The sequence below is a fragment of the Mercurialis annua genome, linkage group LG6 (genome assembly GCF_937616625.2).
Source record: "Mercurialis annua linkage group LG6, ddMerAnnu1.2, whole genome shotgun sequence".
Taxonomy (NCBI): domain Eukaryota; kingdom Viridiplantae; phylum Streptophyta; class Magnoliopsida; order Malpighiales; family Euphorbiaceae; genus Mercurialis; species Mercurialis annua.
This window is the reverse complement of record NC_065575.1, coordinates 35,623,888-35,768,066: the sequence shown is the minus strand read 5'-3', so window position 1 is coordinate 35,768,066 and position 144,179 is coordinate 35,623,888. Positions and strand designations below refer to the sequence as shown.

At 34.1% G+C, this 144,179-nt stretch overlaps 8 protein-coding genes, 1 long non-coding RNA gene and 1 other non-coding gene across 13 annotated transcripts; 7 read left to right on the top strand and 3 right to left on the bottom strand.

Annotated features, from left to right (window-relative positions):
* The first annotated feature begins 12,934 nt into the window (after positions 1–12,934).
* Positions 12,935–14,810, top strand: LOC126653982 (AAA-ATPase At2g46620). Its single transcript, XM_050347985.2, has one exon. The coding sequence runs from the start codon at positions 13,181–13,183 to the stop codon at positions 14,624–14,626; it is 1,446 nt and encodes a 481-aa protein (XP_050203942.1). The 5' UTR covers positions 12,935–13,180; the 3' UTR covers positions 14,627–14,810.
* A 14,923-nt stretch (positions 14,811–29,733) lies between these two features.
* Positions 29,734–31,443, bottom strand: LOC126685676 (ras-related protein RABA3). Its single transcript, XM_050379595.2, has 2 exons — positions 30,961–31,443; positions 29,734–30,315 (listed from the first exon to the last, which is right to left on the bottom strand). The coding sequence occupies exons 1-2, from the start codon at positions 31,203–31,205 to the stop codon at positions 29,862–29,864; spliced, it is 699 nt and encodes a 232-aa protein (XP_050235552.1). The 5' UTR covers positions 31,206–31,443; the 3' UTR covers positions 29,734–29,861.
* Positions 31,444–60,941: 29,498 nt separating this feature from the next.
* On the bottom strand, positions 60,942–62,410 carry LOC126688211 (senescence-specific cysteine protease SAG39-like). The gene is made up of 2 exons (XM_050382831.2): positions 61,929–62,410; positions 60,942–61,695 (listed from the first exon to the last, which is right to left on the bottom strand). The coding sequence occupies exons 1-2, from the start codon at positions 62,350–62,352 to the stop codon at positions 61,103–61,105; spliced, it is 1,017 nt and encodes a 338-aa protein (XP_050238788.1). The 5' UTR covers positions 62,353–62,410; the 3' UTR covers positions 60,942–61,102.
* A 5,814-nt stretch (positions 62,411–68,224) lies between these two features.
* On the top strand, positions 68,225–69,139 carry LOC126653890 (ATP synthase delta chain, chloroplastic). Its single transcript, XM_050347886.2, has one exon. It carries the CDS (start codon positions 68,358–68,360, stop codon positions 68,958–68,960), a length of 603 nt encoding a protein of 200 aa, XP_050203843.1. The 5' UTR covers positions 68,225–68,357; the 3' UTR covers positions 68,961–69,139.
* A 583-nt stretch (positions 69,140–69,722) lies between these two features.
* Positions 69,723–72,241, top strand: LOC130014560 (pentatricopeptide repeat-containing protein At5g16420, mitochondrial). The gene has a single exon (XM_056106221.1). The coding sequence runs from the start codon at positions 69,903–69,905 to the stop codon at positions 71,493–71,495; it is 1,593 nt and encodes a 530-aa protein (XP_055962196.1). The 5' UTR covers positions 69,723–69,902; the 3' UTR covers positions 71,496–72,241.
* A 2,153-nt stretch (positions 72,242–74,394) lies between these two features.
* Positions 74,395–79,093, top strand: LOC126653889 (uncharacterized). Of its 4 annotated transcripts, none has more exons than XR_008790982.1 (3): positions 74,401–74,738; positions 76,040–76,115; positions 78,653–79,093. It is a non-coding gene; the product is annotated as an uncharacterized LOC126653889 (transcript). The 4 variants fall into 4 exon arrangements; XR_008790984.1 differs by lacking the exon at positions 78,653–79,093 and adding an exon at positions 76,308–78,201; XR_008790983.1 differs by lacking the exon at positions 76,040–76,115 and having other exon boundaries at positions 74,395–74,738; positions 78,886–79,093.
* Positions 79,094–99,799: 20,706 nt separating this feature from the next.
* LOC126653888 (uncharacterized) lies at positions 99,800–101,168 on the top strand. The gene is made up of 2 exons (XM_050347879.2): positions 99,800–100,158; positions 100,905–101,168. The coding sequence occupies exons 1-2, from the start codon at positions 99,849–99,851 to the stop codon at positions 100,916–100,918; spliced, it is 324 nt and encodes a 107-aa protein (XP_050203836.1). The 5' UTR covers positions 99,800–99,848; the 3' UTR covers positions 100,919–101,168.
* An 8,533-nt stretch (positions 101,169–109,701) lies between these two features.
* On the top strand, positions 109,702–112,010 carry LOC126686012 (uncharacterized). The gene is made up of 2 exons (XR_007643772.2): positions 109,702–109,861; positions 109,954–112,010. It is a non-coding gene; the product is annotated as an uncharacterized LOC126686012 (long non-coding RNA).
* Positions 112,011–114,810: 2,800 nt separating this feature from the next.
* Positions 114,811–116,195, top strand: LOC130015698 (protein MAIN-LIKE 2-like). Its single transcript, XM_056106355.1, has 3 exons — positions 114,811–114,877; positions 115,248–115,792; positions 115,878–116,195. Exons 1-3 carry the CDS (start codon positions 114,811–114,813, stop codon positions 116,193–116,195), a joined length of 930 nt encoding a protein of 309 aa, XP_055962330.1.
* Positions 116,196–116,772: 577 nt separating this feature from the next.
* On the bottom strand, positions 116,773–120,253 carry LOC126687803 (uncharacterized). The gene is made up of 9 exons (XM_056106354.1): positions 120,179–120,253; positions 118,899–119,749; positions 118,737–118,815; positions 118,487–118,689; positions 118,316–118,384; positions 118,008–118,231; positions 117,556–117,927; positions 117,193–117,467; positions 116,773–117,102 (listed from the first exon to the last, which is right to left on the bottom strand). Exons 1-9 carry the CDS (start codon positions 120,251–120,253, stop codon positions 116,773–116,775), a joined length of 2,478 nt encoding a protein of 825 aa, XP_055962329.1.
* Between the last annotated feature and the right edge of the window lie 23,926 nt (positions 120,254–144,179).

The window sequence follows — 144,179 nt, the reverse complement described above, 5'->3', positions numbered from 1 at the left end:
CTTTAGAGCATGAACTTTTATTGCGAAAAAACCATCTTATTTCTAACCTTCTATATCTTTCAAATGCTAGAGAATCATATAGTTGCCCAAAACTTTTTGAATTTTGGATTAGCTAGCTCCATCCACTGATAATAGAAGCTCGATATATTCCCGGAATTGACCAAGCGCTAACTCCATTCTTGACTAGAAAATCAGTCTAGAATATCCAAGCAAAAGGGCAGAACAAAGTGATATGGTTACCTGTTTGTAACTCGGCGCAAAGAGAACAAAACAGAATTCTCAACTTTAAAGCTGACATTGGCTGAAAATAAATACCAAATATCTTCATTTAAAACGTGAAGCTTTCGATCACCTCGCCAAAGAGGAGACAAACTCTGATTCCTTGAATCAAACAAATCATTTCACGAATTCAATTTAGAACTAGTCCGAATGACCGAGAATCAAAATGAACATCAATCACAAGTAAGAAGTTTCCAGACCCATTTTAGAAATTTTAATTTCTAATACGTAAAGAAGGAATGTTAAGACCTCCATTGCAAAGCGGAAGACAAATATTCTTCCATGCCATTTACAAATACCGCGATAAGAAGACGAGCCCGACCAAAGAAAGTTCCTCATTTAAGAATCCTTAGATGATAAAACACCTGTAAGTATTGCAAAACAACATATGAAATAGACAGGTAAACTACAGTGAACCGATTTTATCAACACTAACCGACCGACTGGAGATAAAAGGTTACCTTTCCAAAGGGCCAAATGCGAGGTAAAATTCTATAGGATAGGATTAAAATTAGACACAGCCCAATTTCTCCGAGAAAGTGGTAACCCAAGAGAAGTAAAAGGTAGAGATTCAATTTTGCAATTGAGAATAGAAGCAGTAGAGGCTATATCCTGGCCAGACACATTCAAACCAATAATGGAGCTTTTTTGAAAATTGGTACGCAAACCAAACACTATCTCGGAGCAACGAAGAATCCGAGAAGTACTAACCATAACTAAATCATTTGGGAGGAACATAAGAGTGTCATTTGCAAACTACTGTAGAGATAAAGAGTCACGAAAACCATCAATGAGAACACCCTCGAGAAGCCCCATATCCTTAGCCTTATCAATAATAGCTTTAAATCCCTCAACATCAATAACAAAAAGCATTGGAGATGAAGGATCGCCCTTTCGTACTACTTTCTCCATATAAAAATTCTCAATTGGAGAGCCATTAACCAAAACTGACATCTGAGATGAATTAAGGAGATTCGAGATCCATTGAATCCAAGTGCTATTGAAATTCATCATTCGCATAATCTCCAAAAGGAAAGGCCAAAAAACACTATCAAAGGCTTTCTGAAAATCCAGCTGAATAATAAAAGTATGGTCCTTGTGTCTTGAAAATAGACGAATAACCTCTGAAGCAATCGAATGGCACTCATGAATATTTCTGCCTTTAATGAATTCAAATTGATTATTAGAGATAATAAAAGGCAACAAAAAAAAGCTAGTCTATTAGCAAGGATCTTCAAAAGAAACTTGAACATGCCATTGATAAGACTGATAGGTCAGAAATCTTTAATATTGTTTACTCCTTTCAACTTTGTAATAAGGATAAAAAAAACAATGTTCAACCCCGATGGAAAGAATCCCGTAGAGTGAAACTCAAGAAGAAGCCGAAAAACCTCACTCTGAATAAGCTGCCAAGACTGCATATAAAAAAACATATTAAAACCATCAGGGACTGGAGTTTTGTTACCATCACAATGCATACGAATAAAGGTTAACTCCTCCAAAGAAAAAGCTGCAGTTAAATTACTATTCTGGGCAGCAGAAAGCCGCCAAATGAAAAAAAGATGAAGTTTTGTCATCCAAAAGATTCCAATTAAGCCTCGATTTTTGAAGCCAGACAGTTTCCAATTTCTTAGAAAGACCAAGAAAATTACTCGGTAAAGAAGAAGTGAAGAAAATCCTCATTTGACAAATCTCTAATATCGGCTTCCTTTTCAATATCCGAAGTTTTTTTTATTAAGATCAGCAATTTTCACATTCAAGTCTCCAAAAGTGTTCCTATTCCAAGCCGAAATAAGTTTACGAAGCTCACGCAATTTAATAACCATAAAGGCATGCGTATGGAGAGAATGCCAGCAGCCATCCAAAAAAGAATGAAACTCTGGATGCTCCCACCACACATTCAAAGAACGAAACGGTCTTGGATCCCAATCAAATGAGCAACAGAAGTAAAAAAGAAAATGGAACATGATTGGAAAAAGATCGAGATAAGGCTTGAAGTTTAATATTCGGCCACTGTTTGAAAATCATAGGAGAAGCAAAACATCTATCAATTTTTGACTTTGAAAGTCTGTTTTGCCATGTAAAGAAACACCTATGCAAATGAATCTCCAAAATTTTAGCCTCAATAATAGAACGAGAAAAACTAACATAGAGTTGGAAAAGGAAACACACTTAAACCTTTCGAAAGGATATAAGATTTCATTAAAATCTCATGAAGCAAAACAATTATTATCACAAATCACCTCAGAAAGTAAATTCAGCCATAAAACTGATCTCTGAAACGGACAATTGGGAGCGTAAACGAGAATAAATCTGATAAGGATATCAAACTATCCAAAATCAATAAGAATCCATCTATCCCGAATCTTTGTTCTGATTTGAGAGATTAAAGTAGAGTTCCATATACAAACTAATCCACCAAAAGATCCAGCCGATCTCGCGAAACAGAAGTTAAAATCTAAGTTTGGCCAAAGATTCTTAACAAAAAAATCATCAATAAACTCTTTTTTGGTTTCAATCAAACCCAAAATATCTAGATTGTGCTTAGATACAAAAGAACGAATGGAACATTGCTTGCGAAAATGACCAGTACCACCCCGACAATTCCAAATAATACAATTAAGAGAGCTTATCATTAAAAAGGATAACATACCTAGAACAAATCACTTCAAGAGTGATTCATAGATTCCTTGTCAATTACAATAGAAATTAGATCCATAATACATGTCTCATGTTGTTTATCAAAAAGGCCAAGTTGTACTCATGTTTCAAATATTTTAGCAACCTCTGAAGTAACCTTGGATCTATTGGAATTATTTGATTTTCTAGAGCTGGAATTAACACTGGGCCATGCGAGAACCATATTTTTTTCCTTTACGTAATATTCTGGAGGTCTGGAGTAAGCAACGGGCTGTCAGGAACTGATGAGAAGACTGGAGTTGCTGCTGTTTTAATAAGAGAATTATCGAAAATGTGTATCAGAGAACGAGATACAGACCTTGAAGACTCAAAATCAGAAAAATCGTCATAAGAACTGTTGGTAATGATTGGAAATTTTGTTTCATGCGCATGGATAAGATAAGAATTCCCCATATCATAACTGAAATAATGCAAGATGTAATCAAACACTGCTGATATAAGAAAGGATCCCAAATCCATTTGATCCTTGGAAAGAACAGAAGGATGAACAACAATTGCCTTATCCAAATTGTTCCCAATAAAAAGAAAAAGCTCTTTCGACCAAGCTGAAATGGGAATCCCAGCCAATGATATCTAAACGAATCCTTCATTTGAAGGATTATAATCATCCTTAGGAAATAATTGTTGAAAAAAGAGAATCAAACTTGTTGAAGTCCATTTGGAAATGTGAAAGGTAGGATTTTGAATGAAAACGGATTAGAAGAAACTGACCTCCGAGGAACGATATCGATTCGAAGAAAATTTTAAGATCTTTCATCAAACCATTAATATTCAGCAGACTATTCATATTAAAAACTGAAATAATCATTGCATTACTCTTATAATATGGCTGGCTCTTTTTTGCTTCAAAAATAAGGGGTTCATTAGTGACAACCTAGGCATATGACCTAGAATCGCGAGTTGCAGGTGAATGGATACTTCTTGGAGAAGCTGGACGTTTGAAAGTGGTTTTTGCTGGTGCTGTTACTGAATATGTTTCACGATGCATGGCTTTTTAAGAGTAAGGTTTAGGGAATTTGGCACGAAACTCTTTAAACCTAAATAATTCGATAAAAAATTGATTCAATTTGCATAAAACCATCTCCAAATTATGATCATCAACAATTCTGAAGAACCCAAATCTCCTTTGTAATTGGTTTCTTCTTCTTGCTAAGGTTACCTTGCCATTGATACCAAACTTAGCAAAGTGCTTTTCGGTATCATGAAAAAACCAATTGTCAATATAATTTTCAAAGTAGATCACAACTGGCTGATTGCTGATAGAATCTAGTGCATCACAATGCTGGCTACCAGTCTTCTGGTGAAGGAGTGCACTCGGCATTGAGGAGACCATCTGTTCTATAGTAGATATTATTGTTCTTAATATATTAAAATAAGCAAGAGTGTGTTTGAGTGATTCCTTAGTTAATGGAAAATTATGGAAACTGAAAATATATTAAAACCATATCGGATCAAATTGCTAATAATATTTTGGATTGAGATTCCTTCAAGTTCAAATAAACTTGAGGGGGTCATGTTCACGATCTACACCATTCATTATAAAATGAAAGGTGTCAATTAATTTGATTAAAATTGTACCATTTTGATCTACACCGTTCATTTCACAATGAACGGTATAAATTGTGAACGTGGCCCTCTTATGTTCAAATGAACTTGAAGGAATTCCAATCCTACTTTTTTTTAGGCCAAATGATGTGAAAAAACTAAATTTTTTTGACTTTTTAAAAATATATCCGAACCTTTAAAAAGTTGTAAATTTACCTAATATGTCTAATTTGTTGAAAATTTATCCAATTTTTAAAAATCAGTTTGATATTTTTCAAAATTGATTTATCCAAAACATGCGGATCCCAATAGATAATATTTTTTTCTTTTCAATTTTGAAAAAAAAAATCACATATTCAATTGCTATTACATGTATAATTAAATTTTGGTAAAATAGATAGATTTATAAGAAATTTGTCAAATTTGAATAGATTTACAACTTTTGAAAGGTTCGGATATAATTTCAAAAAATCGGAAATGTTGGATTTTTAACACGATTAACTTTCTTTTATTATAAACCAAGTATTTAATCATTGGATTAAGAGTGCCAAAAATTCTTATATTTGGGTGATTTTATAATTTAAATTAAATTATAAATAATATTATCCAATTTTGTTTTTTCGTTTTAATTATATTTAATTTTTTAAAATTGATTTAATTTTTCCCACGTGGAAATGCCACGATAGAATTTAATATTAAATTATAATGTTATCCAGTTACGTGATATCCTAGTCGGCGGTTTAATGGTGCCAAAAAATCAAACATTTTTTACTTTTTGCAAATTTATCTAAAGCTTTCATAATCTATCTAAATTTGACAATTTCGTTGTAATTTTATCTATTTGCTCAATTAATTTAATTGTGTCAATTTTTTACCTTAATACATTATCTGTTTGCCTTATTTGACTTTATGATTATTTTTACTATCATACTCCCTTCTTTTATGCTTCAATCATAAAAAATTAGAGCATTTTTGATATTGTTTTTTATTTCTTTAGATTAGGAATTAAATTTTAGAATTCGGAATGTAATTGCTTATGAAAAGCTTGAGTAATGTTATTGATAATCAGTGATACTTATACAAGAGTTTGTTGTATAAGATAATTACAAGTATAACAAGTATAAGTGAATACAGCTAAGAGATACAACAACTGTAGAGATATAACAGCTATAACAACTAAGATAATACATATCTTTTAACACCCCCATTCAAGCCAATGCCGGAATGGCTTGTAAATGAAGTAAACGTCGAAGATGTAGAAATCGATCATGAGGCAATGGCTTGGTAAGTATATCAGCAATTTGATCAGCGGAAGAAATAAATTTAACTTGAAAATCCTTGCTAGCAACACATTCACGAATAAAGTGATAATCCAATTCAATAAGCTTTGTACGAGCATGAAAAATCGGATTAGAAGATAAGTAGATTGTACCAATGTTATCACAGCACAATGTTAACGGAGCTTGCAATGGAAAACCAATTTCTCGAAGTAGAGACTGCAACCATAAGACCTCAGCAGCACCATTTGCTAGTGCCTTATACTCCCCCTCGGTAGAAATGCGGGAAATCGTAGCCTATTTTTTTGCTTGCCAAGAAATCAGATTATTATCCAAATATATAGCATAGCCACTTATAGATCGTCTATCATCCGGTTAGCCACCCCAATCACTATCAAAGAAGCAATGTAATTGAATTATAGACCCCTTCTCAAACCGTAAACCGTAGGAAATGGTAGACTTGAGATACCGCAACAAACATTTCACCGCCTTCCAATGTACATCAGTCGGACAATGCATAAATTAACAGAGTTTATTGACAGAGAATGCTATGTCCGGCCGTGTAAGTGTGACATACTGCAGCACACCAAGAACCGTCTGATAGGATTCACCATTAACAAGAGGCGTACCCAATGTTTTTAACAGAGGTGGGTTTGTTGCCATAGGTGTAACAAATAGTTTTGAATCTGCCAGTTTAGTCTTGTCAAGAAAATCAGCAATATACTTCTTTTGAGATATTAAAGTACCGGATGCGTGAGTATGACCTCAATGCCAAGAAAGAAATTCAGAGGCCCCAAGTCTTTAACTGGAAATTCTTGTTGTAATATGGAAATCATAGACTCCATTTGTGCACCCGAGCTTCCTGTAACTACGATGTCATCGACATATACAAGAATAAAAGTCATAATACTCTCACGATTATAATAAAATAGTGAATGATCAGTCTTCGAATTTGCAAAGTCCAAGGAAAACAGAGAGTTGCTTTAACGTAAAAATCATGCACGTGGCGCTTGTTTTAGGCCACAAAAAGACCGATGGAGTTTGCACACATGTTGAGGATATTGTTTGTTAATAAAACCAGTAGGTTGTGTCATGTACACCTCCTCATCAATACTCCCATGAAGAAAGGCATTAGAAACGTCCAATTATCGCATAGCCCAGCTGAAAGTAACTGCAAGAGAAATAATAACACGAATGGTAGTAGCCTTAATAAAATGACTAAAAGTTTCATGAAAAATCAAGACCGGATTGTTGTGTGAATCCCTTCGCAACTAATCGTGCCTTGTAGCGAGAGATAGTGCCATCAGAGTTCCGTTTGATACGAAAGACCCATCTATTACCAATAATGTTCTTATGTAATTGTTTTGGTACTAAACTCCACGTTTTGTTGGTTGAGAGAGCTTGAAGTTCATCATTCATTGCTTGTTTCCATTGTCCAAATTGAGAAGCTTGCTTGAATGTTAAAGGTTAATAATTAATGTGATTTTGAGGAGAGGGATAAGAGGTAACAAGATAAATTTGGCGTTTTTTTGTAGGGTTTGGTCTTAAAGTCATGTTGTGAGTGAGAATTTTGTTGGTGACAGGGAGAGGAAGATAAGATGGGAGCTGGATTGGCTAAAGGCATATCTTGTAAGATAGGGACTGTATTGGCTAAAGGCAAGTTTGATCGAGATAATTGGGAATTTAATGAAGGAGAAAGAGGAGTAGAATGAGAAGGAGAACTATTAGAAATTTGTGGGAATAGAACCAGATGCTTAATTGAGAACATCAAAACCTTGACCATTTCCATTATAATAATCATTAGTAATATTTAGATTAGAAATATCAAGAACAACATGAATTGTAGCACCCGAATCAGGGTACCAATTCGGGTTTTGTAGATGGCCAGAATTCCCTTGAGGAGAGCTTGAGAATCGGTGCCCCATATTTGATTGGGCCATATTTTAGGAATAATATCCAGAATTATTATTGTTTCCATAAAATGTTTTGTGAAAACGACGCTTGCATTGAAGAGTCGTATGATTTTTGATGCCACAAACCTGACATCTAGGAACATAGCCATTGCTATTGTTGGTGTTGCGCAGAGAGAAACCCGAGTTGGTGCGAAATTGAGAATGAGAGGGGCGGCCAGCAGGTGTGGGCAACAGAGGTCCCGAAGTGACGACATTGATGGAAGGCAGGTCAAGCTGACTTGTGAGGAGAATTTCATGAGCAATAAGTTGGCCATGTAATTCATGGAATGAGAACGGAGTAGTGGGAAGGTTGAGAGCAGTGATAATCGGATGAAATCAGCCCCAATATTCCTGAGATGACAGCATTAAATTCAGAAATATGTATTTGCCGACCAGCATCAGAGAGTTCATCAGCAATTGCCTTAGCCCGTTGTAAATACTGTGAGGCAGACAAGTCATTTTTCTTAAACTCTTGAAGCTCAAATTGGAGCTGTAATTGCCTGTTGAGAGAGACAGATCCAAAAGCATTACCCAAGGCCTCCCAAACCTAAAAAGACGAATGAAGACCAACAATATAGGAAAAGACTTCCTCAGATATAGAAGAAAGAATCCAGGTCATAAGCATTTGATCTTTTTTAAACCATTCGGTAAAACCAGGATTGAGAATAGTTATTGGAGGATTTGTAGTGGTAACTATTTCTCTTGAAGGTGAAGGAGATGAGCCATCAACAAAGCCAAGAAGACCTTGATAATTAAGAAGAGGAAGAAATTGTGTGCGCCAAGCCAAATAGTTAGATGATTTTAGCTTTATAGCAAAGCTATAAGAGATGGTGGGTGTAGAAGACATGGAAAAAAGGACATCAATGGGAACAGTAGAAGAGATGCTGGTTTGGCTAGAAGCATCAGCCATGATATTGCCGAAAATTTGATAGAGAAAGAAAATATTGTCGAAAGAAGAGAAATTAGCAAGGCTCTGATACCATGTAATTGCTTATGAAAACCTTGAGTAGTGTTATTGATAATCAGTGATACTTATACAAGAGTTTGTTGTATAAGATAATTACAAGTATAACAAGTATAACTGAATACAACTAATAGATACAACAACTGTAGAGATATAACAACTATAACAACCATAACAACTAAGATAATACATATCTCTTAACACGGAAAAATAAAATTTGCTAATTACAGAGTTAGTATATAAATTTATTCAACTGAAAATTAGGACAAGTAAATTAATTAGAAATTTTGTTTGAATAGAATTAAAAAAACAATTATCAATTTCGATTAAAAATGCAAAACCTCTAAAAAAATTATCTTTTTTTCACCATTAAACTACCTAATAGAAACTTCAATGTGGCATGTCATGTGAGTAAAATCTAAATCTATTTTAAAAAGTAAGATATATAAAATTAAAATAGTATTATAAAAATTTAAAAGACTTGTTTTAAATTGTAAAAACACATATAAAATTATATTTTTAGCACCATTTAGACCTTAATTATGTAAATTAATAAAAGATTCATTTCTGAAGTTTTTTAGATTCGAATATCAGTCAAATTCTAAATAACTATGACCCTTAAAAATCTACAATATCTTTCATATAAATATATGAAAAGGAACTTGAGATCATTGAATTAGTCAAGAAGAATAAATTGCCAAAACAAATAACATTAGTTTGATTATTTCAACTAGTTGCTAATGATCTTAAAAAAATTATTATCCTTTGTAGTTAAAGGTGTGAGCTTAGGCTGCCATGAATACACGTTGTTGGGTTTTATTTAATACTTTAGTTGCACATTTTGCATATTGAACTGTAGTGGTCGTTAATTTTGATTTACATCCAAATAAAGATGCCGCGTCAGGTTGCCAGACATGTTATAATTTGGAGTGCGTATCTCATGGAACCGTTGCGCCACGTCATTTTTACATCAAGCCAATGAGCATTTGCGATAGTGAATCTTTTAATTATTACTTATTTTATTTTATCTTTCAATTTTTCACATGGCTAACGCATAATTGGTTTGTTGCACGAATGACATGGCGCAATGGATGTGTGCAATAATTTTTCTATAATTTAGGGTTAATATATAGTTCGAACTCTAAACTTATACCTTTTTAACCAACTAACCTTTAAATTTAACAGTTGACCTATCGAACCTCTGAAACTGTTAAATAATTCCTTTTGGCCCCTGATATTGGTAATTTGTAAAGTTTAACCCCTACTCGTCCACCTGACATTGACCCGTGTGTTCAAACAAAAATTTGCGCGTCAGGGCAAAAAAGAAAAAATTTAGCTGGACAAAATAAAATGGCTTAATAAGTTTGGAGCTGTGATAGGTTAAACAAAATGTTTAAAGGTCAAATAGATAAATTAGTATAAATTCAGGGATCAAACAATGTATTAAGCGTTATATATTTGGTGATTTGGCAAACGAGCTGACAGCTCAGTCAAAGGTATTTTGCTACGTCAGTGCGTTTGAGACTCAATCTCCGATTCAGGGGTTAAGAAGAATTATTTAACAAGTTCGGAAGTTCAATGGGTCACAAGTTAAGTTTAAAGGTTAGATGGATAAAAGAGTACAAATTCAGAGGTCAAACTATGTATTAACCCTTATAATTTACGTTTAGCTATTTTTTTTGTTTATCAATTCAGTCAAAAAAACTTAACTAAAAATATTTAATCTTTAAATTTATTTGATATAAATATTAATAAAAATTATATTTTTATGAAATAAATTAACAAATTTAATATAATTTATCTTACTTTTTTTAATTTTATTTTTTTATTTACTTTTAGAAATAGTTTTTTTTTAAATTACACATTAAAAATATAAACGAGTATATTGGCTTTTATAAGTCTTTTAACTAACAAGAAAATTGAACGAAAAGAGTAAATCGTTAATGGAAATAAAAATCAGAAAATATATTATTTGATTTTCAAATAAGAGGTAAAAAAGTATGAATTTATCAATGATATAAAGTGGAGAATCGTATCATTTTTATTATCATTTAAACGGCGTAATAATAGAAATGATATGATTTTCCACTTTATTCATATTTTTTTAATTTTTTAACTATATAAAAATGATACTATATATTTATGTAACAATAGAGGGGTCAATTTTTTTATTACACCGTTTTAAAAATGTGACTAATATTATAATTTTTTTTATTATATTCTCATTTAATGTAATCGTATATTCACTTTTATATATGTGTGTGTGTGTGTGAGTGTGTGTGTGTGTGTATATATATATATATATATATATATGTGTGTGTGTGTGTGTGTGTGTGTGTATTTGAACAGATTGTAATAAATACTTGATAATTAGCAAATTCTAAATAAAAACTATATAGAAAAATAAAGGTCTAATTACTTAAAAACCACCCACTTTGTAATTTTTTTTATTTATACTATGACCTAGAAAAATTTTCAATTGTATCCTATTTTCAATTTTTATGTTTCATTTGTATCCAAAATTAAAATTTTTGATAATTTAATTAATTTAAAGATGGAAATATTAAAAACAAGATACATAAATGATTAACATTAACGTTTTATCAGAATATAGGTTAAAAATGAAGGACTAATTTAAATTTTTTTTTAAAAAAAATATGTCAATTTAACTCATTAGGGTAGAGATGAAACATAAAAATTGAAAATAGGGTACAATTGAAAATTTTCCTAAGTCATAGTATAAATGAAAAAAAATTATAAGGTGGATGTCTTTAAGTAATTAGGCCTAAGATAAATTTAAAGGATGATTATTTATTAGAAATAGGTAAAAGTTTGAGACAATAAAAATAAAAAAAAAAGTGAGCGACTATATTAAAGCAGAGAGAATGATATTTACCGTTAAAATTACAAGTTTATAAAAAGTTTTTTCTAGAAAATCAAAGAAATATGTTAATTTGTTTTTTAGTAAGAAATGAAAGACAGTAATATTGAGTTGTTCTTTCCATCTAAGAAAATACAGATTTCTTTGGTGACCTGACATCTTTACGTAACCAAAAGAATCTAACCAAATTTTAAAGAAATATTCCCAGTCATTGTGTATCCATTAATAATAAATATACCAACGAATTACAGCTCAAATGATATAAACGCTCGTAGCAAATTGCTAGACTGTGTTTTCGATTCTTCCTACAAGCGCTCTTTCCTATCCAATTATATATAAAAATATATAGCCCATAATTAGTAAATAAATCCAAAAATCTAAGAGTGTTTATCCCATGCAACCGTTGCGCCACGTCATTTTTACATCAAGCCAATGAGCATTTGCGATAGGCTAAGTAGCACGGAAACGGAAACGGGAAACGAAAACGATACGAAACGGACACGGGGAAACGAAAGTTTTTCAAAATGAAGGACACGAAACGTGGGGGAAACGTGTAAATAACAAAAATTTAGGGATATATTTATAAAAATATTATTTAAATATTTATGATAATTAACAATATAATTCAATTTAATGTACTAAATATTTAAAATTTTATAAATATATAAAAAATATAATACAATTCAACACAAATAAGTATATTTGTTGTATTGTGGGCAATGCGAATGTAAAATTTATGGGTAACTAGTTAGATTTTTTTATTTGTGGGTAATAATTTTAATTTTTTTACAAATTTTAATTTTTATTATTTACAGAAACGGCCCGAAACGTTTCGTACGGGTGTCCAAGAGTTTCCGGTTTCCGAAACGTTTCCGAAACGGGAAACACAACTTTATCGAAGTTTCCGTGCTTCTTAGGCGATAGGGAATCTTTTAATTATTACTTATTTTTTTTATTATTCAATTTTCCACATGGCTAACGCACAATTGGTTTGTTGCACGAATGATGGCACAACGGTTGTGTGCAATAATTTTTCAAAATCTAAAACCAAATAGATTTCATAAGCATGAATTGAAATATCAGAATAAAAATTTCAAAAATAGAAAGAAATAGCATTGATATAGAAAATCAAAATGGTTGGCGTATAGCTAGAAATGACGGAGAATCAGAAGTATTAGTATGGTGTCCACAAACTAACCAAAACCAAAAACAATCGAATCGGATCAAAACAAATCAAATTTCGGTTAGGTTTCAGTTTTTGAAATGGCTGGCGTATAGGTAGAAACCGATCAATTTCCACCTTTTCCACAGCATAAAAAATTGACCAAATATAATTATACAAGGCTTCACCTCATCTTCCATTTTAAATTTAATTATTTGTTTTCTCCTTTTCCCTTTGACCCATCAAAAACTGGTTGGCATTTAGCCGTCCCAAACTTTTTAAATTTTAATTTAAACTGAAACTCTTCCTCTTATTTAATCTGTTTTCACTTCTAGATTCTCTTTAAAACCCTATTTTTATTCCTTATCATGACCTTCAAATTTCCCCATTAAATCCCATTTTTTTCTTGAATAATTTGTCATGAAAATTCTCTGTAACCCATTTTTTCTTTTGCTAACGGCCGCCGGTTTATTATTTCTCCTCCGTGTAATTCTAATCAAGACCGGCCTGATTTTCTTGATTGAAAAATGGTGGAGACTAATTCAAGATCGTGTCCATGTCTATCAGTTTCTTAAAGTCCCGGAATTCAACGAAAACATGCAAGAAAATCAACTCTACCGGCAAGTCTCCGTTTATCTGAATTCTTTATCGTCAATGGAGGATTCCGATTACACCAACCTCTTTACCGGAAAAAAATCAAATGATATAATTCTCCGACTCGACGATAACCAGGTAATTGACGATTATTTTCTTGGGTCTAGGGTTTCTTGGAAGAACGAAGTGAAAACGGATTCAATCAAAGCTTTGGTTTTAAAGATTAGAAAATCCGATAAACGGAGAATTCTCCGGCCGTATCTCCAGCACATTCACACAGTTTCCGACGAGCTTGACCAGAAGAAGAAGGAATTAAAGCTGTATATGAACATCAATCAGAATCAAATCGGACGGTGGAGATTCGTCCCGTTTACTCATCCGTCGACGTTTGAGACGATAGCCATGGAGTCTGATCTCAAATTGAAATTAAAATCGGATCTTGAATCGTTCCTCAAAGCCAAACAGTATTATCATCGCTTAGGCCGCGCGTGGAAACGGAGTTATTTATTGTACGGTCAATCCGGTACCGGAAAGTCAAGCTTCGTAGCGGCGGTTGCTAATTTTCTTGATTATGACGTCTACGATATCGATCTTTCAAAGGTTTCCGATGACTCTGATTTTAAATTGCTGCTTCTGCAAACCACGAGTAAATCGGTGGTTGTGGTTGAAGATCTTGACCGGTTTTTATTGGATAAACCGACCGCGGTTAGCTTATCGGGTATTTTAAACTTCATGGACGGGATTTTAAACTCGTGTTGCGCGGAAGAGAGGATTATGGTTTTTACTATGAATAGTAAGGATCATATCGACCCGGCTATTCTTAGACCGGGTCGGATCGATGTTCATATCCATTTTCCGTTGTGCGATTTTTCGGTATTCAAATCACTGGCGAACTCGTACTTGGGAGTAAAAGAGCATAAGTTGTTCCCGCAAGTAGAGGAGATTTTCCTAACCGGCGCGAGTTTGAGTCCAGCTGAAATCGGTGAGTTAATGATAGCCAACCGAAACTCGCCGAGTCGGGCGTTGAAATCGGTTATAACCGCTTTGCAAACGGAGGGTGATTGTAGAGGGTCGGTAAATATCGGGCGGAGTATATTCGGAAACGGGTCGAGGGTATCCATGGACGGCGAACCGGGTGATAATTCGGGTATATTTAGTAGGGAAAGTGTGAATTCTATTACGGATATTAGGAAATTATACGGGTTGTTGAGATTAAAAGGCAGCCGTAAAGCACAGTCGTTCAATTTGACAAAAGGGCAAAAGGATGGGTGATCGTACGGTGTGGAAACATTTCGTATAAATTAACGATTTTAAGTGTTAGAAAAGATGATGGCGAATGTTAATAGAAGGAATATAGTGTAGATTTAGAGTATTTGATGTTTTGAGATTTTGGTATTCTTTTTTGGCTTTAATACATTGTTCGTACCCCAATTAGAAAAAGAATATGATTCTCTCATCTTCTATTTTTATGCTGATGCTAATGGTTGTCAATAGTTTTGCTTTAGACTATACAATTAGGTATATATTATATTATCATTTAATTTGTATTAAAGACAATATGGGTGTCTAGGTAGCATGGACGCGGACACGGAAAAACAAAATATTTATATACGGTGAAACGGTGTTATTTAAAGTTTTCAATGTTAAAATTGAAGTTTTGTATTCAAAAGCCAAATGTCTATCATATTTTCGATACAGCAAAAGTTGTTTGAGTGAAGTTTATGTACTATCTAGATAGGTATTACGGTTACAAAAAATTATGCATTTTTTTTTCAATATACTACCAATAATTAAGTACGGAATAATTATTTGAAGATGATTAAATAATTTTATTTTCTAAAAAAATAAAACGAAGTCAAATTATTTATCATTCGGTTTAAAAAATAGTCAAAATTATAGTTTGATTAAAAATATATTCCGCTCCACTTGAATAAAATTTGTGATTTTGCCAATAATTTTTAGTTTTGTCACTGTTGTTGTGATGTGATGAATGATATAAGAATAATTAGGAGAATTGGTTAGTACTCTTTCAATTAATGGAGGGTCAAAACTTCATATATTCAGGATGATTTGTCGGGAATATGGTAAAATGATGAAGCAGGTGGAATGTCAATACTCAATAAAAAAATTAAACTAATAGTTGGTTTGCTATCTTGTTTAGGTTACATAATCATTATCGCCAAATTATGATCACAAGAGTAAGATAGAAAGGTAAAAGCTCAAATTAGCTACTTTAACATTGTTTACCTTTTTTTTAGGTACAGAGTATATGAGATATCTTGAACGGATTTCAACTATAAAACAATATTTTTAAATCTTTCATAGTCAGATTAATCCGCATTCATGCTGTGTAGGTCGCTTGCGGAAAGTAAATTTTGTTCCTAAATTTTAAATGGTTGCATATATAAATATGGTTCGAACCCGCGTTCTCATTTAAACCAGAAAAGCATCTTACCAACTCATCTACACTTTATTTATATTATTTACTTTTATCAAAAGAAAAAGTCTTAATATCATGAAAAGAATATCAAACTGTTTTTAAGTGCGGTCAATTATAGCCATATTTTAACTATAACTTTCAAACTTTGAAAAATTAATCGTGAATTTTTGTAATTTTTTCTATTGAATGTATAATTCCAATCACCGGGAAATTATTTTGATGTGGCACGCCGATTTACTTCTAAAACGACTATGTTTTATTGCCCAATTTTAACACCGATTGGTTTTATACATTCAATTGCAAAATTATAAAAAGTAGCAATTAAAGTGCTAAATGTTAAGTAACACTAATTGTTATCTCATTTAGCTTTTTATCAAAATTTTATTTTAGAACTTTTTCAATCTTTTTATTTTACTAGTCTCGCTTTGCGTGCTACGCACGTGGCTCGTAACGTGACTCGTCAATTCATGTATTATTATTTTAAAACAAAATTAAAAAAATCAAATTAATTTTTTTTGTAAATTTACATATAATTAACAAAGATTTAGATAATATTAATTGTGTTGCTAGTATAGTCAAACTAAAAGATTGATATTTCTATTAATTTGGAAAAGATTAGCTATTTTTTCTATACTCAATTAATAGTCCTCTATCAGTATACAATTTTATTTTAACTAAAACTCTAATTATAATAATTTTTTAATAATTAATTATTATAATTAATTTGTTAATGACTATAAAACCGTTATTTAATATAGATTAAAAAGGGTTATTCCGTAAATTTGCCTGTCCCCCCCCCCCCCATCCGTGCTTTTATATATAGTATAGATAGATAGATAGATACATCCGTTGCTTTTTGTCAACAAAGACCTGATATCAACAAATATGGTAATCGACAAATAAATTATAGTTAATGAATTTAAATTATCTTCAAACTAGAGTCATTTGTTTTCATATATATATTTGTTTATTAATTATTTTACTTTTCCCTTAATTATTTCAATCTTCTTTCACTGCCAAAAGTAAAGAAAGATGCTTCAGACACTTCCCTTCCTCTCATCATTGGTGATGATGTACTTCTCCCTTTACATTTATTGTCGTTTTGTCTTTAGTTTTTAGCGTTTTGCTATAGAAATCAGCACAGGAATATGAGTAATAAATCTCTCGTACTTTTCAAGTTTTCAAGGGTAGTATTTTTCTTTCCTTTATGCTGTAAAAGATGCCTTCTAAATTTAATAGAGATGAACTCGAATACTATTTGGTCTTCTTTAAGATCGTAAATGAACTTAAATGCGCACAAACAGTTTGGCATTCGGCTTGATAAGAGTTCGGTTTGTGTTTGTTTTTATCAAAATCAAATTGAATTTAAATTTAATTTTATGTTCATTTATTCAAATTAGTTTACAAACAACTCGTTTTTATTTGTAAACGACCTCAATTAAGAGTTTATGAACAAGCTCGTATAGGAGGTCGATAGAGAGTTCACGAATGGGCTCGTCCAGCAACACAATAGATAGTTTGCGAACTAATTAGTCATGTTTAAATTAAATAAAAAAATATTATTCCAATACATTTTAATTACATTATTTTAAACAAAATTATATAGTTTTGATAGAGTAAATGAAAAACAACATAGTTTCTCTTTGTGTTTATGTCCGTGTTCGTTTACTGCTAATCGAACAAGAGAGCGAGCTCGTTTAGTACGTTTGTGTGCTCGTTCATTTAAAAGTCAAATGAATGGATACAAATTGAACCCAAACCGCTTATGAACTGATTGTGAGCTCGTTCATTTAAAAGTCAAATGAATGGACACAAACTGAACCCATACCACATATAAACTGATGGAAACCCGATTCCACATAATAATTGATGGAATAAGACAAAATATCATATGATGAAATAAGACAAAACCTCATATGACCCACTTTGTACCAAAATCTCACGTTACTATTTTATAAAAAAACTCATTCAACAAATATTCATATAAAGGAAAATCAACCTATTACTATAGCATGTGAAGCTTTATTACCTCTTTTATATAGTACTTTTCTATATTATAATGAGATAATTACTGACTTAAGTTTCGGAGTGGATTTCAAATAAAAAATCTGAAATTCTATCTGACCTTATTTGTCTTGTAGGACACAACTTAAAATTCATCTAAATATCAAATTTGTCACAAAGGGACCCGAAAGACAACACAATCTCGGATTGGAAAAAACAAACTTTTCTATAAATAAATTTTTGATATTCGGATTCGTTTAGAGATTTACATCTTTCGGAAGTCTTCAACAAGCGGCAAGAGGTTAGTAGGTTTATTCGAGTATTTCTTTAAGTAAATCGTCCTATAGTAATGTGATGCAGAAGATACACTCAGCACATTATATAATTAAATTAGGAAGTCTTTGCTAGCATATATATCCTTATATATTTTAAATGCTAGATTCCGATATAGAAGTATAAATATCATTTCATGTGAAACTAGTGATACATCCAGATTATATAATGCTATTCATCTATATTTTCACATATGTTTATGGAAGATCTTGTACGGATATGGATACGCCTGATACGCAAAAAATAAATGATATGTAGAAAATATATGGTATTCTCCTTTTGGAATTAAGCGCGAGTGGAAGAGGCGAATGAAAAAGTGACCGGAAGAAACAAGAAACCCATCGAAAGTAGACAAGCACAACCGCGAACGCAAAAGCTCACGAAAGAAATGGCGTAAAAGTAACCAGAAGAGACAAACGAAAAATCAAACGGAAATCAAGAAGAAAAGAAGAGAGAATTTAGAGAGAAAGATAGAGAGGAGAAAAAAAAGTACTTATGTAAAATTTTAACCTAAAATGAGATAAGTGTTTTATATATAATAGGTATTTTTGTAAATATATTTGTTATTAGTGTATAGTAGGAAAATTTTGGAAAGATGGTGTAAAAACTGGTAGATATTTTTCAAAATCGTGTATTTGATAAACAATCTCTTTTAATATAGAGTGTGTTCGATAATTTAGGGTAATAATCACCGATAGCACTGCAACGTAGATTCCCATATCAACCAACTCCTTGAACTAAATTTTGACCCGCTAAACCCCATAAACTTAATTTAATGATCGACTAAATCCGTTTTACCCAAAACCGCCCCAAGCTCCTTATTTTCTTAAAAATACCCAAAATATCCTAATGTCAATAAAAAAATCAATACAACTCAATCTAACCAAATCTAAAGTCACCCACCCAACCAAATCAAATATAATCCATCCATCCAACCAAATCATACCTAAATCATCAATTCACCCAATTAAATCAGACCACTCAACCGGAATCGCCACCCGCCGCCGCTAATTTTTTCCGGCCACCACCAGCGATCTCCGGTGAACAGATCCACCATCACTGTGGGTCTGTTCACAGGATTCGTTTAAAAAAATTATTTAAATTTTTATAATTTTCAATTTTATAAAATCCTGCCTAACTGTACTTTTATAATCGAATAAATAAACTAAGATTTTTTTTTTATGAATAAAATACTAATAAAACTTGAACTTTAAATTTTCAATGTTTATTTTTGAAATATAAATTTTCAATGTTAGTAATTTCATTGATTAACATTGAAAATACTAATAAGACTTTTTTTGATGAATTAAATACTAATAAAACTTAAACTTTAGATTTCAAATTTTCAATGTTTTATTTTTGAAATATAAATTTTCAATGTTAATAAATGAAATTACTAACATTGAAAATTTATATTTCAAAAAAATAAAAATTGAAAATTTAAAGTTTAACTCATATTAGTAGTATTTTAATTCATCAAAAAAAAATCTGTCTTTATTTTAATACAAGTTTATATAAACTGATTTTCAGAGATGTTAAATTTAGGTACCAAATACAACTAATTAGTACTTTCAAAATTAACTTCTCAAACATATTTAACTTTATAGAGAAATCTTCATCACAAAAAAAAAATGTACAGAGAAATTAATTTTCAGAGTACTGTTTCACACCAATTAGATATAATTTTTAAGATCAGTTACTTATTTTTTTTAGCTTTAACCATATTTTGCTAGCTTCAGAATCTAGATAGCACGGAAACGGAAACAGGAAACGACACGAAACGGACACGCGAAAACAGCATTAATCTAAAATGAAGGTCACGAAACGTGGGGGAAACGTGTAAATAATAAAATATAGAGATATATTTATAGAATTAGAAATTACAAAATGCTATATATATAAAATTTTATTTATACATTATCGTCAATTAATAAAATAAATTAAATATAATTGAATCCAACAAAATAAGCTTTATTATAAGATAACTTGAACAATTTTGATTTAAAAAAATTATTTGTTGAGAATGTTTTAGATTTTTTTACAACATTTTAATTTTTTTATTTACGGAAACGGCCTGAAACGTTTCTTTATAAGTTTCCGAGAGTTTTTGAGAGTTTCTGGTTTCCTAAACGTTTCCGAAACGGGACACGCAACTTCGTCGAAATTTCCGTGCTTCTTAATTCAGAATTAATTGATAAATTTTTGAAATAAAATATTGAAAAATTAAATAAGATTAAGAAATAAAGTTAAATTCTTCCAACTACTTCATTCGTCCCAAATTGATAGGCACTATTTTGATTTTCGTTGTCCCAAATTATAGGCGGTAATTTATTACTTAAATGTTTGAATTATATATATATCCTCATTAATTACAGTACATTACATTAAAGAGAGAGTAAAACCCACTAAAAAATAAAGTCAACACTGCATTAAATAAAGGAAAGTGTGGTATGTTTATATAAAATTATTCATTTTGCATAGATTTAATAAATTTCTTAATATTTGTGTTTGTCTAAACTACCTATCAATTTGAGAGGAGGGAGTATGTTTTTATTTTTTAAAGATAGATTAAACCAATAGTAATTATTAGTGAGAATTAATAATAATAATTATTATTGCTAGTTAATTTAAAATTTTAAACCAGAAATTTCGTAGACAAATGGAGGATTGGTGCCAAGTGCCAACTGGTGATGTTAAGACGCACAGCTCGATGGGAAAACTTGAATGCATGGCTGGAAAAACATAGCATAGGATAGCTTCAACTAATAACTACCAATTATTTCATTTGGGCCAACTCTAGATTTGTCCTACTAACTATGGTTTATAGTCATTGTGTTTTGATGCTAAATTCCAAACCCTCCTGCACTTCTAATTAATGATCCTTTACAGTCTAACCATCCAACAAGACACGGTACAAACCATTCATTATGACATTTTTATTGATTTTGAAAAAATTTAATTAGATGCTACACAAATTTTTGGGCAAGTTGATTTTGGAAAAGTACAATCTGCCCAATTCAAATCAAAATAAATTTTGTGTGTGCGGAACAATTCGATTAATAAGCACGCATAAAGGCTAAACCCATGTAGAGGCCCTTGTACTATATAATTTTTATTAAAAAAATCCTTTTACTATTTTTTTGTTCTTCAGGTCCTTGTACTTGACAAAATTCCGATTTTCATGTCCTTTTGAGGGACTGGAGGAACAAAAAAATTGTAAGTAGAGGGACTGGAAAAAACTAAAAAAGGACCTGAAAATCAAAAATTATGTAAGTAGAGGGACTTGAAGAACAAAAAAATAGTACAAGGGCTTTTTGAACAAAAATGATATAGTACAAGGGCCTCTAGATGGGTTTAGCCCACGCATAAATGAAATCTCATTGTCTATACGAAAAATTCAAATTCTACTAGGACCCATAATCTACAGTTCAATAAATTTAAACACCGTACGACTAGGTTTTAAAGAAGAGCAAATTATTTTAAGTTCCCTCATGTTTGTCATAATTCACATTTTGGTACCTCTTGTTTGAAAATCAAACGATTTGGTACCCCAATTTTAATTTTTTAAACTATAAGGCCCTTCTGTTAGTTCCGTTAATAATTTGATATTTACTTTCAAACAATTTGGTACCTCGGTTTCAATTATGTAAACGATTTGGTACCTCACATTTAATTATTTTAACGATTTGATACCTCATTTTCAAACATTTCGCAAACGATCGGTACCTCACGTTTCATTCCATTAACGATTTGGTACCTATATTTAACAGAAGGACCTTATAGTTTACAAAATCAAAACTGAGGTACCAAATTGTTTGATTTTCAAACAAGAGGTACCAAACTGTAAATTATAACAAAGGTGAGGGGCCTTAGAATAATTTGCTCTTTAAAGAAAGGATAACAAAGGATCATACAACCGTTTCAACTTTATCTCTCAATTCATGTTTTGTTCTAAAAGGTCGTGAGGCGGGTGACTCTTGCCTTATGCCGGAAGTTCATTATTTCATCACCTGTATGTTTAACTTTTTGTTTTATTCAATAAATTACTCAGTTTATGGAGACTATAGGTTTTTGATGTGTTTTGATGTTTTTCATATCATGTGTTTATGTTGATATTTTGTCGAAGTCGATCAAGATTTTATTGTTATGGGCGATCAATTATTCCGATTCTTGATGACTTCATTTTATGAAGTTTTCTTGATTTTTTTTAAAAAAAAATAGTGATGATTTTAGCTTGTTTTATTGTAGATTTATGTTGTTTTCAACAATATTTTTTGACATTTCAAGTTTCCAACTGGAGATTTCCTTCAAAAATCAAGCTTATATTTAATTCTAGCGCAGTTATTTGTTTCATATTTTTATAGGCTTGTTAGCCAAAATTGCAAGTAAGTCGCTTGCCTATGTAGCATAACCTATTTTTTTGTCAGATCTACATGTTTCCCTAATTCTTACACTGTAATTGGTTTAGTTTCGAGTTAATAAAAAGATCCCCATGTTGATTTAAAAAAAAAAGTTTTAAAGAATTGATCAACGTGGTCCTCAAACTTATGTCACAGGGTCATTTTTAACTTTTTAATCAATTTCATCCCCAAACTTATGTTTCGTGGTCAAATAAGTCGTTTTTTAATTTTTTTAGTCAATCAGACCTCCAAACTTGTGTCTCGGGAGTCAAATAAGTCACACATTTGAAGGGGTTACTTAACCTAAATTAAAAGAGTTTGAGGACCTAGTTGACTGATAAAATAAAATATGACTTACTTGACACGAAAACACAAGTTTGACGATCTAATTGATAAAAAAATTAAAATGTACATATTTGATCCCGAAACACAAGTTTGAGGACCGCGTTGACCTTTTGTTCACTCTATTTTCTACCTCTATATAAAAGACTCGATGTTGTAATCTGTATTGTTTTATATATATTATAAAGATTAATTCCATATAAAATCACCATCTTTACAAGTTTTTTTCATTTTAATCACGTCCTTTAAAAAGTGTCAAATAAAAACACCACTTTTCATTTTTTTGCAAATCTATCATGAATGTGAAAATTCGGTGTATTTTTATTGACTTGACAACAAGAATCAACAAGAAAAGAGTAAGAGTAATGTATTTTGTGTGTTAATAGGGCATTAGTCAGATTAAAACATTTATTTAGGAAGAAAAACACATCGAATTTTATTCATGGATGATATATTTGCAAAAAAAAATGAAAGATGGTGATTTTATTTGACACTTTTTAAACGACGTGATTAAAATGAAAAAACATGTAAAAGTGGTGATTTTATATGGAATTAACCCATATTATAGAGGGTTAGTTCCAATAAAACACCAAACAGATGCGGGTTTTGTCAGTTATAATCAAACCTTTCAAAATCGGCTAGTTTAGCCCATTTTGGGATATTTGAAATCTTTTCTAGCCATTCATGAATTGAACCGAAAAATTTGTCATTTGTGAATGGGCTAAACTAACTGATTTTAAATTATAAAAGATATTTGAAACCTTTTCGAATGAAATCAATCAAAATCGGCTAGTTTAGGCCATTCAAGAATGATAATGTTTTTAGTTTGATCCACGAATGGTTGGAAAAGGTTTCAAATATTCCAAAATGGGCTAAATTAGCCGATCTTAAAAGATTTGGTTATAACTGATAAAACCTGCAAGCGTTTGATATTTTATTGGGATTAAGCCTATTATAATGAAATGGACTGCCAAGGGTTATAGATAACGTGAAAATGTTGATTTCTTTGATATTTATTTACTTGTTACTATAATAACATCCATTATAGTGCTGATTTCGATCGTTGCACCATATGATTTGATTGTACACCAAATAGATGTTAAAATTGCTTTTCTAATCTGTGAATTGGAGGAAGAAATATACATGAACCAATTTGGAGGTTTTGTGATACATGGTGAGGACCAAAAGGTGTGCAAGTTAGACAAATCTCTGTGTGGTCTAAAATAAGCACTTAAGTAATGACATAAAAAATTTAATAATCTTATCATCTCAAGTGACAAATGCATTTATTACAAATATTAAAATGAGCTTTGTACTTTTATATGTATATATATAAAGATTACTAGGTTCGAAAAGGGAATTTCTTTAGATCAATCTCACTATGTTGAGAATATTTTAAAGAAATGTAATTAAACATGCTTCTACACTAGATACTCCAAGTGTAAAACTTTTTAAGAATACCAATGACAGTGTTCAGCAATTTGATTATTCGAGTATCATTGGCAGCTTTTGATATGCTACTTCTTGTACGAAACTCGACGTAGCATATGTCGTTAGATTATTGTTCAGATTTACTAGCAGACCTAATATTGAGCATTGACATGCTATTGAAAGCGTAATGAGATTAGAAATGACAATGGAAAGGAGATTTTTAGTTTTCCATGAGAACCTGTCCATAATGGGACGTGGAATCCTCATCAATTGCCCCTGAAAACAATTATTCTCCATCATGGGAATAGGGAGGGGAAGGGGAATATAGTCCATGTCTTATGGGATCCCTATCCCCATTTTCATATTGGGGCTCTAAGTTAGAGTGTCAGAATTGATTAATAGGTTGATGATGAGGAAATCTTTTGATTGAACGCCATGTGGAAGCATGCGATTGCAGCATTATTCAAAAGGACGAGAGTCTAATTTTGGAGCATCAATTGTAATCCAGTTATTTCCAGTTACGCAAACGCAACAACAAACATAAGGACTCATTATTGCTGAAACATGGAACTAGCTGTACCTAAACTGCGGACTTCTCCTTTTTTTCTTTCTTTAATAATTAGTTTTTCCATAATTATTTGCTTTTAACATTATCAACATAATTAGTTGGTTGTCTTGTGACCAAATTGGGAGGTTTATAACTAATTTAAACTAATAATTGCATTGATTTAAAAATAAGATACGATTGATGGTGATATTTGGAAATATTTTCTGTAGTAGCTGTAATGTTACTTTCTGAGCTGACCCACCCCTTTAGGCCGTGGGGCAACTGCCCTTCAAATTTTTTATTTAATCAATTAATGTTTTATTTATTTTTTTCAAAAAATATGTATTAAGTTTCAAATTTTATATAGTTAACCCCATTAAAAAAATTGTATAAATCAGCCTTCAATATTAATTTTTTTAGTTTTGTCTCTAATTACTTAACTTTCTTAATTTGAACGATACTGAGCTGTAATGTTTTGGTATTTATCTTTCAATATCTACCACTCGACACTAAATTAACTGGAAAACTCAAAAAATGATGTTGTCCCTCAATTTTGTCTCCCATTTTCGACAATTTATAATAGTGAATGATAATTGCTTTTAAATTTTTTAAGGGTGCTGTGCTGGTAACATATTTTAAGGTTTTTTTTGCTAAATCTAGCAATTAACGGTTATAGTAAAAAATCAAAAATATATTTGCAAGGTTGAGAAGAAGTTTTTTTTTTTAAAAAAAAAAGTTGTGAATTTAGGTTAATTGGTTAAGTTTTAGTGGTAGAAGAAGAATTTTATCCTTTTTTGTCGTTTAAATATTAAAACAAAGAAAATGATAAACCGCAACAATGAAAAGGAGATTATTATTTATTACATTCTAACAAGCTGATGATGTTATAATTATAAAACAAAATTCACTTTGATCATCATAATATTACTCAGCATCTATTTAAAATTCAAAACATTAAATGAAATAAAATATTAATTTAATCATCACATTTAATAATCTAAATATATAAACTAAAAGTAAAATAAAATTGGCAGAAGGTACAAAAAAACTCTCGAGTTTTTCTCAAAAATATAGATCAGCCCTTTTAGTTTATCTGGGCACAATTAAACCCCCGTGTTTTTAAAATTGAACAATTAAATCCTTATTATTTTAAAATCGAACAAATAAACTCTTTTAGTTTACTTTTGGACACTTACCCCCTCAAATTTTTGGTAAATATTTTAAATATTAAAATTATTTTTTGAACTTTTTTCCTATATGATTATGAGAGACATGTCAACCATTAACGAGTGTTTCTAATGATGTTGGATGAAAGGGGTTATTTGTACTATTTGAAAACAAAAAGGGCTTAATTGTACCCAAAAAAATAAAAGGGCTGATTTGTACTTTGGTGAAAATTACGAGGATTTTTTTATACCTTTTACCAATAAAATTATACCAAAACATAACTGAAAATATACTAAGAATATATATTAATTATTTTATAAGTTTTTATACACACTAAAATTATCAATTTCTAACAAATTATATAAACTAAAACTATATCAATAAAATAATAATAACTTTTTAAAATATGCTAAAATTAAATTAACAAATACTACAATATATTACACTTGTATCAATACTATCATTATACTATAATTAAACTATTAGTATATTAAAAGTACTCATATTGAAATATATGTTTATTTCATTAACAGCGATGTAAAAATATAAATAAATTTCTAGGGCTTATTAGATATTTACCTAAAACAAGAAAAAAAATAGAAAATACTATCTCAACAAGAAAAAGATACTAAAAATACTTCCTATTTTAGCTTTATTATTTTTTTACTCTCAGTGATTAAATATTTATATATTTATTCTAATTCATAGCATATGCAATTTGACATGTCTCTCTCTCTCTCTAGCACATGTTTCTCTCTCTCTCTCTCTCTCTCTCTCTCTCTCTCTCTCTCTCTCTCTCTCTCTCTCTCTCTCTCTCTCTCTCTCTCTCTCTCTCTCTCTCTCTGAATAATGAATAGCTGTAAAACACAAAATTAAACTCGTTTGAAGATAAAAAAAAATAGCTCAATCACAATTTTAGCTTGCAATTAATTAAAAAATAATTATTTTAGTTTCTGATTTAAAAATATGCAAAAAAAAAAACGACTCGTAAATAATTTTTTCATAAAAGCAACAGTTATATTATCATCTCAGTATCATAATGTTTCTGTAAAAAAATTATTTTTCGTACGTTATCATACTATTATCATTAATTTTATCATACTATTATCATAACCTATTTTTATAAAAATTATCATAACATTATCATAATATATTTTATCAATTACAGTATCATAAAATATTATCATAAAATTACGTACTTTATCATAACTATATCGTAACCTTTTATCATATAATTATCATAATATTATCATAATATACTTTATCATAACATTATCAAAAAATATTATCATAACATTATCATAATATACTTTATCATAACATTATCAAAAAATATTGTCATAACATTATCATGACGTACTTTATCATAACTATATCATAGTCTTATCATACTATTATCATAACTATATAATATTATGATATTGATATGATAACGTTATGACCCAAATATGCTAACGTTAATGATACCGAAATGATAATCAAGCACTTTTTTTAGAGAACATTTTTTCTCTCTGCAGTGTTATGATAATGATATGATAACGTCATAGTGATAACTATATGATAATCAGATGCTGTTTTCTGCAGAAAATCGTTTTTTCTGCAGAAAATCATTTTTTTCATCATAAAATCGTATTTAATGCAGATTTTCAGATCTTAAACTGAAAAAATTCAAGAACAATTTTTTAGATCTGAGAGTTAAAATAAATCGTAACAATCACCAAGAGTTAAAAAAATCGCAAATATATGGAAGAACGGAAAATCAACCGCGGAGCGAAAACGAAGCGAAGCCGGGGCGAAGATGGAGCAACGACGGAGTAATGGCGGATCGTTGAAGGAACGGCGTGATAAGAAAGAAGAAAAATAAATGAAGAAGAAGAAGAAACATGAGAAGAATAAAAAATGGAGATAAAGATGAAGAAGAAGAAGAAGAAGAGAGAGAGAGAGCGAGCGAGAGAGAGAAATCTGAAAAAAAAAAAGATACACATGTCAGAGTAAAAATAAAATTTTTGGAGTAAAAAATAATAAAAAAAATAAATATTATTATAATAAAAAAAGACTTTAAAGTAAAAAAATAAAAGTGCTAAAAAGGTGAGGTATTATATTTATCTTTTCCTTATTGAGGTATAATTTACTATTATTTTAAAAAATGGAGTGTTTTTCCTAATTTTCTCTAATTTCTATCAATTTTATAATTTTTAATGACAACTTGATATTTTAGTAACAAAAAGTCAACGTTTAATTTTATAAATATTTTCATAAATTTCATATTAAATCCTCTTCTATGTATTTTTCATAAATGTTGGACACTTTACCATTCTTGGTTCATAAAAATAATTTGGGCCTTAGCTATTTGAGCTTCTATCTTAGTTTTCGACTCTTTATAGACTCGAAAAGTCTAAATTCATCATGAAAGAGATGCATCCAAAAAAGCTCTAGCAGGATAGGCTGCTCTCCAAGTGACGTGTTTCTAATTTTGAGGCCGATTACTAAACTGGGTAGGAATATGCAGTAATCAGGTTCAGTTTGAAACTGAAAATATTGAAACCAATTAGAATCTTTTTCTATATAAAAAGAAATTGAGTTGAATTAAGAAAATAAATTTCAGTTTGATTTTCCGTTTTATCGAAAAATAAGAATATTTATTTTTTCAAAATTTAAAAAATAAAAGTGAAAAAATAAAATTAAATAAATTTAGAAATCAAATTTAAGTCAAATTATAATGTATTATAAATTTTAATATTTAAACACAAACAAATAATTATATTCATTTTAATTCTTTTTTTAGCTTTTTCAAATTTTAAAATTAAAAAACAAAGCAAATCCATTTAAAAAAAATTATAATACATAAACCGTATCGATCATTTTCAATTAAATTCGATTTAATTTTTCGATTAGATTAGTTTGGTGCATACCCTAGAGCTGGATGAGCTCATTGTGAAACTCGTACTAAATTATATATTTAGAGAGTGTTTGGTTCAGCTTTTCGGTGGAACTTTTAACTTTTACTTTTCAAAAAGCTCCATAAAGGTGTTTGGTGAGATTTTCTTAAGAGTTTTTTGGAACTTTTTGAACCTCCAACATCTGCTGTTTGAAAAGTTTCATTTTAGAGTTTTTTGCAAACAGCTGATAGTTGTTTTAATATTTTTAATTATTTAGAAAAAATTACTCCTAAGAATATATCGTTTTTTTAATATATAAAATTATTTAAATTATTTTTAAATACTCTAATTGTTTATAAATTATATAAAATTATTTTATTTATATTAAAACAACTATAATTTAATAATTTTTTAAAATAAATTATAAATTTATCAAAAAAGTATCTAAATAAATTTAAACTAAATATTGCTCCTTATTATTAATATTTTTATTAAATATTATATAAAATAATATATTTATAGTTTAATAAATAAAAACAAGAATTATGCCCTTTACGGTCATTTTACACATAAACAGCAACAGCTAATCAAATCTCACCAAACACGTATGGTCTATCAGCTACCAGCCAACAGTTAACAGCTACCAGCTGTAAAAAACAGCTGAACCAAACAGGCCTTTAGTAAAAAAATAACTCTTTAAATGATTTTTTTTGTTCGTTTCCATTGGAGGCAATTAATTTATAGGTTCGGATTTAAAATGAAAATGAGTTGTAAATTCTGATAAAAAGAAAAAGAACAGAAACCAAGTTGTTAATGCCTTCCAAAAAATGGCAATAGTAGAAAGAAAATTACACTTTTCAAATACAACATGTTACCAAATTTTTCAACAAGTAAAACATAGAAAAATCAGCAAATAAAACCTAAATATGATAGAAACTTTTTCATAACAAATTTATCTCAGCAATCAACAAGAACAATATGATAACTTTTTAATTTCACTAATTTCCAAATCAGAACCTGTAATAACATCAATCTTTGATCCACTCAACTTGATTGAATCCCCACCGTTGGATTTACGATCACCACGCTCCAAAGACTTCTTACAAATCACACCGTAAATTTCCTCAAGCAGTCTGAAAAATGCCCTGTCAACATTGTCTCCACTAAGCGCTGACGTTTCAGAGAAAAAAAGGCCCTGCTCCTCTGCGAACTCCACAGCATCTTCTGTTGGAACCGCCCTTTGATCAACAAGATCAGCCTTGTTTCCAATCAATGTGATGACGATGGACGTATCAGCATGGGCCCGGAGCTCCTCTACCCAGCGAGCCACGTGATCAAAGGTTGGTCGTTTTGTGATGTCGTATACTAGCATGGCTCCTAATGCTCCTCTGTAGTATGCACTTGTGACTGCTCGATACCTATGGATTGTGCACATTTGATTATTGGCGGTGGTGGAATTAGAAATTTTTTTATTAGCTCGGATTAAATTTTATATGATTATTTAGTTTATTTTAATTCTCTATAGTCTGAGCTCAATTTTCATCTAGTTTTTATTTTACTATAAATTCTACCTCCTGAGAGTCCGAGTTAAAATTCTACTTCGGGCATATGATTCCGTCACCGACTACAAAATTACACTGAGTTTGACTCGAACCAATTATGAAGCATAGCTAAATGATTCTACTTACACTTGTTCAAGTGGGTTGGCCCATATGAAAGATTGAATGGAGATATAGATGGGGTATACTATGAATTAGACAAGTCTACGCGTGAAATATTCAGCATCCGATTTATGTAACTACTTCAATTAAATTATTTGGTCCCACTCGTCTATTGATAGGATCAAAGATATCTTCGGCCAAAAAAATATTGAATAGTTATTGTCGGGCTAACTGAAAATTTGTTGGTTCTAATATTTTTCACAGTCAATAATAAATTATGTGATAAAATTTTCCTAGGGTTTTTGGTACATAATTTTCAGATAATGTTGCATATGTTTATATGATAAGATTAACTTATGAACAAAAATATACAATAAATTAAATTATGTATAGTATGCATACCTTTCTTGACCAGCAGTATCCCAGATCTGGGCTTTAACAAGTTTACCATTAATGGTGACACTTCTGGTCTGAAACTCAACTCCAATAGTAGACTTTGAATCGAAAAAAAACTCATTCTTAGTAAACCTAGACAGCAGCTGTGTCTTACCCACCGCAGAGTCACCGATCACCACCACCTTAAACACATAATCTATTTTCTCCTGCAACTTTTCTTGAGGTTCATCACCGTTCATTTCTTGGTTCATTCTTGAAATACGGTAATGAGTTGAGTTGAGTTTCCGCAAGTTTGTTTTTAAGTGGGAGCAAGTAAATAAGGAAAAGAAAAGAGAGACGAGACAAGACTGGTATTTTGATTTTTACTTACTAAATAGTGAAAAGCTGAGGAAATTGTGATAATTTGGTTATGTCCTTGTCTCTCTTTTATTGCAACGTACGATGTATATTCCTTTTTTTATTAAGTAATTTGAAGACATTATTGAGAAGATTAATGAATGTAGGGATCAACAGGAAGCATGATTATTGGTGCTTTAAAGGATTGATAGCTGGGATTTGTATTGGTGTAATTAAGTGCTTTTGCGGCCCACTTATTGCTTGCTTCCCGGCACATTCCTCTGTTCTACCAATATAATTTAATTGTACCTACTACAAATTTCTTTAAAGGAACTTACATATACCTTGTAGTAGTGGTGGATTTAGGATTTTATTTCAGTCTGAGCTTAATATCTCGTCTAATTACTTTTCGGTAATTCGGGTTTAACCTTTCTCTATCCATGAATCTATTACGAACTTTATCTGTTTTCCTAAAATATTCCAATGCAAGGCCGGGTTGCTCCAACCGGGAGCGGAACTAGGGAGGGTCGAGGAGGGTTGACCGACCCTCTTTTCCAGAAAAAAATTAGAAAAAATAGATTTTTGGGTATTTTTCTAAAAGCGGCAGTTATGACCGTCCCTACATGTGTTAGGGGCGGTTTTTTTTCTGTAGGGGCAGTAAACTGCCCCTACAATTATAAATTTACATATTTGCATTGTATTACAGCCATTTGATTTTTTTAAATAGCCGAACGTAAAAATTTCGACCCTTCTAAATTATAGTTCTGGTTCTGCTACTGGCTCCTACCCTAATTTTAGGATAATTTCGTTGCTGCCTTGTGGCAATTCAGGATTAATTTCTACCTTTACTTAATCTCTAGTCTACTTTTGATCTCTAGGTTGCAGAATTTAACATTTCTCTAACTTTGAGTTCGTTATGAATTATATATATATTTTTTTAACGTAGTCTTATTGTAGTTCCGCCTAGAAAATGTAGTAGAATTTTTTTAATTGAATTAATACTAACATTGACAGAAACAAAGCAACCAAATTATGCTACAAATTTTCATTGTATGATGACGGAGGACCCCTTGTTATTATTCTTACACAAAGCATACCGAAACTTCAAAAGTTGTTTTGATGTTTGCAGTCCTCCAAAAAGGACCTCCTAATATTATGTTACCACCCACATAATTTTGGTACAGTTACATCCCTCAGACTCAGAATGTTAAATTATTACGCCCCGTAAGTTGCATCTGACTAACAGTTGTATAGTAAGTATAATTTCAAAATAATATATGCATTTAAATTTTCTATTGAAAAGGAATAAATATACAACACTCATACTACATATATATTAATCATCAATCGGTAATTTTGATTTGGTCGTTTCATTTAAATTGATGATATTTAGAAAGTAACAACTAACAACTGTGACAATCATGATCAGAGTTGCTTAAAGAAGAAGCAACCTTTTAAATATCTAAGTTTTTAAAATGTTAAAATTAAAAAGAAGACATAATAATAAGCATACAACAAATAGAGCAAGGAGCAAGATAAAAGCGTGAATTGAGTTTTAAGCTAAATAATAACGTGAATAAATAAGTCAGTGTTCTTGTAGCACAGTGGTAATAGCCACAGATATATTAGTAAGAGGTCTCGTGTTAGAGTCTCACTAAGAGGTCTCGTGTTAGAGCCTTACTATCTTCTTCCTAATTATTAAAAAAAAATTAATAAATTAAGATTGTAAAATTTTATTAAACCTTATCTAATAAGGGAGTCAGAATGGCAGGTATTTAACAAAATTGTTCAATTCCACTGATTTTGCTGTTAAATAGTTCAATTCCACTGATTTTGCGGAAGGCACAGACTGGATAATTTTCTGGGTTTATTTTAACAAGAATCTACACTATAGTAAATTATTATCAACAATACAACTTACACTTTTAAAATTAAAATTTACAGTACCACTTCTTTTTTGTAAAATTATATTTTGTTAATTATAAAAATACAAAAATTATTATATAAGGACTGTAGTTAGATGAAAGTCAAGACTCTCCTACAAATAAGATCTTTCTAAAATAAATTAAAATCTTTTCAATTAAGATCTTTTCAAATAAAATCAATTAATATCTTTCCAAAATAAAACCAATTAAAGATCTTTTCAAATAAAATCAATTAATTTTGTTTTAAATCAAATTTAAATAAAATCAAGGGTAATATTTGGTAAACGTTTATCTTGCTATATAATTAAAGCTGATTATATTCAATACTCGAAAAAATACGATTTTGTTAATCCACGGCATACTAACAGGTTACTAACGATAGCTTAAAAACAAATTTTGTTTAAAATGCACAATTCAGGTTTACTAAAAAAATTATTAATGATATACTACATATTACTTAGCTATAGGTTTGTCAATAGTTTACTAACAATTTACTAACGGTACACTAAACATATATTAATTAATTTTTTTTAAAAGTACATTTTATTTAAAATACACAATTTAAATTTACTAACGATTTATTCAAAATAAACTTTATTACAAGTTTACTAACGGTTAAGTCAACATTTACTAACAGTTTACTAAAAATAAAATTATTGGTGCACCATTAGTAAATCACTGGTTAACCAACAAACCATTACAGATACATAAGTGAAAAAAAATTACATTAGAAAATCAAGAGCATCATTGGAGGACAACCAACAGTTTACACAAAGTTAATCATTAATGTACAAAAAAACAAGATTATTGGTGTACCATTAGTACACGATTAGTTAACTAACAAGAAAATCAAGCCATAAAATTACAAAATCAAAAATTGTTGTTGCTTCGCGGATCTGATCCCCGATTCCGATTTGTTCATCATGGCGGAGGAGGTCCTCCATCTGTAATTTTCTGAAAACGGGAAACCAAAGTGGAAAAGAAGCAAAGATGGCCGGTACGAACAAAGCGACGCCGAATCTCAATGTCGGATCTGAATCTAAAGAAGAATATGTTGCTGTCAGTGAAGAACAGAGGGATAGGTTACGGGTCGCCGGATCTGAAGAAGGAGAGGCTTCTATGAGTGGGCTGTGACGATAGTGAGCAATTGCGGAGGGTTTATGGCGGCAGCGGGCTAACTATGGCGGCAACTTGGCAACGGCGGGCTTGAGACAAATAGTGGCTGACGGCTGCAGCAGAAAACGAACTCGATGGTGGCTGCAGTGGCGGAGGGCTTGCCATTTTGATTTCTGTGTCAACCTAAATTGAAATTGAAAAAGAAAGATTTAGATCATATAAACAACATAATCACTAACAACAATTAAAACAATACCAATCGAACCAGAAAACAATTCAAAATAGAGAAAATAAATTTTTATAAATAACATCACAAATAACAACAATTACAAACATGGAATTGCACCAAACAACAATAGAAATAAACAAAAAAAATTAAAACTTACCTTGACAACCATTAGATCATCACCACTAGCTTTCACTTTTTGATTTCGACACTAAAAAGTTTTTAGTTGGAATTTTTTTGTCACAGATCTAGTTTTTGCCATTGTCATTGTTTTCAACACAACTTCAAACTAAATGAGAATGATTTTGGTAATTGGATTAATTGTGAAGGATAATGACGAGATAAATGGAAAAAATCTTTGAGAATAACTCTCAAAGATACATGCAAATCCTTTTCTAAATCAACAGTTGTAATTTTGCATTTCAGAAAGTATTAAAGTGAAAGAAAAAAAAGTTAGAAATCAAGTTAATTAGTTGACCACTGTAATTGTAAAGATATAAACCATTAACCGTATTTTTTAGAATAAAATGGCCCAAGGCCGTATATTGAGTAATTTTCTCTAATTTTCTTATTGAGGAAATTAGAGATGTAAGCCCACTTTAATTTACGGTCCGGTTCCTCAACTGCATAATTATAGTGCAAGTTGTGCGTGTTACACTTTTATTTTTCTCCTTTCAATTTATCGTTATCAGGGGCAGACCTAAGAAGAGTTTATGGTGGACAGTTGACCACCTTATTTTTTGAATCTCTGAAAAAACATGAATATATACGTTAGTAGTATAGTTTTTCGACTTTAAAATTTATAGCACTGACCACCTTAAATTTTTAAGATTGTCCATTTAATAAATTTTATGTACAATCTTGCCCATCTTAACAAAATTTCTGAGTCCGCCACTGATCGTTATTGTTTTTCATTAATACGGTTTTCTCTAGCTGATGATCTTCCCTATAATCTAGATTTTTGATTGCATGATAGCGGAGGAGGTCCTCCATCTGTAATTTTCTGAAAACGGGAAACCAAAGTGGAAAAGAAGCAAAGATGGCCGATACGAACAAAGCGACGCCGAATCTGTATATCGGATTTGAATCTAAAGAAGAATATGTTGCTGTTAGTGAAGAACAGAGGGATAGGTTACGGGTCGCCGGATCTGAAGAAGGAGAGGCTTCTATGAGTGGGTTGTAACGATAGTGAGCAATTGCGGAGGGTTTATGGCGGCGGCGGGCTAACTATGGCGGCAACTTGGCAACGGCGGGCTTGAGACAAATAGTGGCTGACGGCTGTAGCAGAAAACGAACTCGATGGTGGCTGCAATGGCGGAGGGCTTGCCATTTTGATTTCTGTGTCAACCTAAATTGAAATTGAAAAAGAAAGATTTAGATCATATAAACAACATAATCACTAACAACAATTAAAGCAATACCAATCGAACCAGAAAACAATTCAAAATAGAGAAAATAAATTTTTATAAATAACATCACAAATAACAACAACTACAAACATGGAATTGCACCAAACAACAATAGAAATAAACAAAAAAAATTAAAACTTACCTTGACAACCATTAGATCATCACCACTAGCTTTCACTTTTTGATTTCGACACTAAAAAGTTTTTAGTTGGAATTTTTTTGTCACGTATCTAGTTTTTGTCATTGTCATTGTTTTCAACACAACTTCAAACTAAATGAGAATGATTTTGGTAATTGGATTAATTGTGAAGGATAATGACGAGATAAATGGAAAAAATCTTTGAGAATAACTCTCAAAGATACATGCAAATCCTTTTCTAAATCAACAGTTGTAATTTTGCATTTCAGAAAGTATTAAAGTGAAAGAAAAAAAGTTAGAAATCAAGTTAATTAGTTGACCACTGTAATTGTAAAGATATAAACCATTAACCGTATTTTTTAGAATAGAATGGCCCAAGGCCGTATATTGAGTAATTTTCTCTAATTTTCTTATTGAGAAAATTAGAGATGTAAGCCCACTTTAATTTACGGTCCGGCTCCTCAACTGCAGAATTATAGTGCAAGTTGTGCGTGTTACACTTTTATTTTTCTCCTTTCCATTTATCGTTATCAGGGGCAGACCTAAGAAGAGTTTGTGGTGTACAGTTGACCACCTTATTTTTTGAATCTCTGAAAAAACATGAATATATACGTTAGTAGTATATTTTTTTCGACTTTAAAATTTATAGCACTGACCACCTTAAATTTTTAAGATTGTCCATTTAATAAATTTTATATACAATCTTGCCCATCTTAACAAAATTTCTGAGTCCGCCACTGATCGTTATTGTTTTTCATTAATACGGTTTTCTCTAGCTGATGATCTTCCCTATAATCTAGATTTTTGATTGCATGATATTGAAATTTAAACCTCCTAAATTCTCTCCCATAAATTCTTCATCTCTCATGTTTCTCATTCATAAAACAGTCCAGTTTGAATACTCAATTGTTCATCCACGATTTCTCGTCGGTTTCCTTTTTTTCATTTAGAACCCTTACTTATGAATTAAACCTCTCATCACAATGCTCACTATCTGTTTCGAAAAATTCCCCTAAATCAAATGTTGCAATGCCTAAACCAAAAAATATAAGTTTATATATTATACTTTAACGATAATATGTTTTTAATTATTATAAAAAAACATATATAATTTGTCCATAAAAAACACAATTATAGAATTAAATCAACACAATTATATTAAGATTTTAATAAAATTTAATAACACAATAATATTTAATAAAATATATATTGATCTATGACTTATTTGATGTTCTCTTGAGTGTATAGTTTTTCTTTATAACATTTTACTTTTATTCAATCTTATTAGCGCAGCAGAAAATAAATAAGAAAAGAGAAAAGAATTACACAAAAAATTTTACGTGGTTCGATCAATGCGATCTACTCCACGGCAGAGAGAGAATTTATTCTATATGTTTGTTGTGAGTTTATAATAGGGTCATCACCTGTATTTATAGTGAACCCTTAAGACACAATTTTAAGTCCTAATCCATTAAGGAACTAGACTACAAATCCCAAAAGGAAAGCAATACTAAACAAAGGACTAAGTATCCTAATCCAAATAGGAACAATATGAGCCATAACTCAACAATCTCCACCTTGGCGAATACACCCAACAAGATTAATCTTGAAACCTTCTTCAGCAAATCACAAAGGCCACCAAATTGTATCACAGAATAAACTCTCCACCTTGACTAATAATTACTCCAAGTCAAAGTTAACCAAGACCAACTCTCTCTCTGCTATCCATGCCCCTTAAGGGCCTCATGCAATGTGTACATTAACCAAGTTCAAGCTAAGCTTGAACTTTTCAGTAGGCAACGACTTTGTCAACATATCCGCTGGAATAACTGCAGTGGATATCTTCTCTATAAGAAATCTCTTGTTTTCCACGACATCCCGAATGAAGTTCATCCTCACATCAATGTGCTTTGATCTCTCATGATACACCGGTTTCTTCGCCAAGCACAAAGCACTTTGACTATCGCAATAAATCACAGGCTTTTGAACTTCTAAACCCAAGCTATCAATCAGACCTTGCAACCACATACCTTCCTTGACCCCTTCCGTCAATGACATGTATTCCGCCTCAGTTGTAGACAAAGCAACTGTAGATTGTAAAGTTGCTTTCCAACTAATAGCACATCCATATTGGGTGAAGATATAACATGTTAAGGACCTCTTTCGAATAAGATCTCCTCCATAGTCGGAATCTGTGTAGCCCACAATTCCATCAGAACCATCACTAGAACCATAAACCAGACATATGCCACTCGTTCCCTTCAAGTACCGTATAATCCACTTGACCGCCTCCCAATGAGTCTTTCCCGGATTACTCATAAATCTGCTAACCACACTAACAGCATGTGCTAAATCAGGTCTTGTACAGACCATTGCATACATCAAGCTTCCTACCGCACTCGAATACTGAACATCGCTCATGTATTCCTTCTCAGCATCAGTACTAGGTAGTGCATTAGCATCAAATTTAAAATGCGATGCCAAAGGAGTACTTACTGGCTTAGAGTTCTCCATTTGAAAAGATTTCAACACCTTCTCAATATATTTCTGTTGAGAAACCATACAACATGCCTTCTTTCCTATCTCTCCAAACCTCCATGCCCAAAATCTTCTTGGCTGCACCCAAATCCTTCATCTCAAACTCACTACTCAACAAGGCTTTCAAGTCATTAATTTCAGCTTTAGACTTAGCTGCAATTAACATATCATCTACACATAGCAGCAAATAGATTAAGGAATCATCAGACAGCTTCCTAGAGTACACACAGTTGTCAAACTGATTTCGAACATACCCATGAGAAAGCATGAAAGCATCAAACCTCTTGTACCACTATCTAGGAGACTGTTTCAAACCATATAAGGACCTTTTCAACAAACACACATAGTCCTTGTTATCAGAATCAAGAAATCCCTCCGGCTGTGACATATAAATCTGCTCCTCTAAACTCCCATGCAAGAACGCTGTTTTCACATCAAGTTGTTCTAACTCAAGATCCAACGCACTCACCATAGATAGAAGAACCCGAATAGTTTTGTGCTTCACAACAGGTGAGAATACTTCATTGTAGTCAATTCCCTCCTTTTGTGAAAAACCCTTCGCTACAAGTCTCGCCTTGAATCTTGCTGATTCAACTCCAGGAATACCCTCTTTCTTCTTGAAGACCCATTTGCATCCTACCGGTTTCACTCCTTTTGGTCGAGGTACCAACTCCCATGTACTGTTCTTCTCAAGAGACTACATCTCCTCATTCATGGCAATTAACCATTCAGATGCTTCTCTACTCTGCACTGCCTCTTTATACGACTGCGGCTCATCAGAATCAATGATCTCACTTATTGCCAAAGCATAAGCCATAGGATTAGTATCAACCGTATCAACACAATCCACATATCTCATTGGTGTTCTGATTTTCCTTCTTCCTCTCCTTGTTGCTATACTCTCTTCTACCACTTCTTCATTAATTAGGCTCGTTTATAGGATCAGTAGTAATCCTATTTGGAGCTACAAACTCCACCTTCTGGCTAGCACCCATATCAGTTTTTCCTGCAAGATCACCAAGTTCCTCTTTCTGGCCAAACATAGTAGATTCATCAAAGGTTACGTCTCTACTAATAATCAGTTTTGAAGTTCTATCCATCTCTGTGCACCACAGTCTGTACCCTTTAACTCTAGTCGCATACCCTAGAAATATGCATTTCATTGCCCTCGACTCAAGTTTACCATCATTAACATGAGCATAGGCAACACAACCGAAAACACGCAAGCCAGAATAATAAGAGGGTTTACCATACCATACCTCTTGAGGCGTCTTTAAATCAATTGCAGTAGATGGCGATCTATTCACCAGATAACAAGCAGTGTTAACTGCTTCAGCCCAGAAATGCTTTGGAAGACCCGCGTTTAATCGCATGCACCGATCACGCTGTAGTAGTGTTTGTGTAATACCCCGTAAGTTCAGGTGCCGTTTAGTACAACGTGTCCGGTAGAGAAGGACCGGAGTTACAGAACTAAGTATATTGGATATTAAAGAAAAGGATAATATGGAGTAGGACGTAATTGTTTATGGATTGGAATAAGAAAATAAGGAAAAATATCAAGAAAAGTCACAAACTAGAGTTCAGGGACTGAAGTGGTAATTTAACCAGTTAAGTCCGAAAATAGAATTATTTCGCCAAGGTCCGCGAAATGTTTTATAGTATTGGTGGTAAAAGTTTCAGGTCAATCGGAGACCTTTTAAAATTTGGACGCGGATTCATTTTGGGCTAAATTGTCAATTTTGAAGAATTCAAGGATCAAAGTACAAATTAGCCAATTTAGCCTCGAGAATAGTAATTGGAAGATTATCGACGAGAATAATTATATTTGGAGTAGTATTGTTTATTTGGATATAAATAATACGTAGATAATCGAGTTAAAAGGATAATTTAACCGTTTGGTTAAATTAGAAAGTTTAAAAGAGAAATGGTTTAAGTTAAAGAAATGAGGGACTAAAACGGCTAATTAACCAAACAATATAAGATAACATTAAAGGAATCAGATGATTCCAGAAAAGGGAAAGGAGCAGAAGGAGATAGCATCAGTGAAGGAAAAATCGACGATCAACTTCGGTTCGATGTCGTTTCTTCGTTCCTCGACGGAATTGCACGTTCTTTATATCGATTTGTTCGGAATTCAATCCTCTATCATACTCAAGCTTCAAATCAAGGTAATTTTGTTGTTTTGGTTACTGAAATCGGAGGTTACGGGCTGTTTCGACGAAAAATGCTATGTTTGAATCGAAACGCTAAAAACACGTCGTTTTCCACCATTTTCGTATAGATTCTTGATAAGTTTTGAGCCTAGATGATTTAGGTATGCATTGGTATGAATTTTGGGGTATTTGGAGCTTCGGAAATGGTCCAGAAGCATCAAAAAACGCTGCCCCCAAAGTGCGCACGACGTGCTGCACTTCAGCACGTCGTGCTGGTGCGCGACGTGCACCAGAAGGGTGCACGACGTGCACCACAAGGGTGCACGACGTGCACCAGTGAAGGGCACGTCGTGCCCTTCATGAAAAATGAAGGGCACGAGGTGCCAAGCTAGCACGACGTGCCCTACTTCGATCGTGACCTCCGGGGGACTTCCGGGAGCGAAAATTGGCCTCTGATGGCATGATATGGGCGTAGAACTCTGACAAATGTCTTAAAATGAATATTAATAAGACATTATAGCAATGAACATTAACATGATGAGTAATAGAGATATGAATAGAGATCTATAGAGAAAGATACGTTTAGAACACGACGATTATATTTCGTGCTTTTGTCGTGTTAGGTACCTAGTGCAGTTTTTAAGAACAAGATTCTCTAAGTATATATTTTAACGATAGAATCCTGTGATAGATGTGACGGACTATCGATCTACGAGTATGACGAACCAAGAAGCTCGACGAGGATTGACGGACCAGTCTCCTGGAGCTTACGTTTGGATATAAGGAATAGCGATCGTAGTGAGTTAAACTTTACTTTGAGTATTATTACGCAATAGATAGTTTTTATATTATAAATATAATATTAAACTACATCGCATGCTATAGTATTTTATCGATAGAAATGAATTTGTGCATCGTATTATCGAATATATATAGATTGTGAAAACTAGTATATGATCCGGGGGAAACAAGCTACCTATTGGGTGTCAATAGGCTGTGTGATCACCAGCGTCCGGGTAAGTCATAGATAGAGATTTCATGGGTCGTCTATCATACTTGTTTGTGCATGCGATACAGAGCCTATCTGGTTGAACTATCCCGGGGCCTGTATCTGCGAGTCGGCTGGTTGAACTATCCCGGACTCATATCGATCGATCGTTAGATGTTGTGATAATGTTCATTATGCATACTAAGGTATTAGGGTTTCGATCGGATCAAATGCTTGAAGTATAATATGTTTGTATATATGTGTTTGTTTTAAATGCGATGTTATTTTCTATAATACCCTAGTAATGTGTTTTCTCACTCAGTATTTCCCCAAATACTGACCCCTCACATTGATGTTTTCAGGTGTTTAGAGTCGGATCAGACAGACCGTCTTTGGTGTGCTGAGTACGAGTCCCCTTGGTGCTGCAGTAGTATACGTATGACGAGTCTTAGCATAGAATAGTCAGGTCTTATAGGTTGTGTACATATTTAATGTTTGTTTGATGTGACGTCTTTTGGTTGTCAGTTTTGTATTGATCGATAGACGGGCTAGTACGTACAAGTTACGGAAGTGAGATGCCCACTATGGTTGTATCGATGATGTGATATATATGATGTACGTTATGATTGTAAACGTGTCTTCTTATTACATGTTTATAGGATAGTTGTGTTTGCGTTTCCGCGAAAAAGTTAGAGTGGTTTTAGGCTTGCTACGGGTTTCGGAGCTACCACTCCCATTCCCTAGCGCCGGTCTCGGCTCAATAATTTGGGTCGTGACAAAGTTGGTATCAGAGCAGTTGGTCCAGTTACCTCTGCTAATATATGATTTGAGTGCAGTTAGTCCATGATACCACTGCGAGTCTGTGATTGATGTTTGTTTGTTCCTAGGTATTAGGTCATTAGACTAAGCTAGGAACTACTGCAGCTATAGAATTGAGCCATGTCTGATCCAAGTCGTTTGTATTATTTGTTTTAAGATCGAGCTGATTGATTGTGAATTTTTGATTGATTGAGAATTCTTGTTTGTTTCATTATGATAAGTATGATCGATGGATTGTGAAACCTTTGTTTGTTTCTTTGCGAAATACGTATACGATGTATAGATGGTATCGAAATCGAATTATCGAAATGTCGAGATGTGCAAGAGGAAGGAGTATGAAGTTACAGAAGTGGAAGAACCTACCGTGTACAGAGTTTAAATGTCTAGAGAACTTACAAAACTCGAAGTTTAAAAACTTTTTGAAAGTTGTTTGTTTAAACAATTTGGAAAACATAATTGTGCCTAGACCCGCGACAGTCATCGATAAGTGCCACGACATTGATAGAAGTGCATCACTACATATATCTGTACATACATCGATAGGACATGCATCATATGCATTATGTTCGGACGAAAAGGTGAGATGTGGCAACTCTTTGGGGATGAGAGACGTCATCACCCTAGTGCACAATTTTGTTAAAATGAAAATGAAATTTGATTTAAAGTTCAAGATGAATCGTTTTATCGAAAGAGTTTTGAAAGAGTTTTGTTTTCATGTAAGTATACCTAGACCAGAACTCTGTAACGGAAGTGAAGTGCTCGCGAGCAAGCTGCGATCAAGACCAAGAGGCGAATGAATACGTATAGTTGCGAAAACATAGACGTTATGCTTCTAGGATATGAACTTAGTTTCAAGTTAACGAGCTAGTATATAGTTAAGATCGTGAATACGTTGGACAGTGATATGTACCCGATTAGTGATGTGTTAGAAAGTAAGTATCTCTTTGACGGGATGTCAAAGATCTTAAACAAGGATATAAGAGAAGAAGTGGATATGAAGGATGAAGTTTGTATAAGAGAAGTGAATGATAGATGTACGTGAATAGCGGAATGAAAATGATTGGACGGTGAACTAGGACGTTCATATTGTATGATAGGAGTATGAAAAGAGGATAGTTGAGTATAGGAATCGATTTATAGTTTATGCTTTGAAGATAGAAGATTGCCCTTATGATAAGATGATGTGAATATTGCGTGATATTAGAAAATCGTCAATGATGGAATGACGATATGATTATACATTTTGGAGCTAAAGATGTTAACGATTTAAGATAAATTAAAAGGTAATATGAAAATTCGAGGACGAATTTTTATAAGGAGGGAAGAATGTAATACCCCGTAAGTTCAGGTGCCGTTTAGTACAACGTGTCCGGTAGAGAAGGACCGGAGTTACAGAACTAAGTATATTGGATATTAAAGAAAAGGATAATATGGAGTAGGACGTAATTGTTTATGGATTGGAATAAGAAAATAAGGAAAAATATCAAGAAAAGTCACAAACTAGAGTTCAGGGACTGAAGTGGTAATTTAACCAGTTAAGTCCGAAAATAGAATTATTTCGCCAAGGTCCGCGAAATGTTTTATAGTATTGGTGGTAAAAGTTTCAGGTCAATCGGAGACCTTTTAAAATTTGGACGCGGATTCATTTTGGGCTAAATTGTCAATTTTGAAGAATTCAAGGATCAAAGTACAAATTAGCCAATTTAGCCTCGAGAATAGTAATTGGAAGATTATCGACGAGAATAATTATATTTGGAGTAGTATTGTTTATTTGGATATAAATAATACGTAGATAATCGAGTTAAAAGGATAATTTAACCGTTTGGTTAAATTAGAAAGTTTAAAAGAGAAATGGTTTAAGTTAAAGAAATGAGGGACTAAAACGGCTAATTAACCAAACAATATAAGATAACATTAAAGGAATCAGATGATTCCAGAAAAGGGAAAGGAGCAGAAGGAGATAGCATCAGTGAAGGAAAAATCGACGATCAACTTCGGTTCGATGTCGTTTCTTCGTTCCTCGACGGAATTGCACGTTCTTTATATCGATTTGTTCGGAATTCAATCCTCTATCATACTCAAGCTTCAAATCAAGGTAATTTTGTTGTTTTGGTTACTGAAATCGGAGGTTACGGGCTGTTTCGACGAAAAATGCTATGTTTGAATCGAAACGCTAAAAACACGTCGTTTTCCACCATTTTCGTATAGATTCTTGATAAGTTTTGAGCCTAGATGATTTAGGTATGCATTGGTATGAATTTTGGGGTATTTGGAGCTTCGGAAATGGTCCAGAAGCATCAAAAAACGCTGCCCCCAAAGTGCGCACGACGTGCTGCACTTCAGCACGTCGTGCTGGTGCGCGACGTGCACCAGAAGGGTGCACGACGTGCACCACAAGGGTGCACGACGTGCACCAGTGAAGGGCACGTCGTGCCCTTCATGAAAAATGAAGGGCACGAGGTGCCAAGCTAGCACGACGTGCCCTACTTCGATCGTGACCTCCGGGGGACTTCCGGGAGCGAAAATTGGCCTCTGATGGCATGATATGGGCGTAGAACTCTGACAAATGTCTTAAAATGAATATTAATAAGACATTATAGCAATGAACATTAACATGATGAGTAATAGAGATATGAATAGAGATCTATAGAGAAAGATACGTTTAGAACACGACGATTATATTTCGTGCTTTTGTCGTGTTAGGTACCTAGTGCAGTTTTTAAGAACAAGATTCTCTAAGTATATATTTTAACGATAGAATCCTGTGATAGATGTGACGGACTATCGATCTACGAGTATGACGAACCAAGAAGCTCGACGAGGATTGACGGACCAGTCTCCTGGAGCTTACGTTTGGATATAAGGAATAGCGATCGTAGTGAGTTAAACTTTACTTTGAGTATTATTACGCAATAGATAGTTTTTATATTATAAATATAATATTAAACTACATCGCATGCTATAGTATTTTATCGATAGAAATGAATTTGTGCATCGTATTATCGAATATATATAGATTGTGAAAACTAGTATATGATCCGGGGGAAACAAGCTACCTATTGGGTGTCAATAGGCTGTGTGATCACCAGCGTCCGGGTAAGTCATAGATAGAGATTTCATGGGTCGTCTATCATACTTGTTTGTGCATGCGATACAGAGCCTATCTGGTTGAACTATCCCGGGGCCTGTATCTGCGAGTCGGCTGGTTGAACTATCCCGGACTCATATCGATCGATCGTTAGATGTTGTGATAATGTTCATTATGCATACTAAGGTATTAGGGTTTCGATCGGATCAAATGCTTGAAGTATAATATGTTTGTATATATGTGTTTGTTTTAAATGCGATGTTATTTTCTATAATACCCTAGTAATGTGTTTTCTCACTCAGTATTTCCCCAAATACTGACCCCTCACATTGATGTTTTCAGGTGTTTAGAGTCGGATCAGACAGACCGTCTTTGGTGTGCTGAGTACGAGTCCCCTTGGTGCTGCAGTAGTATACGTATGACGAGTCTTAGCATAGAATAGTCAGGTCTTATAGGTTGTGTACATATTTAATGTTTGTTTGATGTGACGTCTTTTGGTTGTCAGTTTTGTATTGATCGATAGACGGGCTAGTACGTACAAGTTACGGAAGTGAGATGCCCACTATGGTTGTATCGATGATGTGATATATATGATGTACGTTATGATTGTAAACGTGTCTTCTTATTACATGTTTATAGGATAGTTGTGTTTGCGTTTCCGCGAAAAAGTTAGAGTGGTTTTAGGCTTGCTACGGGTTTCGGAGCTACCACTCCCATTCCCTAGCGCCGGTCTCGGCTCAATAATTTGGGTCGTGACAGTTTGGTTCATCCGCTCTGCAACCCCATTCTGCTGTGGTGTGTACCATACAGTGTGATGCCTCACTATACCTTCCTTTCTACAGAAGTCATCGGATGGTGCATTGCAAAACTCTAACCCGTTGTCTGTCCTGAGTGTCTTGACCTGTCTTCCAGTATGTTTTTCAACCATGGTCTTCCACGCCTTGAACTGCCCCAACACTTCATCCTTCGATTTCAGAAAAAACAACCACACTTTTCTCGAGTAGTCATCGATAAAGGTCACAAAATACTTGAGTCCCCTATGGGATTCAACCCGAGCAGGACCCCATAAATCCGAGTGAATATAATCCAGGATGCCTTTAGAATTGTGCCTTCCAGAAGTGAATTTCACCCTGCGTTGCTTGCCAAGAATACAAGTTTCACAGAACTTCAGCTTCCCCGTTTCCGCTCCTTCTAACAACCCTTGTTTACTCAATATGGATAGTCCCCTCTCACTCATATGACCTAACCTCCGATGCCACAACTCGGTTGTACCATCATGCACCTCTAAGGATCGAGCAACCGCCACTGTTCCCACTACCGCACTCCCTGTGAGAATATAAATGCCGTGTTGTAGCACACCCTTCATCACAGTCAAAGCACCTTTAGAAATTCTGATATGCCCATCTCCGCCTGAGTGGTTGTACCCTTGTTTATCAAGTGTACCCACAGAAATCAAGTTCTTCCGCAGTTCAGGAATAAACCAAGCATCAAATGTTCTAACCATACCATCATACATCTTGATCTGAACAGAACCACTACCCTTGACATCAAGCTCCTTATCATTCGCCACCTTAACAGTGCCATTCCACTCCTTGAAAGAATTAAACAATTCCTTTCTAGAAGACATATGATACGATGCACCAGTATCTAGGACCCAAGTACTATCAGAACTTGATGTACTCACAGTCAAAACATCACCGCTTTCTTCCTCATTGGAACTCTCATGTACCACAGCTGCATTAGCATTACCGCTTGATTCCTTGTTTTCGCCATCCTTTTTCAGCTTTGGACAATCTCTTCTAAAGTGCCCCTTCTCCTTGCAGTGATAGCATCATCGTCCATTAGACTTCGATTTGGAACGCGACCTGTTTCCTTTTCCACCATCTCTCTCATGACTCCTGCCCCGACTCACCACAAGACCAGAAACTGATTCCTCCTCATTAGAGTTGGAGACCTTTTTATTTAGTTCTTTGGATTGCAAAGCATCATTTACATCACTAACAGAAATCAAATCTCTACCATATAACATTGTATCAAAAAAGTTTTCATATGAACTGGGTAAAGAACATAAGAGAATGAGGGCTTGATCCTCTTCTTCAATCGAAACACCAACACCTTGTAAATCTATAACAATTCGATTGAAGTTATTAACATGATCTCTTACTTGAGTATTCTCTGTCATCCTCAATGTATACAAACGTTGTTTCTGATACAACCGTTTGTAAGAGATTTCTTCTGAAACTTGCTTTCTAACGCTCCCCATAAAGCATCAGCAGTTCCTTCACCGATAACCTCTCTCAACACCTCATCAGAAAGACTCAATAGAATCGTACTATGTGTTTTTGACATAATATCTGCCTTCTCTCCCACAGACAAACCTTCCGGTAAATTGCTTTCTCCTCATAACGCCGCAACGCATCCTTGTTGAACCAAAACAGCCTTCATCTTGACTTTCCACAAAGTAAAGTCATTCGAACCATTGAATTTCTCAATATCGAATTTATGAAGCGACATCTTCAACCAACAAAATACCTAGAATCTCAGATTTGAAATCTAGGCTCCGATACCATTTGTTAGGCAGCAGAAAATAAATAAGAAAAGAGAAAAGAATCACACAAGATTTTTTACGCGGTTCGATCAATGCGATCTACTCCACGGGCAGAGAGAGAATTTATTCTATATGTTTGTTGTGAGTTTACAATAGGGTCATCACCTGTATTTATACTGAACCCTTAAGACACAATTTTAAGTCCTAATCCATTAAGGAACTAGACTACAAATCCCAAAAGGAAAGCAATACTAAACAAAGGACTAAGTATCCTAATCCAAATAGGAACAATATGAGCCATAACTCAACAAATCTCTTTTAATACTACAAGGTTTTCTTTTCTTTTAAATGGATGGTCATTCTCTTTTTTTTTCTCTTTATATAGAAAAAAAGTAAAAATTTAACCTTTTAATATAGAAATAACCCATTTTCAGGTCCCTAAACTATACCTGTTTTGTTCATCCAGTCTTTAAACTATTTTTTGTCCTTATCTGGTCATTCAACTTAGCGAAAAATCATTTTTAAGTCCCACAACGATAAAAACGACGTTATTTTGTTATTTTCAAAAATGCAATTTGTTATCCTAAACGGCGTCGTTTTTGTCAGTCAAGAACTTGAAAACGATTTTTCCCTAAGCTAAAGGATCAGATAAGAACAAAAAATAATTTAAGGACAGGATGAATAAAACAGGTATAGTTTAAGGACCTTAAAATGGGTTATCCCTTTAATATACAAGAGAAGTTACTTATACATTAGCATGTAAATTTAAGTTTTTAATGTTTTATTTTATTTTCTTTTAATTTTCATTTAAGAAACTAAAACGTATAAATATTAAATTGTAAAAAATTATTCAACACAAACTTTTGTTTTATATTGAATGTTAAGTTATTGAAATGAAACTTTACTTCTCTGTTAACGTAAGTTGTAATATAAATGAGATTATTTTTCAAATACCTGTTTCTACAAAGTATTTAAGCCATTTTGGCACATCTTTTTCTTATTTCCTACGCTACCTATTTTCTCTAACTTATTTACCAAAAATACCTATTATATAAAGAAGTTTTATCTCATTTTAGATTAAATTTTTATATAGCTACTCTTTTTTTTCTCTTCTCTCTCAAAGTTCTCTCTTCTTTTCTTCTTCTTTTTCATTTGATTTTCAGTTTGTCTCCTCCGATTATTTTTCCGTTCGTCTTTCCGATCGCGCTTCCTTCGTCTACTTCCGATGGATTTCTCGTCGTTTTTCCGTTCGCGCTATGGATTTCTCGACTCGTTTTTAGATTTGTGTAATGTTTTAGGATTTTTGTAATGATTTAAACATTTGTAAATAAATTATTGTAGATCTATAATTTTTTGTTTATAAAATTGTTCTATTATTCATATAATTATTTATTTTATCTTCTCTTATTCATAGATTATTTTATTGCTACTGATTTTTTTAAGTACAAATTGATTTATGGTGCATTTGTAGTAATTTTATAATATATTTACGTTTTAGTGTATTTTTGGGTATTTATAGTGTATTTTTGCCGTTTTTTAGTATATCTATGGTGCATTTACATTGTTTATGGTGTATTTACAGTGTTTATGGTGTATTTGTAGACCACAAAAACACAACAAAATGCCATAAATACATTATATATATATACTAATCTTACACTATAAAAATACTATTCTTACATTATTGTTATACTATAAAAAAAATTCAGGAAAAAAATCTATAAAAAATAAAAATTAACACTATATATACACTAATCTTACACTATATATACACTATTGTTACACTATAAAAAAAATTCAAAAAAAATTCAAAAAAAAAATCTATAAAAAAATTTATTAAAAATTGTCGGTCGGTTCGGTCGGCTGAACCGAAAAAACCAAAAATCAAAATTAAAAACCGAAAAAGATATTTGTGAAATTAGAAAAAAATGTATTTTTTGTAAATAAAAAAATTCAGAAAAGAAAAGTTAAAATTTGGAAGGTAAAGTTATAAATAAGTTGGCGAATAGTGTATTCCAGAAACCACAATATAAACTATATTAAATTACAACTTATCTCATTAATTAAATACTACCCCACTTGTTTTTCCTCTCCCCTCTCCCTCAAATAGAAAACCCTAGCCGTCAAACGTTTCTCCTTTATTTTTCGCTTCGGCTGCCGTCAATGGTTTATTTTTGCCGTTGGCGTTAGCCATTTCTTTTTTATTGCTTTAAAATTAAATAAATGACCGACTCCTTTTCATCTTTTTTATTTTGGTTGGTAAAATCTATCGACGAGGCGCATCAATTTCAATAGATATACAAATAAAAAATCAGAGATGGATCAAGCCCTTTCAAGATTGAAGATGAAATCGTTATAAGTTATATTAGTTTTTTTTTTATAACTATTTTACAGTGATTGTCTTTCTTTTTTGAAAGTTTTGCTGTTCTTTCTATATGAAATATTTGTTGTTTTTTATGAAGAGTTTGTGAGTCTTCTGTTAGACAGAAAAAGATTGGATCTTATTGTGTTAGAGCGGTTATGTAATTTTAATTTTGTTTTGTAAGGCGATCTGCGAATCAAGGTTTATATCTTGTTCCATGTCAGGTCATTAGAAACGGTTGTACCCTTTCTTAATTTTTACACCTGTAACTGCTCTTTATTATTAATGAAAGATTATTCGATTGTCAAAAAAAAAATAACTACCCCACTAACCAATAATAAGCATACATTATATTATTATACGGATAGTGTAAGAAATTTTATCATATAATTTAATAAATATAGAGACAAGAGTATTATCCTAATATTCTAATCCATTAAAAATTAATAACTATTAGTTTATATAATATTAGACTATATATTTATTATGGATCATTACTATAAAATTATAACAATAATAATTTTATAAAGAAATAGAACTAAAAGGAAAATTGATTTTCCTGTGACTAAAATAAGGAAGGATCTTTAAAGATGAGAGCTGTGAAGTCAAAAGATTCAGATAATGATGATAATCAAGAGTAATTTGTTTCTGATTTATTATACGTGATTCTTCAATGACGTTATCAAAAGTAATGTGTTTCTGATCTACTTTTTCTTTTTAGTTAATTCTTATATTTCTATATTTGCCACCGTTTTATGTATTGTTATTTACTTAATTTTTTTAAAGTTTACTTTACTTAGTCCAATCAAGGACAAAACTACTGCAAAATGATTATAGAGGAATGAAGTAAGCAATTTTTTTAAATGACCAAATAAATAAAACATAAAAAATACGTAAATCTGGGAATGGAAACTGTCTAGTGTTTATTAACTAGTTGTTTAAGTATTCAATTATTATAAAATTAGTTTTTAGGTCATCTATTTAGGTTCTTTTGCTAATTGTTTTGTTCGTTATTTTTTTGTTATGTTTAGTTTTTACAATTGATTTTGAGATTTACTAAAGGTTTTCTATTGGTTTGGCTTACAATTGATTTTAGGCTTATCCACTTAAAATCCCCCATATTTTACCCCCAATTTATTTGCACCCTCACATTGTAAAACCACCAAATATACCCAAATTACGACCTTTCACTTTTAATTGCACTCTCAAGCATTAAATTGACCTCTTTTCACTTGAAAAATGTTCAAATCAATACTTTAAATTTTAGCATATATTTTAAAATAGGACTTAATATTTTATTTAAAATAAAAATAAACATATTTTTTCAAGTGAAAAGATACCAATTTAATGTTTGAGGATGAAATTGAAAGTGAAAGGTCGTAATTTGGGTATATTTGACGGTTTTGCAATGTGAGGGTGCAAACGAATTGGGGGTAAAAGATGAGGGGTTTTTAAGGGGATAAGCCTTGATTTTATTATATTTTCAATTGATTTTTGTTGTTCATTTCAGTTGTGTTCTGTTTAACATTTATAATTTATTTAATGGTTAATTTCAATAAAATATCAAACGTTTGTGAGTTGTGTTAATTATAACCAAACCTTTTAAAAACGGTTAGTTTAACATATTTTGGAATATTTGAAATTTTTTGTAGCCATTCATGAATTAAATCGAAAAATTTGTCATTTGTGAATGGGCTAAACTACCGATTTTAAATAATATGGCATATTTGAAATTTTTTCTAACGAAATCAATCAAAATCGGCTATTTTAGCCCATTCATGAATGATAAATTTTTCGGTTTGATTCACGAATAACAAAAAAAGGTTTCAAATATTTCAAAAAAGGCTAAACTAGTCAATTTTGAAAGGTTTGGTTATGAATGGTAAAATCCGCAAATGTTTGATATTTTATTAGAATTAACCTTTATTTTAAGATTTACTATAACTTTACCATTGATTTACTCTAAAGTGTCATAAACGGAGCCAAAATTTATGGTTCTAGCACACCCAAAACCTCCTCAGTAGTAATCACTTCAGGTAGGCCAATTGCTGAAGTATTACGGTTAAAGAAATTCTGATCAGAAGCTGTACCATTATGACTAACAACAGTAGCAGTTGTTTGTAAAACCTGACCAAAAACAACCGAATCAGATTTTGTCTGCCCTTGCCTTGATTCAAGGTCAGAATTGCACAAGAAAGAATAGCACCGACGACATATTGTGTAGGCAGATTCAAGCTCTAATCCAAGCTGCTAGTCATAGATAAAACCCGAGACATAGAAGCTGCACTATACGATTTTGATCTCAAATTCCACCATATCATATCCACTTCTCCCACACTTTGAGAAATCAAGTTAAAAATGGGCAGTAAATCATTAAGTAAAATCCTCTCAAACGCTGCCTCTACTGCCATCCATCCCTCCAAATAATACTAACAATAACTTGCTTTTGAGTTTTGATTCGAAAGATTATAAAGCCGAGGGAACAAAAAGCAAGTTGGACTCAAACCGCTTCAATTGTCAAATAGAAATAGAACAACCATCTCTAATATTATATTTCAAGTTGCTAAATTGGGTCATATTATCTATCTCACCCTCTTTTCTTATTAAAAGGGTGTTTTTGACCGAGTTTTTGAACTTTTGATTTTTTTATCCAATTTGACGAATTTTGAATTTTTTGATATTTTGTGCTATGTTGAGGGAGTGAATTGATCTTTTTTCTTTTTTATTTTTTGTTTTTGATAAATGTGGATAAAACTGAGCGAACAAAATTTTCCTGCCATAGTATTTACAGGAACTCCTGCAATAGTGCCCTAAATATTGCCACGTTACCATAGAATTGGTCGATAGTTAAATATACAAATAGTTAAATAACTATTTAGTCATTGTTAGTTATCTAGTTCTGTCCATGTACTTAACTAAATAATTAACTAAATTTGTTATGTTTCTAGAAATACGCGACTCACAAAATTTGATGGTTAATTAAATATATTCACATGCTTTACTTTCCTATAATGATATAAGTTTCAATTTTAATTAGGATACATGATTTGAATACTATTCAAATACTCTAATATAAATATTCTAAACTAAAAATCACCTCTATTTAAAGCAATTTTTCCATTGTTAAATATCGGAAAAAAATTAGATAACATATTATTTAATTTTATGCTAGTCTTTTTTTCATCAAAAAAAATATTAATTTATACCATATGATGCAGATTATTCATATTTTTATTAACTTTTGAAGCAACTTATCAAGCAAACAATTATCAAATTAAAAGTCAAGCATCGAGAAACGGATAATTCTAGTTCTTTTTTTTATTATTTATAATTAATAAATTAAAATAATTTAATATTTAATGTTTGAATTTCATATAAATAATTCATATTCTTTTATATAATTAGACCATAAACATAATACCTCTAAATTTAAACAATTCATAAAAATCAAATTATGATTTAAAATTTAGCTAAAAGTTTCCATCGGGAAAGAATTTTTACATTCCATCAATTTTGTGCACTCCATATTTTTATAATTAGACATTTCCTTTCTCTTTTTATTTTGTCCAACTCTAATCCTTCAAATATGTTTAATATGTCCTTCTCATTAGTACATTGACCTGCATCTTTTTAATTTCTTCATTGAATAATATTTTTTTTTCTTCTTAAATTATATAATCTATAAATTGTTAACATAATGCTTGTATTTTTTTATTTTAAACATATTTGTATATTATTACTACTTTAATATCTTATATATTTCTATCATTATTCTTTTATGAACTTAACTTTCTAATTTAGTTCAAAAATATTATTTTGTTTATTTTAAGCCTTATTTAACTATTTTACTTACTAAATTTTTTGTGAAAACCCATATTGTTTATAATTCTTTTAATAAAAACTACTTATGAGTGTTAAATGAAAAATTTGGATCGTACAATTAGTTAATGATTTAAAATTGATGTAATAAACATATTTTTTTTCATCAGATTTATGGATATCGAAGAGCCATGTATTGGCATGATGTTTTACAATGAAGAGAATGTGTATACTTTTTTTTATAAAAGTTATGCACATAAACTTGGATTTAGTGTTAGAAAACTATATGTGCATCGTGTGGATGGAAAGATTAAAAGAAGAACTTTTTGTTGTTCAAGACAAGGTCAAAAAGCTGTTGACAAAAGATCCGAACAATGAAATTTGAGTATCCAATTTTCCGAGTCAATTTTTTTGGCACAAATGACATGTCAACTTAAACTAAACGGTATGTTTGAAGTTATTTCTTTTAATGAAAAGCATATCCATGAACTTACTCCTACACCAATGAAACACATGTTAAGCTCACAAAGACAAATCACATCAGCCCATAAAATTGTTGCTGATGATGCTGCCAAAGCTGAATTATACTCCCTCCGTCCCACTCTAATTGACAAAATAACTAAATTACAATAACCAATACAAACTAATAAATGACATAGATAGTTACTTCTATACCCCTCTATTGATAATGGAGCTAATTAATGCTATTATTATATTAGTCAAATTCCCATTAAATATTCACCATTTTCCCATAAAAAGTTTAAATTTAAATGAGGGTAAAGATGGAAAGTTAAAGGAAAAAATTATAGTTATGTTAGTTTTGTCAATTAGAATGGGACACCAAAAACTCCATATTTTGTCAATTAGAGTGGGACGGAGGGAGTATATTAAATCCACTATTAATTTACTAACTTCACAAAGTGGTGGTCATGAATTTAATGGATTTTTAGATAGTGATTTTAGAAACTATATATATGCCAAGCGTAGAACAGAAATAATTAAAGGAGGTCGTCATGCTATTATGGATTATTTTCATAAAATGCAATGACAAGATCCTTCTTATTTCTATTTGGTGCAACTTGTTTTTTTTTATGAATGAAATTGTATTAAAAAAACCATAAGATGTGGCAAACACCTAACTCAAGAGATTACGCACTAATAATGGTTAATTGCACATTGAAGGCTACGTCTCTGAATTAGGAGGAAACAAACTATTGTTCGTAACAATACAATATGGATTTCTGAATAAATCCATGCTAGAATAAGGAAATCTAGCATCACTACATTTGAAAAAGAAAACCGCCCTAGTAAAGCTCCATTGAGCAATTGCAAAAGCATTCGTGTTCTTTGACTGAAAAATTCTTTTGTTGCGAGCTTTCCAAAGTTCCCTAATTACCGATTCCCAAATCAAGCACCATAGATTGAAGTATCGACCCCTTTGAATCAAGTGTATCCATTGCACTATAAAATCCTCAAAAGTACTTGGCATAATCCAATTCAAAACCAAGTTTCAATAAAATTAAGTTCCAAACAGAATATGAGAAAGTGCAGTGCATAAGAATGTGATCTTGGTCTTCCGGTGCTCCACAAATTCCACAAATATTACTATCATATGAAATAATGTTCCGAGAAGCGAGAAAGGATAGAGAAGTTACTCTACCGTGAAGGGAAGTCCAAAGAAAAAACTTCAGTCGAGGCAGAGAATACGACTTCGAGATTAAAGAAAATTGTTTGGTAACATGAGTTTGAACTTGGCGTAGCTTAACAAAGGAGCTCTGAGTGAATTTTCTTTTTCCAGATTTGTAGAACACCTCATCACTATCATTAACTGAGCTGCTGTAACATATGTTGTCGATCCAAGCCTGCAGCTGCTGTAATTCTGACATCTCTATCATCCTCAATCTTCGGCGCCACAACCAACCATTACTACAAACCGTGAGAGTTGTAGCTTCCTTCTGGCGAGATAAGTTATATAGTCTGTGAAAGGTTATGGCAGCTGGAGTTTCAAATTTGCAGAAGTCATTCAAAAGAGAAACTAACCCGCCATTTACCATTTTAAAACCTGTATTGCCTGTGAATGAAGTCCAAGCTGTTTTATCAAGACAACGACATTTTTGAATACCACGCCATATGAAGGAAAGCTTTCGAATATCAGCATTAATAATAGAATCCCACGAGTTTACTCCCGAAGTGGCAACCATAGTAACGAACCAAATAGAGTTTTGATTGGTAGAGCACAGCTTCCATATCCATTTGAAGATGAGGCTTTGATTTCTAATTCGTAAATCACAAATACTCAGTCGTCCAAACTTATAATCTTTAAATAGAATCCCAAACAACTTGTTAATGATGATAATTCCATATTAAATGTGTTCTGGGCAGCTGGGAAATCAATTATCGATTACCAACATATTGGAGATGTTGTATGTTTTGATACAACTTATAGAATAAATGAGTATGTTAGCCTTTTGCTCCATTTATTGGTGTAAATCAGTATAAAAAAAGTATTATTTTCGGTGCAGCTTTACTATATGACGAAACAATATCATCATTTAAATGGTTGTTTGAGATTTTTCTTAGTGCAGTGTTTGGTAAGCATCCTACGACAATATTGACAGATAAGTGCCCCGTAATGACCAAGGCAATTGTAATACCCCGTACTTTTCCGTAGAGTTCCGCTAAGCTTATCGTTCACATTGGGTTCGTTTTGAGTGGTTCGGCCACTTAGAATCATGGTTTTTAAGTTCCAAACCTTATATTATATGTTTTTAGATGTCTTGGGTGTGGCCTCAGGGTTTGGAGTGATCCCGAGCTCGTTTTAAAAAATTTAATTAATTTTCGGAGACAGAAGTTTTTCGCGGGCGCGACAAGCGTGAGTCGCGGGTGAGACATAGGTGTAGCGGGCGCGAATTGCGTATGTTCAGTTTGCTGATTTCTATTTAAACTCACCTTATTCGACCTGATTCATTTTTACACCTTTCTTAAAACCCTAAAACGGCTATAACTCTCTGAAATTCATTTCCTATCATTCTTTGGTCCTATTTTGATCCTTGGTAAACCTTTTTCATCAATTTCATGTGGTTTAATCTATAGTTTATCATTTCTTTCGATTGTAGATTCAATAGCTCTCCGTGTGTGGGTTTTGATAGGAGTAAAATACTCATATGTTTCTAGGTGTTTTCCGTATTGCTTCTACTTGTTTTGCCACGCTTTTCGGTTATTTTGCATACCTTATTGCATGTGTGTGTTGTAGGTGAAATGGAGAAAAACGGAGTCTTTTGGGCCTAAATGAAGTTAGAATCGACAAATCCGAGAAAGGGCTAAGTGGTGAATCAAGAGTTGACAAGAACGCATTTGAGAATCCGACCCCGTTGCGCTAATTGGTAAATCAGAACCAGCTAGAAGCTTCAAATTAATTTGTGTTCTTCATGAAAGGTGCAGTAGGCATCCTAAGCTTTTCAACGGTTCAAGAATCAGCTCATTTGGAGGTGTCTACAAAGAGTTTTGAAGATTTGAAGTCAGCGGATCTGCGCGAGTCCTTCCCCTTGAGTCTGAGGGCTCGATTGAGCTTGCCTTGCTCGATTGAGCAATAACCATTCGGCGTTCGAGATCGATCGAGCTCCCCTTGCTTGATTGAGCCTTGAACCTTCGTGATTTGGGCTCGATCGAGCTCTAAGTTTAATGAAGGGGGCTCGATCGAGCCCCATGCTAATGACACATGAATTTGGGTCTTTTTGAGAGACAAGAGGTGGATTCATTCCGGATTTGGCCCAACACACCTAGGTATTAGGAACTTTATTTCCTTTTTTGTGAGCCTTATATAAGGCCTTTTATCTCTATTTTCGGTTAAGAATTATTCTCTAGACATCAACACTTTTAGCTTAATTTTTATTCTCTTAGGAGTAGAAGAGTTTAGGATTTTGTGCAACTATCTTCAAGCTTGTGATTTCCTCCATCATTGAATATTGTTGAAGCTTTTTAATTGAAGATTGTGTTCCTTTATTAATGATTGAAGATTTATCTTTTTAATTGAATGTTCCCATTTATAGTCTCTACAAAGGTAATTAGTTCAATCAGTTTAATGCTTTATTGTTCTTGTTGTTTGATTGTTGTTGATTTAGCCATGGTGGGCTAAATCCCCTTGTTTGGGGGTTGAAATGAAGCTTAGTTAAATGCATAATTGGGTTAGGGTTTAGACTTATTGTTGTTCTAATTGATATTCCTAATGCTTGTTTTAGATTAGCTACCTAAAGCATGATTCTAGATTGTTTAACGCTTTGAGAGAAGGTTAATTAATTGGATAGATTAATTAGGATTCTAATTGATGACACCATGAGAGTGGGTTAGAGATTAGAAAACCTTAGAGTTGACTATTAATCATTAATTGACTTGTTAATCTTGTTTAGTGCCACGAGAGTGGATTAGGCTTGGTTAGTTGGTTTGTTGTGGTTTTGTAGCTCTTTCAGGCTCGAGAGAGCGGAAGTTATGCCTTAGGAACGCTCGGTTCATGTTTTGAAGCCTTAGATCCGAATCCCAAGAGTGCATGACCTAGGTGGATTCTTGACCTCCAAACCCCTTTATCATTTGAATTCCCGTTAATTGTTAATCGCTTAGTCTTTTATAGTTGGTAATTAGTTATTAATTGCAAGTTAGTGTTTAGTTGAATTGTTAGTCGTTTAATTGATACTTGAACAAATCTCTTTTCGTTGCTTTCCGAATTGAATTTCACAATCGATTTCACTCACTTTAAACCTCTCATCCTTGTGGGATTCGACCTCAATCTTACCGAGTATTACTAGTTGCGACACCGTACACTTGCGGTTTTCGCCAACATGTTTCTAGGTTGATTTGGATCTTTTATTTTCTAGGTTTCGATGTGTTTGGCTAATCAAAAGGTCTGTGGTTCTAATTCCTTGATTTATTGCGTAGAGATTGTTAGGTTGTTGTTAATGGTTATACCTTCCGTATTGTGGATCTAGAATAGATCTTAAGGGATATATCGAATTGTGAGTTATGCCATGTTATATTTGTTGTTTTTAAATTGTTTAGGTGGCTGGAAATGCTAGACATAAGGGTGTTTTGATGTTTTAGGATTAATACTTTAGGTGTTTATTTGTTTGGTGGTTTAATTGTTGGTTTTCAAATTGGTTTTGCTTATATTTATTTTGGTTAAATTGGTGCAAATGAAAAAAATGACAAATAAAATGAAATGGAAAAATCATTTATTACTAGTATTGAGTGTGATGCGGGAATGAGCAAAAACAAAACAATTCATTAGTCCTAATATAACTAAATTAAAATTCAATTTAATAATATTTTTTGATTAATATCATACCGCAAATATTAATGTTTCTATTTAATCAAACTATCAAAAAATATATTGATATTTTAAAATGTTAACAACATTTAAAATTGTGCTTGAATTAGTAGACAAAGGGTTAATTACATTTACATATAAAATCACCACCTTTACACGAAATCTCAAAAATAACACGACTTTTAAAACGTGTCAATTTAAGGTATCACCTTTCATTTCTTTCAAAAACAACATGGGAACATTTTTAGATAAAATTTTGCTGACTTGGACACCCAATGGGAGTGACACGTGTCATGCCACGCCAGCAAAAACTTCACCAAAAATTGTCGATGTTGTTTTTGAAAAGAAACAAAAGGTGATGTTCTGAATTGACACGTTTTAAAGGTCGTCTTATTTTTGAGATTTCGTGTAAAGATGGTGATTTTATATGGAATTAACCTTAAGACAAATGATACACGTCAATTTTGTTTATTAATCTTATATAGAAGATCAAAAAAAATTATTAATATAAAAATAAAAAAGGATATATACGTCTTTTAGTTAAAAATAATAATAGGAGACATGGGTATTTATTATTATTCATTGCAAATCATCTTGGATTTTCTGGTGCACGTTCTGCGAAGGACTAAATTTGAAAAAAAAAAAAAAGGTAGTTCGTGTGTGAAACTGACAAAATTTAAACAGTGTGATTAAAATGAAAAAACATGTAAAGTTCGTGATTTTTTTAACAATAACCCTATTCATTATATACAAAATCAGATTCAATTACAAAATTTAGGGATTTGTCATTTAATATAACATTTTATTTTATAGTTAAAATTTAAATTTAAAACATACACTATATCTAATATTTTTATTATTTTTAGGGTTAATTGCAAATTAAATCACGAACTTTAACCTAATTTGCAATTACAACACAAACTTTAAAATTTGACAATGTCAGTAACTAACTTTCATTTTTTGGCAAATTGATACACCGACCAATCATGCAACAACACCCCGGTAGAGTACAATGTCCACGTCAGTGTTTTTTTAGATTGGTGTACCAATTTTCCAAAAAATGAAAGTTCGTTACTGACATTGTCAAGTTTTAAAGTTCGTGTTGTAATTGTAAATTAGGGTAAAGTTCGTGATTTAATTTGCAATTAACCCTTATTTTTATGCTAAAATTACTGAAAATATTGTATAAGCAATGAAGATGCTCTTATAAGCTAATAGGTATATATATTTATATTGAAAAGTAAATAAATTTTATCGCATTCTCAGTTATCAATAGACTAAAAACAATTATTGCTAAATTGAACCGAACTATATCATTAAAAATCAATAACTTATAGCTAAAACGCTAATAATAAATGAACAAAACTAAGCTACTGGATATGAGCAATCTGTGGCTATACCACAGAGACCTTCTTTAGACTCTACATTTCTCTCCATTCTCACGAATCCTTTCTCTCCCCATTTCTTTCCCCAAGAATTCTTTACCAGCCAATACTTTGTCGCGGTATTACTGTGGCCATATCCGACAGCTAAAACTCCATGATTTACATTAGTTCCACAAGTTCCTCTATAAACACCGGTGGAGTAGAACTGAAAGGATGTTGAACCAGCGTCAATCGCGACAGCCACTGGTTGATTAGCCACCGCTTTCATCAAATCTTCTTCGCTGTTTGCTGGAACTTTTTCGTATCCAGTGATGGTTGCTATGCGTGAAGTTACCTTTTTGGGGTCGCATTTTTGGTCGGCTCCTTTGTATGGGTATTTTAGGTCACTAGTGATTCCGCGGTTGTTTATGACGAACTTGAAAGCGTCCTCCATTGAACCACCCTCACAACCTTTGTCTTCGCCTTTTATGTCGCAATCTACAAGCTCTTGTACTGATAGAGATGTTAAATCATTTTTTGTGATTTTGCGAAGTCCTTCGGTTGCTCCGACGGCGGAGAAAGCCCAGCAACTCCCTGTTCATACAAAGTTAGTAAGCTAATATAATCGTTGGAATGTTACTAAACTTTTATATTATGATTGGTATTAAAATTTTAATCATACTGAGGTAATACCAATACACAATTTTATTTTATTTTAAATTAAAATATGTTAAATTATAAAATAGACATAGATTAATTTGATAAAAGATAAACTATATTGCTATGAGAGGTGCCACATTAAATTAGACTAATTTCATGTAACTTACCGCATGTTCCTTGATCTTTAACACTAGTAACAGCATGCTTTTGCGTCCAGTCTATGGCAGAAGGTGGATCGGTAACATTTTCATACTTAAACGGTGTTGCCGCCATTAATGAACCACCAACTGCAGGTTTCTTATAAGCAGTCCAAAAAGCTCTAAACTCTTCATTGGTTAAATCAGCAAACTGATTAATCCCAAGCTTATATGATTCCTCACCAGCATTATTAAATTTCTCAATGAACTCAACATTGTTCTTGAATATCTGGAACCTTTTTAATTTCTCTTCTTCATTCCTATAAGACTTTTCGTACTCCGCAAGCCATTGTTTGTGCCTGTCTGCCATTGTCAACTCATGAAGCTCCCGACACACTATTTGATTAGCGAAAATGAATAAGAGGGCAATCGAAAAAAATTGCAGTGAAGCCATTTTAGTAGAAGCTAAGGGAAATGATTTTATTAAATTATTTTGAGTTTACTGTGATAATTTTTGAGTTAATGATGAGTTGTATCTTAAATAGGGTTTTGAAAAAATGTTAGAACTGAAACATTCAAAGTGTTGGATTGTAGTAATGTGGATAGCTCCAATAATAGTAGATATGTGAAACTTTCAAAGTATGACATGTGTTTGAAAATGAACATTATGAGGTCTTAAATTTTTGAACAATGAGATCTTATTAATTAGATTGTTGTATGTGGTAGTGAAGTTGAGATTTATATTTTAGTGTTACATGCGGACATATTAATGCAAGAATATAGGGTGATTGATTTTCAGCAAGTGGAAAATTTGACTTTATAAAGATAGTCCAATGTTTTTTAACTTAAAAATAAAAAGCTTAATATTTTAAAAATGCCAATATTTTACAGGGCAATACAATTATAATCAATACTTTCAAACTCATCATATTAGTCTAATTATTATTTGTAATATACAATTGTAGTCATTTTCGAAAATATTTTCAAATTTTATCACATGACAGCCGTATTAATGCCCACTTAATTTATTTTAATTACAAATGTTGATATTTCACTTAAAATCGAACTCAACCATCTATAATCCTTAATTTTAAAATCAAATTGACCGACCAATTTTTAGGTAAAGAATTCAATTTTTAAGTGACAGTCAGCATTTGTAATTAAAATATGTTGAATAAAGTTGTGACATATTTGAAATGGGTTAAAATTTGACATTATTTTAAAAATAATCATAGTTGACATATCAAATACAAAATTGAGTTAGACGAGGCTATATTAAAAATATTAATTAGAAATTCTTCAAAATGTAATTCAAATCACGACAACATTTTCTTGTTCCTAAGCTAGAAAATATGAGTTTGAGTATAAAATTGAATTTTTTATATATCAGTTGTTGCCGAATGAAAAAGACGATGCACATTTTACTTTTAAGTTCTTGGATAAAAACGACATTGTTTTGAGTCTTTTTAAACAAATTAAAAATTGGTCAAAACAAACATCGTTTTCCCAAATGTTTTTAAAAGGTTCAACGACGTTGTTTTGATTTAAGAACACAAGAAAAAAATTGCATCATGTCCTTCATTGCTAGCCACATTTCAGAACTCTTAGACAATAAACCAAACAGACACCGACAGTGGATGCCTATGAATGTTTTAGGGCTGTTTTTTGTGATTTTAATATGTTGGCATTGTTTAATATTTCTTGGTAATCGATTGTTGGAGTGGTATATAAGTTATTTTAGGTTTTGTAATGGTTTTTGTGGTTAATTAAATTATTAATTCATATCTGAGTTTGGGTCAGGTTAGACTTGTGCCGCCCGACTTGTTGTGTTGAGCTTATAGTATGGTTTTTGGCTAACACACTACTCTGGAAATTTTAATTGATTTTAAATGATTTATCTAAGTTATGTAAGAACTCTGGATTTTGCTTTTAAAGCGAGAACTCATCTAAGCTTAACTTGTTTATTGGTTAGTATGGATGTATGTATATTTTGGTTTGCACATTGGTTGTGGTTGAGATGCTAGTCCTATGTGGTGTCTAGTATTCTTAGAGTTAGGGGTTGTATGGCTTTTAACTTGTGCCTTGTTTTTAGACTCGTCGACTGTTTGTACTTCAGAGTCAAATCAGGTTTAGTTGCTTGCCAGGTTTTCACGAGGATTTGCAAGCAGTGAGTTTGTAGTGCTATTTACCGCTTTATTAAGTAACGTATATTATTTTAATATCATAAATATTTTTGAACTATTTTAATGATTATGGATGTTAACGAACTACTCGATAGGCTTGTATCGAGATTATGTGCACCGGTAAGTACTTTGAATTGGCTGACTAATGTCTGGCCTACATTGGAATTGATGAGGATTTGTTCCCATTTACTTTGGGTTATACTTTGGATTTCATTTCAATATTTTTATTCCATAATTAATCTTATATACATCAGTATGAAAGAATTTCGAGTTTTAAAGGTTTTAACTTGATAAATGTAAATAGTATTATGAACTCATCTCAGTATATCTGACTCCATTGTTTTTCCAAATTTTCCAGGTTTATGATTTGAGAGCGTTGGTCGATCTCTGATTTCTTGATTCTCTCGGAGGTTCATTTGTTTTAAATAAAACTAGTCAACTGTTTTATACTCTTAGACTGCAGTAGAACTAGTTAGTCGCTTATGATTATTTATACTTTGGTTTGTCTGATTGGTCCGACCGTTTATTTATGTTGTTGGCATGTTATATTTTGGATTCGATTATTTAAGCATGTTGTTGGAGTCTCGAGTTTGAGCCGAGCATTTTACTATATAATTGTTTATATTAACCGTTGGACTTAGGTTGGAGTCTCGGTTGCCTGCGAGCAGTGGGTTTCTTGCATGTTTATATGTTTGTATGGTTATCAACAATGCTAGTTACGGGTTTCGGTGCAACCATACACATACCCTAGCGCCGGTCGCGATCCGTGAAATTGGGCCGTGACATCAATTGAAGAAGTATTTTCTGAAACTCGTCATCGATTATGTGTGTAGCATATTTATCAGCATGCTGCTAAAAATTGAAGTCATGTTTTTCATTCATCAAAACAATTTGCATATGATTTTAGCTCTTGTGTATATGGTCATGAAGAGGAAGACAAATGGCTTCAAGTTTGGGATGATATGCTTAATAAGTATATGCTTGTTGATAATAAATGGTGTAATGGAATTTTTGAAGTGAGAAAATAATGGGCTATGGTATATGGACGACATATATTTACAACTGATATGATAAGCACTCAGCAAAGTGAGTCAATAAATAATATCCTAAAGAAATACTTGGGATTTTTTCCCATAAAATTGCCCCCTAAATATGTGCTCCATCATTGAATCTGCAAGCCATACTTGCGGATTCATTATGAATCCGCAAGCCATACTTGCGGATTCAATGACCATCCCTTAATCACCTGATTAAGGGTGATTAAGGGATGGTAAACAATCATTAGGAGACACTCCCAATGATTGGTGTAATCATTAGGTTAATGATTGGGCATTTAATGCCCAATCATTAACCTACATTATTAAAAAAGTTAATTTCAATAAAAATTCACTTTAATATATACCTAATAATTGAAAATTAGAAAAATATTAAAATTCAATATAAATTTTAATATTTGTAATAAATCAAAAAAATAATATTATTTTAAAATTTGAAAATTTGTCAATTTTATCATATTTTGCATTTTTATGTTTCAATTGTATCCTGAAATATTAAATTAACGTTTTTTTCATTTGAAAAAATTTTAAAAACATTCTCCACGTCTAGCATATATTAATTATATGTTTTTAAAATTTATTTAAATTTAGTTAAATTAATTAAGAATTTAAATTAGTGTTAATTTGATTATGGTTTTTAGTTAGTTTTTAGAAATAAAGGACTTATTTGTACTTTTTTGAATAAAAAAGAATTTAATGTCATCTTTAGACTTAGTTAATTGAATGATTTCATCATTTAAATAAAAAAATTAACAAAAATATTAAAATTAGGGTACAATTAAAAACGGAAAATTCAAAAGTGGGTAAAATTAACAACACTTTTCGACGTCGGGGTGGAATTGAGTGATTAGGCCTTTTAAATTTGTTTACAAATTTGGTAACAAAACTAATCACGAATCGGGCCGATTTTGAACCACCGTGATATTCTGCTCCACGGGGGGAGTTCAGAATTTGCCCATCATACCATATCAGAAACGATATATTGTGTCGACATTACTAACAATAAATAATTATAACAATTATGACTTTCTAACATTTTTCTAGAAACATATAATTAACTTCAATTTTAACAATTACAGTTCTCTAACATTTTTTAAAAGTTAAATAAAATAGAAAAATTATAACATTCTCCTAAATTTAGCTAATCTCTAACATTTTATTAAAATACAATTAATTTTTATAATTATATTAAATTCTTTAATTTATTACATTTTTCTAAATCATACTAGGTTTAAAAATTTTATCAGCAATTTTTATTTAATATCAATTTTAACAATCATAATACCTACCGTTTTACCAACATTAAATAATAAATTAATATAATATAAAAATTAGCGTTGGTAAAATTATTGATTTATTTCAAACTTTAAAATAATATTGTTTTTTTAATTTATTATAAATATTAAAATTTATATTCAATTTTAATATGTTTTTAATTTTCAATTATTAGGTAATATTAAAATGGATTTTTATTAGAATTAATTTTTTTAATAATTTAGGTTAATGATTGGGCACTAAATGCCCAATCATTAACCTAATGATTACACCAATCATTGGGAGACAAAAGTTGTCTCCCAATGATTGGTAACCATCCCTTAATCACCCTTAATCAGGTGATTAAGGGATGGTCATTGAATCCGCAAGTATGGCTTGCGGATTCATTATGATGGGGTACTATTTGGTAATAACATATTTAGGGGGCAATTTTATGGGAAAAAACCCGAAATACTTGGATGCTAAAAATAACTTTATGCAATTCTTTAATAATTATAACAGATAGTTGTCAAATGAACGATATAATGAGTTGTTAATAGAGTTCAAAATGAGTCAATTGGAAAAAGGCATTCATCTTTGAGTCAAAATTTTTGAGGAATATTGACACTTAAAATAGAAAGTGAGGATATGCATGAGTATGCGTGTGAAGATTTCAAAACATTATTGAAAGACTTACAAGTAATGAAGGTAAGTAATGATCGATCTAGTCTGTTCAATTCAAAAGATAACAAAACATTTTCTCCTGTTATATGCGAATTCAAAAAAAAAAGTAATTTTTGGGCGTTTAAGTAAAAGGATAAAAGGTGCTTTATAAAGAAAAAGGAATTTTAAACCTCAGTCCAAACACATGTAATTTTTATATAAAAAATATAGAGTTATTTTATATATAAAGTATGGAGTTATTTTATATAAACTTAATGTTTTAAATTTGTATTTTCATATTAAATTATTATTTTCATTTTAACAGGATGGTAGTATGGATTATATTAACAAGTCCAAAGAAAAAAAGAAAGGCCTAAAAAATATTGATGTAAAAAATATGTAACATTATATCATTTTTTATGAAATAAATTTTTTTTATCTAATGGAATATATTTTTAGGATAAATGCATCAATTATGATTAAAAAGATTTGAATGTCGAATTTCAAATATTGAAAAATAATAATTAGATACACGTATATTTGTGATATTATTTTAAGACATATTTTATAGATTTATAATTTGAATAAATTTTTATTTTATTTTTATTTGAGAATCAAATGAAAAATATTTATCTGAAGATTTTATTACTACTCAAAAGATAATAGAAAGTTCACCATATAATGATTATTCTTATATTTTTTCCAATCAAAATCAATTCTCATAGCTTTTTCAGGTAATTGATCATTTAAAATAAATATATAATTTATATTATTTATTTATATTCATAATTTTGTTTTTGCATGATGCAATTTTAAAAGAAAAAAAATTGAATAAATTTTAAAATTTTATTTTATTTTATTATTTTTTGATATTTTATATTTATTTTTAATTAAGTTATGTTCGAGTGTAAAATTATTCTTTGATCATATATATATTTATTAGTTTCATATTATTAATGCAATAAATATTGGATGTTAAAAATTGTCTAATTATTAAAAAAAAAATAGTTAATTATCAGATCTTGTGAGTCACATATATCAAAAAGCATACAAAATCTGACATGCACTGAACAATTAGCCATAACTGAATAATTATTTAACCATTTGTATCAACCAATTCTATAGTAACGTGACAATTTTTTGGCCAGGAGTTCCTACAAACACTGTAGTAGGAAAATTTTGTTCAAATTGAGCCACATTTTATATCTCAAAATAATAATAAAATTTCAAAGTACTAATAATTATTTTGTCTTCAAACTAGCAAAATCTAGACATTTTTCTACTATCAGAATAGCTCATCTTCAATGGATACACTCTCGAGCTCTGTTACAACCCTCAAATTCACACCTCCTCAGTTCCACCATTTCAAAATTCCCTCCACAGCTCAACATCTCCCACCTTCACACTTCATCACAAAACCCCACTCATCAATTTCCAAGAAACCAACTCCAACTCAATCCATATCCCTCCCCATCACTACCCCTTCTCCTCCACCCCTCCCTTCTCGCAGCTCATCTCCCAATTACACCCACCAAAACCCAGCCACCGGGTACGCCGTAGCACTTCTCGACATAGCCCAACGCACCGGTTCGCTTGAAATTCTACAAAAAGATGTGCAAAGACTGTCCAAGCTGCTGCAAAATCAGGAAATTTATTCTATGTTGACGAACCCGCTTGTGGGTGATAAAGAGAAGGGAATAGTAGTGAAGGAAGTGGGTAAGAAAGGGAGATTTAACAGGGTTTTGGTGAGATTTTTGAAGATGTTGATTGAGAGGAATAGATTTGTGATGGTGAAGCAGGTTTTGGTTGAGTTTCAGAGAATATTTGATGAATTGTGTGGAACTGAGGTGGTCTTGGTATCTTCCAGGAAGAAGATGGGAGAGGTTCAACTGGTTGGAATTGCTTAGGAAGTGCAGAAGATAAGTGAGGCTGAGATGGTGAAGGTGAAAAATTTGGTTGATGATTTATCATTTGCTATGTTTATAGAAAGTTGCAGTTTTATGTATAATTAATTTGGTTCTAGATAAGACTGGACTGCTCCAGTTTTGTTCAAATAACACAATCTATGGAATTTACATTGAATGAATTGATTTACTACTAACTACTAGTAAGTTTAAAGATTAAATCCCTCCCTTACATGGAATGAATTGATTTGCTATTGTCCGCGATAGAGCTGTAAACGAACCGAGCTGCTCACGACGTTCAACTCGTATATAAACTCGATAAAAATTGCGAACTGGCTCGGATAGAAGTTTAATTAAGAGTTTGCCAACTAGCTTGTAGTTAAAAAAGTTTGCGAACCGGCTCGTATAGAAGTTTAATTAAGAGTTTGCCAACTAGCTTGTAGTTAAAAAAGTTTGCGAACCGGCTCGTATAGAAGTTTAATTAAGAGTTTGCCAACTAGCTTGTAGTTAAAAAAATTTGCGAACCGGCTCGTATAGAAGTTTAATTAAGAGTATGCGAACTAGCTTGTAGTTAAAAAAAATTGCGAACCGGCTCTTGTTCTTTTATTTTGCAGTTCGTGTTCGTTTGTTTAGTTGTCAAAGATGCCGAACTTGTATTCGTTTATTTAGCAGTTAAACGAACAAATATGAGTCGAACACGAATCGAATATAAACACTGCAAATTTTAAAAAACCGAAGTTCAAAGTTTGAACAAATATAACCCGAACATGAAGACCTCATTCATATAATGAACCGAGCCAGTCACTATTGCCGGATTTTTTGAATTGGTTTCCTATGAAACAAAGCTCAACTGGGTAGTGCAAATTTGAGAAGTCTCAAACATGTTCACATAACTTAGTGTACTCTTGTCGGAATCTGTAAATTCTGGTTAATCTGTCGGCAATAATGTTACGTTATGCTCAACCTCGTCACTGTCCAAAACCAACAGCCACCGTTCTCTACCACTCAATTACCAGCGATGTCTCCAACATTACAATCCCCGAATCATACACCGTCACACCGCCAATCAAACCCTGGCCACAACGCCTCTACCCTAAACGCCTAGTCTCCATGATCACCCGCCAGCAAAATCTAGACCTAGCCCTCCAAATTTTCCAATACGCCGCCAAATTTCACCCAAATTTCACACACAATTACGACACTTACGAGTCCATTATCCACAAGCTCTCTCGAGCTCGCGCATTTTCCCCCATGGAAACCCTACTCACTGACTTACACAAATCCCAAATCAAATGCGGTGAAAATTTATTCATTACTGTTATTCGTAATTACGGACTTGCAAGCAAGCCTGAGTTAGCTCTCAAAACTTTTGTTCGTATCCAAGAATTTAACGTGCAGCGGTCCGTGAGATCTTTAAACACGTTATTGAATGTTTTTGTACAGAACAAACGGTATGAATTAGTGCATGGTATGTTCAAGAATTGTACGAGTAAGTACGGAGTGTTGCCTAATGTGTTTACTTGTAATATTTTGATTAAAGCGCTTTGTAAAAAGAACGATGTTGAAGTTGCGCTGAAGGTGCTCGACGAAATGCCTGCTATGGGAATGATCCCGAATGTGGTTACTTATACCACAATTTTAAGCGGTTATGTCGCGCGTGGCGATTTGGTTAATGCTAAGAAGGTTTTCGATGAGCTTTTTGATCGAGGGTGGTTGCCGGATGCAACGACGTATACGATCTTGATGCATGGGTATTGCGAGCAAGGGAGGTTGGGTGATGCTGTTGTACTTATGGATGATATGGAGAGGAATGGAGTTGAACCAAATGATGTTAGTTATGGTGTGATGATTGAAGCGCTTTGTAAGGAGAAAAAAATAATTGAAGCGCGTAACTTGCTTGTTGATATGCTTGAGAGAAAATATATCCCGAGTTCTGCTCTTTCGTGTAAAGTTATTGATGGGTTGTGCGAAGATGGGAAGGTTGATGAATCTTGCGAGCTATGGAAGCAGATGTTGAAGAAGAATTGTATGCCGGATAATGCGATAACAAGCACGCTTATTCATTGGCTTTGTAAGGACGGGAAGGTGTTGGAAGCGAGGAAACTGTTTTGGGAGTTTGAGCGGGGATCTATACCAAGTCTGTTAACGTATAATACTCTCATTGCGGGAATGTGTGAGAAAGGAGAATTGAGCGAGGCAGGGCGGATTTGGGATGATATGGTGGAGAAAGGTTGCAAGCCTAACGCTTTTGCTTATAATATGCTAATTAAAGGGTTTTCAAATGTCGGCAATGCTAAGGAGGGTGTTCGGATTCTCAAGGAGATGTTGGACAATAATTGCATGCCTAACAAGGCGACCTATAATATTTTGATCGATGAGTTGCGGAAAATGGGGTTGGAAGGAGAAGTAGGTAAGGTTGTTAAAATGGCGGTGTCAGGTGGAGGAGTTGATAGGGAATCTTGGGATCTCTTTTTAACCAAAGTTATAGCTGATCTGGATAGAGGATCAAATGCTCTTGATGGATTATTGAAGGCTTAAAATTGATTAGCTTGCTCAGATCAGCACAAACGGGCAATCCTTCCTTTCATGCAGGTTCTTTCTCATATTTTTATGGACTAAAGTGGCGTTGATTATTGAAATAGGACTCCGCTTTTGATAAATTGTTATAGGAATTGCTACATTGAGCTCATAAATTTCAACTGAAAATTGGAATTGCCCAAGGATTTCTCATGTTCAAGGTCATGATGCTCTAATAAGGAGTTTGCACTCAGTTGTTGATTCTTGAGAGCAGAATGACCTGGTTTTACACAGCGGAGGTTGCATCAAGTAAGTTACCAGGCTTAATTGAAAACAAGCAGCAGAAATATATGTGAGCGACTTAAGGAATAAGGAGAATCTGCAGGTATGTTCCAGATTGGGTTGGGCTGACCTCAGACGCCGGGAGTGCAGGTCAGGGAAGATGAGGGCTGGGCTCTGTTATTCGGAACAATGTTGGAGACGTTCTGGCAGGGGAAAACAAGTTGCTGATCTCCGCGTCTCCAATTGCTATTGCAGAGGGTGAAGCATCAAGTCTTGCTCTCTGCAGATTGCTTCAGATTCCAACTGGCAGCATGTATTGGGTGACAATTATCTTTGTTACAACATTGTTGATATTTGATTTATTTTGTAAAAATAGATAAAAGAGTTGTAAAATCATTGTTGATCTTTGATTTATTTTTGTTTGCTCTATAAAACAAGAACTTGTAAAACTAATTTATGTTATAATACTATTTATCTTTGATTTATTTGTCGTTTTTAATATACGATTATATTTTTATGACATATTGTTTACTTTTTTGTAAATAATATTGTAATTATATAAACTATTTTTTTTATTTTTTTTTAAATTAGAAACTTTTAATTTTTTTTTTTACTTCAACAACGTTGTTTATAAACAAAAATATAAAAATATTTTATATTAGAGCATTACTTATCTTTGGTGTAGTTTTTATTTATTTTTGTTTTCTATTATTGAATAGAAACTTTAAAATTATAAATTTAGTTTTGGTTTAATTTTTTGTTTATTTATATAAATTTGTATTTTTTTATGCTAGTTATTGTTTATTTTTTTGTCAAAATGACATTGTAACTAAATGAAATAATCTTAATGCAAGTGATTCGATACTGATAAGTTATTGATGAACATATGGTTCAGTTTGATTTTTAAATGACCAAAATCGGAATGAATTAACTCCATAAAAATAAAAATTAAGTTTCACTAAATGGGTTTATGGCCATTTTGGTTTAATTTGGCTAGAGGTGGCAAATAGATGCCCAATCCAAGCACCCAACCCAACCCGCCCAAAGAAATACAACCCATTTGCACCCAAAAAAAGTTTGGGTAATTTTTGACCCAACCCATTTTAGCCCAAAATATTTTGGGCTAAAATGGGTTTATAAGAATGACCCAATGGGTGAAATTAAGTCCAAACAAATTTCAATATGAAGAGTATTTGAGTTTTTAAAATAATATTTATAAGTTGTATAATTTATTTTTCAAAATAATTTTTTCCAGAAATTTCTTTTTCCGGAAATTTTTTTTTTTCGGAAATTATTTTTTCCCAGAAATTTTTTTTTTTCGAAAATTTTTTTTTTCCAGAAATTTATTTTTTTCCAGAAATATATTTTTTTTCGGAAAATTTATTTTTTTTCCAGAAAATTAATTTTTTTCGAAAAATTTATTTTTTTCCAGAAAAATTTTTTTTTTCGAAAAATTTATTTTTTTTCAAAAATTTATTTTTTTCCAGAAATTTATTTTTTTCGGAAAATTTATTTTTTTTCCGGAAAATTAATTTTTCCCAGAAAATTATTTTTTTCCCGGAAAATTAATTTTTCCCAGAAAATTATTTTTTCGGGAGAATTATTTTTTTCCCGGAAAATATTTGTTTCTGAAAAATAATATTTTGAAAAATAATTTCTTTGAAAAAAAATTAATTTGGTTTTTTTTATTTTGAACCTTTTATCTCAAATATAGATTTCAAGTATCTCACTTTCTATTTTGGGTAATTTTGGGTTTTCATGACCCAATCCAACCCAAAATTACCCAACCCAAAACTGCCCAAAAATATTGTGACCCAAAAATGCCCAAACCCAAAGAAACCCACCCAAACCCGCCCAAGAACACCCATTTGCCACCTCTAAATTTGGCCGGCCCTGCCTTTAAAAAAAACAAAAAAAATAGCACAAAATTTCAAATCACAGGCTTCAAATTAAATTTATAATTATTTTTCTTACTAAATAAAATAATTATTAGTGATGATTTATAATTAATATGCTTTTTTAAAAGTGCTAATGAGTAATAAATTCAGTATTTAAATTTTTATAATTTACATAAGTATATACACAAAGAAATTTAAAATGACGTGCATGAAAGTTCGCACTTTATGTTCAGTTCGGTGAACCAAGCTAAAAAACCAAACCATAATCTAAAATCAGAATTTTCATCAAACCTAACCAAATTAGACCATGCTAACTGCTTTAATTATTAGTTCACTCTCAATTTCCAATTTATGTAATAATTATTTATAAGTTTATATAATTTTTATTTGAATAATTATACAACGCAACGGTTGCGCCATGTCATTCGTGCAACAAACCAATGAGGCGTTAGCCATGTGCAAATGTTTAATGATAAAAAAATAAACACTCTTTTTATTTTTAGTTAATATAATAAATTTTAGCGACAAAAAAGAATAAACAGTGATAAGTTTGACAATTTGTAAGTTAAGCTAACCTTTTTCCTACATTAAATTGCTGTAATTACAATAGCAGCTTCAACGGTAACATTCCAACGGTAACATTCCAACGGCGACTTTTGGCTGAGTGTAAAGCGCTCAGCATTTAGAAATTCGACCGTTGAAAGTCGGCTCCTCAGCTATAAAAAGAGAACAATGTCACTCTCATTCATCTCTCTCATTGCACTTTATTTCTTTCTTTCGTTCTTTCTTTGCCCTTTTTTCTTGATTATTTGTGTGTTATTGGTCTGATGGGTACTCAAATCATGTTAAATGTTCTTGATTTTCTTACAAATGTTTATCTTCTTGATTTCTGTTTGTTTGCCATGAAAATTAAACCTTGTATTGTTTGTCGAATTCTTTGTTTATTTATGTTGAATCACTTTTTGTGTTAAATAAAAATAATTTCCTTTGTGTTCATGTTAAACAGGGGAAGCCATTTGAGGGGAAAACAAGCTATTTGAGAAGAAGAAGAAGAAGGCCCTAAAATGCAGCAGCAGAGAACACGGTTGGTTTTGATTTTTGGGCTTTATTTTAAATTACCAGCGTTATAATTGAAATTAGATAAATTTTTATAGTTGGAAAATTTGTTATGTTTGAAATTAATCTGAATGTTAAGTAGGTATCATATACTATATCATACATTTTTGTCAAATTCTGTTTTAGCAAGTATCTACATTTAAATACTTTTATTTGATGCAATTATGTCTGTCAGATACGCTCTTCAGTTATTTAACAACACTGTAGCTACTTGACATTTAATTTATAATGCCGATGCTGCCTAGACCCATGAGAATTGGCGAAATAAAAACAATGTATTGGCTTGCTGAATATTAATCAGTTCCATTGTTTATTGTGCTACTTATTTTCTTATTTGTATTTTTGCTGTTATTGTGCAGACATTTTTCGTTAGATTACCAGAAATGAAAATGTTTGGTTCTTTTTATTTTCATTTCTGTTAATTACCAGTTTTGCTTTTATTTTATGGGTATCTTAGCAAGGTCTTTAAAGATTTTATATGAATGATGAGAATGTAAGGTGAAGCATTTGTGCTAGTGGTTTTGGAAAATGCTTGTTTTGGTAGCATTGATTGTTTCGTTGATTGATTCATATATGTGTTGTTTATATTTGGCTTTTGATGCGAATTGCCTATTAATTATGTGTTTGTTTCCTACTGGAAATGTTGAATCTCTTAGAAATGTTTAGATAAGGTTTCTGCTTGTCGAAATTAATATGTAAGAGGGGTTATGCAATGCTACATATGTTCAGGTTTATTCGTGTATTTTTTTTCCGGTTGTAGTCATGTTTCTGTTCTGTGTTCGAGTCTTGAGAGATTGAATGGCTTGATATTCTTGTAACTTCTTTTTCCTTGTGTTGGAATGCAGTTTGCGTTGAATCTCTTAGAAATGTTTAGATAAGGTTTCTGCTTGTCGAAATTAATATGTAAGAGGGGTTCTGCAATGCTACATATGTTCAGGTTTATTCGTGTATTTTTTTTCCGGTTGTAGTCATGTTTCTGTTCTGTGTTCGAGTCTTGAGAGATTGAATGGCTTGATATTCTTGTAACTTCTTTTTCCTTGTGTTGGAATGCAGTTTGCTAATCGGCTATTAGGTGGATTTTTACATTAGGATTTTGTAATTTCAGCATTTCATGATTTTGGAGAAATGCATTGTTCTGGTTTGCAGTGATAATTTTTGTTAGTAAGCTGGTGAATTGATGAAATTTATGTTAAAAAACTCTTAGCAAATTGCGTCTTTACTGATGAGACACTTTCGGTAGTGAGTGTTAATTGGCATTGGCATATCCAGTGTTGCAGATCAGTGGTTGGTGAATTCTACAGCAGTAGTGGTCTTCCCTCCTGCTTGATCTCCCATCCATCACAGGGTATGTCGTAATATCAGTTCTATAAAATTGTAAAACAAAAGCATCTTGAAATTTTATTTCTTCATGCATGTTCTCCATATCTTGAATTGATTTGAATTTTCTATTTAGCCTCCCAATTTTAACACATTTTGGAATGATTTATGAATGCTGCTTCTTTAATGCTGTTAAGCTCTTAAATGTTCTTTTATGCAGTTTATCATAATGTGGCAAATTTACTAGATGTATAGCATACAGATATTCTTGTGGGTAGCTTTTGTGGGTACAGATATATTCTTGTGGTATTTTTGGGGTGATGGTGGGAGGTTGGTCTGTTGGGGAAGAAATATTTTGAGATAGAAATTTCCAACTGTTTGTGAGTAGCTGCGAGAGTATGACTGGCTTTTTACCTGGTGGCATTGGTTCCTTCTTTCTTGCCTTGCTATCCATCAACCATGGCCTGTCATTTTCTTCGAACTTTCATTAAGACTCGCCACTTAGCATTATCTCCAAATGTTTGGATCTTGAATGAAAAATAGGCATAGTGGCGAGATAGGTAGCACAACTTGTCACTCCATAGACCGGACATGATATATACCAATTTTTCATCTAGGAGAGAAAGGACCCACTGAAATTAAGAAACTCTTGTGGAAATTGCTCGATATTCCGCTTCGGTGGAAGATTTCGCCACCATATGCTGTTTTCTCGATTCCCAAGTAACCAAATTTTTGCTGAAGAATATGCAAAAACCAGTGGTGGATTTTCTGTCGTCTATAGAACTCGCCCAATCACTATATAAGCTGAAACAACTGAGCTGCTGCGGCCAAGAAAGAGGCTGTTATTAGTGTTGTTTGCAAAATATCTTTGCCCGGTGAAGTAAGTCACGAATATACACTTCTTCTGTGTGAGCAATAAACCTGTTGGTTTCCAGGTGGCCTCTACGCCAAGAAAATAATTCAACTGTCCGAAATCTTTCATAGCAAATTCACAGCTCAAGGATGAGTGGTACCATTGACGTGGTGCTTGCTTGAGACCGTACAATGATTTGCTTAATTTGCAAACATAGGTTGGACAGTGAGGATTGATGAAACCCGTTGTTCCATAAAGACCGATTCATCAAGAGAGGAATTCCAGGAGATTTTTCAAATGGTGTTGATTGCACTCTTGAAAATTGTCGTGTGAACTGGTGCCACTCTGTTCATCAAAAACAACATGGTGTTTTTTTGTTGATTGCACCCTTTTTGAAGTTTACAGTAACCTACAAAATACACAAGATTGTTTTCGAAGTGTAGGTGTAGGTGTAGGTAGTCGATTGATTAGGTAATTTGCTGTTTCAAACGCCTAAAGTCCAATATTCAGTTGGCATTATGACAATGCAACGGTGTTTGCTCTCGGCTTACCGTTTTGTTCAGGAGTTTTTAGGACATGAAGTGCGTTGAGAAGTGATAAGTATGTTCGCCACCTAAATCAGATTGAAACATTTTAATAGACCGGTTAAAAAACTTCTCAACAATTTTCCAAACGAATTAATTCCAAAGGAGCAGTAGCAACATATTAATCGGCCACCACGACCACGTGATGAATTTCTATTGCTGCTGTAGAAGGCCGTCTGAATAGGTGCTGAAGCGGTGCTGCGGTAGTACTTTCAGCAGCTATGCTACTTTCTTTGGACAATAGAAGTCCACAAAGATCGTAGAACCCAAACCAATAGTACCATTTGATCTTGTCTGTACCAGTTATGATGAGCAAGATTGATTTGATTGTCTGCCGTGATTGGTGAGGTTCACCCGTGCCATCAATATGGCCAGCGAGATAGCTACGAAGAAGAGGTAGCAGTTGTGCTTGCCATAGAAGGTAGTTTGTGTCTACAGACAAACAACCATCAGCTTAATCCATCATCAAAAATAATTTCTCTTTGTCATTTCAGCTTGAGAATTGTGTAGCTTATTTGTTTCATTATCAAATTATACTAAGCTAAAAACTATTCTCAAGCAGGAAACATTTCCTACTCCAAAACCGTTATTTTTTGTTTGAAATGATTTTTGATGATGGATTAAAAATATTGTTGTGAACAACTATGTTTATGGAGGATGAAAAGCATCAACAACTAGCACACAATCTATTATTAGAGTTTGACATGAGGAAGAAATTGTTTATGTCAACTTTGTTTAGCTGTAGAACTTGTTGTTAGCATCTAAGATTGTTGTTAGCATTTCATCCAAATTGATGCAACAACTAGCACACAATCTATTATTAGAGTTTGACATGAGGAAGAAATTGTTTATGTCAACTTTGTTTAGCTGTAGAACTTGTTGTTAGCATCTAAGATTAAATGAGTGCCCCACCTTCATAAAAATGCTGCTTTCTATTAAACCAAATCCAATCATTTTAATATCAAATTCATATGCTCTCTCATGCATGAATAATAACATATCGATGTTTCTCTTTATAATCAGTTCTATAAAATTGAAAAACAAAAGCATCTTGAAATTTTGCTTTTTTGGAATGATTTATGAAATGTTTTGCTTCTTTGGCTGTTACTTGAATGTTCTTTTATGCAGTTTACGCTATGGCATTCATCTGCACTTATAGTTCGGAATGGGTTCTTTAAGTTTGCCTTGTCAACTTGTTCGACGCTTTCGGAATGGGTTCTTTAAGTTTGCCTTGTCAACTTGTTCGACGCTTTGTGTGAGGAATCATGCCCTGTCACTTCAACAGACCATAGAGACAAACTTCTTCTGACCAACAAATTCTTTATTACTTTCATGTGATGTTCTTCTACCTGTGTCTACAGACAAACACCATTGGCCTTTAACAATGACAGTTCTTTGCTTGCTGTTGGTGGAGAGGTATGTTTTTTTGCACATAGAAGTTCGTGTTCAAGTGTTTTTCTGGAAACATGTGATTATCTAAGATTTTGTTACGCAATTACAAATGGTAGATGTTTGAGCTTCTGCTATGAGTAAAATTTAAACAATTATTGATACATAATTTTACTGTCATTTGTTTGTCTGTGGTTCCAATCGTTTTAATATGATGCACGGAAACCTTATTTAGGGTCCCTGTTTCGGAAACTATGTTTTTACTATTTACACATTTCCCCCACGTTATAGATTAGCTGAATTCATAGACTCTACTTCTTTTTTCTGCGTTATTTCAAATTGTTAGATTTTTATTTGAAGGATGGCAGAATACCATGTTTAATATGTTGAAATCACTTTATGTTATGTAAAAATCATTTCCCCTTGTGGTTAGCTAAAGAAATTCAGAAAGATTTAATTAAAGAAAATGTTAGGTGAAGCGATTTGAGGGAGGAAACGACAATATCAGAAGAAGATTGCCCAAAATGCAGCAATAAAAACAAGATATGGAAACATATTAGCAAAATCTAAAAGACATAGTGTCTTTTTTCATAACTTCAAATTTAAATATGAAAATGATTATAAAAATTAGCTTAGAAAAGTTATTAGAGGTTTCACAGTATTGGAGTTTACTTTTTTAGGGGTTATGATTAATTAGTGAAACGAGTATTTTTGACTTAAGAGTTTGATTTTTATAAAACAGGGTAATCCAAAATATTCTTAGTATTTTTGACTCAGCCTCTTGGACTGATTCCATTGTTTATTGTGCTACTTATTTTCCTTATATTATTTGTAGTTTTGCTGTTATTGTGTAGATATTTTTTGTTAGATTCTCACCATATCTTGAACTGATTCAAATTTTCTATTTAGCCTCAATTTTAACTCATTTTGGAATGATTTATGAATGTTTAAAATGCTGTTAAGATCTTAATTTCAGTTTTAGAAAAAGATAGGGCAGCTTTTGTGGGTTCTTGTGCTATTTTTTGGTGATGGTGGTGGGGAGGTTGGTGATGGCCTGTCATTTCTTCGAACTTGCTGAAATTTAGAATCACCGAGGCAATTTACATTCGAACATTTTTCTGCAGCAGTTGCTTCTGCTGATGAGCTTCCAAATGAGGAAACTCAAATGAATCAACCATATGAGGATTGTTCAGTTACATTTTAACTCTCATTTTGACGCTCAGCTGAACGAATGCCCAAACCGCGTATATAGGATGTACTATAAATTCATAAAAAATAAATAGGAGTGTGCTAGAGTTTTTTTAGTTTTTAGGACTAGGGTTTAGTGTTTAGGATTAGGATTTTAGTATTAGGGTTATAGGATTGGATTATTCATTCAGTTAATTAGGGAGAATAGGGTTAAATAGATTAGCAATGAATTACTTTATAGTATATATATCTTTACATTAGAGAGTTATAAAATGTTTAAAATTATATAAATTAAATTTTAATTGGTTTAAATTTAAATTAAATTAAAAAAATACATTTTGTTTCGTAGCAAATAAATATCAATTATATATTAAAACTCTTTAAATTTTATATAACTTGTTATAAGTTTAAATAAAAGAATTCAGATTTATAATATAAATTCAGATTTATAATTAATTAAATGTTTTCATATTTTTAACATATAATAATATAAAATTATTTCATATCTCATAATTAAATTTCTAATCTTTATAGTATTATGTTTTATAGTTTTTTTTTGTAATAAAGTTATTTTTATGTATTCTTAATTTATTTATTAATTTAATATAATTGTACAATAAAATTTATTGATTGGTTTTAAAAAAAATACTTGCAACAAATTAACCAATAATTAAATTTTTAAAAACTCTTTATAAACTAATAATGGTATGTATAACACATTATAATTTTTATATTTAATTTTTATGTTTAATCCATAAAATTTTTAAAAAAATTGTATTTTGATAAAATTAAATATTCAGATTTTATCTATTTAATTTGGATGTGTTTGTATTTTCTTATAATATTAGTTGGTTTTGACATTTTGACTATTAATTTTTTATTTATAAAGACACCAAAAATTACACTCATATAAAATTTAATTATTCCTATACCTTTTATAGTTATGATGAACATATATATTATTTAATCATGCTTAATAAAAAAATCAAGGATCAATTTATATTCATATATTTATAAATGTACATACTTTTATCTTTTTTTTTAAAGATCTAACACACAAATATTGGCCTCAACTCACATGATCTCTCTATATATATTCAACTTCTGTAAAAAATGACAAATACAAAAAAAAAATAAGAAAAGGTATTAAAAATATGAAAATTGCATAACGTTTTACCACTATAATATATCAAATTCTATAAAAAAAAAAGTTATATCCATTTTATATAAATATTAATGATCTTTAATATAATAAAAAAACTTATGAAAAATTTGAACAATAGAAGATTACCAGAAACACATACCATGATAGTAGTCAACAAATTGCATCTTTCCGAAATAAAAATTCATCCATGGCCTGAAGATTTTATTAACTTATAAACATAAATAAAAAACTCTTTAAATTTCATAATCATTAAATTGTAATTAATTGAATTAAATTTTAAAAACTTTTTCATATTCTTAACATACGATAACATATTAATAAAATAAATTTCAAAATTTAAGTTTTAGTTTAAAATATTAGATAAATGTAATGTTCAATAAAATGTATTCTAAAATTATTTATTAATTTAATATAATTATTAAATAAAATTAGTTGATTGATTTAAAAGAAACTATTTCTATAACATATTTAAATTATTAAACTTTTTAATATTATTAAAATATTAATATTTTATGGATTAGATTTTGTAAAAACAACATCTAAACAAATATAAATATATTAAAACTTTTAAAAAATTTAAATCATAAATTTTTAAATGTTGTTGGTTAATGTTTTTACAAAATTCTTTATATAATATTAATTATAAATATTAATTAATCTAAACTTTTCAATTCATAACTATTAGATTTTTAAAATTCTATAACTTTTAATATTTTATAACTTCTAATTAATGAAATAATAAATAAATTTTAAATAAAAAATTATCACTTGGCAATTTATAGCCAATCCACTTTTTAAAATATATTTAATTTTTGAAGCTCAAGATTATAGTTTTTGATGATTAAATTTTACAAAATTCTTTATATTATATTAATTATATATTTAACTTTTCAATTCATAACCATTAAATTTTTAAAATTCTATAAGTTTTAACTTTTCATATTTTGTAACTTCTATTAATAAAACTTTTCAATTCATAACCATTAAACTTAATTCTATAAGTTTTAACTTTTCATATTTTATAACTTATATTAATATTAATTATGGAATAATTAAACATTTAAATAAAAAATTGCCACTTAGCAAATTGTAACTAATCCACTTGTCAAAATATGTTTAATGGAAAGGTTTGAGTTTTTTGTTTTTGACAATAGTGTAAGAATTTAGAAATGGTAACTCTTCTATTGACCTGACACGGAACAAGATGTAAACTTAATTTCGCAGATTATCTTATAAAATAAAATTAAAAATTACATTACTGCTCTACCATAATAAGATGCAATCCTTCTCCCTGCCCGACAAACTCTTCAAAAAAATTTCATAGGAACAACAAAACAAAAACTAATATAATAAAAAAGATGATTTTTCCTCAAAGCTAGCGCAACATTTTATACACAATTTTCCAATGAAGGCTTTAATTCCTAGCAATTTGCCGTTAAGTGCTGACACACCATTATTAATATAATTAAAGTTCACTAAGAAGTACTATGTGCAAATAGAAAAGTTAAAAATTAACTGCGAAAGATTAGAATTTTATTTGGAATTTTTTTAAAACGTTGGGGACTGAATGCCCACGTAACAAAGTCGCCGAAATAGTTTGGGGCTACAAAATGAAAAAAAAGGATTTCGGTTTTGAGCTTATTTTGTTGTTTTTTGAACAATGGAATTGTTCCACACAACAAAATAAAAAATCACGACCTTTTCAAGATGTTACTATCCACGAGAAACAAACAGTTTTATTTTTGGAGTTTTCTTACTTTTTAATTTTTGTCAAATTCCATTCTTTCGAGGTACATTTTTAAACAAAAATTATAAAAATATATCAACTTTCAATTTTTTTTTCAAGTCCATACATGAAGTCGTGATTTGCTGAGGTGATTGTAATTTGAGAAAAAAAATAAAAATTGATTACTTTAAAATACGTGATTAAATTGAAAAAATGTGTAAAGTTAAAAAAAATTTATAACATTAACCATTTTCAATAATATATACATATTTATAAATTAATAACCAAACAACGACCTACCTTTTAACTCTTTTTTAATTGGATTAATTCCTAAAAAAATCACGAACTTTACACAAAGTTTCATTTTAATCATGACCTTTAAAAATTGTCATTTAAAGTCACTAACTTTCATATTGTTTCAAATTCATTATTTTAAAGTTCGTGATTTTTTTAGGAATATGATGAAAACATTACATAAGTTTAATCGCTAAATGTTTTGCTGCTTGAGCTAGTACATGCGCCTGAGATCGAGGAATATGATGGAAATGACATTCCTGAAAACTGTGTTGCAGACGCCATATATCCTGACAGATACCCCATGCCTGAAATATTTTATATTTTGAATTAAGAGACTGCGATACCTGCAGAGCGTCAGTTTGCAAAAGAATTTTTTTCCATCCATTATATTGAGCCCACATCAATGCCTCACGAACTGCCATAAATTCTAGTATACCTGGATCCCAAATGTAACGTATCGTTGCATGAAAACGACCAATACATACATTTTCAGCAGAATAAGATACAGCTGCAATTGAACCTAAACAATATTTGGTCGACGTTGCTGCATCTACTTGAAGCCTTACACCCTCCCATGAGTCACCTCTATGATAATATGGAGATTGTGGATAGTTCGGTGAAGTAGACAATGTGTGTAGTGATGATCTCACGCAACTGTTGCACTACGTTATTTTTACAACAAGCAAATGAGGATTTGTGATAGGAAATTTTTTAATTATTACTTTTTTTATCATTAATTTTTCCACATGACTAGCGCATGATTGGTTTGTTACACGATGACATGGCGTAACGGTTGTACCCAATAATTATTCGTGTTGTAGTTGCTGCTTTGCTATGTCTGCCTCTTTAAACTCAAGCATTTGCTTGAGAGGCAAAATGGACAGTTTGTAACTCAGTAATAAATTGATTATGAAATATTTTGGCATTTCTAGCCTTCCAAATATATCACAATATGAAACAGAAGAGATGGAAAGCGTTACCCGATGGATCCAAACATACCATTATACCATTATTATTTACTTGATCATGAAATTTTTCTTAATATGTTCCGGCTTATGATCAAATATATTAATTAATTAATTAAAAAAATTGCTAAAAGAATTAATCTTTTCAGTTGTAAAAACATTAATAATATATCAAATGATGAATTCTTTCAACTAATAGTTGAAAATATTGAGTGAAATTTCAATTATCCTTTGACCTGAATATTAATTTGGACTGGTTCAATCTGTCGCCATGCTCTAACCTAAGTCTTTAGTGATAGACCAAATTATGTGGTGGGAGGTGTCTACCGACTCATTTTATCATTTTTAAATAATGATAAAATATGAGTCTTACAATTAGAGAGAATGAGGACATATGTATTTTTCTTTTTTGGGGTGTTATGGTGAAAAACAAAATCCAATCCTATAAGACTAGTTATAATTTTATTTAATTTTTTTTATTATAATAATTATATTTTTTGTGTTGCAATAATAATTAAATTGTACTTTCTATGCGAAAGTTTTTGTGTAGTTTTAAATCTTTTACCATTTTTTGTAGTTTTTAATATCATTATTCATTAAAAATAATAATAGTCTAATAGGCTAATTGAAAATAACAAATTTCTCAATTTATTTGACTATTATTACAATAAAATATAATTTTGTTAATATTATAAAAATTATAAAAATTGGATTAAATTACAACAATTTATAAAAATTTGGATTTTTTTTAATCATTAGGTCTTTCCTTTTTCTTTTCTTTTTTTTATCATAGATAGACTCTTAATTGTTAGCGAAAACTAGTAAAAATTATAATGCATTTTCTAAATTATGTAAAGCACGGTATGAGAAAAACCCTGACCTCATGCACATTAAAAGATTTGGCTACTAGACTCGACCTTTCGGTGCGACTTATCCTTTTCTTAAAGAGGCCGAATACAATGACTATATGCTGCTTCTTTTTTCAAAAGGGCTAAAATTATAAAGGCCGAACATACGGATTGGAACCTCGCATTTGGTTCATAATGGATCTGAATGTTTGACGTGCTTTCGGGTCCTGACAATGTGACAAAGAGAAGAGAATCGGAAACAGTTGGTCATGGACCTCGTGACCGCCCCAAAACTCTAGTCAGTTAACGGCCTGTTTGAGTAATGGAGTATGGTTTAAATCTTTTTCGTACCATTGGGCGTATGGGCTCGTGTCCTTTTTAAAGTGCTCCCAGCGTGTCCGTCTTTTCCTTACCGATGTCGGATTTATGGCTTAGTGCTTCTTTTTCTTTGTTTGTGTTTATTCCATCAGTTTGTGTTTATTCCATCATTAATCCCTCCCCCCTTATAAGTTTATGCGGTGGCTGGGTATTTATGCCTAACTTTTCTCATTGCGGTTCACTCCGTTCATTTTTGTAGCTTGTTTTAGTTCTTCATGTGTGAGAAGAACCAAAACAAGATACTAAAATGGGCGGAACGACCCTCTTTTGTGTTTCCCTTCTTCATTTATGAGTTCTCCCTGTGCCCTTTCCTCTTCTTTTTGTGAGTGTGATTTTTGCTTTTCTTCTTTTGTATTTATAGCGCCGCAGGGTAGTGCGTTATAGCTGTCATGTCTTTTAGAATTCTCCTCTTTTTTGCGCATCGTGCTTTTCTCTCCTGATTGCTTTTGACGGTTGAGTTGCTTATGCCTCTTCGTTCATAGTGCAGCAGTAGTTGCGGCTACTTTATTGCCATTTATTACTTCTGCTCTTGCCTCTTTTACCCCTTTGTTTTCTCCTTTTTATCTTCTTAGAAAAGATTATAAATAAATCTCTTCTTTTTCGTTTCTTCCTTTTTTACTTCTTTCGGAATTTTCTCTTTAACTTCCTACTGCTTTCGTTGCTTCTTTTACTATAAAGGCTAAGAACATCTTTGATGTTATGGATACGGGTATGTTGAGCGACGATGAGGTCACTGTCATGTCTAATCTTTCTTTTCTCGATCGACCGTCTACTCCTTTTATCTCTCTTTTGTCTGACAACAAGGATGGGCCCTCTGTTTCCATCGGCAACCTTCCTCCTCCCACTTCAGCTACTTCTCTAGCCTCTCTTTCAGTTGTTATGCCCGCTCTTCCTTCATCTGGATCCATATCTTCTATTGCTACTAACTCTGTATCAATTGTGGTGGTTTCCTCTCTAGTGATCACATTGTCTGCTTCTCTTCCTTCAGTTTCTTCAGAGGGAACAAAGAAGCACCCTGCCACCGGTCCTCTTGACTCTTCTTCGGAGGAGATTGCATCTTTGAAGGATTCGAATGAATCCTTGAAGGTTGATCTTTGTGAGAAGATCATGACCGCCACCTCTTTGGAGAAGCAGTTCAATCAGCGGGGAAAACAGGTGAAGAAATTACAAGGTTCTTCTCGGGTATAGGAGAATCATATTGCGGATCTGGAGGCCATGTTGAATAATGTTTGTCTGAATCGGGCGGAGGTGGTGGCTGAGCGTGAAAGTTTGGAGTTGCACTACCATGCTCTATAGAGTTAGCTAGATGAGGCCACTGAGGTGGTCCCTATGATGTTCCAGCACTGCTGTCGTTTCATTAGGTCGGCTATTTTGAAGGATTATCCTATGGCGGATCTTTCTTTTTTGTATAATGATCTGGCTTATTTTAGGAGCCATTGCCTCTCCACCTTATCCGCTCAAAAGTCTGCGGCGGAGCCACTGGTTGGCGCTTCCCCTTCTCCAGGTGGCGCTTTTTCCTAATCAGCCTTAGCTATGGACCTCCTTGCTTCTCTTGCTCCTCCTTCTGCTGTTTTCTCCTTTGTTTCTTCTCCTTTGGTGACTAGTTCACCGCCCTTTTCCGGTGGCGGTGTTTGATGAAGTGTCGACCTGCTTTTTGTTGTTTTTGTGTTTGTTTTTTGTTTCCTGGAGAGTGTGGTCTCAATTGTGCTAACACATATTTTAATAATACACCCTTGCATTATCTTCAGTTCCTTATTTTGTTTTCCTTTTACTTGCCTATATTTTTCTTAATTTTTGTTTTGTACTTTCTTGTTGCTTGGCCGTTGCTTTATGTAATGTGTTCCTTTTATGTTTGTCGTTTTACTTGTGGGTTTTGTTCTTCTTTTGTTTGGCCGTTGCCTTATGAGACATGCGTCTCTTTTGTTTTACCGTTGCCTTGGAGACATGCATCTCTTCTATTTGGCCGTTTGCCTTAAGAGATGTGTAACTCGTTTTCATTTGGCTGTTGTCTTAGGAGATATGTATCTCTTTTTTTTATTTGGCCGTTGCCTTAAGAGATATGTATCTCTATTTTATATGGCCGTTGTCTTAGGAGATATGCATCTCTTTTTATGTGGCCGTTGCCTTAGGAGATATGTATCTATTTTTAATTTGGTCGTTGCCTTAAGAGATATGTATCTATTTTTTTCTTGTTTGTGTGGATTTATTCGCGTCTTTCGCATGTTGTTGGTTTTTCCTTGTAGTTTTCTAATTTAACCGAACAGAATTTTGATTGTATTTAAATTGACATGAAAATTGTTAACACAAAAATGAAGGCTATCATCTTTATCTCTTTGGCCTTCAATCTCTAGTTCTTCCTCCTTCTGGGGCGCTCTGCTGCTCTATTTCTTTCATTGCAAGAGGGTAGCATCTGGATGCCTCCTCTCGATCCCCTTTAACGCTGATGACTCCTTCTGCAGTTGGTATTTTCATCACTAGGTAGCGGATGTTGGTGACCACTCCTGAATCATACAAAAGCGGCCTTCCGAGTATTCTGTTATAAGCTAGCAGCATGTCAACGATGGAGAATAGCGTTTTGATCTCTTTTATCTCCTTTTCTCCTTTTTCGAATTATGTTATCAATTTTGCTAAGCCTTTAGATGGGTGCTCCTCTGAGTCCTACTATTGGTACTAGGCATTGTTTGAGCTTCCCCAACTCACCTCCTATCACTTTCTATGCCTTCCAAGTCATTAGGTTTACCGTGCTTCCTTCATCAGCAACTTCATGACTAGAAAATTATTAATGATTGCATATACTAACAATGCATTGTTATGTGGTCCCCTCACGTGTGTTCCATCGTCCACGGAAAAGGTGACCATCTTTGTTTTTTCCATCTTTCTTCCTGCTTGCTCCGTTACCTGCATTATTTCGGCCATTGGTCCTTTTCTTCCTTCTTTTATGATTTTTCCCCCAATGATGACATTGAGAACTCCTGCCATTTCCTTCTTCCTTCCCCTTTCTTCTTGTTTTACTCTTTCTTGTCAGTTCCTTCTTTTCGCTGCTCATTGTCTTCTTTGTGGTTCGTGAATTTATTAGTGCTCCGGATTCTATTTAATTCTTTAGGTCATATCATTCCTTTGTGTCATGCCCATAGTCCTCGTGGAATTTACAGTATCAGTTTTCATCTGTTGTTCCTGTTCTGTGGATCATCTTTCTGGGCCAAGTCATTGGCGTCCGATTCTCTTTAACCCACACCAGGACATTTGACCTAGTTGTGTTCAGTGGTGTGAACGCCTCGGTTGTGTCGCCATACCTTGATCGATAATCGCTGGTGTATCTGTTATCGTTCGTCTAGTGGTTATTGTCTTCGTATGGCGTGTACCAGCTAATGCTGCGGTGACTCGTGCCATAGTCTTTTAGGAGTGAGATGATTGTCTTTGAGAGGTGCCTCCTTTGATTTATTCCTTCTTTGGTGTGTCGTCTGTCTTCTGTCTTCTTCCATCGTCCATATTTGTGCTGTCTGGGCCACCGCCATCACTTTTTGATATGTCTTTGGCTTTTTGAACTTAGCTTGTCTCCTAGTACTCCCATCTGTGTACCTTTTTTCATGGCTTGCACCACCGTGTCGTTATTCAGGTCTTCGATCTTCATAGCATCATTATTGAATCTTTTGATGTATGCTCTCAGTGTCTCTCCTTCTCCTTGCCTGCACCTATTAAGCTCTTGTGAACTTCTTTTTGGCGGGATGTTTGTGAAGAACCTTATCACGAATTCTCGGTTCAACTGCCTCCATGTAGCTATCGATCCGGCCTTTAGTCTGTTGTACCATCATTGTGTTGTGTTGCTTAGCGAGGTCGGGAATGTTTTGCGAAGTATTGCGTCTATGACATCTAATAGGATCATCTTGTTGGAAAAATTTTGACATGACTTTCTGGGCAGCCTGTTCCGTCGAAGTTATCAAAGTTAGGTATTTTGAGCCTTTTTGGCCACTTCTCAAACAATACGCTCGTCGCCAAGGGTGACTTTTCTCTTGTCATGCTGCTGGTTTGGACGTGTTCTCTCGACTTTTCTTCGGTGGCCTTCTGCACTGCCTCTGCTATCAGTCTTCCACCTCCTTTAAATTCACGTCTTCCGTTCCTATCTTTGTTCGTCTTTTGTCAGGCGTGTCCGCTTCTTCCTTTTCCTCGTCCTCCACTACGAGCACCTTCGGCTCCTTTCCTTCAGGGTTATCACATGCACGAGGTGTTTTCTCTTCTTCACCTGCTCGTCCTCCGGTTGCGTCTTGACCCTTACTATTTGGTGTTTGGGACATAATTAATTTTGTTGCTTCCTTGACCGCAGTGGCAACGTCCTCGGAAGCGCCTCATTGCGCCATCCATGGTGCGGTCCATGGCATCTTGGGAGGTTCGGTTTGATCCTTCTTCTGGGGCGGGCGTTGGACTGTCGAAGCCCTGAAGGAAAATTCCGGATCTCCCGGTTGCTGCTGGTGCTACGGGCGTTGTCCTCAATTGATCCCCCTTGCCCGCCTAGCAACGTTCCTTTCTCCTTGACCGTTTGTCTCGAAGCATCTTGGTTAACATTCGTTATCTCGTGACCCGATCAATAGTAATTTTTCTGGGAATAGGTTCCCACAGACGGCACCAAATGATGGATCCGGATGTCTGACGTGCATTTCAGGTTCTGAAATAGGAACAAAGAGAAGAGAATCAGAAACAGCGGGTCATGGACCCCGTGACCCTCCGAAGCTCTAGTCAATTAACAGTCTATTTAAGTAATGGAGTATGGTTTAGATCTTTTTCGTACCTTTGGGCATATGGGCTCGTGTCATTTTTATAGTGCTTCCAAAGTATTTGTCTTTTCCTAACCGATGTGGGATTTATGGCTTAGTGCTTTGCTCCTTTATTTGTGTTTATTCCATCAGTTTGTGTTTATTCCATCAGTTCGGTTTTAACTTTGGATTCCAATGAACTTTTTTTTGATGGAGGTATTTAACATTATAAAAAAATATTCACATCAGGCCCTCCGACCCTAAAATGTCACATGTGTGTTCATGACTGGCCAACTCTGGGTTAACGTATTAGGTTCGATGGTTCTTATTGGGCAGTCACTAACGAACAATGTGGCATTTTAGGTTCGGAGGGTCCGATGTGATTTTTTCTATAACGTTAAGTACTTTCATCGGAAAAAAATTTATTAGGATTCAAATTCAAAACCGAACCAAACGTGAGGGTCCAATATGTACATTTAGTCAATTATAAATCACATGTTTAAATAATTTGAATATAATGTAATAGGTTCAAGTGAAAGCAAATATGACTAACTGGTTTGAAATTTTAGCTAATTGAACTTGTAAAGCTGATTTTAAAAAATCAAGAATTTTTTATTAAACAAATGAGATTAGTTTATCAAATCACAATAATCGATCAAAATATGATTGACAGCTCTTCTGATTATGATCTAATTTGATTTTTAATATATCAATTAATAGTTAAAGTCATAAATATTGCATAAGCATAAATTTATATGTATAACTCTTATATTAATTTATTATAATTCAACTCTAATGCTAGAAAAGTAGTCGGTGGTCGATAGGGATTGGGTTGTGTGATATCAAATGATAAAGAAAATACGATGTTTACGATATTGATGATGAATCATGCATATATTACATTTGTTGAAGAAGAAGTCGTGTGTGATGTGGGAAATATAAATTAATTTTAAACTTTTTAGATTACTTTTTGTATTGAGTTAAACACGTTGTTGGATTTTCTTTTATAAACGTATTTGATGGAGATGTTCACTGTTTGGTGATTCCCTATTAATTTTATACTCTTTTTTATGATTAGTGGATGACTCGATTCTTTTACCAATAGATTTAAGCTTTATTGATGAACCACATATATCTCTTGTGTTATTTATTTATTTTTCTATTTTATTACTTGTTGGATCAAATTCATAATTAAATACATATTGAATGATTTTGATTCTGTTGAGCATACAATTCGGTCATGCATCGGTCACAATAATTGGTACCGTAACTTCAATAATTGGTATTAATATTATAAAAATTGATATGAAAGCCAATTCAATTTTTATATTTAGTATGTATTGTAATTATGTAGCAAAACTATAATTTGAAAGATTTCGAAAGGCTCGCATATACTTGATAAAAAAATTGATTTGCTGATTGAGAAGCTACCAATTTGAATTGCCGAGAGTCGTTGATCAGATTGAAGACATACTTGAGTATGCTTGAGGGGAATTAGGTGATGGAGATGGATATGTCACTGTAAACTACAAAAAAGGAAGGTATGGTCTTTCTAAGAACACCACTTGAGGATTTTTGTAAGATAAATGATTGAGGTAATTTCTTTATACTCTTTTGACACTCTATCAGTTAATCGTTTTTTAGAAAGATTAAATTATTTTTTTCAAATTTTAAAATTATTTTTTTCATAAAATATGATTATTTTATATACGCTTAAATATTGATGAATTACAATTACACTTCACAAATTTAATAATTGATTTTATTTAAATACACCATCATATTTTTTATTTTATAAACTTTGAATTTATAATTTTAATTTAATAATTATTATTATTAAAATGAAAAAAAATTATTTTTTTCCTCAAAAAGGGTAATTTTAGACATCTATTTTCCGGACAGGTAAAAAGTAATAAGGGACTGAAGCGTTCAATAATGATTTATAGAGAAATCTGACTAGGTGACGAGCTATCGATTCGTTTGTTTGAATTCAAGCAGGCGTGATCATTGTACAGATGCGAACTTGAGGAATTAAAATACAATTAGCCGTAAATAGCCTATCAAAATTCTAAGAAATTATAAGTCTAGAAATTGGACTAATTGAAACATTTTAGAAGTTTATGAGCCAATTCGTAAGTTTGGCGGACTAAAATTGATCATACCCATATCTATAAGGTCCTACAAGCTTTTCTTAATACTTCTAGGCATCAAATAAATCATATAGCTATAGTTATTACTAATTAATAATTTAATACAAATTTAATTAGATAAATACCTAAAATAGATGTCAAACCGAATTCCAACTTTAGATAGACTTCTAAGCTAATCACCTTACTCATTTGTAGACATGTAACTTAACTCTAATACTCATTAATAGACTACTAACCCAAATTAGATTCTAGGTAGCACTAACCCTAATCTTACCTAATTTTACACTTAAATAATACGTAAATAATCGAGTTTAATCGAGTATTTAAAGGTTAAGTTAAAAGAAAAATTTAAAAGATTGAAATACTATATGGGTTATAAGGCAAACCGGTTTTTGATTTGTGAATCGGAAATTTAAATTCTTTAAAGCGGAAAAGAGAATTTAAAGACACAAGAGATTTAGAGTGGTTCGGATCAACTCACGATCCTACTCCACTACTCAATCTAAGATTGAGATTTTAGAATCCACTAAATGGGATTGTGCTTTATAGATAAGCACCAACTTTACAAAGAGATTTCTTAGAGATAATCTCAAACTCACAATTGATTTTTCAAGGATAATCAAGAACCTACAAGGGTTGAGTTTTTCCAAAGCTAAACTCTAACTCACAATGATTAGGAGTTTCCAAGATTACTCCAAAACTACAACAAAACTAAGTGATTAAAATTGTATGTTTGTTGTTTCAAGGTGTGTAAATCATTAACCTTGAGACATTGCAAATGGGTTTATATTTATACCCAAAGCAATCCCCACAAAAGCTAGAAACAACAAAATAGCTTTTGCAAAAACTGGCTCGGTCGCGCCCGTGATGTACCCATCGCGCCCGTGATTCATGATGAAGACAGAATCTTCAAACGGCTAGTGCCATGTGTCAACACATCATTGGGGGGTTCAGAAATATATCCGTTGAAACTTCAACGGTCTGATTTATCGCGCCCGAGATCCGTATGTCGCGCCCGTGATACTTATCGCGCCCGTGATCTTTGTGTTGCGCCCGTGATACCTCCAACGGTCACTTAGGGTTTCAGCAGATATGAATATCGCGCCCGTGATTAACTTTGTAGCGCCCGCGATATGCTACTGGACAGCTTGAGGATCAAAAACTCGATTCTCGCTAGAAAGCTCCGAATCGACTTCCGATTGCTCCTATGAGGTCCTATACACTAATAAGCAATATTAGAACCCTCATAGTTGATTGTCAAAGTCAAAACAAAGGAGTTTGAAAGGACAATAGTCCAACAATCTCCCCCTTTTTGAGTTTGACAATCAACATGCTAAAATGGCTAAGTTAAGTAAGAGTCAAATTAATTTTGGCTCCCCCTTACTTTATGCACATAAGATAAAGCAAAATTTAAGGCATAAGCAAGAAAAATTTGGAGATACTTAGCAAATTTAAGCATAAGCATAGAGATTTCTCCCCCTTTGTCAAGCACAAAAAGAATTAAAGCATGTATAAAACATTTTAGGAGAATAAGATTTGAAAAAAGATTCTCCCCCTCAAAACAACAATTTTGGAGAACATGGCATAGAAATTGATACAAATGATACCTATGTTGCCATTTTCCAAAAGCTTCCTTTGATCATCCACCTTATGATTTGAGATTTGATTAGTGGACATCAATTGTACCTACAAAGCAAATCACTTAGGTACCCAAATAACTTTGGGTCCTTGAAAGTTAATGCTAGAATAGTTCAAAGGAATTAACCTTAGTTGAACTTTTCTCACATAGCAATTAGCATTAGTGTGACCATATTTCATGCAATAAAAACATTGAGTACTATGGTTCACATTTGATTGCATTTGAGGTGGCTTGGTTCTAATGGTCTCATAAGAACAAGCACAAGCATGTACACAAGAATTGACATTTGAAGATGCATGAACATGTGAGTTCTTTCTAGTCTTCTTGTTCCATTTTTGACTATATTGAGAAGCATAGCCATGTCTCAAGGGTCGTGTACCCTTGTTGCTCTTAGCCTTTTGAGCCAAGAATGGCTTAGGCCTAGGAGCTTGAGCATGCACCTTCTTTGCCTCAATTGGTTTGACCAATTTAGGAGGCACTTCTATAGAAGAAGTGTGAGGCAAAGTGGACTTCACAAAAATAGTCCCATTGGAACTAGAAACATTGTGATTATAGCCAAGTCCATATTTTATGGTTGGGCATCTTTGAGATACAAGAATTGAATCCAAAGTTGCCTTCCCTTTTTGAAATCTTGAAAGTGAATCTTTTAATTCAAGAATTTCATTCTTTAGATGATCATTTTCCTTAAGCAAGTTATCAACATTCAAACCTTGCTTAGGGATAGATTCTAAAGATGACTTGAGAGCTTCATTTGACAATTTAAGCTCATGAAATTCTTTTGTTAAAACAATCATTTCATCTTTGGCTTTAGAAGCCTCATTTTTGAAAAATAGCATCTTGGCTTTATAATCACCACATTTAGTTACTAGTTCATCAAGCATGCTATCAATATCATCATCATCATGAGCATCATCATTAACAATATCATTAACAATATCATTTTTAACATTAAAGCATGCATCATGTGATTCAACACCAATACCATCCCAAGATAGAAAAGATTGGGGGTTTACCTCTAGTGTTGGTTCCTCCTCAAAAGACATGAGGCACAAGTTGGCATCATGGTGGCTATCACCATCCGATTGAGAATCACCATCCCAAAAAGTCTTGGAACCCCCCTTTGAACTCTTCCTTGAAGAGGAGGATCTACCATGATTTCCATTTCCCTTCATCTTGAGCTCATTTACTCTCTTTGTGAGCCTCAAGATTTCTTCCTCATTGCTTTCCTCCTTGTTATCTTCTACAATGGCACTTGTTGAAGCCTTGAAAGCAATGCCTTTCTCCTTTGCCATTTCGGCTTGAATGAGTTTGATGTAGGACATCTCATGAAGAAGAAGCTTCCCAATCAACTCATCCGTCCTCAAGGTAGATAAATCATGAGTTTCAATGATGGCGGTAGTCTTAGGTTGCCATAGAAGAATAGGAAGGGATCTTAGGATTTTACCATTGATTTCATTTAGCTTGAAGAATTTCCCAAGTTGCTCAAGACTATGAACAATCTTAAGAAGCCTTGATGTCATCATCCCCACATCTTCATTTGGCAAGCCCTTGAAGCCTTCATACTCACCAAGAAGCAACTCAAGCTTCTTACCCTTGACTTGTTGTGTACCTTCATAGTAGCTCTCAAGAGTCTCCCACATTTGCTTGGCACAATTCAAGTGTTGAATTCTACCTTGTTCTTCTCTAGAGATTGAGGAGAGGAGAGTAGTAATGGCTTTTCTATTCATGCCATTCTCCTTGACTTGCTCTATAGACCAATCTTGTCTCTTCAAAAGAGCTCCATTTTTGTCACATGGAGGTGTCCATCCCCTTAGAAATACACTCCATAGATCAACCCCTTGCATATCAAGATAATTTTCCATCATATATTTCCAAACTTTGTAATTTGAACCATCAAGAAAAGGTTTGAGAGTGATGAAAAAATTTTCGGTTGCCATTTTTGATCGAAAGCTCTAGCAATTAAGCGAAAAGAAGAGCACCTCGCTCTGATACCAATTGAAATACTATATGGGTTATAAGGCAAACCGGTTTTTGATTTGTGAATCGGAAATTTAAATTCTTTAAAGCGGAAAAGAGAATTTAAAGACACAAGAGATTTAGAGTGGTTCGGATCAACTCACGATCCTACTCCACTACTCAATCTAAGATTGAGATTTTAGAATCCACTAAATGGGATTGTGCTTTATAGATAAGCACCAACTTTACAAAGAGATTTCTTAGAGATAATCTCAAACTCACAATTGATTTTTCAAGGATAATCAAGAACCTACAAGGGTTGAGTTTTTCCAAAGCTAAACTCTAACTCACAATGATTAGGAGTTTCCAAGATTACTCCAAAACTACAACAAAACTAAGTGATTAAAATTGTATGTTTGTTGTTTCAAGGTGTGTAAATCATTAACCTTGAGACATTGCAAATGGGTTTATATTTATACCCAAAGCAATCCCCACAAAAGCTAGAAACAACAAAATAGCTTTTGCAAAAACTGGCTCGGTCGCGCCCGTGATGTACCCATCGCGCCCGTGATTCATGATGAAGACAGAATCTTCAAACGGCTAGTGCCATGTGTCAACACATCATTGGGGGGTTCAGAAATATATCCGTTGAAACTTCAACGGTCTGATTTATCGCGCCCGAGATCCGTATGTCGCGCCCGTGATACTTATCGCGCCCGTGATCTTTGTGTTGCGCCCGTGATACCTCCAACGGTCACTTAGGGTTTCAGCAGATATGAATATCGCGCCCGTGATTAACTTTGTAGCGCCCGCGATATGCTACTGGACAGCTTGAGGATCAAAAACTCGATTCTCGCTAGAAAGCTCCGAATCGACTTCCGATTGCTCCTATGAGGTCCTATACACTAATAAGCAATATTAGAACCCTCATAGTTGATTGTCAAAGTCAAAACAAAGGAGTTTGAAAGGACAATAGTCCAACAATCTCCCCCTTTTTGAGTTTGACAATCAACATGCTAAAATGGCTAAGTTAAGTAAGAGTCAAATTAATTTTGGCTCCCCCTTACTTTATGCACATAAGATAAAGCAAAATTTAAGGCATAAGCAAGAAAAATTTGGAGATACTTAGCAAATTTAAGCATAAGCATAGAGATTTCTCCCCCTTTGTCAAGCACAAAAAGAATTAAAGCATGTATAAAACATTTTAGGAGAATAAGATTTGAAAAAAGATTCTCCCCCTCAAAACAACAATTTTGGAGAACATGGCATAGAAATTGATACAAATGATACCTATGTTGCCATTTTCCAAAAGCTTCCTTTGATCATCCACCTCATTATGAGGTATGTGTGTCGAGTTATGAAATTTTGAAGTTGACAGTTGTGCAGCAGAAAATGGTGTGCGAACGCACACCACTGTACGAGCCCTGCGTGATCATTTTTGGGTTCCAGTAGCTGAAACAAGAGGTGTGCGAACGCACAAGTCAAATTGTGCGAACGCACACCACCGAAAAGTCACAAAAGCTCATTTAAACCTTGCCACATCACTTGAATTCACTTAAACCTGAGGACAACTTTGAAATTACACATGGGTCCAAGCCAAAACCCTTCCCTTAGCCGAAAGACATATATATACATATATATATATATATATATTGCGCTTTACAACAAAAAAAGGTCAATCATTCTTAGTTTAGACTACAAATCCTAGAATAATTTATTTTTAGTTTTATCTTAGTTTTAAAATTAGAATTTCAGCAAAGCAACTGTAATTGGAGCGAGGAACGAAAACACCTAAATTATTCGAGAGATTGATTTTGTTTGTATTCTTCTGACCATGATCACTTGTATTAATTGTATTGTTGATTTTATGTTCATATATAGCTAAACCCATCGTTGGGGATTCTTAATCGGATTTATGTCTATTTAAATGAATTTAATTTATGGGTTATCGTCTCTACTATGTTTTAATTATTGCTCTTAATAATTAGTCTAAATTGATCACTTAACATATGCCATGTGTTTTAGTTTTCACTCGAGAGAGTAAAATTGGAATAGACCAATATAATTAAGAACGTAGAAGTTAATTGCGTGAGAGAAAATTAACGAGTGCATGTTCTTAGGATTTACTTTATGAACATTAATTGATTAGAAATTTAGGTTAATCGTTTTACGAGAGTGAATAATTAGCCTATTCCTAGTTTGTTATTTGTTTTTGCCTGCAATTAATCGAGAGAGAATTCTAGGTGCTTCTGACTAGCCTGAATCTTAGTAAAACAATCCAATACATAACCCCAATTGAATAAACAGCGTAATGAAAGTTAATAATCTCTGCTTTTTCTATACTTGTTAAAACTGCAATCTAATTACATATTTAGTTTACTTTACTTCCAATAGTTTAATTTTTTCTTTTAATTTACTTATTCAATGCAAAAATATTTATTCAACTATTCAAATTGAGTCTCCTAATTGGTTGTATCAAGAAGCTTTCTCTGTGGGTATGATATCCGGACTTCACAATCTGTATTACAAGTTGGCATATGTACGCTTGCGTATTTTAACCAACATTAGTTTGATGTGTTTAGAAAGCATGTTTAGGAGTTTTTGTTGTTTTTTGCCATAAACTGCTAAAATTCTTATTTTTAGTATAATCATCTCTCTTAGTGGATATGTCTGACGACTCAGGAAGAAGAATATTTTATTGCTAAAAATATGGATTATTGCAAAGAATTTCCTTGCAAAACTAATTAGAAGCATGTTTAGGGCTGTTTAATATGATTTGTACAACATATCTAGATTTTATTCAATTTCGTTTCTTAAAATGCATGCTAGGTAAAGTTTTCCATGTTTATATGTTCTTAGTGTTTTTGCCATGTTAGCTTTAAAATCAGCTTAAAAATGCATGTTTAGGATGGTTAATTCATGTTTAGACATCATAGTTTAAGTTAATTATGTTCTTGAATGTTTTCCTTGTTCGTTTTTACGCGTTTTAAGTTTTCTTGCATGAAAATCCGAGCCAAAACGATGGATCCACATCCCTGCCTCGAACCGCTGCCGCCATACGGACTGTCGCTGCCTCCGATGCACATTGCCGCCTCCGGTAGTGTATAGTGTCGCCGCCAGCACTGTCAGTTGCGCCGTGTTCTTCATTTTTCCAGAACCCATAATCAATTCCCAGATCTTCCAAACCTCAATTCAAACTCATTTTGATGTTTCCGAGTTCATTTGAACTCGCAATTCGGCCCCCTTTAAGCCCATGTGTAAAATATTAGTTGTAGGACATGTTTTTAATATGTAATTGGGTCTGTCCCACGTTATTTTGTCCGGTCTTTCTGTCCGACATATGATAATTTTACCCATAAACGAGTAAGATTATCTAGTCGGTAGAAAAGGCATCTCTAGCTGAGTTAGGTGACGATTCCATATTTTTTCAAATCTTTCCAGAATAGAGGCCAGCCATAAGTCTGGGCGAGCAGCTCCCCAACCCCGCTCCGCTCATAGTAATGTTTGTATATGCTTTTAAACATTCATCATTTTAATTATATTTTACATTATAAAATTTAATAAATAATTTTTAATAAATACTCTTATCAAATTTTTATCTAGAAAATTATATTATTTTCATTTTAAAAAATATATTTTTATAATAATTAAAAAATCTTATCTAATCCGTTTGAACTGGTTTAACCACGAGTTTCCTGTGAAGCCGGTTTGTTGTCCGGTCCGATTTTAAAAACATGAGTTACAACTTACAACAGTAATGACTTTGAACACAGGGTACCCTCCAAGTCTTTCTACTCTCTCTATAAATAGGTATCCTAAATGATCATCATAGTTGATACAATAAAGCAGAAAATAAAGAAAAAACTATTGAAAATATGAATTCAATTAGGTCCTTTATTGTACTACTCATCGCCGTGTTAAGCATAAGTGAGATTATGACAGCTTGTGCTGGTCCTAATGCTGCCCAGTGCAAACAAGAGAGAACCCTCGACCTTAATGCTTGCAAGCCAGTCATATACCAGAAGCCGCCGTCGGCAGAGTGTTGCCACCGTATCAGAGTTTCACACGCCGAATGTTTTTGCCCTCTTATGACCCCTAAACTAGTTAAACTTCTTAACGTTACAAAAGTCATTGGAATCATTGAAGGTTGTGGTCGGAGAGTTCCTCGACATTTCAAGTGTGGAAGTAAGCTCCTTTTCTTATTTATTTGACTAACATTTCCGTTTAATCTTGGTTTTTTGGTGAAAAAAATACAAACTTTAATACTTCTAGCAATCAAATTTGCAAAAACATTTAAATAATTTTGAGTTTTTTACAAGTTCTTGTGGTTTTAATATAGGCTTAAAACCACCCATCTTGAACTTTGTTTTTGTTTATACCGTGACCTAAAAAAAATTCATTTATACCCTGACGTATGTGTTTATGTTTCACCTTTATCCCAAATTTAAAAAAAAAAAGATGATTTATTGAAAACAACTAAATATAAGGAATATTTTATACTTTTTTCTATTAAAAAAATACAAAGAAATACTTCATCTTTAAAAATATTCAAAAGTAAGGATTATTTAACACTTTTTTCTAAATAAAAAGAGGTTAATTTAGTGTTTCGGGGTAGAGGTGAAACATAAACACATACGTCAGGGTATAAATGAATTTTTTCTTAGGTCAGGGTATAAACGAAAAAAATGTTCAAGGTAGGTGGTTTTTAAGTGATTAAGTCTTTAATATATCATCATTTCAAAAAATATTGAACTTAACAAAATTAGCCATCAATTTGGTTATTATTGTAATTGAAAAATACAATTTAACCAAGTTTAAATTAATTTATAATAAATTATAAAATTTTGAATTTTTGTCAGGCGTTTAAGCTTTGCATAGTAACCTAACATTAATTTGCTTATCCTTTTTATTTTTCCGATCACTGCTTGTAGGTATCACAAGATGAAAGTTGAACTCGCTTGCTATTATCAGATGGGGTTTTTAATAATTTAATAAGGATGGTATCCGATGATTTTTGAATGAAATTCGTACGAGTCTGCCATTATGAATAAGTGTTTGACTATAATTTGTACTTAAATTGGCTTATGTTTATTTGCATCAATTCTGGATGTTGGTTACTTGGCTAATTAAAAACAGCCAATATAATCTTTATTGTTCAATTAATAAGAGCTGGTTCATTAGTATTGTTACTATACGATTTAGATTTTTTTTTTTTGAGGGATACGATTTAAATATTAATTTACTGTCTGATTTGTATGTTTTTTTTTTATATAAAAATGGTAATCGACTGTGTTAGTAGTTAGATAATTATACACACTGGCAGAGCCAGAACACAGCGGAAATTCAAATTAATTATGCTAGTGAATAACGTATTGTGCTAAATAATTATACCGAAAAAATTCCCAGGAAAGATTGGAGGGTCACGAGCGGACCACTTAAGTACCAACCTCCTAGACAGAATTCAACACGATATAACTAACTTCACAATAGGAAATTCCAACTAGCCTAATCGTTAGCGTCGAAAATAAAATTATGGACGGCAGAAACAAAGTGATAAATGACACCGAGAATTTTTAACGTGGTTCACCCAAAAAGCTGGATTACGTCCACGGGACAAAGTCCGAATAATTCTTCCACTATCAAAATAGCAGGCATACAAAGAGAGTAATTTTACAGAGAGATCTCACCAAAATAATGACACTCAAGTGTTTCCCGCACACCCGTAACCTCACTATTTTTATCTCTCAATTCTCTCACCCCTCACTCTTTAGAGAAAACGTTTCTCTAACTCGCCTATTAGTCCGAGACTAATAACTCTCACAAACTTGATTTGTGAAATTTTAGTGATATGAAACCTTATGCTCCTCCTTGCTATTTATAGGTAAGGAGGGGAGTAGCCTCCAAGTAATTTTGCTTGGAGCCTACTCCAAGTCAATTTACTTGGAGGCTACTCCAAGTAATTACTAATTTTTTTTTATTTTTTTTTTTTAACTAAATGTGGGCCCACATGTGGAGGGACCCACCAACAAATCTCCCCCTCCCGACTACATGGGAGGCACCACCATTCCGGCTGCCTGTCGACAATATTCAAACTTTCCCCGCGGAAGAGCTTTGGTTAACATGTCAGATCCATTTTCATCGGTATGGATCTTTTCCAGCTGTAGCAGTTTCATCTCCAGTACATCTCGAATCCAGTGATATCTCACATCAATATGTTTAGATCTTGAATGAAAGGAGGAATTCTTCCCGAGGTGAATAGTGCTTTGACTATCACAAAACAGCTCGTACTTCGTCTGGTGGAAACCAAGTTCACTTAAGAACTTCTTCATCCATAACAACTCTTTACAAGCTTCAGTTGCTGCAATAAACTCTGCTTCTGTTGTTGAGAGCGCAACACATTTCTGTAGTCTCGATTGCCATGACACGGCTCCCCCTGCAAATGAAATCAGATATCCTGATGTAGACTTTCTCGAGTCAACATCGCCAGCCATATCTGCATCTGTGTAGCCAACTAACACAGGTTCTCCATCTCCAAAAGATAGACACATTCTTGATGTACCTTGAAGGTATCTAAGAATCCATTTCACTGCAGCCCAATGTTCTTTTCCAGGATTTGAAAGGAACCGACTCACTACTCCAACCGAGTGAGCAATATCTGGCCGTGTACATACCATGGCATACATCAAGCTCCCAACTGCTGAAGCATATGGAACTCTTTCCATCTCCTCCTTCTCTTTCTTAGTAGAAGGGCACTGTTCAGAACTCAATCTAAAATGATTAGCAAGGGGGCAGCTAACCGCTTTAGCGTTATCCATATTGAACCTTTGAAGTACTTTCTGAATGTACTTCTCCTGTGATAACCATAGCTTCTTGGAGCCTCTATCTCTGGTTATCTTCATGCCTAGAATTTGCCTTGCCGAGCCCAAGTCTTTCATTGCAAAAGACTTGCTCAACTGCTTTTTCAAGTTGTTGATTCTTGAAATATTATGGCCAACAATAAACATGTCATCCACATAGAGCAGAAGTATAATAAAATCCTCATCAGAGAATTTCTGCACGAACACACAATGGTCTGAAGTAGTCTTCTTGTACCCTTGCTCCCCCATAACAGACTCAAACTTCTTGTACCATTGTCTCGGTGCTTGTTTTAAGCCATATAGACTTTTCTTCAACTTGCAGACGTACTGCTCTTTCCCCTTTTCTTCAAAACCCTCTGGCTGCTCCATGTATATCTCTTCCTCCAAATCACCATGAAGGAAGGCAGTCTTTACATCCATCTGCTCGATCTCCAGGTCGAGGCTTGCTGCTAACCCTAGCACTGTACGAATGGATGTCATTTTCACCACTGGTGAAAAAATCTCATCAAAGTCAATTCCATTTCTTTGGCCGAATCCCTTGACAACTAGTCTATGCTTTGAAACGTGGTTGGAGACCGTGTTCCTCATTCTTTATCCTGAACACCCACTTGTTCTTCAAAGCTCTCTTGCCTTTAGGCAACTTCACCTGCTTAAAAGTATTATTATCATGCAAGGATCTCGTCTCATCTTGCATGGCTTCAATCCATTTCTGCTTGTGTTCATCATCCATAGCTTCTTCAAAGCTCTCAAGTTCTCCCACGTCAGTTAATAACACATACTGATCTTCTGGGTATCTGGTAGATTGTTGTCGAACTCTATCAGATCTCCGCAGAACTGGAGAATCCACATCTGCTGGTGGTTGATGATGAGCACCATAGTCATCAGTATTACCTGGTTCATAATCAATGGGAGCATCTTGACCACCTATCCCCGGTTGGTCGCCTTCTTCATCTCCAACACGTCTATGAACCGTTGTTGGAGTAATCAATTCCAAGCCTGTTGAATCTCCATCGGATCCCTCAGAAACATTCTGAGTCTTTTTAATATCCTCAATGGTCTGACTTTCAACAAACACGGCATCACGGCTTCTGATAAGCCTCTTATGGACTGGATCGTAGAATCTATAGCCAAACTGATCTTGACCATAACCCACAAACACGCATTCTCGTGTCTTAGCATCAAGCTTGGACCTCTCGTCTTTGGGAATATGCACAAATGCTTTGCACCCAAACACCCGCAGATGACCATAGGAAACTTCTTTTCCCGTCCACACTCTCTCTGGAGTATCAGACTGTAGAGGGATACACGTTGAAAGGTTAAGCACATAAACTGCTGTCAGTAGAGCTTCACCCCAAAACACCTTAGGCAACTTTGCATGTGAGAGTAAACATCTAACTCTCTCCATCAAAGTCCTGTTCATCCTCTCAGCCAAACCATTCAACTGCGGCGTCTTAGGAGGTGTTGTTTGATGCCGAATACCATTATTTTTGCAATAAGCATCAAATGGTCCAATGTACTCTCCACCATTGTCTGTACGGATGCACTTCAGCTTCTTGCTGGTCTGTCTCTCCACCAGAGTTAAAAATTGCTTGAAAACTTCTAACACCTGGTCCTTCGTTTTCAAAAGATACACCCATGTCTTCCTTGAATGATCATCAATGAAAGTTACGAAGTATTGAGCACCACCAAGTGACTTTGGCATTGGTCCACACAAATCTGAGTGAATAAGATCTAAAACATTCTTCATTCGAGAAGGAGGGGAACTTTTGAAAGAAACTCTGTTCTGCTTCCCTGCCAGACAATCAGTACATTTCTCCAGATGGACTCGATCCAATCCATGCAACATATTTCTTTTGGCCAATATCGACATTCCTTTCTCACTCATGTGACCGAGTCGTCTATGCCACAACTCAACTATATCATCATTCTCCACTGTATTGACATCGTCATGGGAGAGCTTCGCCTGCATCATGTATAGTTTTGAATGTCGTTTTCCCTGGCCACCACCAATGAACCTTTGGTAAGCTTCCATTGGCCATTGAAGAAGGTGCTGCAAAAACCTTCATCATCCAGATTTCCTGCCGAGATTAAATTCAGGCGCATATCTGGGACATGCCTGACATCCTTCAGGACTAATTGCGTACCATTCTCTGTTTCCAGAGAGACATCACCTTTGCCTACGACTTTTACAAAGTTCTCATTTCCCATTCTTACAATTCCAAAATTGCCTGATGTATTAGATGAGAAGAATTCCCTTCGAGATGAAGCATGAATGGTAGCTCCAGTGTCAATCACCCAACTCGTCTCGTGGATTGCAAGATTGACAATATCTTCATCATGGACTACGTTGAACTCCCCGACAACATTTGCTTGTTCATCATCACTGCTGTCATTTTTCCTCACATCTTTGCCTTTGTTCTTTTCTTGGTCTTGCTTCAACTTTCGACAGAACATTTTGATGTGGCCCTTCTTCTTGCAGTAATGGCACTCAGTATTGGCATATTTGTTTGACTTTCCTCTGCTTTTGTGTCTGGTTTTTGAACCCCTAGCTTCACTCCTCCCTCTAGATTCTGCAACAAAAACATCTGACTGTGATGAAGAAGAACCTTGTGATCTTCGTCTACTCTCTTCATTCAGGATGCCACTTTTCACGGCTTCCAAATTTACTACTCCATTTGGTGCAGAATTTGTTAGTGAAATCTTCAAAGTCTCCCAAGACTCTGGTAGAGAGGCAAGCACGAGGAGAGCGAGCACCTCATCGTCAAACTTTATGCTCATACTTGATAACTGGTCCACAATCCCTTGAATTGCATTCAGGTGATCAGCTATAGAAGTCCCTTCCCGATATTTTATCTGAATTAATTTTGTCAGATAAAATAATTTGTTGTTGCCGGTTTTCGACGCGTACAGCTCCTCAAGCTTCTTCCATAATGTCTGAGCATGAGTCTCATTACAAATGTTGTTGTACACATTATCCTCGACGAACTGTCGAATGTAACCACACACCTGCTCATGCTCGAATGCCCATTCTTCATCCGTTTTTCCTTCGGGTTTATTCGTTGAAAACACCGGTAAATGCAGTTTCGTCACAAATAGGAGATCTTTCATCTTATTTCTCCATATGTGGTAATTTGTGCCATTTAAACTGACCATCTTGCCAGTCTTTGCCTCCATATTTTCGACAAGTGTCCAGTACTATAAATATATCTAATTATTTTCTGATGTGGAGGATCCACTATCTAGTGGCAACCACAGAGCATACGATAAATAGATATATAAAAACTCAAACCGGCTCCGATACCAGTTGTTGGGTGGCACAGCGGAAATTCAAATTAATTATGCTAGTGAATAACGTATTGTGCTAAATAATTATACCGGAAAAATTCCCAGAAAAGATTGGAGGGTCACGAGCGGACCACTTAAGTACCAACCTCCTAGACAGAATTCAACACGATATAACTAACTTCACAATAGGAAATTCCAACTAGCCTAATCGTTAGCGTCGAAAATAAAATTATGGACGGCAGAAACAAAGTGATAAATGACACCGAGAATTTTTAACGTGGTTCACCCAAAAAGCTGGATTACGTCCACGGGACAAAGTCCGAATAATTCTTCCACTATCAAAATAGCAAGCATACAAAGAGAGTAATTTTACAGAGAGATCTCACCAAAATAATGACACTCAAGTGTTTCCCGCACACCCGTAACCTCACTATTTTTATCTCTCAATTCTCTCACCCCTCACTCTTTAGAGAAAACGTTTCTCTAACTCGCCTATTAGTCCGAGACTAATAACTCTCACAAACTTGATTTGTGAAATTTTAGTGATATGAAACCTTATGCTCCTCCTTGCTATTTATAGGCAAGGAGGGGAGTAGCCTCCAAGTAATTTTGCTTGGAGCCTACTCCAAGTCAATTTACTTGGAGGCTACTCCAAGTAATTACTAATTTTTTTTTTATTTTTTTTTTTAACTAAATGTGGGCCCACATGTGGAGGGACTCACCAACACAATTCTGGATGTTGGTTAGTTGGCTAATTAAAAACAGCCAATATAATCTTTATTGTTCAATTAATAAGAGCTGGTTCATTAGTATTGTTACTATACGATTTAGATTTTTTTTTTTTGAGGGATACGATTTAAATATTAATTTACTGTCTGATTTGTATGTTTTTTTTTTGATAAAAATGGTAATCGACTGTGTTAGTAGTTAGATAATTATACACACTGGCAGAGCCAGAATGTTTTCCAAACCGGGCTAAAACACATGCAATTAATCAAAATCAATACGTATTCTTTTTTATTACAAAAGGTGTTTAAATTTATTTGGTGTTCTAATAATAAATTTAACTATAATCTAAATTGATTCATTTTAATCGTTTTTTATCAAGTTAGTTTCTAACATATTACATAAAAAATCCACTCAAAATTCATCAGTTATTAATAAAATAAAATGAAAATAATTAAAAGATATGTATTGTAGTTTAGGTAGCATGAAAACGGATACAGAAAAATAGCATTTTTTTTACAAACGAAACATGGAGAAAACGTGCAAATAATTAAAATTTAATGTTTTTTAAGAGTTTTTTGACAACTATTTAAATTTTATTATTTACCGAAACGGCTCGAAATGTTTCGTATGAGTTTACAAGAGTTTTTGGTTTTCGAAACATTTTCGAAACAGAAAACGTGATTTTGTCGAAATTCCCGTGCTTTCTAGGCTGTAGTCTAATCGATTCTTTAGTTTCCCATGGGTAAATCAATTTAAATGACCTAAAATTATAATTTTATACAATTATTATATAAATAAATAAATTAAATTAATTTATACAAACAAAATACATGAAATAATTTACAAAAAATCGGAGGTGGGTGGATCGATTTTGGAAGGAAAAAAAACTAGAAGATTATTGAATTTAGTAATTTTTAATTGAGGAGAAATTTAAATACAAAAATTGAAAATTTGATTAAAAATAGAGACATTATATTAAAAAATTTGATTAAAAATTTAAAGATTGATAAACAATTAATAGAAAATTTTTCATTCCTCTAAAAAAAGAACTGATGAAATGGGATAGAGAATTAGTTTGTCTATTTCAGCTGTTGTTTCAATTTCTTTATTGAAACAGGCCTTTTATTTTTTAGGTTTATAAAAGGCCAAAACTACATCGTTTTGGCTTTTAAAAAATTGAAAAAAGGGGTCAAACGACACTCTTTAAAAACCTAAAAAAAAGACGATGGACGCATCTTCTTCTTCCTCGCAACAGCTCAACTGCCAGGTGAAACCAGCCATGGCTGAAGCTTCAAGCCCATCTCTGATGCTCAAATCTGGTCTCGGTCCTTCCACTTTCCGACGGCAGCCCGGACTTGAGCCTACCCGAGGTTAAGGTTAGTTTCGCCCCTGATTATACAACACAATTGTTGCGACATGTCATTCGTACAACACACTAGTGTGTTAGCCATATGTGGAATATTTATCACAAATGTTCATTGACTTGTTGTAAAAATGATGTGCGTAACGCTTATATATGAACATTTTTTTGGTACATCCATGAGGTTTTTTGAACATGTCTTAACTATGAGACGATGCCTTTAAATCTTCTACATTCAGACTTATCCCCACCCAAGTAGCATAGGTCTCTTGTGGGAGGCAGATTCTGACCCCAAATTTCAAACGGATGTATACATGAGTACAGTTCAAACCCGAGACCTCTCTTAAACTAGGAGAGCGCCTTACCAACTCACATGCGCCTTAGGGTTTAACAGTTATACATGATAAACACTTGTTAGTAGTTAGATATTTAATGCTAACACATTATTTATAGGGCTCCACATGTGTCTTTTTAGAGATTTAATCTCTTAAAGTGTGGTTGTGAAACTTGAATCCAAAATTTCTATTTTATGGGAGAGAGGTCCCACCACCAGGCTACACCATCTAGTTGTCTGGCTTGTATATGGTGGGTAATTAAATACTTAGAGAAAATTAGAAAAATACTCTTTTTAAAAATAATATAATTTTCTACTTCAATAAAAAAATATAAAAAATACCTCACTCTTTTAATATTTTTTTACCGCAAGACATGTTTTTATTATTATAATACCTATTTTTTATTATTTTTTTAGACTAAACATTTTTATAAGACCCAACCACCACCTGTTACTTTTTCTCTTTCTTTCTCCCTTTTTTCTCTGTTTTTTCTTTTTTTTCACTATTTTTATTTTCTTCTTCTTTGTTATTTCACCGCCCTCGCTCCTTCATCGCTCCGTCGTCGCTCCTTTTTAATAACCTAAATTTTTAAGGTATTATGTATAATCCCACGAGGTAGAATCGTGAAAATTAAGATCGAGAATGTTGGGTTAAGATGGAATAATAAAAATTTAGACTAAAGCGAGTCTATCAGAGTCATCGTAAAATAATAATTTAAATGAAAAATTATTACACGATAAATTTGATTTAAGTGGGATAAAAAAAGAAAGGAAATATAACAAAATAAATGAATTGGAAGGTCCGAACTAATAATTTTCACACCAAGGTCCGTAAATATTATTATTAAATGATCGTCAAAGTTTTGTAAATTGACGAAATCGTTTTAAAGGTACGCTCGACGATTAAGTAAGGATATGGGTTAAAGTATAATTTAGCCATTTGAGTTAAAATGGAATTCTAGCCAAAAATGATACAAAGTAGAGATAGAATATAAATCCTGAGTAATAATTTTCACGACAGCGATCGTGAAATAATATTAAGAATTAATCGGAAAAGGATTTCTGAAAGTTAAGCACGACGGTTAATTGAGAATTTGAGTTAAAGTACAAATTAACTGTTTTGAGCCGAAGTGGATTTTTGTCCAACAACTTATTAAAGAAGGCTTATCATCATCAATTTCTTTAGAATAAGAAATAGACTCCATCTTCTCCATTTTTGAGAAGCCAAAACAGAACCCTCCTCCTATGATGCTAACTTCATGATTTCTCCTCCAAAGTTCATGATTCTTGAAACAAATCAATCCTAAGCCTAAGGTAATCAAGGTAAGCTAGCTAGTTGATTTTGAAGAAATTATGAAATGAAATTCTAGGTTTATGATCAATAATTGGGGATTTTTGTTGTTTGATTATGTAAGGTGTTATAAGCTCACATGGAGGATTTTTTATGGTGATTTGTGATGCTAAGGCTTCGGCATAAGGTCTACATCCAAGGCGCACATATATTCTGAATTTGGAAAAGGTTAAATTTCTAAAATTGAATGAGAATTGATGATGATGTTCGGCAATGGTGTAGTGATGTTGGTGTTTGATAGTTGATTATGTGTTAGATATGGAATTGTTGTTGTATGATTGATTATTGAATGGAATTTTGATAAGGTAAAGGGCTAAGGGTTTCGACCATGGAGCTTAGGTGAAGATATGAGGATCAATTTTTGATTTCATGCTTTGGTTATGAACATATAGGGCTGAATTATAGACAAATATGATTGTTAATGTTTGATGCAAATTTGATTGAAGATGAGATTATGGTTCGGCCTAGGTGTGGATTTCATAACTAAATGAATTTGATATGTTTAAATGATAAATTGTAAATGGTATTGATGTGCATAGGGGCTGGATTGTATTTCTGATAAAAGCATGTTATCGATAGGTTACAGGTCATGTTGCGTAATAAGTTACGATTAAGGTTTATGCAAACTAGTTGACGTTTTGATAAATTGTTATAGGAATTGCTACATTGAGCTCATAAATTTCAACTGAAAATTGGAATTGCCGAAGGATTTCTCATGTTCAAGGTCATGATGCTCTAATAAGGAATTTGCGCTCAGTTGTTGGTTCTTGAGAGCAAAATGACCTGGTTTTACACAGCGGAGGTTGCATCAAGTAAGTTACCAGGCTTAATTGAAAACAAGCGGCAGAAATATATGTGAACGACTTAAGGAATAAGGAGAATCTGCGGGTAGAATTTTATGTGAAAATCATACTAGTATCATTTGGTTCGATTAAAAATATAGTATAAAATATAGAGTAATATATTCAAGTTGTAGCTTGCTAAATAATTAGCTCTGCTTGGAGTTGGTTCGCTAGCCCCCTTGGATTGGACACAAAGAGGCTCTCAACAGAATGTTTTAAAGTGGATTGATTTATCTCTCAAACCGTTTCAAAAAGATGGAGTGGAATTCTTTTGGGTCTTGAGCTGGATGATATGGTTTGTGAGAAACCAATTCTGTTTCGACGGCATTGATCTTAATTGTGGCAGAATTATTGTCAGTAGTAGCAATGTTTTGAATGATTTTCATGCTGCTAATAGAACTGTTAATACTGCTGTTAATAGACATAATGTCAGATGGCGTGGTCTGGATCCAGATTGGATTGGGCTGACCTCAGACGCAGGGAGTGCAGGTCAGGGAAGATGAGGGCTGGGCTTTGTTATTCAGGAGAATGTTGGAGACGTTCTGGCAGGGGGAAACAAGTTGCTGATTTCCGCGTCTCCAATTGTTATTGCAGAGGGTGAAGCATTAAGTCTTGCTCTGCAGATTGCTTCAGATTCCAACTGGCAGCATGTAGTGGCAGAAAGCGACAACATCCAACTGATAAATGCGCTGCAAGGTAATGAAATTTACATATCCAAACTTTGTGATACCGTCCAGAATATCCAGCTCATTGCGAGCAGATTCCAGCAAGTTATTTGGTCTTTCACTCCTAGAAAGCCAAATCGTTTGGCTCAAGAATTTGCTGCAAAAGCTGATAGTGTGGGAGAACTTTTTGGTAGAAGAACTGCAGGAGTTTTTGAAGAATTTTGGAGCAGTGATAAGAGAGGAATGAGCCAAGTGATTTGATATTTGCTTGTTGCTTTCTTTTTGGTTTGTGTCATCTGCTTCTGTTAATACTTGGTCGCAGTTAGTTATTCCTCAAAAAAATAAATTAGTTGCGCTTGTTCCAAATATAGAAAAATCAGAATCTTTTTTATAAGAGAAATGCTATACCACACGAATTGGTATAAGCACACGAAACACTATTTTCTTGAAATGGTAATAATCAATGCTAAATGGCTAACGAAGAAGCAAACTTTTCAAGATTTTTTGTCTGTATTCTTTCTGTAGAAACTATTCATTTTCTTTTCTATTAATTCTGGAGAAACTGCAATCATATTGAGTGGTTACTTTATTTTATGCTTCAGTTGATTGTTGTACGCTCAATATAATAATTTTTAATACAGTAGATTTGATTTTTTCTAGCCGTAAAGAGATGAAGATAAAGTACATGTGCTTTACTTTCATTTTCTGGAAGAGTGATATTAGCAGTATTAATCAAATTTCAGAGGTCAACCACTTTAATTAATTCTCCGATCTTCGTAAAAGCTGCATCTACGTCGGTGGAGTGAATTTGGAGAGAAAGCAGGATTTATGCAGGGGACTGTTCTTGTTAGGTAGATGGAGTGCCCTTGATCAGTAAAAGACTCACCTAAGAATGCAATATATTATTGAGAGAATTACTAAAAGGATCTCTAGTTGTACTATTAGGTATTTAACATATGATGGTAAGTAGCAGCTTATCAATGCAGTTTTATCCAGCATGCAAGTGTGTTGATCCGTTGGAGTTTGATCTTCATTCTACCAATTGCTGTTACATGAGCTGTTGAGAAGCTTTGCAGAAATTTTTTATGGAAGAGAAATAAAGTTTAAATATGGAAATCTTATGTCCTTCTTGATATTTTTAAAAATATTTTAATAAAAACGGTAGTTATTGAAAAAAATCTTTAATTGGTTCATCATAGCTTATGTGTTTTTGATTTTTACTTTCAAAAATCCTTTTTTATCTTCACTCCAGCCGACATGAAATATGACACCAACAAGAAATAAAATTAATTTTACTCCATCACAACGCTTCCTTAATCTGCATCAACTACCAATTATATTCACTAGCCATCGGATCACGAAATATGTCCTATCTCATCACTTTCTCTAGCGCCAACCGTCGATAGAAAATTAATTTTATTGTAAAATTTGGAAATTTAGATATTAAAAAATTTAACTGGACGATTCATATGAGTTAATTAGTTTAATAGTTTTCAGTTCTTATGTAGTAAATTTTTATTAATAAAATTTTTCTCATACTTTTGTTTGTTGAAAATTGTGTCCCTTTCTCTTTTATTTATGCCTAATAATAAAATAAAATGAAAAATCAAATTTTGCAATTTTATTCTAAATTTTTATAGTAATGTCCTAATTTCAACATTTCGTTGCAATTTTAGCCATTTTTTTTCAATCAATTTAATATTTTCAATCTTTCACTTCAATACGATACCTAATAACTTTATTTGGTTTTTTCGGTCCATTTTTAGTTTCAAATTATTTTTCTTTTCTTTAACCACCAAAAATGATTAGAAAATTTAAAATTAAATTTAGCATCTATTTTTTAAAAATATTAAAAGTTAAATTTTGAAATTCCGAAAAATGAATTTTGCAACATAGTTAATTTATAATTCAACTAAAATTTGAAACAATTAATTGATTAGAAAAAATTGACTAGAATTATAATATATAATAAAATCGGAAACATTATTACAAAAATTAAAAAATTGGATAAAATTGTAACAATATGCAAAAATTTATGTTTATTTTACTATTAGTTCTTTTACTGGATTGCTAAACACCGCCCCTTTTTACTTAGCACCGCACAGCCACATTACATATTTGCCCTTTTCACTTTTTGAATAGAAAACCAATTCATAAACAAAAAACCTAAATCCTCTCAACTCATTCAACTTTTCACAAATTCATATTTTACGAAAATGTCGGATTCCGAACGAGATGGAAATCGACAACCTCCGGTAATTTTTTTTTTTATTTCGATTTTTTAAAAAAACGATTAAAAAAAGAGACGTCGGGATTTCACATCCCCGGAAAACGGCGTCCCCTCTTCCGGAGGGGACGTGAAATCCCACGTTCCCTCCGGAAGAGGGAACGTGGATTGCCCACGTTCCCTCTTCCAGAGGGAACGTGCGGCGTCCCCTCCGGAAGAGGGGACGCCGTTCGTCCCCTCCAGAAGAGGGGACGCCGTGACGTGGACGTCCGGCGTCCCCGCTTCCGGAGGGGACGCCGGACGCCCGTTCCGGGGTCTAAAAAAAATTGTAAATTTTTTTTTAAAAAAAATTTAAATCTAATTATTGTTTTTTATTTTAGAAAAACAATAAAATAAATAATTATTTTAAATAAATTAAATAATTTTAGAAATTTATTTAATTTAATATATATTATTTCTATAACTTAAATTTAAATTTTTATAATTGCAGGGCGGAAAGCGTAGGGGGAAGACGTTTTTGGCCCCAGAATTAGGGGGATCGGGAGCCCGTCACGTTACGACGCGTAAAGTTTCTGCCTCAGCTCGACGGAAGAAACAAGCGCATACTTCTCCCGATGACGTCCGTATTTCTGTTGAGGATCTTAGAGAGTCTGATGATTTTGAGAGCTCAGAGGACGAGCCAAGTGAAAAAATTTACATTTCTAAACGGAAAAAGGGTGCAGGTGGTCGGTTCGTTGGCGACTCGTCATCAGGTAAATATAATTAAATGATTATAATTAATTTAATAATGTTGTTAAAAAATTTAAATGTAATTTAATTATGTTTAATGTTACTTTCAGGGTCGAACAGACGACCTGAAGAGGTTGACGTGTGGACCGTTACTGGTCCAGTACCTGGTGGACCCGAGGATGACACTGTTATTCCTAGTTTTCTCGGGCATGTCGCTTCTCGGCTATGGGATGGGGCGGACAGAGGCGTGCTGAAGTGTCAGACTAGACATGGAGCTCTGAAGAAGCTGAGACAGTGGTATGAGACGGCCTCAGAGGAGGTTAAGGTGCTGATAGACGGGACTGAGATATCACATCTCCCGTTTTATCATGTTTGATCATCTGGATATCCCGCTCCTTTCTGCATTTGTGGAGCGATAGTAGCCAGATACAAACTCTTTTCACATGCCATTCGGGGAGATGACCATCACATTACATGACGTGTGGCATATTCTTCGGATTCCAGTTGGTGGGGCTATGGTTTCAGGTGCGATATTCTGTTATATTTTTCACATTTAAATTTTGCGTTAAAATTAAAATTTATTATTAAAATATTTAATTTGAGATTTTGTAATTTATTAGGTTTAATAATTCTTTAATTACGTCTCATTATTATGCTAGGTAAATTTAATGTTATTTAGGATAAGTTAATTGTTTTAGGTTATTTAATAAAATATTTAGACAAATTAGTTGTTTAATGTGGATTGTGTTTTGGTTTGCAAATTGTAATTTCTTTGCAGGACTTCCCTGAAAAATGGGTGATGCTCATTTTTAGGGGAAGTGTTGCCCAATGTTTTCTAGAAATTTACTGTACCTATTGCGTGATATTAATTTAAATTGCGAAATTATGTTTTTAGGTCAGCCGAATAAGGCTCAGCTGATGGCTTACTGCGCACAGATTTTAGGTATTTCACCAGAGGATCTGGTGAGTAAGACGAGCAAGCATTTTGCCCATGGAGGTGTGCTGATTGAGTCGATCATCAGTTTATGTAGGCATGGCCGTACTGCAGAGGTGGAGGCGATAGCCTGGATCTGGTTGACGTTAGGTTGCACTCTATTCACTGACAAGAGTGGCCATCGGATTAGACCTGCAACCATATGGGAGGTGCGGGACGGAGTCACAGATACGAGTACAGTTTCCTGGGGCTCAGCTACACTAGCTTATCTCTATCGGCAGCTTGGAATCTCATCGAGAGGAGACTGCTCGGGTTTGACTGGGTGTCTGACACTGCTGCAGACATGGATTTATGAGTACTTTCCATGCTTTCGGCCCCAGCGAGAGCGGCTGTTGATCGAGTCTCATCTTCCTCGAGCTTCTAGCTGGAGTGCTACTGCGTCAGATTGTTCAGCCACCCGACTTCGGTCCTTGCGAGCTCGTTTGGACACGCTGACTGCTGAGGAGGTATGTAAATTTGTTAATTTATTAGTTAAATTTTATTTTATTACGATCGCTATATTTTAATTTTGGTTTTGTAATTTTTTAACAGATCACATGGCTCCCTTTTGGCGGCGAGCCTGCTGCCAGCGTAGAGCACACTGCATATTATGGGTGGATAGCGTACCGGGACATTGTCGAGCCGTACATGCCTTCTAGGGTGCTGCGACAGCTGGGTTATGTGCAGACTGTACCTGTGCCAATTTGTCGGCCAATAGGGGCTGTTAGGTCCTGGAAGTCACTCAAGTACTCTGTGGACATGAGTGTGACGATTGTGGTTGACATGTGGAACGCTTTTCCGGTCATGTACAAGCTGCCGTTGGGATTTGAGGAAGCCCACGTTATTGCTGGAGGATGCCATCCAGCGTAGCTGGACTGGTTCGAGCGCCATTCGCACCCCCGTATCCTTCCTGGCAGAGATCTTCCACGACGACATCCTCCCCGCAGCAACAACGATTATGTAAGTTTTCATTTTATAATTTAGTGAATATTACATATATTTAACATATTGAATTTACTTGTCTATTTATAGTATTACAGTGGATGACGCTGGTGACCACCGAGTTCGAGCATTTCATCCAAAAAGTCAGCACGATTACCGCCCAACATAGACAGCACTGCGAATTTGACGGCATTCCGGAGTTGGAGACTGAGACGGAGGAGGCCAGCACTACTTTGGAGAGAGTCATTGCCGCTTGGCGCAGTGCTGACTGAGTGCTGTTAGTATATGTTGTATGTTTATATTATTAGTACCTTTTTCTGATTATGGACTTGTTTTTTTTAGATGTTAGTTTCTAGAGATTTTTTTTATATTATGTACGTTTTTATTTTTATGCAATTTCATGAACATTTTTAAATATTACGTACTGTGGAGTTCAAAAATATTACACGTATAATAATTAAACACACAGTCAGCATAATTACCGAATAAACATTTTACAATCAACTCAATCTGCCATACCTATCAAACTATCCCATTGCTCTCTCCTATTAGCATATAAAGTATGCCAAGACTGAACAGTATGGTCCCTGTGCTGGAACCACAGGGTGGGAATTGGTGGGACAGGAAAATTATCCTGTAAATTCAACCTAACAAAATGAGCGCGTCCACTAATATACAATATCACTATCTCCTTCGATGGTCGTGAGTGAACCTCAGAGGAATGCAAAGGCAGAACAGTAAACGAAGAGAACCGCGTCTGTTGTAGCGTCCCGCCTTGTATGTAAATAACAGCTACATTGAAGATAGTGGCAATAGGGAACAAGTCATCCAATACCTGCATCCATTTAATAAGTCAGAATATAAATATCATTTTTTAGAAAAATATAATAACTTTGTGATAAATTTATATAATTCAATTAAATACCTGCATCCAGTTGCGAGGGCCACACTCTCCCCCTTCCCAACTAATACGTGTAATGGCCGCTTGCAACCCATCAATGCAAATACCCTCGTATCGATAAGGGTGGGCGGAGATTTCGTTTGCAATGTTCGTTCTAGTCATTCCCCACATCTCCTCGTCACCATATATGTGGTCTGCCACCACGCGAAATCCACAGTTGCCGTCTCCACGCACGTCCACAATCTCGTCAACGAATGGTAAATGGAATCCTGGAATAACCTCCGCATTTTGCAAACCAGCTGCGGGAAATAAAAAAAATATTATTATAAATAACAAGGATACTATTAGAGTAGACGTACATAACGAATATTAGTGGATGATAATTACCTGACGCGGATGTACGATTTTTCTGAGCTTTGGAAGATTTAGGACGACCAGGTACACGGTCCTTGTACTCATGACGACTCGGATCCCGCTTCGTTGATTTGCTCCCCTTTGGTCGACCTCTGACATTTGTTTTCACTTCTGGTTCCATGTAGCCTAAGTCTTCGGGGTGAAGTCGCTCTCGAACAATACGAGAAATATCACGCAACACTGAAGGATCCTTAGTCATGACCTCGTCGACGACCTCGTGAAAATACTGATGTTCCTCAGTCTGAAAACCAGCAAAATCGGGTTGCGCAGATGTGTCCAGCCCATCGCCGAGAATAACAAGTTTCGTCCAAAACGGGTGTATACTGTCAAGGCTGATCGGGTTACCTGCAAATAACACATATTAGCTTTCAATAACAATATTAATATTTTTAATATTAGTATTCAATGAAAGTGGTGCGTGATACCTGAATCGACCACCGCTCGCAGCTCACATGCACAGGGGATCGGATGTGTTGATCTAACCACACAACCACAGCGATCGTAGACATCGGTACTCAATTCTCGCATACGCCTTAGTTCTTTCGATATTAAATCGAGACAGTAATGCGACACTCTGAATGAGAGCTTATCAAATGGAAAACCGCGTCGATGTACGCCAATAGTCCGTCTGGAGTCCTCAAGTGTTTTGCTGCAGTAATTTTAAAACATTTATGTTAATAATAATGACAACATAATTTGTATAAGTACTAATATTACTCAACAAGAATATTACCGGATATCTGTCAGCTGCGACTGTATAACTTTGTCGACCTTCGTCCAGACTGTGTCCAGAGCACCGGTGCTAGAGTTGAGCCACTACTTAAGCTGAGCATGTGCGCTCTCGACTCTACATGTGGTGGTGTTTCCAAAATGTAGGACTAAGTCCGTCCAGCAAGATACGAACTTCTTTCTGTGTCCCAGCCAAGTCCCCTCAATGTACTGTATCAACCCTGGAAAACCTTTAAACCGATCTCTGAAGTGCTCCACAGCTATGTTATATTGATCAAAAGTTGGCGCTATGATAATTTTCTTCCATGTACTATTCTTGAAAATTTCAGCAAACTCTTGGTTTTTCCCACTAATTCTGTACACTCTATCTTCTACGTCCTTATTTATGTGCCACGTACATAGTAGATGAGAAGAACGTGGGAAACCTCTGACACTAGTCTCATAAGCCCCAATTCTCGACCAGTAAGAATAGCGCTCGGATGAATATGTTCCCCAATTAAGCACCTGCATTATTGCCCGATGATTTAATAAGTAATTTGAATTTGAATATCATTAAAATATCAAATAACATAATTATAATTAAATACCTCAGTCTCTCCAATACCCATCTGTAGCTCCCTTCAGTCTCATCCTTCATAATTGCATATGCAATTATGAAGTTCTTGTTGCAAGGAGTCATTCCAATAATCTCAAAAAAAGGCAGCTTGTACTTGTTCGTCTTGTACGTGGAGTCCATGCCGATGATCCAGTAGTACGTACGAAGTAGTCTCACTGAATCAGGATGAGCCATGAAAATATGGGTCAACACACCTGTATCCTCCTCAGCAAGAGTCCAGTGTACATAATCATTTTGCTGAGCCATGTGATAAAATTGCCCAACCACATCTCTACCCTCAAAGCTAGACTTTCTCAAAGTCTCTCTATAGTTGTACACTTGCTTTATTGTAGGGTTGTCAGATGGTACTTTTTCTTTTAAAGCTGCCATGATAGAACACGGCTTCGCTTGTGCCGCACTCATATCTCGCACAATTTCTTTCGCCTCGCCACTCAGCCCACTCATCTGACGGTATCCTTCAGGATACACAGCTAGAGCATAGTTGTGTGTACTCGAAATACCAGGATCTGTAAGTATAAACCATGCAGTCTTTCCTAATTTGACAATAATTTTAAATTTGCACTTACACGCTTTTGTCTTCGTATTTTTCCGTACGAAGGAATCAGAATCTGTGAATGAACCTCTGTAACGCTCACCCCGAGCACATCGTAGAAGCTTCTTTTTCCCCTCGTTCTTATGTGACGAAATGACTAATTCAAATCCAATCTTTATAGCAGTACTCTTAGCCCAAGTAATTGCTTCAACATCACTATCAAACTCATGATCTAGCTTAAACCAATCGCTGTAATCAATTCCATCACCGCCATAATCTTCTAAATGAACCTGCAAAACATAAATACTTATGTTTAACAAATCGAAATAATATGTAATAAAAAGTCGTAATAATATGCAATAAAAAATCACTGTAATTATTAAAAAAAATCATTTCAACGTTTTTTTTAGCAGTACTTAATTTCCGGCCGCGACGTTTCGGTCGCGGCCGGAAAAGGGGACGCCGGCGTTGGGCGTCCCCTCTAGAGGAGGGGACGCCAATTTTGGGCGTCCCCTCTTCTAGAGAGGACGCTCGGCGTCCACTCTAGAAGAGGGGACGCCCAAAATTGACGTCCCCTCTAGAGGAGAGGACGTTGCATTTCACGTCCTCTCCTCTGGAGAGGACGGCAGACTCTGGCGTCCCCTCCTCTGGAGAGGACGTGAAATGCAATCGTCCCCCTTCAAAAAATTTAAATAAAAATTTAAAAAACTATTTTTTACCTCGGAAAAGCCGGAAAAACTTGTTTCCGACTGTCGGTACTCGTTTCCCGACGAATTATACTCGTTATCCGTCATTTTACTCGACTTTTTATGTAGTTGTTCGAGTGTGTTCGAATAAGTTGAGAGAACTTTTTTTTTTGAAATTTTGCTAGAGGGGCAGAAATGTCTTTCGTCTGTGCGGTGCTAAGTAAAAAGGGGCGGCGAATAGCAAAACCCTTCTTTTATTTAACATAATTTACTCAAATACTTAGTCTAATTTTTTTAATTTAAATCTCCTTTCTATTTATAATTAGTCATTAATAAAAAACGATTAATCAGATAGAATAACTTTTTAATTATTTAATCAACTCTCTCGATCAATAAATTAAACACAATTGAATTGATCGACTGCCATTAATGAAACTGAAGCTTAAAAAGGAAAAAATATCAAAAGTTAAATAGTAAAAGCTCAAACTAAATCATCCTCAACGGTAACACAATCATTTTCTTCTACCTTCAATTATCGCCCTCTTAATTCTGTTTCATCCCCAACGGTCATATCTTGTCTTATATAAGAGCTCAGGCCTCCCCAACGGTCATATTGTCGCCATTTGAAACTCTCTTCTCTCTCCCTCCTTCACTCCCAACGGTCATATTATTTGAAACTCTCTTCTCTGTCTCTGCCTCTCCCCTTCACTGTAACTATGAAATCAATTACAGACAGGTATTTGTTTATCAATCTGTCGTGATTTTGTTGCTAGAAGTGAGAGATTCGTCGTTTAAAGCTTTCTGATCTGTTTAATTTTGTAGGTCTGGATATGATTATCAGAATAAGAGAAAGCAAAGCTGAAGAAGATCAAGAATCTGCTGACCTGTACGTAATTTTCTATATGTAATTTTTATTTTTGTCTAAACCCTTTCATTTATGTAATTTTTGAGGTTTTTGCAATTTGTTTTGGTATTTTTTTTTTCAATTTTTGTTTGTTCATTGTTTTCTTCATAATCATAAGTAAACTGTTTTACGTATCAGATGGAGGTAGAGTGACAAAGATTTCTTCGGATTTGTTGTCTATCTCTGATTGAAAATTTAGCTTTGATTCCATTCTTCATTCTGATTTAAATTAGGTTAAGTGCTTACTTGTGCATATTTTGTTTTAATTTGATTGTAGTTTAATTTTCTTAAATGATTTGTTTGCGGTGGTAACTCCAAAACCCTAATTTCAACTTTTTAATTGTTTTAATTTGTTGAATTACAGGATGATATGTGTTCAAGCTAGTTGGCATACCTTTAATCAAAGCACATATAAGCCTTTGCTTTTTGTAAGTATATGTAGTGATTTGTACTTCGTATTCTTTGGGAATCTTAAATCGCTGTATCGGCCTTTTTTTTTAAGTATATCAAAATGTGTAGTGATGAGCTGTTACAATTACATATAATGATCAAATTGGGGATTTGCTTGAACCTGTGTAGAGAAATCTTGAAGTAGTTATAGAGATTTCATTAGCTTTGTCAACGACCCCAGTGCTTATATAGTTGCCTTTTTGTTTTTCAGTTTCTGTAGTTGAGAATTTGTATAATTGTCTGCTATGCGGATTCATTGTACTTATTTTCTTAAAATCTGCATGAGTATCTGTTTACATCGGCCCAAATAATTACCGGATCGAACTTCATGTGGGCTTATCAGGGATTAAGGCCCAACGGGAAGCTTGTTTATTATTGCTTTTTTCTATTTTATTAGGAGTTTGTAGCTTAATAGGAGTGATTTACTTTTAGAGTCTTAGTCCTAGTTAAATTAGGAGTCTTAATTATGAGGAGCTATAAATAGCTCAGAGCTTTATTATTTTTGTATCAACAAATCAATCAATCAAAAACCAAGCCCAGTGCTTTTTATCCCGCAATCTCCGGATTGTTTTAATTTAGGAGTAGTTTTCGGTATTAATCTCGCCTGAGTCTGTGACTCCCAGATTATTACTTTTTAGATCGCGTGGTTAAGTGTTTTTAACCAAACAAGCCCTGTGAATATCTGCATAGGTTCGTTAAAGTATCAAACCTCAAACCGATCCCGATTATAAATTCAAAGATTCGAGTCCGGAATATTTCCAGGCGAACATCTTTTGGCGACTCCACTGGGGACCAGTTTATGGTTAGCACAAAAACGGACTTTAAGGACGATTCCAGGCACGCTCGGTCCATACGCCGACAACAATGGAAGGAAGGTGACATAGTAGACGAATCAGATTCGGATAGATCAGAAACCATGGCCAAGGACAAACAGGTGAACCAATCAAGCAAGGTGCCGAATACAACGGACACCGAGGGGAGCCTACCTAAGGACAAGGTCGACGACGCGACCGATGACATGATAGACTACTCGCGCCAGCTTCCTCCCTCGCGCCCTTCTTTATCACAGGCCGACTTCTCGGCCATGAGGGGCGAAATAGCGCAAGAGAACAAGCAAATGTTCGACGGTGCTATGCATCAGATGTCCGAAGTAATGAGGAACATCATGGCCGACCAAACGTCGGTCCAGAGGCAGATCCAAGGGAACTTAGATGGCCTCAACAAGGCAATGGAAAACCTAGGGCGATTATTTTCTGGGCAATCCGCGGCCGATCAAGGGTACAGAAGGGCCGAACAGAACCAAACACCGAGCCGTTTTGGTCAACCAGGTGGTTCGGCCGAACAACAACCCAACAAGATGGGGTATACATATGGTTCCGTTAAGCTCTTAACGAGGAACGAGGCCGAGTTCTCAGGAAGGGCCGATCACCCGGGAGCAAGCTCGTCCAACCCACAAGGCGAGGCTAGACCACAAGGGGGAGCTACTGGAGCCAACACCCAGGAGCCCAACACGGGCGAACGATCGTACTCCGAGGGAGGCGATCCAAGTATATACAATCAAGGGCAACTCGTGGACATGCTAGAAAGGCTCGGGGTGGATCTGCGACCTATGCCTCGCCCATCGTACATGAAACCGTATCCAGACTGGATCGACAAGTTATATCCTTTCCCAAGGGGGTATACAGTGCCAGAGTTTAGTTTGTTTTCGGGCGAGGAGAAGGGCCAATCGACGGTTGAACATGTCGCCCGGTTTTCAGCCCAGTGCGGCGAAGCAGCCGCTCATGATTTCTGGAAGCTCCGGCTTTTCGCCAGCTCTTTGACAAAAATGGCGTTTACATGGTACTCTAGATTGTCGCCCAATTCGGTGGACACATGGAAGGACCTCGAAATCCTCTTCCATGAAGAATTTTACAGGGCACCACCTGATGTCACCCTGGCTGACCTCGCCCGAATCTCACAGCTACCGAGTGAGTCGGCAGAGAAGTATATCGGCCGATTTAGAAATCTCAGGACTAGGTGCTCCACCAAAATGTCAGAGGCCGATTGCGTACCTATGGTGGTAAGAGGGATGAGTTTCGCCATGAGGGAACACTTTGAGGGCCACAGGTTTCGTGACTTGTTCGAGCTAACGAACAGGGTAACGAGCTACGAAAGACTCCTCCAGGAGAAAGAACAGAGGAGAGGCGCATCTAAAGGGACCTATTACAAAGACCAGCTTGACGTGGCCGTGGTGTCCGATAGCGAGGATAGTGGTTCCGAGGATGAAGTCAACATGGCCGAATTTTTGGGAACGAAACCCCTAGAGTGTTCGGCCTTGCGAAAGCCTGGCTTTGTTAAGAGAAATAAAACTGCGGTAGTACAAAAGGAGTATTCGTTCGACCTGACCAAAGCGGACGACATATTCGATGCCTTATTGAAGGATGGACAAATCGCCCTAAGCGAAGGTCACACAATTCCACCGACGGAGGAGCTGGTCGGTAAAGATTACTGCAAGTATCACAATTCCTGGAGGCACAGTACGAACAATTGCGTAAATTTCAGAGACGTGATCCAGAAGGCAATTAACGAAGGAAAACTTCTCTTCCCAACAAGGAAAGAGGCCGATGTAAAATGCGTATCCATTAACACCGTTCGGCCTCACTTTGATAGCTACCTAGAGCAAGGGCATATACAAAGCAAGTGGAACCCTAGAAGGCCCAAGCCGAGAGTAGAGACCGACGGTTTAAAGTGGCGAGGAGAAAAAGGGCGACCTCAGCAACAGAAAAGGAAGCGGTACAGCTCGCCCACTGCAGATATGACTTGCCCCTCATGCAGTACGTGTTTTAAGGTCAAAGGAGGCGAGAACACGAGGAAGCATCCCAAGACCTTTAAACCGAGATCGCCCACGGAACAGTGGCAGAGGCATGAGCCACAACGGAGGCCTGCCACTAATGTATTCAAGAGGATATTTCGGCCAACGGAGGAGACCCCTCGTATGACGAAAACCCAGAAGAGGCGAATGCAAAGGCTGCGACAAGAGTCGCGGGCGAATCACGGGGCAGAATCGGCTCCCAGAGAGCAGCACGGAAATAGGCCAATAACCGAGAGGCTGGGGGCAAGGAACCAGGCCGATGCGGACGCCAAATCACCTGATAGGCGAAATGCCAAGGTAAGGAAGGTTTGGATGCCGAAGAGCGAAAAACAAGCGGCCGATGTGTCCGTAACGACAGTGGTTCACAAGGATGACGAAGATTCCAGCAACCGATCGTCCTACAAGGACGTACTGATGTCGCACCACGGTGGCCAGCTTAAAGCGAGATTGCCCAAAGACCGCGAGGTCATCGTTTCGCATAAGAAAGGCATGTTGAAAGCCTGGGTCCCGGTGGTAAGGGACGAATACGGAGTAAAAGTGGTCACGCTCCCCAACTCCTACAGAAGTAAACCGGGGCAAAAGGCAACGTTGGAAGGCGATGTAATCGTACCGGAAGGAGATAGCGCCGACAATACCGCGGTAGTATCTCTTAGCAAACCTCCAACAAGGATGACTAGGCATATTCGGCCGCTGTATATCAAGGCCGATTTGAATGGGGTATCGATTAACAGAGTCCTCATCGATAACGGGGCTGGCGTCAACATACTACCAGCAAAGATGCTCAAAAAACTGGGCATAACGCGGGATCAGCTGGACCCGACCGACGTTTACATGACTGACTTCGCAGGGGGCGAGACGCCGGCCGAGGGGTACATCACCCTCAGAATCAAGGTAGGGCGAGTGGAAACCGAAGAAGGGTTTTTCGTGGTCAACGCCCGGAGCAACTACAATATTTTGCTCGGCCGCGATTGGATACACTCTAACATGTGTATACCATCGACCATACATCAAATGCTCTTTATATGGCGAGATGGCGGCGGGGCAGAAGTTGTTCAGGGCGACCCTAACCCCTTCGGCGAGGACCACAATGTGCTTGAAGCACGTTTATACGATGAGGAAGTGCGCAACATACAATCTCTCAGTTCAAAGGGAGAGACGAACGTCCCTCGCCTGCTTGTCAACACAGATCGGCCCGTATCAGTGACCCTTGGGGGAAAAGGCATATATGAGGATCAAGATCAAGACCCAACAGGATCGTTGCGGATCGGGGACATAAGATTGGCAACCGGGAAGTTAGAAGATGATCCCGCCCAAGTACAGGACGATCTCCTCGAAATCAATCTAGGGACAGATGAATCGCCTAAACACATATACATCAACGCAGGACTGGACGAAGGATTCAGAGAGCAACTGATCGCCCTACTCATTGAGTTCCGCGACTGTTTTGCCTGGTCGTACGAGGAAATGCCGGGCCTTGATCCTGATATCGCCGAACATAAGCTTCCATTAAAGAGTGGGTTTCGGCCATTTCGGCAACCTCCCCGGCGAATGTCCAGGGAAGTGGATACTCTCATACAAGATGAGATTAAGCGGCTGGAAGATGCCAAGTTTATTCGGGAAGCCCAATACACCGAATGGCTCTCTAACATCGTGCCAGTAATGAAGAAAAACGGGAAGCTACGAGTATGCGTTGATTTTCGGAACCTAAACCTGGCCACGCCCAAGGACGAATACCCGATGCCTGTGGCCGATATGCTGATCGACAGGGCAGCTGGACACACGATACTCAGTTTCCTCGATGCTCACTCTGGGTACAACCAAGTTCCAATCAGCAAGGAGGACATCTCCAAAACGGCTTTTAGATGCCCCGGGCCGATCGGAGCGTACGAATGGGTCGTGATGCCCTTTGGCTTGAAAAACGCAGGGGCAACATATCAGAGGGCGATGAACAAGATGTTCAGAGGCCTTGAATGCCTTGAGGTCTACATCGACGATGTCGTAATCAAGTCAAACACCGGCGAAGTTCATTTGGCCGATCTCCGGAAAGGTTTCGAGCGTATACGACGTAATGGGTTAAAAATGAATCCTCTGAAATGCGCGTTCGGCGTTTCGGCTGGAAACTTCTTGGGTTTCTTGGTTCACCAGCGGGGAGTAGAAATAGATAAGAACAAAGCCAAGGCGATTATCAATGCTGAACCACCCAAAACCAAGAAGCAGCTCCAGAGGCTCATCGGTCAAATCAATTTTTTAAGAAGATTCATAGCAAACACAGCAGGCCGACTTCGCAGCTGGAGTGTTTTGCTGAGGGGAAGAGAGACCGATGAGTGGATATGGACGGACGAGCAACAGAGGGTGTTTGACGATTTGAAAGGTTACTTGGCGAAACCTCCGGTCATGATCCCTCCAAAGCCGAATAAGCCGTTGTTGCTATACCTATCGGCTGCGCACGAATCCCTAGGGTGTATGCTCGCCCAAGAGGACGATGGGATCGAGAGAGCAGTCTACTATTTGAGCCGAGGACTGACGGACACAGAGATCCGCTATACCGACATAGAAAAAATGTGTCTATGTCTGTACTTCACGTGCTGTAAGCTGCGATACTATATGTTGCCGGTCGTAGTGTATGTTTTGTCCCAGACCGATATCATTAAGTATATCTTATCAAAACCATACTTAAGGAATCGGATTGGAAAATGGGCGATTGCGATGTCCGAATTCACATTGGTGTATGTTCCCCAAAGAGCAGTAAAAGGACAAGTGTTGGCAGACTTCTTGGCCGATCACCCTGGCATTACCCTCAAGGAAGAAACAGTCACGTTCTTCGACATCGCCGTGTGGAAGATGTGGTTCGACGGATCCAGGACAAGCCAGGGGGCAGGCGCGGGAGTACACATCGTTACGCCCTTGGGGGCATCCTACCAGTTGTCATTCAGACTCCAATTCGAATGCACCAACAATCAAGCGGAATATGAGGCGCTCATATTCGGTTTTGAGATCTTAGCCGAGCTTGGGGCGAAGGCGATCAGTGTAAAAGGAGATTCTTTGCTGGTCATTAAACAAGTAACAGGAGAATTCAAATGCGAGTCCGAGCTATTGGTAAGGTATTGCAACAAGGCGAAACACCTGATCGAAGGCTTTCAGGATACGAGGATAGAATACACAGAGAGGGCCGATAACGGCGTTGCAAACGACCTAGCTCAGCACGGTAGTGGTTACAAGGTAAACCGAGAGTTCGATGCTATAGAAAGGGAAACACCGAATCTCCACACCGGGGGCATCACGATCAACGAAAGACAATTTTCGGTTTACCAGCTGGACGTCACCCAAGATTGGAGGGACGAGCTCCTGAAGTGGTTCGAAAAACCAGACGCCACGAACAGGAGGTTGAGGACTTTAGCCCTTAATTACGTGGTCTTAGCCGGCGAATTATATAAGAAGGGCTTTGAAGGGCTACTCTTCAGATGCATCGGTCCACAGGAGGCGATGCTTGCCATGGCCGAGGTACACGAAGGTATAGCAGGCGCCCACCAGGCGGGCCCCAGAATGAGGTGGCTTATCCATAAATACGGCTTTTATTGGCCGAAAATGGAACAAGACTGCGTAAGATATGCCAAAGGTTGCGAAGCTTGTCAGAAATTCGGCCCAATACAACACGTCCCGGCCGAAGACCTGCATTCCATCATTAAGCCTTGGCCATTCAGAGGATGGGCGGTCGACCTGATAGGGAAAATATACCCCGGCTCATCCGATGGTCATACATTTGTGATTATCGCCACCTGCTACTTCACCAAGTGGGTCGAAGCTAAACCTTTGAAGTCACCGACACAAGAAGCGGTGATCAAGTTCTTCAAAGAATACATCGTCCACCGACATGGCCTGCCCGAGTCCATAACCACGGATCAAGGGACGATGTTCACAGGAAGCGACATCAGTTGGTGGGCCTCCCAAATGGGGATAAAAATGTTGCATTCAACGCCGTACTACGCCCAGGCCAACGGACAAGCCGAAGCCACGAACAAAGCTATCAAGCTCATAGTGCAAAAGATGATTGAAGAAAACCCAAGACAATGGCATGTGCTTTTATCAGAAGCTGTGTGGGCGAATAGGACCAGTCAGAAGTCGGCTACCGGGACTTCACCCTTCAGACTGGTTTACGGCTACGATGCGATGTTACCAATGGAGCTGACCGTCACGTCTACTCGCCGCAGATACCAGAGCGAATTGTCCAAAGAAGATTACTTTGACAAGATGGTGATTGATTCTCTCGACCTTGACGACGAACGCTTGACGGCGTTAGATCACCTAGAAGCTCAGAAAGAAGGGTCGAGAGAGCTTACAACAAACGAGTAAAACGGAAAACTTTTTACGTGGGCGATATAGTGTGGAAAGCGGTCTTGCCGATCGGCCATAAAGACGCTCGGCTTGGTAAATGGAGCCCGTACTGGGAAGGCCCCTTTATTGTGGTCAACAAGTTAACAGGCGGAGCATACTTGTTGGCAGATATTGATGGGGAAGAGCACGACAGGGCGATCAACGGACAGTTCCTGAAAAAATACGTTCCTAGCTGTTGGGAGGGCGTAGACCGTCGGTTATTTGGAGCCGACGAAGAGTAGTGCTGTTTGTAAATTTCCAAGCATCCTGGAATGTTACAATTATTTTTAAACGCCGATCATTTGATCGTACCACTTAGGATTTCGGCGTTTCGCACTAGTTGAGTTTTTTCAACGGGTTCTCCGTTTTTCTCAACATCTTGTAATTATTTTTTAAATATAAACATTATTTCGTATCGGACTAACTATAGGCCGATAACATGAAAATAATCAAACAAGATGCGAATAGAAGGTAAAACTTTCGGCTCTGTGGCCGAATAAACTTTAAAATTGCAGCAAAAGCAAGGTACGGCCCCCAGGCCGATCAAATAGTACTAATATTCGGAACTAACGTAAAAATACAAAATTATAAAATTGTTCTGAACTTAGATTTAAAAATGGCTGAATATGTCGCCCAGCTCGCTGCGGAGGGTGTTGAATTGGGTACGAGCTTCAGCCACCTTAGGCTTCAGATTGGCAAGGCCCTGCTTCAGCTCGCTTCGGTTTTTCTTTACGCCAACACCTTCAAGAAGGTCTTTGTCCATCAACACTTCAAGCTCAGCAATGGCTTTTTCTTCGGTTTCCAGCTCCAGCTTCAAGGCGGCGACTTTGGCCTTCAGATCCTTGGCATTGTCGCGGCGAGATTTAAGGGTTGAGACAGCCGATTTCACGTTCACCTTCAACCCTTCCAGCTTCTCCTTAGCAACATTCTCCTGGGCGATCAGCTCGTCGTAGTTGGACTGTATATTGGTCGATTCAGCATAGATCGCCCGGAAAGCTGGGAGCGACGCAGAGAGCTTGACCATTGCACCTCGAGCTTTCTCACTGAGAACTTCCGGAGGAGCATCGGCCAAGGCAGTTGCCGACTTCTGAAGCCTCTCGAGATCCTTGGGCGATTTAAAAAGAGTAGTGCCTTGGGACTTCAACTCAGCAATGACGTCCAGATGATCGCCCCAGTTCTCGGTAGAACCGCTGGTCACTTCGCGCATCTCACTCTCTGGAAGGGGCGAATTATCTTCGTCGCTATCGGAATCCAGGAAAGCCGCCGCCTTAGCTGCCACATCGTCTTGATCGGCAGGTGTGTCATCAGGAATCTGCCAAGTTTGGCCACAATAAAATATCAGCTGCGGATTTACTATTATGGCAACAAATAATCAATAAGGGTTACCTTAGTCTTTTGGGCATCAAGGCGCGCTGGTAAATTGGCCAGAGACGAACTCAGCGGCGATAGCAGTGTTGGCAGCGGCGAGAAGGCCAGCATCTGGGATACTGTGGGGGTTGTCTCAGAAGGGTTTGCTTCTGAAGGGGCCTTTTGAGATAAAGACCGTTGAATTGAACGACCTTCATCCCCGGTCTGCTCATCGGCCGTCTCTGTGTCGCCCCTGGAAGAAGAATGGGCGCTGGGTTGAGACGGGGCTTCCTTGGGAACAGGGTCAAACATACGTGACCCTGTTGTGTCCTTCTTCGCCTTCTTTGCTTTCGGTTCTCTCTTAGACGGTTTCTTGGCCGAGCGTTTTTGTCTCGCCCTCTTCGCTTCGACGTCTCCTTCACCATCAGTGTCAAAAACATCCCCTTTGTTCCATCGAGGCACGCCAACTGAAAGAAAACAAAATTAGCATGCGAATAATGGCCGAAACCGATAGGGGAATTCAAATAAAAAGACCTGTTTACCTGGTATTCTATCATAACCAGTTCGGACAAGTTCATTTATCGCCTCAGCATCAGATGGGCATCTGATGCCGGTATAGGTCACACCTTCACTTGTTATTTCGGGTTTTCGTTTTTTTACCCTTTTCTTTGGAAGTTTTATGGGGTTGGGTGTAGACATGTTAACTTTAGGTACTGGTGGACTTTTATATTTAAATTTTGGGCGAATATGGGCAAGATAAAATTCGTAGGGATATTTGACTTCATAATGTTCTTTCCAGACCTTTTTCATTTTTTCGTCATATTTCTGCCTAGTCATTCGCCTATGGCGCTGCATCCTAAGGTTCATGCCAGGGCGATCTAGGGGGTCGTATTTAAACTTGTAAAAACGTTCGAATTTAGCTATTTCATAGAGGTGAAAGAGATTACCTTCGTATTGGGGGCGTTTTGGTGCCTGCAAAAGAAACAGATCGGCATGAGTAGGGTTTCGAGATAAAGGAGGTAATTGAAAATTATGAAGACTTAGTATTTCTTTAGGCGAGAGGTCGAAGAAAGACTCGATAACTGAAGCCCACCAGCTTTCGTATTCTAAGGTACAGGAAGGGGAAATAGAAGGGCGAGAAATTTCAGAAATGGGGGGAAGATAAGCCCGGTTAAGGCGAAGAATAAATTGAAGGTCAGGGTAATCTTCGATCGACGGTTTATAGGTCCCGCGATTGTTGACGGAGATCAACAAAGGACAGGGAATTCCTTGACAATAGCCGAATTGGCGGGCGACATAGTTGGGGCAATAGGCTTCGATGCTGCTACGGTTATATTCTAAACCGGCGATGAGGTTTCGTGACTTCAGAGAACTGCCCCAGTATTGTCCCCCTAGCTTTACCCACGGATCGGCTTTAGCCTCATCTGTATCTTCACAATCCCAGGCGACGAAAAGCCATGAAGGGAGATACTTCAGGTTGAGGATTGGGCAGAACAGCTCCGAAGATCTGATAGAGTTGGTGAAAACTTCCAACACGTCCAACACGTGAGGCAGGCGAGTACCAGCGGCGATTAATTGGTAGCCGCAAAGTTCGGCCTTGATCTGAGGGCCGACCTCAAATAGCTCAGGGAAGTATAAGGCCAGCCACAATTGCAACACCCACAGGGGCCCGCTTGGGCATTGAAAGGTTCTCTTGTCGCCGTGAGGGGCGATTTCATTCAGGCTTCGGTACAGGTGGGCAAGCATGAATTCCCCAATGTTGCATTTTCGCCCTTCAGCGAGAGCAGCGGCCAGGGTGAAGCAGTCGGTGGTCACTCTGAAGGAGGAGGTGCAGAGGACGAACTTGGCTATGAAGAAGGCGAGGAAGGCAATGTGTTCCTTCACCTCGGGCTTGTAATGTTCTTCGCCCATGAACAGTTTTATAAAGGGGCCGTAGCTTCGTTGAGCCTTTGTCAGTTTGAATGGGGGCAGTTCGGCATCAAGATTGGGCGATATACGCTCGCCGATGATTGGAACATTGAGGATGGCCGCCATGTCCAACAAAGTGATCGTCATCATGCCGAACTTAAAACAGAAGCAATGTACGGCAGTTGACCAAAAGAGAGAGGCGCCCATAATATAGTGCTTCGCTATCGGCCTGCTTGCCTTGCAGAGGTTGATCATGTCATAAAGGCCTATATCCTTCCATAGTTGGCCGAAGTGAGGTTTTAGTCTGGTGACCCATTCTTGGTACCCTTTGTGTTCGGTCGGCCAGTTTCGGAACATGGTGTTTACCCAGATAGATGATTGGTGAGGGAGTGAAAAACGAGGTGGTACTTCTTCATGGAAGGGGGTAGCAATGTCGCACAGATGGCTGGGCGAGACAAGAATTGGACCGACGCATTCTTGATTGTCACTAGTTTTTATTATTACCTGAAAGTCGGTATTCGGAGCTGCAGCACGGATCTCAGTAATCTTATCGGTCACTTGGGAGGCGATGGTATCTTTGGGGGCAGCCATGATAACTGTAGAAAACGGAGATCTCTTAGTTGGGCGAATGATTAAAAGAGGCGAGTCAAAGACAAGAGAAGCTAGGGCGAAAACTTACCAGAAGAGACTTGGTGAATTACTCGAGGTTGCTGAGGAGAGAGAAAGCTTGATAAATGCAAAGAAGATAGGTAAGTGATGAAATGAAATGGAATTTTTGTTAAAAGACAAAATCAGAGGAAGCCGAAAGGTCGTGGGGCCAAAACGTGGCATCGTGGAGAACAGCTGGAGATGACGTGGCTTAAAGGGGATACCGAAAGGTCAATAGATGCGCACCCCTTTAAATTTTTTCGGATGACTTGGGCCTCATTAGTGGGCTGGGAAGTGTTGAGAATGGAGAACAAGCCCAAAAGATAAACATTTCAGACTTGTTGGGGGCATTGTTTACATCGGCCCAAATAATTACCGGATCGAACTTCATGTGGGCTTATCAGGGATTAAGGCCCAACGGGAAGCTTGTTTATTATTGCTTTTTTCTATTTTATTAGGAGTTTGTAGCTTAATAGGAGTGATTTACTTTTAGAGTCTTAGTCCTAGTTAAATTAGGAGTCTTAATTATGAGGAGCTATAAATAGCTCAGAACTTTATTATTTTTGTATTAACAAATCAATCAATCAAAAACCAAGCCCAGTGCTTTTTATCCCGCAATCTCCGGATTGTTTTAATTTAGGAGTAGTTTTCGGTATTAATCTCGCCTGAGTCTGTGACTCCCAGATTATTACTTTTTAGATCGCGTGGTTAAGTGTTTTTAACCAAACAAGCCCTGTGAATATCTGCATAGGTTCGTTAAAGTATCAAACCTCAAACCGATCCCGATTATAAATTCAAAGATTCGAATCCGGAATATTTCCAGGCGAACAAGTCGAAAAGTTGGGAGTAACATTCATAAATTCCAAAAGTAAGGTCCCATGTTGTGTTCATCATTAAGCCTTGTGCATGGTATCATCATATGTTGTTGAGCTAGGCGTTTAAATTTAAATTTTTGTTTGTTGTTTCTGTCCTTGAATCCCCAATCAAAACCTTTTGAAAGATTACATTGTTGATCCTTGCATCTCGAATGCTACATGATATGTGCATGGTGTGATGATAGTCATATATGCTATCTAAGCATGATGTTCTGAACTTACTGAGCTATTTTATATTTCACACAACTCTTTTGATAATGAGCTATTCTGTTTCTCTTAAACTTTTTGGTAGCTGTACTTAAATCTGCCTATGTATGTGACAGAACACTTTATCAAAATGCTTCAGTAGTTAAAAAAATAACCAGAATCAGCCTTATCGATCTTGCTGGAGCGGACAGAATAAAACTTCCTTCAGGTCGATAATCGGTGAAGGAATGCAAAAATATATCACAATTTGGGTAATGAACGCCCTTATCACACAATAAGATGCAAATTATTGTCGTAATTATGTAAAACGCCTTTTTCTTGCTGGTCTTGATCAGTTTTACCATTGACTAAATCAGTTCATTCACTGGTGCAGGCAATTGGTGTATGCTCTTCGCAATGGTGCTCAACCATTGCGAAGGGGGAGTTCACTTGGTGGAAATTCAAAATTGAGAGTTATATGCAACATCTTCCCTGAGAAAAGGTAAAGCTGCATATTGAATTTTGTTTGCTATTTTAATAGTTTATTAAGTGCAATTGATATTCCTTTTCATTTTACTGAGAATGCGCTTGGTTATTAGCAGATATGATGCTGAAACGCTAAGGACACTCAGATTTGGATAAATCCTAAGGTAAACATCAGAAATACAAATAAACAACAACCCAGGAAAAACCATTTATAAATCTATATCATTTACAGGATATAAGAGCAAAAATAGATGTCCATTATCCAGTTAGGAGTAGAAATGGATGTTTATAGGGAAAATCCATGTGAAAGCTTGAACCTCTCCTGAGAGGCAGGTAAAGCCTTTAAGAGCTATGGTGTTACCTCGCATGGAAAACTCAATAAGTTGCAGCTCTGTTTAGACATATTTGCTTCTGTGGATGAAAGTTTTGTGACAGATTTGATGAGTGAAGAAGTTAATTCTGGGAAACAGAAAGACGGTGAAGTATATATGATCAGATTAGCACTCAAGCATGTTTCCAGGTCCCGCTGAGTCCTTGGAGTAGTCTTCAAAAAGACTTGCAGATTATTAGACAAATTGAATCAATTGTTGTGGCTTGTTCTACAGTTGTTTTCATTGCAATTGTTTCAATTCAAACATTTTTTACTTATAATTTGAATTATCAATTCTACTAAGCTAAAATTGTTCTCAAACAGAAAACCATTTCAAACTCCAAAAGCGTTATTTTTTGTTTGTTTTTTTGTTTGATGGATTAAGCTGGAGTTGTATGTGTTATGAGTTGTTTATTGAAAAATTGTTAATTTGGTATCTGCCTTATGTTATTTTTGTCTAGGTTTTACAAGTGGGGATGCAGTTGAAAGTGCACAAGTTGGAAAATATTAGTCAGATAAAGAACTGGCTCAGCTGGAGGACGTTGGACAGCAGTTAGTAGCATTGGCCTTCAACAGTGACAGTTCTTTGCTTGCTTGGTGGAGAGGTAGAGACGTAATTGCACATATTTTTTCTTAATATTTGAATGAAATTTTTTTATGAACTAAATGAAAAAACTACTATTTCTTCATGTTTGGATTTATCTATGAAAACAATTGTTAATGTTCATGGAGGATGAAAAGCATCAACTATCATACAATCTATTTGTAGAGTTTGACATGAGGAAGAAAAATTGTTTATAATCGCTTAACTTTGTTTAGCTGTATCATCTAAGGTTGTTGTTATGCAATATACAATCCATAGTCTATCTACTTCTTTTTCTGCCTTGTTTCAAATTGAATCAGGTCCACAGTTTGGACCTGATTCTTCAACCTCCAACTTCAAACTTCTGGAACTTGGCGTTTTCCTATATCTGAACAAATTTGTTCTGCTTGTTTTATGTTGAAATCACTTTATATGTATGTAAAAATCATTTCCTAATAGGTGCTATTGGAGGGGGAATACGACAATATCAGCAGAAGGATGCCCAAAATGCATTAGTATTTGAATGTGTCCTTTAAAGTGTCTTTTCATAACATCAAATTTATAAATTTGCCTTTCAAAAAAAAAAATTATAAATTTGAAAATAATTATAAAAATTATTTCTTTAAAGGACTTTTAAAGAGTGTATACAATTAGGGTGGGATTAGAATTAGGATTAGGATTATAGCTTTACAGTTTTAGTTACAATTAGGGTAGGATTAGAATTAGGATTAAGAGGGTTATTAGGATTTTACAATTAGTGTGGATTAGAATTAGGATTAGGATAGTTTTACAGTTTTAGTTACAATTAGGGTTTAGAATTAGGATTAAGAGTAATGATAGGGTTTTAGGATTATGTTGAGGATTATTGGATTAGGATTCAGTTAGGATTATGGAGAAGCTAGGGATATTTAGGATTTTAGGATTTTAGGATTAATATTGGAGTTTAGTTTTTTAGGGGTTTAATCATTCGAACATTTTTCTGCAGCAGTTGCTTCTGCTGATGTGCTCATATCAGTTACATTCACTCTTTTGACGCTTGTATATTTCTGTTGAATCACTTTTTATGTTATGTAAAATGTCAGCAGAAGAATGCCCAAAACGCAGACAAGGTATTATAAATTCATAAAGAAATAAATAGTTCTGTCAAAATTATATTTGAATGCAATATTAACAAAATTCAACCAATGAAACGGTAGGTCGTGGGATTGAATCCTCCCACAAGCGCTCCTCTCCTCCCAATTATGAAAAAAAAAAAAAAACAAAATGAAAAAGTCCTTTCATAACTTTAAATTTATAAATAAGATTATCAATACTATATAATTATTATCAAAATTAAAAAGGAAAAAATTATTTCAAAAAAAAAACAATATTAAAAAGGATATAAATAAATTTGAAAATGATTATAAAATCTTATAGGAGTAGGAATAGGATTTTTACTAATAGGGTGTAATGCAAAAAACATCAAAAAACATTACAATTTGCAAAAATTATAAAGATTTATTCTAATTTTAGCAATGAATTATTTTATAGTAATGATATTTAAATATAGTGTCGCTTTACGTGTGAACACGTAGCTCATAGTGTGACTCGATAAATACTAATAAAAAAATTAAATATTAAATATCAAATTATTACTAAATAGTATTTAATTAGGAATAATTTTTCTATTTTATAGAAAATATAAAATATTAATTAGATTAAAAAATTAATTATTTTTTTATTTTAATTAAAAAAATTTAGGTGATTGAATAATAATCAAAGTTTATTAAAGTGGCATTGCTCGAAATGAGTGGGGGCATTGGCTGGGCAGTTTCTCTATATCCCTGGGTCATGATTCAGTTATAGGAGCCGAATTCAAAGGTGATCAAGGATTGCTTCTCGGATGGAGGCTGGGATTGAGGAAAATTATCCTGGAGGTAGATAATCGTTTTGTTGTGGAGAAGATCAATAGTTCGGAAGATGCAGCCCATTACTCTAATACGCTAGTGGCTATTCGAAATCTTATTAGCAGAGATTGGGTGGTCCAGGTGAATCATATTTATAGAGAAGCCAACTTTGCAGCAGATCACTTAGCTTCGTTGGGGAGTGATAATGAAGTCGGAGTCTCAGTACATGAAACTCCTCCTAACAGCGTCTTGCCATGGATTCAACATGACCTTCTTGGTGTCACTTATGATAGAAATATTGTTTCTTAGTTCTGTTTAGGCTCCTGCCTCTTTTCTTGTATCAAAAAAGTTTATTTAAGTTTACTATGTTTTTATGTTAGGTGATTAGGCTTGTTTTTTACTGTAATGTCGTATTACCACTTCACATTATTTATTAAAGAGGGCCACAATAGTAAATAAATTATAAAATATCAAATTAATTTTTTTAGTGAATTATTATATTTTTTTTATTTAAATCATAACTAAAACATGAATTATAATTACACACAACGACTTTAATTTAAATTGGTACGTATAAAGGCATGAGGTAAATTTTATCCAAACCTTTAAACTTCAGTTGCAATTAAACTTTTATGGAATAAACTTTACTCATTGAAACTAAATTTAGGTAAATTTGTATTCTCTTATGAAATACAGTTTTTCAGAACATTGAATTAAATAGTATAAGTATTAAATGGAATTAAATGGAGAGAAAACGATACAAAAATAAAATATTATAGACATATTTTTGTTTAAATTTATAATTAAAACATAAATTAGTTAATATTGATGCCAATTTCTTTGTTTAATTGGTACCATAATGGAAGGGCAACACTATATTTTAACAAAAGAAAACACAAATGCAAAAACATATTAATCAATAACCTCTCTCACAAATTACACAAAAAACAAAGAAAAAACAAACTTGCAAATTACAGATGCCTAATTGAATGGAACTCATAATAAATAAATAAAAATAAAATATAAACTAAAATTATGAATATAAAAATGATACCTTTTAAAACAACATGTTCAATAGTATAGAGATTAAATATTTGATTTGGTCACTCATTTTTCATACAAGCTTTGTTACTCCTAAATTTATTTTAAATAATAAAAATGGTTTATATAGGATTATCATATTTTAAAATTAAAATTGTAAAAGTGTCTTAATTTATGTGAATTATGTCTAAATTTACGTGAAGTTGATTTCTCATTAAAAAAAACTCACGCTCTCAAATAAAATATGAGAAATAGCAGGAATATTATAAATAAACTCAACTTAATGATTTTTAAAAAGTAAAAAGCATTGAATAATAATAATAATCACTTCATATAAAACATGAAAAATAGCGAGAATATTACAAATAAACTCATTTTAACAGTTTTTAAAAATTAAAAGCATTGATCCGTGTAACTAAATATGAAATTTTAAATTAATTTTCACGAATTTTAAAAAGTTAAAGCATTTAAACATCTTAAACTCCAAAATAACTAAATAGACAATTTTAAAATTTACGTGAAAAGTGTCCTAATTTACGTGAAAATGTCCTAATTTACGTGAATTATGCTTAAATTTACGTGAAGTTAATTTTTCACGAAATAAAACTCAGAATCTCGAGTAAAGCACTAGAAAATTTTAAAATTTACGTGAAAAATGCCCTTTTTTACGCGCATTATGCTTAAATTTACGTGAATTTTGCCTAAATTTACTTGAAGTTGATATTCAATGAAATCATGCTCTGAAAAAACATGAAAAATAGCGAAAATATTACAAAATTTGCATTTTAGCGAAAAATATTACGTGACGTGAAGTTGATTTTTAACGACTTTTAAGAAATAAAAGTATTGAATATTTTAAACTCCGGATATCAATCTCGAATAAAACATGAGAACTAGCATATATTACAAAATAAACTCATTTTAACAATTTAAAAAAAATTGAATAATAAACATAGACTTACACGTAAAAAGTGCCGCAATTTACATGAAATATGTCCTAATTTACTTGAATTATGCATAAATTTATGTGAAGTTGAATTTACTAGCGGGAATTTTGCAAATAGCCAATTTTTAACCATATACTAATTTACGCGAATTACGTGAAGTTAATTTTTCATTAAAAAACTCAAAATCTCGAATAAAACAGGAGAACTAGCAGGAATATAACAAAATAAACCTCAGTTTAACAATTTTCAAAAAGTAAAAAAGCATTGAATAATAACATAGACAGTAGTCACTCGATAGAAATTTTTAAAATTTACGTGAAAATTGTCCCAATTTACATGAAAATGTTAATTTACGGCTAAATTTACGTGAAGTTAATTTTTCACTAAAAAAATACTCAAAATCTCGAATAAAACATTTCTCACTAGCGGGAATATTATAAAATAAACTAATTTTAACAATTTTTAAATAGTAAAAACATTGAATAATCACACTCCAGTTACAATAGGAAATTTTAAAATTTACGTGAAAAATACCATAATTTACGTGAATTATGCCTAAATTATGTGAACTATGCCTAAATTTATGTGAATTATGTTTAAAATTTGTGAATTATGTCTAAATTTTATGTTAAGTTGTTTTTTCACTGAAAAACAACTCATACTCTTAAATAAAACATGAAAATAGCGGGAATATTATAAAATAAACTCATTTGTATGATTTTTATAAAGTTAGAACAAAATAATAAGAACATCTTAAATTCGGAATAACTAAATAGGAAATATTCAAATTTACGAAAAATGTGAATTTTTTTTACATTGATTTTTATGCTACATTGATTTTTCACTAAAAAAACTCAAGGTCTCTAATCAAATATGAATTTTTTTTAAATATAAAATAATAATAATCGAGATAAGTTGCGGAAATAAAAAATGACATTAGTAAAATACATTTTTAAAAACTACTATCATTCAACAACAATTTTAAAATTTCACGCAAATTTATTTGGAGCTGGTACAACAAAAAATTTGCATCCACTAATTCAAAAAAATTAAATTTACGTGAAAGTACCTCAATTTACGTGAATTACGTCCTAATTTACGTAAAATATGTCCAATGTCTAATTTTACGTGAAATTGATTTCTCACTGAAAAAATTCCGGTCTCAATAAAAAAACATGTACTGGGAATTTTACAAAGTTTTAAATTTACGTGGAGTTGATTTATGATAAAAAAATCACAAAGAACCTATTCGATAGTGAAAAATTGCGGAATATTACAAAATTAGCTCTTTCTAATGATTTTTATAGAGTTAAAAGCATTCAATATAATTTAAAACTTTTGAGTAACAAATTAGGAAAAATTAAAATTTACGTAAAAAGTACCTTAATTTACGTGAATTAAGCCTACATTTACGTGAGTTGTGTCTAAATTTACGTGAAATTGATTTTTCACTAAAAAAGAACTCACACTCTCAAAGAACCTATTTAATGAGTTTTTTATATTTCAATTCAATCATGAAAAATAACAGAAATATTAAAATGCCTCATTTTACGTTAAATGATATATAATTTAAAGAATTGGGTAACAAATTAGGAGAAATTTAAATTTACATGAAATGCCTCATTTTACGTGAAATATGTCATAATTTTTGTGGAGTTTAATTATAAGCAAAAATTGCGGAAATATTACAAAATTTACGTGAAATGTGCCCACTATACGTGAAATGTGTCCCAATTTACGTGTAAAGTATCACAAAGAACCCAATGCTTTGTGAAAAACGCATATTTACTAAGTTTTATTTCAATCTGATCGTGAAAAATTGCGGAAAATTACAAAATAAGTTCATTGTAATGATTTTTATAGAGTTTAAGCATTCAATAATATAATTTAAAGCTTTCGGTAACAAATTAGGAGAAATTCAAATTCACGTGAATTGTGTCCTAATTTACGTGGAGTTGAGCTAAAAATCACAAAGAACCTAATGCTTCATGAAAAACGGGTCTTTAATTCGTTTTTCATATTCAATCCGATCGTGAAAAATTATGGAAATATAACAAAATTAGCTAAATTGTAATGATATAATTTAAACATTTGGGTAATAAATTAGGAAAAAATCAAATTTATGTTGTGACCCAATTTACGTGAAATATGCCATAATTTTTGCGGAGTTTAATTATGAGCTAAAAATCACAAAGAACCAATGCTTTGTGAAAAAAGTATCTTTAATACGTTTTTCATATTTCAATAAGATCGTGAAAATTGCGGAAATATTATAAAATTAGCCAATTGTAATGATTTTTATGGAGTAAGCATTCAATAATATAATTCAAAAAATTGGGTAACAGATTAGAAAAAATTCAAATTTATGTGAAATGTGCCTCATTTTACATGAATGTTCTTCAATTTTCGTGAAATATGCCCCAATTTACGTGAATTTTGCCATAATTTCCGTGTAGTTGATTTATGATCAACACAAAGAATCTAATGCTTTGTGAACAGAAAAGCACCTTTAATGCATTTTTTCATATTTCAATCCGATCGTGAAAAATTACAAGAATAATGTAAAATTAGCTCATTGTACTGATTTTTATATCGTTTGAGAATTCAATAATAAAATTTAAAACTTTAGGTAACAAATTAGAAAAAAAAAATTAAATTTACGTGAAATGTGCCTCAATTTACGTAAAATATGTCATAATTTCCATGGAGTTGATTTATGAGTAAAAAAATCACAAATAACCTAATGTTTTTGTATCATTTAACGAATTTTTACATTTCAAACACTAGTCATGAAAAATTGGGGAACATTACAAAATTTGCTCAATGTGACTTTTATAGAGTTAAAAACATTCAATAATAAAATCTAAAATTTTGGATAACTAAATAGGAAATATTAAAATTTACATGAAATATGTCTAAATTTACGTGAAATATGTCAAAATTTACATGAAATGTACCCTTATTTACGTGAATTGTGTCAAAATTTATATGAAGTTGATTTATGGAAAAATCACAAATCTTTAACCCGTGCTTCTCTTGTAATCGTTCTTTTTGGCTTGGATCTAGCCATGATTCCCTTTGATGATATATTAAAATTGTGCTTGAATGTAAGTTTTGTTAAAATTAAAAGAATATTGGGAAATTTGGAGGCTAGGGTTCGGCTTGGTCAAGGAGGAAGAAGACAATTTCTTTGTGTGTTTTAATTTGAAAACCAAAGGAAAGGAGAAGTTTTTGGTTTAAGATAAAACAACTAGATTGACAAGTCGCCGAATTCATGAAACTCAACGAGATTGACAAGTCCTAGTCGAGTTTATACTCGGGATAAGGAGGATCCTCGACGAGTTTAGATGGATTTCTACTCGAGGTAAGCATATAGTCGTCCAGTATTAAGCTTACCTCGAGTTTGAGAAATTTTGGCAAAGTCCAAACACGAGAAATCCTTTAAACTCGAGTTGGGCTGCTAACAGATGGCCTTCTACTCGAGGCGAGCAGTATACTCGTCGATTATCCAATGAACAAAATTCATTCACTTTTAGCTCATAATATCCAACAAGACATGATACTCTTCTCTCTCTATGCGTAAGCAAACAGTGGAACCTGGTTCACTCTATGCGTAAGCAAACAGTTGAAGAGAATGATTTTTTGTTTTGTTTTGTTATCGTGATTGGTTTCGATATAACCAGCTTGACAGATAGTAGGTCACTTTCTAAATAATATTTTAATGGTCTAGATTAAATTTTATATATCAATGGATGACATTAAAAACAAGTAATTTATTTTGTTTAAAAACAAAATATCTGTAGAAAGACCCTTAATTGATATACTTGTAGTTTACATTAATAGTATTACGGTTAATTAGTATTCCAATGATAATATAACTTTTTATTTGGTAATTAGAGGTTTACTCTAAAGAACCTTAAAGCATAATACACTGCTTTGAAAGTTTAAATTTAGTTTTCCACTACGTGTTGTAGTTTTAAACTAAAAGCTCTAAATGTAGCAAAAGTCTAAATAGTGGAAACTTAAAACATAAGATTTACCAAGCTAACGGAGCTTTAGTATTTTTTTTACAGTTTGTGATACGCTACGTGGGTTTTGTTAATGTAGTAGATTGAAAATTAAACTCATTATCCGTAATGAAACCTACTATCGTAAAAATTGAAACTAATACCATTACTGGAATTTTTATATGACCCGTATTAAATATTTTAACATTTTAATTGTTAATGAATATTATTTTCAAAAATTGAAGAGAAAAGTAGCATCCTAATATATATATTATGACATTTTCATCGAAAATTGTCCGATGTCCTAAATTTAAAAAACAAATCTTGTATTTTTTACAGATAAAGTAATTTAGAATAAATTTGAGACTAATTTATACCATTAAATGATGAATTCTACCTAGATAATTTAGAAATTATCTATCTTAATTTTATACGAATCGATTTAAAAAAAATCTACTAAAAAGAGCTTTACTTTTTAACAGTTGCAAAAACAACTTTATTCTAAAGAGATTAATTTAAAATTGAAGACATCAAATTATTAACAAACATTTATGCAACTCCAAACTAAACTCCATTTAATTTATTTATTTATGAAAGTTATCATGCAACCCCAGCCCCACTAATTAGGAATTTTGACTTTGATTTTCACTGGAATTATTCAGCCTACTTCTTCTAATTCTAGTCATATTCAACCTTAAACTCCCATATTTTTAATATTTGTGTTCAATTTGAATATATTTTCATTATCTTATTTTTATTTAATATAGATATATACAAATGACATAATGTCAAATTAAAATTGACAAAACTTGATACATTGTAACGATAAAATACAAAATAGGATAAAATCGACAAGTTTTCAATATCAGAGTAGGATCGAAAAAAGAATTTTTGTGTGCGCAGAGTTTGTAAGCATAACCAAAAAATAAAAAAATATTTTCTACTCATAGATGCGGGGGATCTGACCCTCCTTGCTGGAAAAAAAAAAATTAACCGCCCTATTTTACGCACCGTACAGCCAATTGAATTGACCCTCCTAATTGGAGTGTTGGTTCCGCTAACGTATGCGATCTAATAAAAAAAATGTAGCCCCAAACCTTTTAGATTAGAATTTTCTTTGGAATTTTTTTAAAATGTTGGAATGACTAGTCGTCAAAAAATAGTGGCAAAAGGC

Bases quoted from the DNA above. Each gene is read 5' to 3' on its own strand.
- LOC126653982 (XM_050347985.2), top strand. From the start codon at position 13,181: ATGAAAATTCTCTGTAACCCATTTTTTCTTTTGCTAACGGCCGCCGGT.
- LOC126688211 (XM_050382831.2), bottom strand. From the start codon at position 62,352: ATGGCTTCACTGCAATTTTTTTCGATTGCCCTCTTATTCATTTTCGCT. The intron at 61,696-61,928 runs GTAAGTTACATG...TTGTATGAACAG, and splicing joins TAAAGATCAAGGAACATGCG to GGAGTTGCTGGGCTTTCTCC.
- LOC126653888 (XM_050347879.2), top strand. From the start codon at position 99,849: ATGAATTCAATTAGGTCCTTTATTGTACTACTCATCGCCGTGTTAAGC.
- LOC126653890 (XM_050347886.2), top strand. From the start codon at position 68,358: ATGGATACACTCTCGAGCTCTGTTACAACCCTCAAATTCACACCTCCT.
- LOC126687803 (XM_056106354.1), bottom strand. From the start codon at position 120,253: ATGACGGATAACGAGTATAATTCGTCGGGAAACGAGTACCGACAGTCG. The intron at 117,468-117,555 runs GTAATTATCATC...TATTTCCCGCAG, and splicing joins AAATCGTACATCCGCGTCAG to CTGGTTTGCAAAATGCGGAG. The intron at 117,103-117,192 runs GTATTTAATTGA...AAATGGATGCAG, and splicing joins GCCCTCGCAACTGGATGCAG to GTATTGGATGACTTGTTCCC.
- LOC130014560 (XM_056106221.1), top strand. From the start codon at position 69,903: ATGTTACGTTATGCTCAACCTCGTCACTGTCCAAAACCAACAGCCACC.
- LOC126685676 (XM_050379595.2), bottom strand. From the start codon at position 31,205: ATGAACCAAGAAATGAACGGTGATGAACCTCAAGAAAAGTTGCAGGAG. The intron at 30,316-30,960 runs GTATGCATACTA...CACAATCCATAG, and splicing joins GATACTGCTGGTCAAGAAAG to GTATCGAGCAGTCACAAGTG.
- LOC130015698 (XM_056106355.1), top strand. From the start codon at position 114,811: ATGACCATCACATTACATGACGTGTGGCATATTCTTCGGATTCCAGTT. The intron at 114,878-115,247 runs GTGCGATATTCT...TTATGTTTTTAG, and splicing joins TGGTGGGGCTATGGTTTCAG to GTCAGCCGAATAAGGCTCAG. The intron at 115,793-115,877 runs GTATGTAAATTT...ATTTTTTAACAG, and splicing joins ACACGCTGACTGCTGAGGAG to ATCACATGGCTCCCTTTTGG.